Below are 124512 nucleotides of genomic sequence, written 5' to 3' on the forward strand. Positions count from 1 at the left end.
TGAAATGATCCCAAGAACTACTTGCCCTCCTGGAGAAAGAAAGGTGCACCCCATCAATACTTCCTGGAGCCCCCAAAGGGGCAAACAACAGCAGTAACAACTGCAGGATTCTTTTTTTTAAAGCTCACATGTCCCTTCATTTATTCCAGCATGGTTCAAAACCAAGTCTCAAATAGAGTGCAGGATTATTTGCCAGGAGCAAAGCTATTTATATCCCCGTCCAATTCTGCACCAGTGGAAAAACAAGAATTGCTATATTAATTATGCCACTGCATCAAACCTTCCACCAACTGGGCCATGCAATAATGAACTTGTCAGAAAGCAAAATCTGCTTAAATTACAGAAATGGTTCTTTTGTTAATACACCCTGATGAATAATAGTAAGGGCTTTTTAAATGAGTGTTTACAAATGTTTACCAGTTACAAACTTTGAACATGTTAAATGACACTTCATAGGAGTTCTTCACAAAATATATATATCAGGACTTGTAATGAAGATGACTCACTAGTGAATTTAGTCTCTGAAAATCAACTTGCAGAAAGAAATTAGGAAAAGGTTTGTCTTCATTACGCTTAGAGTCTAGGCCTATCTGACCTGCTTAACAAGGAGGAGGAAAAAAATGAGCCATGATCACCATCAATTTTCACTCACATGAAGACTCTGCCATTAGTTTACTGAAAGCCAATTAAATGCAGAAAGCCTGGCTAGACAAGACAACTTAATTATTCTGTAGTAAAGTTCAGCACAGATGCTGTGATGCTTCTCTGTTCCCTTGCTGGAAGATTTTAACACACAATTACTACCCAATAAGCATTCGAAAACACTTCTGTCAGCTACTCAGACCCAAGGACGGGGCTTGTCTCCCTGGCAATTTGTGTCACCGTGCTAGACAACAGGCTCCCATTCTTAACAGTAGCGCCCAGGAAACAACCAAGACATGCTGCTTCTTCAGGGTGGGGTGGGGGTTCTCTTTTGATTGTGTAACCCACCAGGAAATGTTGTTCCTCACCAAATGTTCATTTGTTTTGCTAGGAGGAGACAGTAATAATATCCCCACATTTCTCTGAGTCCAAAGACTGAATCATTCTTATTTGGAGTCACCTCTTCAGGGTAACCTCTTCTGCACAATTTCTGAGGAGCAGAATTTTTAAAGCAATCTGCTTTGAGATCAAAGTATTGAGTGGATCCATACAACTAAGTCAGAAAAGCTTGGTGGTGCTCTTCTGTAATCTTTGGAAGATTGGTCTGTCAAGACAAAGACAGCAATCCTAAACTGGTCTGCTCAGAAGTAAACCCAATTTATTCAATGAGGCTTCCTTCCAGAGAAGTGTTCTTAGAACAGCAGCCTAAGTCGTGAAAGAACTAGTCAGGATCCGTCACCCCCACGTGATTTATTAGTATTACATACTTAGGACTTTACCACCTGAATGCCATGTACAGGGCAATATAAGTTTTAACTCAGAACCAAGAGACTGCCATTCTGGGAGCAAACTGCAGCCTTATTCTTCAACATATGGCTCCGTCCACGCCTAACAAGAAAGCATGGTAAAGCCTGGATCTGGTAAAGCAAACTCACATTCAAATTCTGGCTTCATTGCTTTAATTCTTTCCCTCACTGAGGCCCAGCTGGCATCCTGGCCAATAGCTAGGGCAGCAAGCTATGTTCATATTTTTATATCACATAGTTTAGACCTCCCTTTTTCAATCTTTTGACTATGGAGGAGCCCCTGGAATAATTTTTCAGGCCTCGAGGGGCCCCGGAAGTGATGTCAGGTGGGCTATGTCTCCCTGCCACATGCTCCCTCCCCCAAGTGCCATGTCATCAGAAGGGACATCACTGCCTGTGTTAGCAGGCAGACTCAAAGAGGACTGAGGGGAAGAGAGACAGGAGGTGTTTTAAGCTGGGAGTCCCAGGTACAGAAACCATGAGAGAACTCACTCATGCTTGGGAGGGGGGAGGGGGAGCAATGGAAAAATCAGGTACCCTAACTTGTGGTCAAGTCCATTAAGGTAGGAGGAGAAACACTGTGGACCCCTGGAGGTCCCTGGACCCCTGGTTGGGAATCCCTGGTTTAGACTAACAGCAGTTAATATACCAACTTTGGGGACATTGTTTCCAACCAATTTCACTGACCCTAATCCACCCTAATTACTAGCATGCCCTGCATGCAGACAAGCACATTAGTCATTCAATTAAACCATGGCTTCCCATGACATCAAAATGAAGTCACAGTGTTGTCTCAGTGTGGTGGTGGTGGAAAGTGCACTGAACCCATTGGGTTTTCAAGGCAAGAAACGTTGGCTTTGCCTTTCTCTGCGTCATGGCCCTGATATTCCATGGAGGTCCCCCATAAAACTACTGACAAGGGATGACCCTGGTTAGTTTCCAAGATCTGATGAGATCAGGCTAGCCTGGGCTATCCAAGTCAGGGTAGTCTCAGTGTAGAGCTCAGCAGAATGCAAATATTCTGAATTTGTGGTTATGGTAAACTGAACTTTACTTAGCTTTATACTCAGGCACTAGAATATATGGCACCTTCAAAAATAATCCTAGACATGGCAAGCAAATCTAAGTTTTGTGCTTAGAATAAATAATACCAATTGACATCAACAAAATTTGTACAATTCATCTTGCTTACAAAGATTGTTTCTTTTCTACCTATTTATTCTTATCCCAATCCCACAACCACAAGGATTAGGAATATCCTTTTAAATGAAAATTCAAGTAGTCATCAGGAAAGCCAATTCTGCACCAGACTTCAGGTAAATGTATGTGGGCATGCAGAGAATAGAAAATGCCCTCCATTAAATTTCACATAGTCCTATCTATTAGAAGACAATGAAAGTTCATTGCACAGTATTTTGCAGACATACTTCTCATTAACCCTACCATTCAGTCTTTGCAAACATAAATTGTATTTCAGGTTGAACTAATTTCAACAAGTCTATTCTTCAATCCTGCTCATGAAGAGAAAAGCAGCATTGAAGGGATTTAAATAAATGCATTACCAAGAGCCTTCCATATCTACCAACTTTCTCACCAGGTGGCCCCTCTGCCAATCAAACAGAAAGGCCACATCATACCATACAGACCCACTACACATACCACTAAAACAGTAGGACATTTGAGGAGCCTACACTGCTTTTAAAAGACAAAACCAAAAAAATGTACATTCCAGTGAGAGCACATAAAAAGACTGTCTTTGGTGCTCAAAAACGCTACTTGCTCGTCAATGTGGTATGAAGTTCAACTAAGACTCCTTTCACAGTACAGACAGGTTACCAGCTACAGATAGTAGAGCATCCAGGAGTACAGATCAAATTTGGGAGGCCTGGACCATCTCATAGCAGGCCATAACAAGCGTAACCGCATAATTTCTGGGAACAGGCCACATAAAGAAATGTCACCGGAGAAGATGCCACTGAGACTCACAGCTCTCCTAACTTGCTGCACTGTAGCTGTTTCTTTCCTTGACTTGGGCTAGAGTGCTGGGCACTCCTTCATGTCCCAGCTGACATAAGACTATTCCAGCAAGCCCAGTGAATTTGAGCATGCCAGCATTACAGGAGGAGGAGTACTTATAAATCTTTTGAAATAAGCACACCTCACACTAAGTGCGTGAGCAGGCAAAGTCCAAGTGTAAGCACATTATTCCCCATAGAATTTAGCATAATCCAACATATAGTTTGCCTAGGTGTGTTTATGTCAAACAGAAAGTTTGTATTTATGTAAAAATATTTGAAAGCATTCCCTCCCCCCAGGGGCAGCTGTAATGCTGGTATGTTCCTATGCACTGGGGCTTGAGTGCTTCAGAAAGGAGGAGGAGCACCAGCTTACCTTGCCGTGTAGCTTGAAAGAGTCATAGCGAATCTGGGTAAACTCACGGAGTCCAAAAGAGCCTCCAACGATAAGCAGCTGAAATATTTAAGAGCACAACAACAATAATCAGTATGGCGAAGTGGAGTACATAACATTATATACAATGCTGAGAAGCTTAGAATAATGGCTATGAGTCAAACCAAGTTCAAGCCTTACTTACTAGAAGTCCTTAGGCAAGTTGTGATATTCCCCCACCACATCATCAATATGGGGACAGTAAAATGACCTACCTATCTTACACTGCATTGGAAGTAGTGATGCCAGTTCCCAGGTGGGACCGAGGGATCTCCTGGAATTATAGCTCATCCCTAGACCAAAGAGATCAGTTCCCCAGGAGAAAATGGCTGATTTGGAAGGTGGACTCCATATCATTATACTCCACTGATGTCCCTCCCTGCCCCAAATCCTGCCCACTCCCAGCTCCATCCCCAAAGTCTCCAGGTATTTCCCAACCCAGAGCTGGTAATCCTAACTGGAAGGATTCCTGCTAAGTGCAAAACCTTGAAACAATACGAGCACTGCATATCAGACTGGTAATCAGCTTCGAAGGCAAAGATGCCAATGTCAGAGCTTAGCAAGCTTGATTAATCAATGTGTATGTGTGAATGGATGAGAGTGTTGCACAGAACAATCCTGCACCTGAGAAGAATTTTCCTCTGACTATCTTGAGTATCTGGTATGATCTAGGTGGGTGGAGCTCTTGAAATAGACTCCCAAGATGTAATAGTATTTCACTTGAGAACAATGGGTAAGAAAACCCATATATTCTATACCTCCAGTGCCTTCCAGCATTCCTACCATTGTACACCCCTTGCTCAAATCTCTCTTTCTCCACAGGCCTCTCCTTAAATCAGCATCAAGGGAGCTTTCACATCATAGGCCTGAGACTTGTTCTCACCATTTTAAAATTTTAACAAGTGAAACAACAATACTCAGTAGGCTCATTCTGGTTCCAAGGTGAAAAGGACCCAATTAAGCTGCTGGAACAGCCAGCAGATTGGAACCAGAATTCTACAGGGGGTTATTATATAGTGGGAGAAATCAATCCTTGCTGCACCTATATCTTCATTAGTTCTGCTGCCACTTGCTCCAAGCTACTGAGACTCATGAACAGAAGCCATGAAAAGGGAGGAATGGGAACATCAGCATGAAGAAAATAGCAAAATGACTTTTTATGGTAGAGACATGTCGCAAAACACAAACACACTTTTTTCGTTCAAAAAAGGGGGGAAAACAAAGGGGAACAAACTTGAAACACCAAAAAATACAAAGTATTGTTTGTAAGGGATGCCTCTACCATTGGCTCTACTATTGCTGCTTATCTCTAGATTATAAAGATCAGCTCTGTGGGCAAAAATTACTGCTTTGGAAGATGGACTCTGAATATTGTACCATTTTGAGGCTCTACCTCCAAACCTCAAGGAATATTTCCAGCTCGGGGGTAGCCAACCTCCAGGTAAGGCCTGGAGAGCTCCTGGAATTCCAGCTCATCTCCAGACTATAAAGATCCCCTCGAGGTCAAAACATGTTTGGTCTATTCTGTCATGTGCAGCTAGATATGTGTTGTTTTTACTATATTTTAAATATATTGAATCAGTGCACTTTGTTTAATAAATATATGTAAAGATTTTTTAATATTTCTTACAGCTTAACCTTTGGGTTTCTGACATACTTAGATACCAACAAACATTGCAACACTTAGTATCACAGGTAACAAAATAATATCTAGACCTCAGCTGAGAAAATGACAAAAACTCATCCACAGAATCTATGAACTAATCCAATGTAAAAATCTCCTTATCAGTCTATGGCTTCCACTAGAAAGATTTTTCTTTCCAGTTTTAAGATCTGGATAGATCCATAATGTTCATTTAGAATGTGAAAATGGATCAAAACGCATCATGCCATTATACGCCACTGATTTCTTGTAGAAACTGCATGTAGAATAGTATCCAGCCTATCATAAGCAGACCCTAATAAATTCCACTTAGAGAGGGGCACCGAAAAAGAGGCATCAAAAAGAGCCCAGGATGAACAGCCCCATTGCAAGGAGCCATCTCAATAATTAGTACAAGTTAATAAGTATGCCTGATGATATAAACTAAAATCTGAGAAACCAAATCCTCCTTTATAAAATAGAAGTTGCATCTTCTTTAAAGAAATCCAAGGCAGTAAGGAACCCCACATACATTTCTGAAACAAAGTATTAATTTGATGAACATATATATTTGCAAGGTATATTAGAAAGGAATTGCACATAAAATATAAATAATCCTAATATTCATTTTGACTGTATTTACCTCAAAGAGATAGGTCTAAAGCTGCCCATGCAGATCCAAAGATATATCTGCAATTAGCTTGTTAAAATTTAGCACAGGCATATATGTAAATGCAGGAGTGGAAGACTGAGGTTCCAAAATAAATAATACAAGATCATCGACACAGAGGAAAAATTATATTCAAGAGTTATTCATAGAGCCATGAAGAGAAAATCATTGTCACACATTTTTCTTTCCCTCATCCAGAGAGAACATGCTTTGTATCAGTGTGAGAGCGTAGCTGTAGGCAATCCCCATATTAGGCATTTTTGTGCTGGATCAAACTGTGGGAGGTTTTTTTTTTAATTTGAAAGGTGGGATCTGTTAATGTTTGATAAGATGCATCCTTCACAAGCAACACAGAATTATATGTGCTTAATTCTGGCCACTGTGTAGCAAAGGTCACACAGATAGGAAGAATGCTAGATTCTTTCTATCTGAAGGTCACCTCTAACAAACAAACAACAGTTATACTTAGGCTCAGATAGCACACAAACTATGCTGGATACAGGCCAACAGCACCGCTATCTTATCAAGATATTCAATAGGCAAACTGAGGGTTTAAAAAAAAAACGTGTGTCACTGAGTTTTCACATACACACCAAAAGCAACATTTTAATGAAAATATACATGCACGGAATACAAGGTAGAATGAAACATGGGATGTGACACAGCACACCATCTGTCGCATATGCTCAGCAACCTCAGTAAGTGTTTCACGCAGACACTGACATTGTGAGGAGGTATTTTTAGTTCCTTCACTAAAAAGTATGTTACCACAAACATATACAGATGGAATCTGCAGCTGACTATTAAAGGTGCATTGTAAGTGAAGAATATTAATGCTCATCAACACATACAACTGATTCATTCAATCAGACATCTGTGAGACTAAGAATCTGCTGTTCTAATGCAGCTTCTTTACATCCTGAAATTACTCAGCAAAATCCAAAGCAGCCAACCCCTGGGATAGTAAAATAACAAGCAGCAATTTTTCTGGCATTGCCTAGCAATTTGCTATGTCAGATCACCTCTGTTGTTAGAGAAACTCCTTCCATGCTGTACCACAGGCTCTGAAAGCCAGATTACAACATTGCATTCCCTTTGTCATAAATCCCTAAATTAATCACATCACAATATTCACTGCTGGCAATACAGATCATGCACTAGTGAAAAAAGGAGCAAAAATGTTATGAAGGATTTTAACTTGAAGAGGCAATATGATAATTTTCAGCCTTCTCTCTTTAAATCGGTTATTGCTGAAGCCTCCAGCTATGCATTTGTGCAGCCGCAGAACTAGAACAATCAACTTAAATATTCTCTTTTGATTTTATACTGATGGAAATGGAAGGGATTTGGGGCAGGGGAGTATTCAAAAGAAGGCCATGCAGTGTACGCTGTTCAGAGCTGGGGAAAGGTCTTGTTTCAATACTTCTGGAAACCTATCTAAACAAAGAGCTTGGTAGCCAAGAAGAATGGCATTAAAAGATTCCCATTTACTAATATTTTTCAATCCCCATATGAAGAAGAGGCACAGCAAAGGATTTCCTTAACCCTTAAGGTTAAGAAAATCTTTGTCAGATGGGACAGATTATTTGTTTTGTGCTGTTCTATTTATTATTATTATTATTATTATTATTATTATTATTATTATTATTATTATTATTATTATTCGATTTGTTTCCCACCACTCCCTTACGGCTTGTGGTGGGTTACAGTGTCTTAAAATCCCCATTAAAACCCCATTAAAACGCATAAAAACATTACCAACGTGGTGGAAAATCAGTAAAACCCAACTCCCCACCCCCCACTACTAGCGGATGGAGAAGGAGGTCCCGATGATGTTCACTTCAGATCCCAGATCCCGGGGGGGGGGGCATAGATCTATCTTACCAGCCCCGGCCTCAACCACATACCTGGCGGAAGAGCTCCGTTTTGCAGGCCCTGTGGAACGTTGAAAGATCCCGCAGGGCCCGCAGCTCTCCCGGGAGCTCTCCCAGGAGCTCCTGGGAGCTCATCCCACCAGATCGGGGCCAGGACCGAAAAGGCCCTGGCCCTGGTCGAGGCCAGGCATGCTTCCCTAGGGCCTCTTCTTCCATGAATTTACATGAAGCAACACATTATTTCCCCCCTCCAAGAAGTCTCACTCAACAATCATAGTGGTCTTGAGGAGGCTTCCAAATCTTAGGCACAATAAGATGAAATGTAATCATCCTTTTGGTCAACATGGCCAACTTCAGTATTCACGAATCCAGTATACATTCAATGGCCCACTAGGCTAAGTGCGCATGTTGCCGTACAGCCTATACAGAGAAGATGGTATTTCCATTGGCAATTGTTCGAACATGGCTGTCCTCTTTGCATCATAGAACAGGTGCAAACCACAAACCTCATTTGCCAACACTGACACCAAAAATCCAGTTGTCACAGTGTAACCTGGCTGAGCTCAACTGGACAGTGGAAGAAAAGTGGGGGAGAACGAAAGGCAGGGGGGTTGGTAGTGTCCTGGAATGTTAACTGGTCAGAGGTTGTGTCATTGCATTGTCAGTGACACTCTAGCATTTGGTCAAAACTCTATGGCCTTTTGACTAAATGCTACAGCATTGCAGATGACATTGTTACTTCACTGGTGAGCCTCCTCCTCAACAGTTAGGCTCCTGTCAGCTGGCAGCCTGGCTTGTGTGAGGGTACAGCAGGTTGCAGGCAACCCTAGAGTAGCTTCAGGAGCCACACCAGACAGTCCTGCCTGCCTGCATCTTAGGTGTACAGATATACAGAAAATCTCCCTAAAAATGTGAAAGGCTAGAAATGTGCAGGTGTACACAGGAATGTGCATCTTTTTAGGGTGCAATGCAAGTCAACTTGACCAGGAAATATTGTCAATTGACCACCTATTATTTGGGGTCAAATATTTCATGAAGACAAGAGTGATATATATATAGGGACATTGCTCCCCCCCTAGGAGTTGGAGTGTACGCTACTCCCTTATCCTTTCCTCTTCACCTCTTAATAATTGGGGGAGGGATGGGATTTTTAGCCACCATGTTAGTAGATTGATGTTTTAATGGGAATGTTAATGGGATTGGTTGTTGTGACCCGCCTCAAGCCTATCGGGAGAGGCGGGAAATAAATCTAATAATAATAATAATAATAATAATAATAATAATAATAATAATAATAATAATATATCTGTATCAGCATTATATTTCTTTAAATTACATTCTCAGACTTTCTTACACATAATGATTAGTCCATAGACCAGCCTTTCTCAACTTTTTTACCATTGAGAAACCCCTGAAACATTCTACAGGCTTTGGGGAACCCCAGAAGTAGCAAAATCATGCAGAAAATAGTTTGGAAGTGAAGCTGTGTACACACCCACCTGGGGCAACTCCTCTTCTTACCCTCCCAGGCCCATAATTGGCCATGTGGGGGGGGGGTCAGCATCACCCTATATGATCTTATCACCCAATAAATGTTTAACAAATTATATATACACACACACAAATTAATTAATTCATTGCCATTCATTTGTGAGACCCTTCCATGGTTGTCAAGAAATCCCAGGGTTTCACAAACCCTGGTTGAGAAAGCCTGCCATAGACTTCATACTGAAACTGAAGGTGTCATTTTGAGCTCCTCTCGGTAAGAAGCTATTATTTTGCTTCCCATTCCCCCTCTTTGCCTCTTTATTTAAGCAAGGAATACATTTTTCTAACAGCAATCAAGTCTTTTGTCTTCGTCTTGAATGACTAGCTACAGCATACTAAACTGCATAGCAATCCATACATAGAGAACTTTCCCAAAAACTCTATACAAGACCTACAAACCCTTTATTCCTTTGGCACCAGAAATGTCCTGTTTCCTAAACAAATCCAACTTCTCAGTTTTTGTTTCAAAATTCCCTAGGGTTTTTCAGAGTTCAGTGTCAGTCTATTTATTTATAACATTTTACCCCACCTTTTCACTTACCTTAGGGTCTCCAAAGAAGTACTCAAAAACATGAAAAGATAATTTTTAAATGTATTGTAAAAAACCAAAAAACAACTAAGACATTTGTACTGCCCCTCTCAAATGCATAACTAGGAAGGATGGAGGGGGTCAGTACAGGAGCGGCAGATTAAACTGTTAAGGCTTCACCTACTGGCTGAGTACAATGAGAGGGTGACAGATGGCTCTCCTGAGGAAAGAATTCCTTAAGCCTGGTGTCAAGACCACCCTTTCTCAAGCTGTTTCTCATATAGCCTCAAACTGTGTAAGCACTCCCGAAGAAACCCTGAAGAGAACTGTAGAGAACTGTAGTAACTGGCTAGGTTCATATGGGAGTAGGCAGTACATTCCAAAACTTAGTACTTGTAGAAAACCTTACGCTTGATACACTACAGAGATAACCAGTAAGTTGGAAAGCTGCCTAAGTTAAATGAGAAAAATGTAGACAGATATGTCCATTTTAGTCTTGAAACCCCTACAGCTGGTATGAAGAATACCACGAATTTTAAGAGGAGTTCTCAAAGTAACAAACACTTAGCATTACACATGGCACTTGCTGGACTCCGAGGACTCTAATAAAACCAAAGGTAGTTATGATGGCCTTGATTCGAAGTCACTCTGGCCAAAAGCTACCAATCCCATAGTCGTTTTAATAGAACGTAGGAGAATATAATCTTTGTACCTCAATCCTTCTTGAATGGAGAGGTGCAATGCCACAGTGCTGCTAAAAAGACTACCTTGAATCAAGTGCTCTGGCTATTTGAATTCAGGTGGAGAACAGCACTATGAAACCAGCGTCTGGGGCTACCTTTCTAAACATTTTTACCATTAAGAAATCCCTGAAATATTCTTCAGGCTTCATGAAACCCCAGAAGTTGAACAATCATGCAGAATATGGTTGGGAAGCATAGCTGTGTACATGCCCAACTGGGGCCCCTCCCCTTCCTCCCTCCAGGCCCATCATTGGCCATTTTTTGGAGGGGAGGCAAGTTGACATGACTCTGGTTGAGAAAGCCTGGTCTAGGGCTTGCAGTCACTAGAGGTTACTACCAGGTTCGTTTTATCCCGCCCTTTCTTCAAGGAACTCGCAAGGGTATACATTTCATCAGCATAATTCCTGATTCTGTCCTCACAACTAACCTGGGAGAGCATGACTGGCCAAAGGTCACATTGAAAGCTTAATGGAAGGATAAGTATCTAAACCTAGGTCCTCCAGATCCTAGTCCAATAATCTAACCACCACACCACACTGGCTGAAATACATGATGGGGATACGTAAAGTTCATAATTTAGAATGGGTTTTTTTTTGTCAACTAGAAGATGAGATGGGAAACCCTCCTTTATTTGAATCAAAATTGAGTTGCAAATTGTGAGCAGCATCCACAGATATTTGGGGAAAATGTTTTTTTTTTCTTAATACTCCCAAATTGCATTGCATAACAAATGTTTGTACAGGCATATTCTTGAATTGTTTGTCAAAATTTCCCCCCATTCAAATATTATCCCACAAAATAAGTGCTTTTATGATTGGCTAAAGATCACTAGGGGTGGGAAGATGTACAATTTGTCTCTCTAGTATTGCAGCCTTTCCTACTTTGCTTACCTTGCTCTCAAAACAGAATATGCTTGTGTTTGCAGAAGCTTCTACACTGGATCGCAAATACATGGTATTCCCTTGTACTGTCACCTGGGACCAGTAGTTTGCTCTAGTCAGCAGGTTAACATACATACACCAGTGTGATGAATGCAACCAACAGATTAGTCCCACCTGATTTTAAATTAAATATGGATTGACCTGACTCTGACTACCCGTGGGCTTGCACAATCCAAGCAAGTCAGTTATGAGCCACCAACAAGTACATGGCACACTAGACGGCCAAATACTGCCATAGCATGTATTGGAGCCCAATGACTCCAAACATTGCACATTAGAAATCACAGACTATCAACAGAAGGCACTGAACTCCAGAAATGGGCATTATGAACCAGGCAAGTTTGAGTTTCAAAAGCCTTATTTGCAGACATCAAACCCTTCTTGATTATAAGGGATGGGTAAAAGAAATGCAGAAAAAGGTACTTTGCAAAAAAACATTCTCCAATGAGAAGGCAGACCATATGTTCCACAGTGCAAGCAAGGGCAAAAATGGCTCCGTCAACCAGACTGTTGTCATTTTGCATTACATACAGTGTCTGGCTAAGTCTGATAACAAGGGAATTCTAACAGCTGCAGCGGTTTGAAGAAACAGTGTGTTGTGGTGGGTCAAGAACAGTTCCACTCTCTTTATCTCGGTTCCAAATACAATCAGGTTTTTCTGACCAAGCACTCCTGCCGTCAAAAAACTGGCATTGATCCTACAGCTGCTCCCACAAGGCAGGAGATGGAAAGTGCCACACACTCCCCTGGAAGAGAAGACTCGTTTTTGCCAGCCAATATTCTGTCATTTAAAAAAACAGGATAGAAACAAAAGGATTCATGAACTTAGGAGCTTGCTGAGATGACTTTCCTGGCCAGGTAAACAGAAGAGGAATAAAGGTCAATAGGGTAGCAAAGCTGAAAGAACCTCTACAAGGTCCTGGGACAGAAAACAGCAAAGTTATCTTGGGAGCCTGAACACAAGAGAAAGGCCAGCACTTTTGGGTCCTGGCCCCTACTTGGTGGAATGAGCTCCTGGAGGAGACATGAGCCCTGTCGGAACTCACCCAGTTCCTCGGGGCCTGCAAAATGCAGCTCTTCCTCCAGGCATTTGGTTGAGGCCAGGTCACCAGAACATCAAGAGCCCTCCTCCTCCCCCTCAAAACACTCTCCCTCATAATCTCTGGATCTGGCTTATAACATGGGAGAGCAATGTGGAAGAATGCTGAAGACGCCCAGAAGAGAGGGATGCTGATACTGCTTTAAATGGGTGAATTGATTTTGGTTTTAATTCTGCTGCATACCACCCTGAGACAGCTGGGCTGACAGAGGCAGTTCTAATTGTAACAAATATAAATAAAAATATAAGTTGGAGAAGGCTGCAAATAGCTTAACAATACCCCTGCCTCCTTTTGTATGATTAACTGAAACCACACCCCAACTATATCTGAATTTCCAGCATAACTTAGACCCAGAAATCAAATTATTATTATCATTATTATTGGATTTCTCAACTACTGCTCTTGGGCTAGCTGGTTCACAAAAGTATGCAACATAATCATAAAAACACAGTGACAATTACAAGCCCACCCCTGCCATCTGGCAATTCTTTATTCATCTTAAAGATGCCACAGGACTCAGTTTCTAGGCCACTGCTCTGCAGGCCCTGAAAGATGGAGCTCTTTTCCAAGCATTTGTTTGAGACCAGGTGGAAGGAAGATCTTAGCCTCTCCTCCAATGTGCCCAATGGTAGTACTTCCCTGGATATGTGGTGGTCAGAGAGGTGGGGTGGGGAATGATGACTGGCACTGGAATGTGGGTGGGGGGGTTATGAACTTTTCCTGCTGTTTATTGTTATTTTATGTTGTAAGCTGCTGTGAGCTGGCAGATCCGGAGTGGCAGCCTAGAAATTGAACAAAAAAAATAAAAATAAATAAAATAGATTAACTTTGTTCTCTTGCTTCCGACCAATGTGGCTATCCACCTGAATCTAACAACACCTAAAAGTCACCAACACTGGAACGAACCTTCCTCACAATGTAACCAGTCCAACACATCCAATATAAATGTATTGATGATCTGCTCACAGTTTAGAACTGGAGAATTGTGAGTACTTGGCATCTGCTCAGGGATTGGTGGCTGGTCAAGTAGCCAGTACTGGTGCATGGCATGCTCACAGCATATGGGCATGCTTGAATTAAATTCACCCTGAGATCACTGTGGGCAGGTCACACACTACATAAAATCAACTACCTCAAAGTGTGTATTCTGCTTTTGCACCTGCTCTTAGTGTCTTTCCTCAGTTCTTGGTATTCATCATGCTGGCTAATGCTCAGAACTGACTGGACTACAATTCCCAAGCAGCAGTATAGAAACACATCAATCCAGGCAATACAACATTCAGACACACTCGGGCTTTGGGTGTCATCCAGGGAGACCAAAGGACCAGGGCCAGAACACCAGAGGGAGGAAAACTATGCAGCCTTCTCCTCCTTCACAGCAAGCAGAGCTGAAATAAGTTTTATTTTAAAAATATGTATGAGATACATTTTTTTAAATGCTGAGTTTTATTTAACTTTAAAAAATATATATAAATAATTGAATGCTGGGCGAGAAACATGGATGGGGACAGCAGTGTTACAAAATTATAACATTTTCAGTCCAATGTTGAACTTTTGCAGAGGCAAACTTTTAAACAAGTTTGTCCTGATTGTGATTTGCAAAAAAGAAAGAACAGAGTTGATTTTTGAAAATAAAACTCATTCCTTACTCTTGATAAGCTTGCAAAAAAAAAAAGAAAAAAGAAAAAAGAAAAAAAAGAATTGATCTTCAAGAACGTTTTCTGGAGGTAGAAATCCTGTCATTTGGGATAGCACCTGGCTGCCACTATATATTGCTGAGCCATCAATTTTTGCCATTTAACTTGGCCAAACTGGACACTCTCAACACAAGATGATAAAGGGGAACTAATAGAACATAAAATAGAAATGTTACTTAGGGGAACATTTTAACCTTCTTGAACATTCAATAATGAAATTGAAAGGTGCAATACTTGAATATGAAAAACAGCTTTCAAAGGGAACCTCCAGTGCTCCACTTCTGAGCTGACATCCATATGCACATGTGATGCTAGGACGCTTGGGCTCAAGAGAGGCCAGTAGTTGGCTCATCATAAAGGTAATTGCCATTCTTTTCATCTTTGTTAATTTACCAACAATTGGGGAGTGGCCCAAATCCATGTCTCATTGAATCTTTTGTAATGAAATTCTAAACACATCTATTGTTCTGAGCCCATTGATTTCAATGGATTTTAAAAGATATAACTCTGCTTAGTGCTCATCCTTTCCTCTTTTAACTGGATGTTGTTTTCCTCTGTTTCATCTCTATAATGTAATGTAAAGGAACACGTCTATGTTTTAAATGGTTGGTCCTGCTTTATAATTATTACATAACACTTCATACCACTGCCAAAATGAGCAATGGCTCATGCAAGTTCTACATCTAGCCAAAAATGTTTTAATCCAACCATCCCCTAAGGTGCTCTATTTGTATTTTGTCCTCACAACCACCCTGTGAGGTACATTTGGCTGAGAGGCACTGGCCCATGGTCACCCAGAAAGAGCCACGGAGGGGTGGGTTAGTTCAACCTGAATAGCCTGGGCTTGCAAACTTGCAGAAAATGGCCCCTTTGGAAGGTGGACTCTATGATATTATACCCCACTGAAGTCCATCCCCTTCTCAGTCCTCCCCCTCCGAGGCTCAACCCCCCAAATCTCCAGGTATTTCCCAACCCAGAAATGGCAAACCTACCTAGCATACATTAGCAGCACATCAGGCCATTTTGCTTGTCATCCAGGGTCAGATTTTTGCCCTATCGAGGCACCAACAGCATGTATGGAGACAACGGTGCAGGGGAAAGGAACTGACATGGCTTAGGCCCATCATTTCCTCCCATATCTGCACTGCCACCAGGAGGGTCCAACGCAAATCTTCCAGATGCTGGCAGCAGCACTGGGCTTGTGCCAGCCACAGATGGCTGAATATAAATCTCCCCGGTTTTGTTTGCCATCATAACGACGTCTAACCAGGATGGTGTTGCATTTTCCCTACAATATCTGGACCAAACATGTTGCTTGCACCTATTCTGTCCACTGTACCATGCTGGCTAATACTACAATAAATACATCTTTAAAGTGCCAATGTTTCAGTATAGCACCTGATTACTTTCCCATTTCTCCAATAGTCTCCAGCCTGAACTTAACCTGATTGATCAGTTTTGCTTTCAACCTGTTCTCAGGCTTTAATCTTTCTTCTGTCAACACGAAAAGGCAGTTCATGGAGTGCATTACTATCCACTATAGATCCTCTACCCTCCTACCAGCATGTGAGCAGATCAATAGGACTGCTACCACAAAATCAAACAAACAAAAAACTCACTAGGGAAAGCTTTTGAAAATAGATTATACTCTTCATAGTAGAATCTATGCCATTTACTCAATATAACCAATGTAACCAATGAAGCAAAAAACTTACAGAGTGTGATAAGGGGAGGAGACCCCTAAATACTCTTCGTTTCTTTCCCATTTAGTTGCATCCATTCACTTCTGTGGGAAAGCCTAAAGCAGTGGTCCTTGAGCAGCCCCTAGAGGCCAGGAGGAGTTATGCACCAAAAGATCAGAATGACTGAACAGGAACTGGAATCCAAATATTTAATATTGAGATTGAGATTTCTAATGCTTGCCTTCTACTTATCTGAAAGACATCTAACTAAACAACAAACTAATCAAGCTTAATCTTCACCATTCAAACTGCAGATACAGGTTTCTGCCTTAGACATCATCTCTTCCCTCTTTCATTTGTTTATTTGTACTGAACATCTGGCTTGCAGAGATCTTGAGAATCAAAACAGCACTGTTTATGGTATTTTACTGGGTACTAATAAAAGAAATTAGGTGACTTTTGGTTTTGGATTCTGTTGGTTGAGGCAGCTACGAGGTCTCTAAACATGTTCAGGAATGAGCTAGAGATCACTTTATTAACATTGTTGCCAAAGAAACTTGCTGTTCTCTCCAGAAAGACTGGTATGAAGAATGGCCCCAGAAAACTCAGTTCTATCCGAAAGGTAAAATCAATTCCAGGATTTGATTCTTTACAAATGGCTTTCTACTGGCGCCAGAAGCTGTAAAAAGAGATGAAATAGCTCCTTCTGCCCTTTGAAATGGGAACAGTAAAGAGAAGTTAGAGGAAAAGACATGCATGGAAGTAGCACAGCCTTTTGTGAGAAATGCAAGACACATCCATAAGGTCATAAGAGTCCACCTCAACATCTAGACAGATGTTGACATCCCCATACTGCAGGACTTGACAGCCTGCAACACACAACCTGTTACACAGAGTTCAATGCCAGCTTTCAGCATTCTCCTATGCCCACATAGGCATATGCTAGGCATGGATATGATCTCACACGTTCTCAGGTTGATAGCTTGGGAAACTCAGTCTGACCAATTCCATGGAAAAACTGCTGTCTCTAGTTCATTTCATTGGGTTGATTAGAATACCCGACCACCCCCTTCCCATTAGCCCCATACTGGTTATTCATCTGCAGTTCTTACCTCTCTAGTCTATGATTTTTGAAGTCTATGATTTTTGAAAAAGAAATTCAGTGGGTAGGTCTCATGTTACAGACCAGGCTTAAAAGTGAATCAGAGGCCTGAAAGTGCTGGAAACTCTTGCCCTTGGCCATAAAAAGGACACAAGGGTGAAGCTTTGATGGTCTACTGGCCATTACCCAACCTGATATATCACAGGAAAAGACTGATATAGGGATAGGAATTCTTGCCTTCATTAAAAGACCAAAAATGACAATTGGGGGAGGGGGGATGAAGAGGCAAACCCAGTTAAACTGACAACCACAATCCTAGCATCAAAGCCATCTTTCTACTGGGATGAAGCTCTTCTGGTAATTCTATCTCCTTTTCCTTTAACAAAAAGAAACAATTGGTTTTCATTCAAAGTACTTTAGCATTTCTCTCTGAAAGTCTTCTCAAAGATGAAAAGAAAGTCAACATTCCCATCAATCTTTTTTCAAGAGTTATGTGATGCTGATCAGAGCCTTATTACTCTCACGTGAACAGGAAAGGCCATCCTGTGCGCACACATCCCAAATAAGAGCTGTTCACTGAAGCAGTTTTAATCCCATTTTAAGTGCGAGTTCCTAAAGCAGCTAACAGATTTAAAAACTACCATTTATTTACTTTATTTACACTCTGCCCTCTTCAGTGAGACACAGGGAGTTCTACAGGATATGAACAGTACAATCTGGCAGCATAAAACAACCAATAAACAATTTAGCTGGACTATCTAAAGCACAAAATGTAAATAATATGGGGTGTGGATTACAAGATAAAGAAAATGCAGCCAAAGCAGGTGATACCTGAAATAATCATTGTACTAGACTGTTCCATTATAGAAGTGCTCTCCTGAGCTGTTCTACTATCATTCCAAAATCTTTTTTAAAAAATGGCCTCTTGAAAATCATAGTTTTGCACAAAGAATGACCTTCCTGACTACCACAAGCAGGTCATTCCACAAGGTGGGAGCCACCACACGGAATGCACATTGGATGGGCAGCTACCAATCTTAGTGGCACCTTCAGAAGCCTTTGTTCAAATGAGTGAAGCTATAGTAGCATAAATCAGGCATTTAATTGCAAATTAATTTAAAATGATCTAACAAAGCTGTAGCTGGGAGACTTTTATTGAGCTTTCTACAATTCATGGGATGCATAAAAACACCCAACAGCATATTTGAGAGAAAAGGGGGGGGAATTAAAAAAAAAAACAGCACCCAGCATGACGCCACCACTTCCCTCGATTGCGCTGTATTGTCTGTGCATTATATTACACTGTCCAGTGCTCTTGCTACATTATATCGGTTCTCATCCAGTTCATTTTTGTGTGCTTTTAATGAACCTTTTTATAATACTCCATCAGCAATATATAGAACTGTGGGCTTTTTAAAAACGAAAAGCAACTGTTAATGAAGTGGGCAGGTTTTCTAAGTAGATCTTACAGAGCAAGCCCTTGATAGAAACAAAATCAAGAATTCACATCTAATTCTAAAATCTTTGCCAGGTCAAACTTGCTGTGGTCTGCAAAAACACTGGCACTCTGAAGGTGACCGGAATCCAGAAAAGAAATGTAGAAACCAGAGTTTCCCTTTGTCACCCCCTTCAATGTTGTGCGTGTGAGTAGCACCTTGCTGTGGAATAAGGTTGTGGTTCCATCAGGCTTTCCTTCGCATTACTCCCCCTTTTCTTTCTCCCTGCCTCCCCCTTGGCTTTCATTTATTTGTCTTTGTTCTTGTATCTTTCAGATAGCGCCCCCCCCCTGAGATTTTCTTGATTTCATTTTATTCCCCTTCTGCTGTTCTTGTGAAAGACAAGGCAGGAGATATTGTGTTTGGCTCTGCCCCCTGAGGCAGCCATTTTTGTTTGGCTCCAGCTTCCAGAGAAGTCACTTCAGTACAAACCCTTCTTGCAATTCCAAAAGCACCCACAGGCTCTCAAAGATTGGGGATCCCTGAGACCTTTTATGCATGGCGGCAGCTACCCCGCACTGCCGCCATGCCGTTGTGGCGGGGCACGATGCCTACCTGTTCCCCGTGTACACACGGGGGCGGGGCATGCTGGGCTGCCCCGGCATAGCACGCACGTGTATGCTCACGCTGGGGCCAGGAGGCAAGCGAAGCGGCGGGGGGGAGGTGGGAAGGGGCCGGGGGGAGTGGGGGGCCAGGCCCCCTCCACACGCACGGGTGGGGGCAGGGGGTCGCCCCTGCCAGCTCTGCCAGCTCTGCAGCTCCACGGCGCCTGCAGGGGCTTGCGGTGTCCCTGAAAGGACATCGCAGGTCGAGGCTGGGCGGGCCAAGAGACCCGGCGCTGGTGATTATGCACAGCAGAAGTTCCCGCATTTGCTTAATGCGGGCCTTCCGTAGCCCTGGGCCAGGATGCGCCCATGCTGGCTGTGGCAGTGAGCATTATTGGGGATTTTCCCCAAAGCGCTGCCACCGCCAGCGCAGGCATTATGGCCCATGCATAATGGGCCTGACAGAAGCAACAAAACTGAATACTTATGCAGCCCATCAGCCACGTAATTTGGCCTGTCACATTCCTGACTGCTTTGTCACAGTAACAAAAATGAGAATCTACCAAATCCCCTGGCCAAAGGACCTGAAAACATCCCTGTTAGCCTAGATTCAGTCTGGTGCATCAGCAATTGTACAGAACAAAATATAGATTACTGAAACTAAGCAGTGTGGACATTATTTTTATCTAGAAGAAACTCTTGAGTCTCAGCAAGAAAGGGAGACCATAAATAAAGGCCATTATTGAAACTTAAATTCAAACACAGATTGCCATGCCACACAGTAAGTGTAACTTATCTTCACTTTGAAATAGGGCAATTGTCTCTGTTATCATTGTACCTGGAATAACTTATGTTTCCTGCACCAATCAATCCTTTTTTAACGTTGTTTTAAACATTATGTAACGTGTTTTTAAATCAATAGCCTGTTTCCCCTCCCCATGATTATTCTGGGAAGATGAAGAAGAGTTGGGTTTTTATATCTCGCTTTTCTCTACCTTAAGGTGTCTCAAAGTGGCTTACAACAGGCACCTTGTGAGGCTGAGGTGGGGCTAAGAGCATTCTGAGAGAACTGTGACTAGCCCAAGGTCACCCAGCAGGCTTCACATGGAAGTGAACTGGGGAATCAAGCCTGGATCTCCAGATTAGAATCTGCCACTCTTAACTACTGCATCACATTGGGCTTCAGAATTTCTTTACCAGATTTGTAATTTGAGATTTTGAAAAAAGGAAGGAAACAAGAATGATGATCACTGTATTAAACATCTCTGTCTATAACACTCTGCTGAATCTAAGGGCTGTTTTTTCCATTTGGCAGATCAAAACTTTTCCCATTGTAACTTATCGAACCCCCCCCCCCCCCCCGGTACTGTTGCTGAGGATACACTGGCAGAAAACAGTCACCCAGATATATGGCAATGTAATTTATTATATTTATCTCTCTCCTTCCTTCTGTGGATCACTTGGGGTGGGGAAAAGAGGGAGTTTGCAGAGGATTTGCAAGCAGTGCCCCTTCTATGCAGTACATTTGCTGAGCATCAACAGGGTAGAAGCAATGCACTGATTTACTTATGTGATTTAACCTGCCTTTCTCCACAAAGGACTTTAAAAACATTACAATGTTATTTTGAAATATAAATGTAAAAGGAATTTATACAAGACTTTAAAATCATTTCAGAAACTAGGAGTCCATGTTGAAACCTTAACTTTAAACCCAGAACAGCAAGTCTTCAGTGATTTAAAAAAATGTCCCTCTAAATCATTGGCATCCCTCAGATGTCTTTGGAAGTTAACAGCATGGCGGTCTTCCTAATACCTGCCCTCAGAAAGGCCGTTCCCGTGCGAAGGGCCTCAACTGAAACAGCTCTAGAAGGCAGATTCGGACCCTCCCTGCCTGCAGGATGTCAGTTCTGCAGCATATACAGCCAGTTTCAAGAACCTCAAACTAACTCCAGGAGTGAACTGGTTCGTTTCAGGCTTAGGGTTACCAACCTCCAGGAGGGACCTGGAATTCTCCCAGAATCACAACTGATCTCCAGGCTACAGAGATCAGTTTCCAATGTGGGAAGTGTCTGCCCTCCCATTTATCACCCCCAATTCTGCAAGCCAAAGATGACAATCCTGCAAGCACACAGGAAGAGAATTGGGCGTCATTCCCTGATCAGCTGCGGTGCTCCCAGGGAGATTTTGGTTCGGATTTTCCTCTCTCAAACTCACTTAACTCACAGGGTTGTAGCGAAGATAGGAGGGGGAAGAGGAAACCTGAACTCCCTCGACGGAGGCCAGGACTGCTGCGTGTTTTGTTTTTCAAGTGCTCAGGACTGTTGCCTGCAATCCTGGCAGCCTCTCCAAGGCGCTTTGCACAGGCCGCCCTTCCGCGGCACCAGGCCAAGGCAGCCTCTTGGCCACGCGAGTTCTCTTCCCAGCAGGGCCGGGAGAGGCCTCGAACGAGGCCAAGAGGCAACGAGGCGGCCGCCTGAACGCCCGAGAAGGACCAGACAGGGAGACGAGAGGACGCGCGCTCCCCTCGGCCCAGGGCCCCGCAGTTGGCTGACTTTCTCCGGGGCCACAAGGCAGCGGGGCCGCGGCCCTCCAGCCCCGCATATGGCGCGTGCCACTCAGACACCGGAAGTTCAGTCCCGAGCTCGGCTTCCTACTAACCCTAACCCTACCCACTACAGTGCCGGACCATGATTGGCTAGTCAAGTGTCTTTCCCCTCCCCCCCCGCCCTTCACAGGTCACATGACGCACTAGAGGCCTCCCGCCCCGGAGCGCGAGGGCCGTCGAACGGCCGTGGTGTTGTCATGAGCCACCTGGGCCAGCTTCCTCCGCGCAGGGCCGCCCTCCAAGCCCCCTGGCGGCCAGCCTCCTGCGCTGCAGCCCCACCGCGGGAAACGGAGCGCTTGAGCCGCCCGGGCTACTCACCAGCATGGGGACGCCGAAGCGCACCGTCTTGTTTTTCGCCAGTGCTTGCGGGATGCGCATGATTCAGGCAGAGCGACAGGGCGCTTCCTGTCTAAGCCAAGCAACCCCTGGTCCCCCGGAGTCCGCGGCCCGAGGAAGAAGAGTTCCGCCCGCGGAAGTGCAGCGAGCCTCCGGAGGGACCTGCTGCCGCGGCGCCGCTATCAATCCTGCGAGCGGCCGGGCCGGGAGAGACGCCGCCTGCCCCGTCCCCCTGTCAGGGACGGACGCGCAAACTAGACGGGCCGCAAACAAAGAGACTCCTGGCAGCGAGTTCGGGGGGGGGGGGGGAATCGGGTTAAAATAAGAGAAGAAAGACTACATTCATGGCGCGCGATTGAAGCTGTGTCATTCTTTATCTTTTCCTGGGCCTAGGGGAGCCAGTCCCTGGGTAGGACCGGGGGATCCCCCAGAATTACAGCTCAATTCCAGGCAGCAGAGATCAGTTCCCCTGGAGAAAACGGCTGCTTTGGAGGGGGGACTCAATTCTACTCTCCTGAGGTCCCTCCTTGCTGCAAATCCAGCCCACTCTTGACTCTACCCCCCAAGTCTCCAGGGGTTTCCCAACCCAGAGCTGGCAACTATTGCTTCATCACAAATATTCTACCATTTGTTGTTGTTAGGTGCGGAGTCGTGTCCAACCCATCGCGACCCCATGGACAATGATCCTCCAGGCCTTCCTGTCCTCCTGTCCATCCCCCGGAGTCCATTCAAGTTTGGACCTACTGCTTCAGTGACTCCATCCAGCCACCTCATTCTCTGTTGTCCCCTTCTTCTTTTGCCCTCGATCGCTCCCAGCATTAGGCTCTTCTCCAGGGAGTCCTTCCTTCTCATGAGGCGGCCAAAGTATTTGAGTTTCATCTTCAGGATCTGGCCTTCTAAGGAGCAGTCAGGGCTGATCTCCTCTAGGACTGACCAGTTTGTTCGCCTTGCAGTCCAAGGGACTTGCAAGAGTCTTCTCCAGTACCAGAGTTCAAAAGCCTCAATTCTTTGATGCTCGGCCTTCCTTATAGTCCAACTTTCACAGCCATACATTGCAACTGGGAATACCATAGCCCTGACTAGATGCACTTTTGTTGGCAGGGTGATGTCTCCGCTTTTTAGGATGCTGTCTAGATTTGCCATAGCTTTCCTCCCCAGGAGCAAGCGTCTTTTAATTTCTTTGCTGCAGTCCCCGTCTGCAGTGATCCTGGAGCCCAGGATAATAAAATCTGTCACCACCTCCATTTCTTCCCCATCTATTTGCCAGGAATTGAGAGGGCTGGATGCCATGATTCCTTCTTTGGGATTGGAATGTAAACTGACCTTTTCCAATCCTGTGGCCATTGTTGAGTTTTCCAAATTTGCTGGCATATTGAGTATAGCACTTTTACTGCATCGTCTTTTAAGATTTTTAATAGTTCAACTGGAATGCTGTCACCACCACTAGCTTTATTGTTGCTCAGACTTCCTAAGGGCCATTTGACTTCACATTCCAGGATGTCTGGCTCCAGGTCAGTAACTACCCCATCGTGGTTATCAGGGATGTTAAGCTCGTTCTTGTATAGTTACTCTGTATAATTTTGCCACCTTTTAATCTGCTTCTGTGAGGTCCCTACCATTTTGGTCCCTTATCATACCCATCTTTCCATTAAACATTCTCTTCATAATATTCTACCATAATATTCTACCATGTATCTTTGTAAAGATGCATAGCTTCTGCCAAGCTTTCTCAGCCAGGGTTTTGCAAAGCCCTGGGGTTTTTGATGGCCCTGGAAAGGTTTCCGAAATTGGTGGGAATTAATTTTTTATATATTTAAGAGAATTGTTCAACATTTAAGCCTTTGGTTGGACCAGTGCGCACCTATCACATGTAGCAGTTATTATCAGGCCTTCTCCTACATATAGTATATGGATATATATGTATTGTCCCCCTAAATCTTACCATCTTTGCCTGGAGCCTGTAAATGACCCATGCTGGGACAAATGAGATGGGTTTTTGATGTTTTTAAGGAGGAGTTGTGATGTCAATTTGGTATCTTAATAAGTATTATTTAATTCACAGGTTTTATTGTAAACCTTATTCTTCTTAACCACCCTGAGACAATATGGGTGGATACAAATAAAATGAATGAATGGTTATGTTGACCCCCTCCCCCAAAATGGCCAATGATGGGCGTGGAGGGAGTGGGAAAGGGAGGGGCCCCAGGTGGGTGTGTACAGAGCTATGCTTCCCAACTACTTTCTGCACGATCATGCCACTTCTGGGATTTCTGAAAGCCTAAAGAATGTTTTGGATTTCTCAACAGTAAAAAAGTTGAGAAAGGCTAGCTTATGCTGTCATCCATAATTCTCTATTACCACACAACAGGGCCAGCAATAAATCATAAAATACAAATAGTAGAATATTGCTACATATTCTTGAGATGAAGCAAGGAATACATAGAATTAAGGCCTTCACTGACATATAATACATGCTAATATCATTTTCTAGGTGGAAGACCAATGATTTGGCCAGTCTTTGGCCTTATCCACAGAGCTTGCACCACATAGCCAGGTCAGGGCATAATATGAATCAGGGCTCATCTCTCCAATGTCTGGACTTTTTCTTAAGCAAAGGAAGGATATATTAAAACGCTCATGATCAGATCCAGTTGCACCACAGCTGAGGAAACAGCCTGCTCCTGACTCATACTCAAAAGCACATCAGGGCTGCTGTGCCAATCCCCACTTTGGGGTCGGGAAGAAGTTTTCTTGGAGGCTTTTTGCCTTCCTCTGGGGTCACTTGGGAGAATAAGGGAAGGCCACATGACTTGAGGTCTCTTCCACCTCTGTGTTCTATATTTCCAGACAGGCATGAGTCTTAACTTACCTTGTGATAGCAATGGACTGTGATGATGGTCTTTAACAATTAATAAATGACATGCTAATCCTGGGTGGCAACTTTAGAGCTGAAACTCAGGTCTGGTAGGGATTTTTATTTGTTTGTCTAAAGGAAGCAGTTGGCTAAAGTGCCTGATATATCTCTGGCTCATTTGATAACTTAAAATACACAAGTTAGGCAAAGTAAATTTGAACGTGTTTGTCCATTAGATGGCACACTACTTACATCAAATAATGTGGAAGAGAATGGTATCAAATATTATTGCAATTCCTTTTTTATGCTTTGATAGGCCCAGAGAATCCAGAGAGATGAATCCGATAAATAATACCTTTTATGTGATGATGTCGTAAGATGCAGGCTTTGGATTTGAAAAACTCTTCACCAAGCAGAATAAAAAGAGCATTACACCATCCTGTCTTCCTACCACTTTTAATTTTGAGCCACAATAAAGAATACAAAACAAAGCCAAATATGAGAAAAATATAGCTTGGTGAATTTCAAACAGAGCAATCCCTTTGTGCTTTGCTTGATTTTGAAATTTACCAAGCTATACTTTTAACTGAATATGTCCAGAGACACACCCTTTTGAAATGCAAGTAAAACTGAATTAGGGTATTTGAGTCTGCAGTGATCTTGCCTTCCAAGGAAATTGGCCTGCATCAGCTGTGCCTGCAATTTCCTCCCACTCACCCTGGAGGGTTGAGTCCATTTAACTGAAGAGCTCTAACTTGGCTCAAGTTTTTGATTCAAAACTACTGTAGTAGCTGACATTCCCATTACATCCCCAACATTTTTATATTCTATTTCTTTTTAAAATTTTATTTAGTATTTTCAGTGTGCAATATATTAAAACCTTAGCAGGGGTAATTAAGCACAGATCTGTTGTAGCCACTCCTATATCCCACAATGTTGGCTTCCATGGCTATTTAAAGCACAGTATGGAGAAATGTGGTAGTGGAAAGTGCCGTCAAGTCACAGCTGACTTACAGCAACTCCATCGGGTTTTCAAGGCTGGAGACATTCCAAGTCTGTTTGCTATTGCCTGCCTCCATGTCCCCTGTTTAGCTTCTGATGTTTGAAGCAATTGGGCTACCCTGGACTATCCAGTGAGATCACTGAAGAAAACCATAGTGCAAAAGTATCATATTGCAGAGGTGATCCTTTGCTTCTCTCGTCCTCCCTTTTCATCCACTGCCTGATCCAGTGCCAAGATTGATAAATTACATCAGCATGTACAAAAGTAGGAGAGGGGGAACTTTGCAAGCTGGGAAGAAAGCCTTGCTGCAGAAGGAGAATTAACAATACAGGATATGAACTCAGCACTGGAGTGGGGGAGCTGAGCACTCATAGCCTACTTCCAAAGAATGGAGGGTGGTACTGGTGATATGGAGGTGGTGGTGGTGGTGACTTTCCCCAAATGACAAGGCAGACCTGAGCAGAGCAAACTCAGGAAAAGTTAGGGATGCTTATCGTCCTAAACCTTGGGGCTGACTCCTTGATGATGATAAGCTTTATTTTTGTATCCCGCTCTTCCTAGATAGCTCAGGGCAGGGAAAACAGCATGGCTTAAAACAATCATAACCCATACAATCGTGACTGTGCACCCTGACAACATACAGAAGATTCCAAATCCGTCTATTAGTAAAATCTGCCCCCCCCCCATGGCTAATTGCTGCTCTTGCTCAGGATTCCATCTCACCCCCTTCCTTTCAGGCCTACTGTGAAGGATGCCTCTGACTTGGCCCAGGACTGTTGTGCACAGAGAGACCACTGCTTAAGGTTGCCAGCTTCCAAGTGAAGCACAAAACCCACACGAAACCATGAACTAGCACCATTGTATTATGGCACACAATGAACTTTACTACTAGTCTTTGATTAATGATTAATGACTTCCCTGTATTGTTCCTGTTCCTATGTTCTATGTAAACCGCCCTGTAATAAATAAATATTTTAAAAAATAATACAATTGAATATTAACATTAAAACATTTCTATAACTTTCAGTAGCCCCCACCTAATTTGAGATGGGGAGCGATTCAAGGGCAGTTCTTCCTCTGCTTCAGCAGTGAGGCCAACACTTCTTGATGGTCTCTTTGGGCCTGAACCTTAGGCCTGGTGGAAGAGCTCTGTCTTGCGGGCCCTGTGGAGCTGGTTAAGGCCCTTCAGGGCCCTGATCTATTTGAGCAAAGCATTCCACCAGGTTGGGGGTAGAGTCTTGTTCAAGGCCAGCCTCACTTCCTGGGATCCCTTATGGAGTACACAAGTTGGTCTTGGTTCTCCATCCTGTAGCAGTCAGACTTGAGTGGCAGATTCTTCTCAACTCTAGAGCAACTTCAGTCTCTTCAACTTATACCAGTTTCTCAACTTGAAATGATATGAAGGGAATTATTTGGCAAACTGGGGAAACTGGCATGTACAGCAATGAGTTTCTCCAGTGGGATAAGATACTAGCCATATAACAAGTAGCATAGTTCATACAGATTACGTTTCCATGTATTGAATACAACTAAATACAACAACAGAATGCCAAACAAGCCTCCGGTAATTGGCAAGTTTTGATAGCTTCTTCAATAGCAAGGACCTCTGTGAAACTACAGTGAGCCCTCCCTCCCAGAACTCCATCAATGCACTCTGGACATGTTTGCACTGTTGCAATTATCAGTTATTAGTCTTATTGTTATGGTTATTTATGTGTTATGGACTTTTTCATGGATTGTTTATACGTTTTATGTAAACCTCCCTTAGCTCCTTTAATATAAAAATAATTTATATTATAAATATAATAAATAAATAAATAAACCCACTCTGTGAAGCTCCATTTCTAATTTAGAGATCACAATTCTCAGAGGTATCTTCTGCAGCTTGCTGCTGGACCTTTTGATCATCAGTAAAGTGGAGCTCAACTTGCATTGTATGGCTGTCATCTTCTTGTACACACGGAACACCACACGGTGGCCAACTAGCTCACAACAGGGCCTGGAGGCCAAGGCCTTCCGTGATGTTGCCTCCAGGCTGTGGGATTCAAAGGTTTAGTACCTCTGAATGTGGAATTTCCCCTCAGTTACCTTGGCTAGTAGCCATGATGCACTCATTCACCATGAGTCTATCTAATCCTCTTTTAAAGCTATCTATGCCTGAGACAATCACTATATCCTCTGGTAGTGAATTCCATATTTTGGACACTCATGGTGTAAAGCAGTGTTTCCGTTTGTGTGTCCTGAATCTACTGCCCACCAGCTTCACTTGATGCCTTTGACTTCTAGTATTTAAAGTAGTTGTCTTCCACAGGGTAGATGCTTGGGACATTATCATTTAAAAAATTACTCTTCTGCTCTGCTCAGCTGGTCTATGGATCATTGTGATAAGTTGTCACTGTGCATTGCATGGACACCAATGTGAAATGCATCAATCACCGGGGTATATTATATTGTAGTGTGGAATTGGGACTGAACTGAACCAGCCCCTGGGAATTATTTTGGGGACTTTCAGATTACATGGTGCTCTGTAGTTTTAGAAATGCTAGAAGTAGGCTTGTGCTGTGCCACATGCACATGCGATTGATATTTCAGTTCTTATGCTCGACCAGCAATAGAGACCCATGGGGGAAATAAGAGAGTAAAATCAGGGCAGGATTAAGGCATTTTGAGGCCCTAAATGATATCAAGCTTAAGAGGCCCCATAGTATCTTTAAACTGCTCAGCGGGAGCGGTATAAATAAAGCAGTAAGGGCCCTTGTGGTGGGCCCTGTCCGGGATCGGGAAGGGTGGCCATTGGCCCCTTCCCCCTGAATTGACAACCAGAGGGCCCAATCTGGTTGTCAGTCTGCCGCCAACTGGCCCCTTGGCCCCTGACTGACAAATTGCCAGGCGCAAAGCGCCTGCAGACCCACCCCCCATGTCGGCCGCCTTGCCCCACCGCCGCCATTACCCTGCAGGCAAACAAGATAGGCGGTGGTCAGGGCGCCCCTGAGCTTTGGGCCGGCAAAGGGACAGCCTGGCTGCGGCAGGGCTGTCCCTTTGCCGTGCAGGAAGCTCCAGACCCGGCCTGGAGCCTACCGGGCCCATTGGACTTCCTGCACGGCAAATGAACAGCCCGGCTGCAGCACAGCCACATCACGGCTGTCACTTTGCCACACAGGAAGCTCTGGTCCCGCCACCCAGCCTGACGGGGGGGGGGCCCACATCCCAGGAGGCGGATGGGGCAAGAGCGCCCACCTCCCCAAACGGCCCCTTCACCTACCCACCTCCTACCCCCTTCCTACTCCCCTGCCAAGTCTCCTCACTTCCCCCTTTCTCTCTCTCTCTCCCCCGCGTTCCACCACGCTGCCCCCCAAAACACCCACCCTCCCACCCATCTCTACCTCAATCTCTTCTCCCCTGCCCTCCCTCACCACTTGCCCCCCTCACCTGCCCAGCGGACCCTTCATCCCTCTCCTTCCTCCATGCCCTGATCCCTTTCACTACACCTTCCTTTTCCCTGTACCTGTTTCTCCTTCCTTCCTTCCTTCCTTCCTTCCTTCCTTCCTTCCTTCCTTCCTTCCTTCCTTCCTTCCTTCCTTCCTTCCTTCCTTCCTTCCTTCCTTCCTTCCTTCCTTCCTTCCTACTATCCACCCATCCACCCATCCCTTTATCTACCTGCGCTGTCCTGCCACACCCACCCACTGCCCACTAGCGCCCGCTGTATTGTTTCTACAGCGGGCTTACTTTCTAGTAACCAAAATAATTTAGTAAGGTTTGGGTTTTTAAAAACTTATTTATTTATTTTCACATTTATATGTGACCTTACCCAAGGGCTCAGGGTGCCTTACAACGTTTCACTTAGACAGTTAGAGGACCTTCGTGATCTGAGTCCTTAAACTTTCATTTATCTTGTTTGTATGTCAGCACAGCTCTGCAGTTTCATGGAATGGATGGTCAAATGGATCCCTGTGCAATTTGATAGCTCTCCAAGAACAGAGTTGTTTCAGATATTCCAAGAAGGTCTTAGCTCTGTCCTTCCGACTTTGTGATGTAATCATAAACAAGACCTGGCCAGTGCTTTCACCAAGGTCAGCTGTATATGGGGCTTGCCATGCCTCCAGAGTCTTACCAAACCTTTGTGCTCCAGTGCCTACATGGGGACTGGGAGCAGCATCAGGAATGTTCTCACAACAGCCATCTGCCCAGGTTGACATGCAGAGCCACTGGTGACACACAGGAATGTAGGTGGGATGCTGTTAGGCCAGTTTATGGGACCAGATGATTAAATTCTATAACGACGGTAAACCTTTCTGCTGAGCAGCAGTGTTCTCGCTTGTAGCCCACTTTGAAAGGCTTGATAACCGCTTCTCAAATTACCTTTTCTCTTATTAAGTTGGGGAAAGAACCTTATGAGATTGTAATACGTTCTATATGCAAGGGAGGTCTACCAGAAAAATAAACGTTGGGTTTGGATGAACGAATAACATTCTGTGGTACTGCTTGTTTTTAAAAAGCTTTTGTAGTGAGGTTGAGTGTGGTGAAGTAGATGAGTGCCCTCTTTTTCTGAACAGAGCAGCAGCTGAAAAATGAAAAGTCACTTTAGTTCAGAGTCAGAAACCATCAGCCCATCTCACAAAACCGTTCTGAGTCAAATGGGTCACTGAAGAGACCCAAAATATCAAACCCAATAGCAAAGCCAGAGAATAAATTGTATAGAAGGATGTAAAAGGGCAGAACAAAAATTGTGCTGAAGCGTGTTGCTAAGTAAAAGACATGCACCAACAAATACAGTTGTGACAGGAAGGCTATTGTGTTGTGCCAGGTAAAGGAAATAAGCATCTCTAGGTTTTTGTTCAGTGAATAGCTAAAGAGCTTTCCTTAGAGGGTTAGAATTTTCTCCAGTGGCTTTTGAACACTGACTGGTTATCAAGCTTGGACACTTGAGAAATTTCAGCCAACAACTTGAAATCAAATGACTTAGAGCCACCTTTCTCGACTTATTTACCATTGAAAAACCCCTGAAATATTCTTCAGGCTTTGAGAAACCCCAGAAGTGGCGCAACCATTCAGAACATGGTTGGGAAGCAGGGTTGTGTACAAGCTGACCTGTGGCCCCTCCCCTTTCCACCCCCTCCAAGCCCATCATTAGCCATTTTGGGAGGGGTGGGTGGGGCAGCATGACCATATACAATCATATCACCCTATAAATGTTTAATGAATTTTAATAAATATATTTTTAAAAATGGACTCCCACTCATTCAGGAAACCCTTCCAGGGCCATCAAGAAACCCCAAGGTTTCATGAAACCCTGGTTGAGAAAGCCCGGCTCAGAGCAAAGTGATAACTTCACATGTGAATGGACAAGACAGCAGTGACCCATTCACAGGAAAATGCAGAGATGGTGGGAATATATGAGGATGAGGAACAGAATCCAGAACCACAGGACAGTTCAAAGGTGGGAGATGGTGCAATGGGTGGATGTGGATGAAACTCTGCTTATGCTTGTGTGACTGCATTTTTGTTGCCCAGAGCCTGTGTCAGAATGTTGGCAGCAGGGAAAAGGTCTATGATGTCTGTATGGGACAACACAGAGCTTGTTTTCCCCCAACCATGATTGGGCACATGGTGTGTGCATTTCACCATGAAAATTCTTAACCTCTGCCAAGATCAGGCAATGAGAGTTTCATGCTCTCTTGGGAAAGGGGAATTCCCACCCGCCAGTTGTAAGATCTTTCCAGTGGAACCATACGATAGAAATAAACATTCTAATTTGTAGTATGTGAGCAATACTCCATAAATACTTCCTTTGACGGTCCAGTGTGATGAAAATCAACGTTTTCAATAGGGACGTCCTGTTAAATTAACCACCGAGTAGTTCACTAGTTATGGACATGTTGCGAAAGGAAGGTACAATGATAGAAACATGATTATTTCTGAAGAGTGTAAATAAGTTTGTTAAGTGGGTTTGATGTCAAGAGGGATTACTCACAGTAGTAAAACTGAACATGGAAATCAGTCTTTATTGGGTGAACATTTGGACTTTCTGGATCAGCGCTAAAAATATGCCGGATTAGTTAATGACATATAAACTGAGTAACTCCCCCCCCCCCCAAACACACACTGTTGCATCTGCATGATGAGAAAAGCTGCACCTCTTGGATGTATGTCCATTCCTTAGCTGTTAAAGGCACAGGGCTTCTCCCTGGATCTTTGAAGTTTCATTTTGCAACACAGTGACTTATGTTATATACTGACCATGGTTGCCCAGTATGGTCTACTCTGGCAGTGACTCCAGGGCCCTTCCCAGTTCTGCTCCTGGAGAACCTTTTAATCACAGGTGCTAGGGATGGAATCTTTCATGTGCAAGGCCTTTGAGTGACCATTTTCCTATCCATAAAACCCCAAGATTTCACTAAAGGAGAAATGAATAGCCTAGCCTTCATGCTTGCAAACAGAAGGTTCAGTGGCCTCAGTAGAACTGGGAAGCATGGAATATTGTGATATTCCTCACCACTAAAAGCCTGGAAAGAAAGCAATTATGAGGCCTTAGAGCATGAAAACATCAGTTTAGCAAACAAAATGAGCCAATTCCATGTTAGGAATTATTTGAAAAGGGATTACATATTGCAATAATCACAATTTCTCATCAGCTGTTGGTGCAATCCCATTTTAAGTGCTGCCTAAAATCCATGCTGCTACATCTATCCCAGAGCTAGAGAAGGTAGATAAACTTTTGCTTAAAGGGTTAGGGAATAGGGAGCATTTAAGGCTTTCCTTAAAAGTTGGGTGTTTTTAGTTCAGAAGAAAAATTACCAAGGCTGGAGTGACCTGATTGAGGTTTTTTAGAACTGGTGAGACCAGAGAGAGAGAATTATACTTTCTATACGCAAAAACTCAGGGCCACCCAATGAAACAGATAGGTGCCAGACAGAAGGAAGTCCTTTGTTGCACTATATCAAACTCCAGAAATAATTGCTACAACATATGGTGATTGCCATTAGCTTAGGTGGTTTTTAAAAAGGATTAGGCAAATTCATGGAGGACAGGTTTATCAACAGTTCTTTGTTAGAGTACGTAAATGGAGCCTGTGTGTTCAGAGACCGTATCAGATACTGGTAACAAGCAGGAGTTGGCTATAACGGTCATTTGGTTGGCTACTACTGCCAGATAGTTGACTTCAGTGAAACTTTGATCTGCTCCAGCCGGGCAGTTCTTGAAGCTGGCTCAGGGCACAGGAACTGCTAGGCAAACACTGATAGGGTTGGATATGGAATGGCAAAAATATCCACAATGGTCCATGGGCCAAACAAATTGTTCTCTCTGTTTTAAACATTGTATGCTTTAAGCATTCACCAATAGTTTTGATGCACTCGTGTTCTAGAACTGTTTCCAAAACAAAGATTGCCTGTGGTAGCACCAAGGAAAGTGCCAATTCAGGCCAGTGCCAGCCTCAGGTAAGTTTGCCAATTCCTTTCTAGACTGAGGTGCCCGCCGTTTCTTTTACATGATGTGGAGAAATTCAGCAGGCCCAGTTTTTCTATGGGGGAGCTCCAGTGATGGTAAAAATATAGCACCCTTTTCATTTTTCCATGCCATGTAGACGTTGGAGGCATAGGAACCTCTGCTCACAAAGAAGCTAGTGACCCTAAATCTCTATAGCATTCCCCGAACAAATAAAAGTCAGAACTGTGCATTCATTTCTAGATTATTTGTGCAATTATACTTGAAGGGTGGAAAGGCCTTCAATCTGGGACACAGGATTTTAATTCACACACACAGACACAGACACACACACACACACACACACAAGCCTGTGGTGGTAGAATGGTAGAATAGCAGCACCTTTCATTTATCTCTCAGATGATTTAAAAACTAGTGATTACAAAAGGAAAGCGAAGATAAGAAGGTCAACAGAAGCTGCTGCTGGTCTTCAAAGTGAGAAAATGAAGCTCTCGTTCTAGTTTGTTGTTTTGGTACTCAGAGAAGGTGTACCATGGGTGAGATGCTGTCTTGAAGAAACTGGAGAGAAGGCTTTTGGACTGGAGGACAGGAGGAGGCAGAGGATTAAAAGAGTTCCAGCCAAGGAACATCTCAATATGGCTTCCCTCCAGGTCCACTTTGTCACATCCCAGAGATTTCAGCAGTTTTTTCTGTGGATCAAAGAGTACAGATTGTTCCCAGAAGTTTAAAACTCTACACTCTTAAAGTAGTTCTAGAGTGAGAAGTCACTTTGTTGAATAGTAGCAGAACTCGGAAAAAGTGGCAAGAGTTTCATCTCCCGCTTGAAGTGATGCTCCCCAGTGTTCTTGGGAGAAAGATAAAGAAATGAGCAAGAAATGGGGCGGGAGGAGAGAGAGCTGAGAGCACATTCAATGGGCATCATTCAGACCCGTGTATGTCTGCAGGTTCGCGAAGGGCCTGAGGCCGCTGCAGAAGTGGACGGGGATTCCTCATCAGTTGTGTCTTCCTGCTCTTCCTTGTGGAGCCCAAGACTAATGTGGCTCTGCAGAGCTGCTGGCGTCAGCCATTCCTTGGGGAGGCAGCTTTGGAGGAAGGGAATGCAGGAGCTGAAGTAGGCCAGGCGGTTCACCCAACGTGGGATTTCCTTCCCACACAGGATCTGCGGAATTAAAAAATATATATATCATGGTTACGGAGAGGGCATATGGAGATGGATCTTCAGCCATCAACACCTTCTAATTATGCCTTTGGTTATTGGGGAGGGGAATACCAAGGGGCTTTTTGCACGCCTTCAAAATAGCACAATGGTTGCCAATTGAAAACGCTACTGATTTGCTGTTATGCACAACGTCGTCGACAATCTGCCACACACCTGAAACCAATCTGCAAAAAGCGCTTCCTTGTAGCGCTTTCAGGGAAATCCCCAAAAGTGGATTCACCCTCCGGAAAGCGACTCCGGATTCACCCTACGGAAAGTGGATTCACCCTCCGGATTCACACTCCTGCAACCAATCTGCAACACTAGCGAAAAAGACCTGTGCGTTAACATTGTTGCGGTTTCTACAAAGTCCCTCCCCCTGGCTCTCTTCTCTGATCTTCCGGCGAAGCGATCGCCATTTTTTTTGTCTCCGAGCGAGCGGGGATAAACGCACCAGCGAGCCTCTTTCAGTTTAGAGGCTTCCCCGGCTTCAGTCCCTCCCCTTCAGTCACTAAGCACAAAGAACAGAGAAGCCCGTTTGCTGATGTATTTTCCCTTTATTTTTTACACATTCATTCAGCCGAAAATCGGGCCCGTGAGGGGGGGGGATTTTTTTTTTTCACTCGGAGGGAGCGTGGCAACGATCAAACGACAGCTCAAACACACCAGGCAGCTGGATGGGTCTCTCCGTTGCAACGAATTAACACAGATTCGTTGCAATGGGTCTGGTTTTTTTTAAAAAAAACCTTTCTTAAAGGGAAAGGGGCTGTTTGGGAGCATGCTAACGGCTGCCCATTGGCTGCTTGACGGCCAGGGGCGGGACAAGCTCGGCAATAGTGCTTCCTTTCTAGCGATTTCTGCCAAGACCGGAAGCCTGTGGGAAACGCTACAAAACGCAACTGGATTCCACTACAAAGGCAGGTATGCATAACGACGAATTCCACTATTTTAAATGGCGATTTTTCATTCAGTGACCAATTTGCTACAAAGATCCCGGTGCGTAAAGCCCCCAAGTATTGACATTGAAGTACACAGATACCAAGAGTATAAATAAAATTTAAAAACTAATTGATGGTATTTTAATCTTTTGGGTAGCTGGCTGTTCCTTAGTTGAATATTCCAGGTAAACAAAGTGTATTTGTGTCCTTTAAAATACAAATGTCACATAATTTAGTCACTACAGTTCTGAGATTGGTTTTGTTCTACAGCTAGGGTTGCCAACTGTGGTTTGGGAAAATCCTGGGGCAGTGCCTGGGGTGGGTGGGATTTGGAAAGGGAGCTCTGCAGGGATTTGATTCCCTGAGGCCCATTCTCCAGTGCTGCCACTTCCTCCAGGGGAAGGGGGTCTGTTGTCTGGAAGTCAGTTATAACTCCAGGATAACTCCATCCCCACTGGGAAGATGGCTGTAGGGTTACCAGGTGTCCAACGTTGAACTGGACAACCCAGTATTTTCATAGAATCATAGAATTGGAAGGGACCTCATGGGTCATCTAGTCCAACCCCCTGCACTATGCAGGACACTCACATCCCTATCGCTCATCCACTGTAACTTGCCACCCCCTTGAGCCTTCACAGAATCAGCCTCTCAGTCAGATGGCTATCCAGCCTCTGTTTAAAAATTTCTAAAGATGGAGAACCCACCACCTCCCAAGGAAGCCTGTTCCACTGAGAAACTGCTCTAACTGTAAGGAACTTCTTCCTGATGTTTAGACGGAATTTCTTTTGAATTAATTTCATCCCATTGATTCTGGTCCACCACTCAGCCACTAAGCAGGATGCTCCTCGGGAAATCCCGTCATCTCAACTGAAGAAATCATAGGGAGAGACTTCTGTGGGAAATCAATTGGTTTCCCATGTTGGTTTCTGCTGGCTGCCGTGGGTGGGCAGGATTGAATATTTTGAAGAAAAGTGATCTTGGAAGGGGGTTATCACAGAGGGGAAGGATGGAGAGTTTGGAGGCAGAGGGTCCCTCGGTAGGAGGGATGCTTCTATTAAAGGGACAGGCCATTTTTCTAAGCATGTTCAGTATTTTTGTGGAAATAATATGGTAACCCTAGTTGATAACCCTGTCTGCATCTACCCTATTCAGTGAGATTAAGACTGGAGAGGCAACAGAGAGAAAAGGAACCAACCAAACAAGCTGGACAAATGGCTGGACAAAGGGCAAGAGACCACCAAATGTGCTGCACATGCATGCTTGAAGGACTGTCTGGGCCTTCCCCATGCAGTGATGAGAGAACATTGCTGAGAAGGGCAAACAAGCCTACTGGGATACAGACTTTGTGTTACCTGCTGCTAGCATTGTGAACTCTGGGTTCGGAAATTCTTGGAGATTTTTGGGGGGGAGGTAGAATTTAGCGGAGGGGTGTTTAGAGAGAAGAGGGACCATAGCAAGGTATAATGTCATAAAGCCCACCTTCCAAAGAAGCCATTTTCTCCTGTAGCCTGGAGATCAACTGTAATTCTAGGCCCCACCTGGAGTTTGGCAGCCCTAGTAACCTGCTTCACAGCAACAGCCTGGGGGGAGGATCCAAAAGAGCCTGAAGCCAGTCTGAGAGCAGCTCGAAGGGGCCTCTCTGCTCTCCTGGGGTTTCCTGCTTTGCCACAAAAAGATGACTGCAAGAGGATTGTATCCTTGCTTACTCAATGCCTCTCATATTATAGAACAGATGCATCCCAATAAACAACATCCAACAGCTGCCTTTCCAACAGTCTTTCAAGCAGCTTCCTTCTTTGGTTCAAATAGAAACCAGCCTTGCCACACAATTATGCTTAAATGCATGAAAATCCTTGAGATGAAGGGAGCAGCTGCAAGATATCAGGGAAGGTAACAAGTGGGCCTCTGGGGCAGGAATGGTTGGAATGACTGCGACTGCTGGTGAAGAATGGGCTCCACACTGCAAATCATCCAAGCTCTGAATTGGCACAAAATGAAATTTTTCTGTCATAGATGTTGCCATAAAGCCAGTATCTTCGAGCAAAAGGGCATTATGACTGGGCGGCATGAGATATAAGATTAGCCACATTATAGTCCTGCATTGTCCTGAAGGAAAAACAGTGATGTCGGATATTATTCAAAATGCCTGGAGATTTCTTGAGATTAATTTTAACTCTCGTGGATGAAGCAGGCTTCAAGAGGCCTCTCTGGTTTGATGGGAATTGCAATCTGCATGGATAATTAAGCTTTTAAACCCATGGGAAACTCAGGATTGGCTAACTACCTTGCTGGGTTTCAAGCACCTTCCTCCTCCTGTTTTAGAAAGTATTTTTCCCTCCAGAATTGGTAAAGCTACATGATATAGAAATTCATAGTAGTGAATAATAAACAAGGTGTATTGCAGAAAAGCATGTATATAAAAAGAAAAATGTCAACATATCCACTGGTCTATGACTCCCTGCTGCATTACATGTTTAAAATGATGCATGTTTAAGGAGGTACATGCCTGCTTCATTCTTCACAGTGTTTTTTTTTTCTGAAAACACCCATGTATTTGCACTTGCCCAGAGTGTAAATTGACCCTTCAAAAACTAGGCCATTCTTCAGTCTGGAATCAAGGAAGTGTTGATGGTGTTGAATCATCAAACTGCTAGAGGACGTTTGCAGTTATGATTGCTTATTCCAGCTGAGGAATGAACTGGTAGCTGTAACTGTTCTGCATGTAAAGCATGGATTCTAAAGAGTTCTAAAGTATCAATTGTGTTTATTAATTGTCCAAGTTTAGGTGGGAAGGTCCTGGGAATCTAGGGGTTCATCCAGTAAACTTCCTTGTCTGAATTCCAACTAGTGCTACATTTCTGCATCCTTGGTCTTTGTGGAGTAATCCAGGTTGTATTGGTAGTGAATCCCCTGAGAATCATAGCCGCCCATCCCAGGGGCATCCAAATGTTTTGGTTCAAGGATTACATTGAGATCACCATCTGGTGGGCTGGGAAAGGGCTGGAGTTGGATCTGTTCCTTTTCTATGTTAAGTATGCCCCAGTTGCTCTAGGATCTATAAACATAATCAAGCCTCCCTTTTATAGTTAGCTCTCTGAGACATACATAGGACTGACTCCATAGCATCCCATCCCCTCTGAGCCCTCTCTTTTCCCCAGATTTTACTTTCCTCAGACATTGCCTCCAAATCTCCATTAATTTCCCAAGCTGGAGTTGTCTTAACGAATCTCCATAGGAATAGCTTTCATGCAAGGCTGTGTCTGCAGTTCAAAAAATTAAAATCTCTTGGGTACATGAAGCAACTTCATGATTCTTGGGACAGCAATCCCTGCGGGGAAGTGATAAAATGAATAACTGCACAAGATAAAAAACCTTTTCGCTTTCTTACTAATAATGAGTGGGGCAGGAAATGCGATTTCTGAAAATGTCAGTACAAACTTCATGACTGAAGATAACTGGGCAATGACCAGCAGAAGAAAAAATACAAAGTCACCCACAGAAGCTATTTCTGAAGAAACACAAAAATGGTTCAGCTCACTGTTTCATTATGAATTGTTAAGTTGCTGAATCATCAAACCTATTAGAGGAATTTAGAAAGGGAGTGAGACATTAGGAGTTAGAACTACAGGAATCAGAGATCCAGCCCTATAACTCTAGTGTTTACTTGGAAACTTACTGACAAATAGAATTAACAGGAAACTAAATATGTATAAAATTGCAGTCTTGAAAATTAATCTAGCACAGCAATGTCTGTTCTGATGGTCATCTGCTGAATTGGCTTTTACTGCAAAATCTCCAGAAGGACTGCACCACTGTCTCCTTCCCCACTCCATTATTACTTTCAATTCCGTTACTATTTCAGTTGCCTAAAGAGCCTCCATCTTTTCTCCAATGAGTCCTGGCTGCTGATACCATGGTTCCTATGGCATCCCATCTTTCTTGTCTAGATTATGTCTGCGTTGTTCCTTGATATAACCACGCTTCAGATACTGAGATTTTTCCACTGCCTTACAAAATTCTAGAACATTCTTAAAATGACTATATAATGACGAATCCTGTGGATATATCTCTGCAATTATTATCTGGGATAGCATTCAACCTTAGCATTCAACACAAGCCATTCATCAGAATATTCACCCAGCAGCAATGGTTCATCATCCATTGGGGCAGGGGTAGTCAACCTGTGGTCCTCCAGATGTCCATGGACTACAATTCCTATTAGCTCTTGCCAGCAAATGCTGGCAGGGGCTCATGGGAATTGTAGTCCATGGACATCTGGCGGACCACAGGTTGACTACCCCTGCATTGGGGCACAGTTGGTTTTGTGCTAAGCTTTAGAATGGAGTATAACAACATTCTCATCATTCTGTTGCAACAGAATGATCATGTTTTATGGGAAATGTGTCCTTAAACAAATTTTCATATACCAACTGTGAACAACGTTTAGAAAATAAGGCTGCAAGTGCTTAAATAGCAGCAGTGAGTGAGGAGTTAAAAATCCTCATTGGGCAGACATGGGGCAGAGTAATAGGCTGCTCTAAGCTCCGTGATTGGCCAACCACAGCCGGGTGGGAGTTATTATACTGGTTGTGGGCTGGAGACTGTTTAGTCTAAGACTGGTCAGAGAGAGGTTTGGCTCAAAACTAACCTGAGGAGAAACTCTAGTGAAAAGACAGAATTTTCTATTGACCACTAATCCACACAGTATCTGAACAAATAGGGCAGTTACTTGGCAGTGAGAATTTGGGCAATCAAGTGTTTACTCTCAAATTAGGCCAAAGTGGAAGGTGACTTCTTCTAAGGAACATTAAGAGGACCCTGCCTAGTTAGAAAGGGGAAATCAGGGATGTGAAAAGAGATAGAAAAGAGGATCTTGTCACAAAGAAGCTAATAGTTTTGCAAGTGACTTTGTCAATCAAATCCCCAAAAGACGCACGTAGGAGTAAGGAACCTTCAAAATAATAATTGTGCTTCAATTCTGTACTGAAGTGTAATAAAATGTATCTACTGCGTTCTGAGGGGGGGGGGGGGAGAGAGGTGGCAATTTAGAAAATGCCTTGATATATTTAAGTCTCTATCTCAGAATCTCAGTTCTTTAAGGGGGGGGGGGCTACATGTCCCACCTACACGTCTCAGTCTGACTCACAAAGACTTCAGAGGAGACCCAGCTGAGCAATCTGACTTTTTGAAATACATCATTCACAGTAGTCATACCTATAACAAAGCCTCCAAGGCATCTTCTCCATTGCAAAGTGCCTTCGGGGAATTGCACTTTGTGTTGGACAAGGGAAAAGCATGCTTATAGTTTCTCCTGCCAGACTCTGTCCTCTTTTTCCCTCCCATCATGTACACGACCTCTTCTTGAGCGAGTTTTGCAGCAGAGAAGGGGACACTGGGGAGTCACTAAATGTGGCCCCTCCAATAATCTTTCTATGACTTTTCACTAGTCATTCATTGAAATGCTGCAATGCCATTACACATTTACAAATATTGATTTCTGGAATGAGAGGCAGTTGGCAATGGAATGCTGTTAAACACTCTAGCTTCAGTGAAATAAATCTGTATCTCGGTTGGGATTTTTTTTAAGTATGTAGGAAGCAGGGTTCCCTAAGGGGGCAGGATGTAGTACTTCCAATACACGAAGGCTTGGAAGACATAAACTGAAGGACAATTAGTTCAAGGTGAGAACTGAAAAGAGAGCAAAGGAGATGGTAGGAAAGGGGCAAGAGGCTCAGAGGTAGAACTGCAAGAGAAATGCAGCTGGGAGAAGAGACCATACAGAGAAAGCAAAGGGAAGAAGACGCAACTACCAACAAGCAGAATCTAAAAATGGTCCATAGGGAAGTTTGTGAAAGGATCTGAGAATGTACGACCTGGGCATCCATAAAAATGGAGGCATCCAGGACCAATCCCAAATTCCTGGCCAAGGGTGAGATGTTAAGCTGCAACCTAGCCAAGGTAGGTAGGCATGCTTTATGATCTGTTGCCTTCCTGCTCAGCCTGTCCTCGGAACACCTAGCCACTGTGATCCATGCAACGGTCACTTCCAGACTAGCCTACTGTAACTCGCTCTACGCAGGCCTACCCTTGACTCTGATCCGGAAGTTACAGCTGGTACAAAATGCGGCAGCTAGGGTCCTCACTAGGACACCTTGAAGGGCCCATATTCAGCCGGTACTCCGTCATCTTCATTGGTTACCAGTCTGTTTCCGGGTCAAGTTTAAGGTGTTGGTATTAACCTTTAAGGCCATACTTGGCTTGGGTCCTACTTACCTGCGGGACCATTTGGTTGATAAAGCCCCCTGCAGGGCTCGCTGCTCTGCGGGTATGAATCTACTGACTGTCCCGGGCCCCCGGGACGTTCGCCTGGCCTCGACCAGGGCCAGGGTCTTTTCAGCCCCAACCTGGTGGAATGAGCTCCCGGAGGAGCTAAGGGCCCTGTCAGAACTACCATTTTTCCGCAGGGCCTGTAAGACGGAGCTCTTCCGCCAGGCATATGGTTGAGGCCAGGGCAGAGCCCGGGTTCCATCCAAGATCCCTAATCCATCGGCCAGTCTTTCTCTCCTCTCTCTCTCTTACAGAATTAATGTCCGACCTCTCTCTGAACAAGCGGGGGAAGTGGGAAAAGTTAGAATAGAATGCCATCTTTTTATTATAATAATGGGATATTTATGTGATTTTATGTGATTTTACTTTGATTTTATATTTTATTGTTAACCGGCGTGAGACCTTTTGGTGAATGGCAGTATATAAATCTAATTTTAAATAAATAAATAAAATCTCCATCCTGGAGGGGTTGAGTTTCAGGCACTTCTGCTCTAACCACCCAGCTATGGCTTCCATACATCTGTGAAGGAGTCTGGGCTGCCACCCATCAGGAGATAAAGTTGGATGCCCTCCGCATATGGGTGACAGCCCATAACTCTGGACCAGCTGGGCCAGAGGGTGCATAAAGGTTTTGAACAAAGAGGGGGAAAGAATCATGCCCTAAGGAACCACAAGGGAGTTGATAGGGATGCGACAACTCTTCTCCCTCTGCCATCCTCTGCATCCAGTTCTGGAGAAAGGAGCACAGCCACTGAAGGGCTGTCCCCTGAATCCTAGCCCCAACGAGATGTAGGCCAATAGCTCATGGTCAGCCACATCAAACATGGTTGACAGATCTAACATCACGAAGATGGCCAAATCGCCCCTGTGCAGCTAGCGCTGGAGATCACTCATCAAGATGACCAGCACCATCTCTACCTCATGGCCAGGATGGAAGCCCCAACGGTATGCATCGAGTATCGAAGTTTCCTCCAAGAATGCCATGAGCTGGTCCATGGTGGCCATTTCAATCATCTTACCCAGAAACTCAAGATTTGAGACTGGGTGGTAGCTGGCAGGGTCCCATGGATCCAGCAATGGTTTCTTCCACAGAGGGCAAACCAGTGCCCCCTTCAGTGCCTCTGGGAACTCCCTGGTAGACAGAGAGAGGTTGAAATCTAAATAAATAAATAAATTTCTCCTAGGGGGCCTCCTATCTGCTGGTCCATTAGAGACCTCTGGTGGGAGGCCTTCCTTGGGCTACACTTATCATGAGCCATTGCCAGCATGGACACCTGGAAACCCAAAGTTTGGCAACCCCAGTTCTAGACCAACAACCATCTCAGTAACATGTTCTTAAAAGAAGATTTCTGTCAGGCAGTTATGAATGGTAGTGGCAGCTGCTGGAATGGGATGCAAAGAATATCCCAGCCTGCACCACTGAGCTTAAAGTCGGGGGAAGGAGTGCCAGACACCAGGAGGGGATGGCGGAGCTGCTGTGGGCATAACTATAACACTGTGCAGCTGTGCTGTGACTGAGTGGGTAGTATGTGCTGCCTGATGCCACTGATGGTGGTGCCCAGGTCTGTGCTCAGATGTGCAGCCATATCCAGAGCCACTGAAACTCTTTCCCTACCTCCTGAGGACAGCCAGCCTTTCCCTCCTGCTTCAGCAGCACTCAGTGGTGTGGGTTGGAATGCTTCCTGCACCCCACCCCACAATCTGCAGCTGGCCCATGATGCTCTGATGACAGGCTAGCTCATGGCAGGATCTGTGGCAGCCCAGTGCTGTGTCCTAGCCATTGTGAAGGCCCCAAAGCATTACACCTAAAGAAAGCCAACCTCTGCCAAGGCAGCTGAGAAGTGGTTGCAGTTCTTGTGCATGAGGTGGTAGGCATTGCCCTTGTATTCCTTGCCCAGCTCTTCCATAATTTTATCCACATCTTCTTCTGTGAAGTCTGTTGTGCCCAGGGCAATGGATTCTCTGGTTTAAAAAAAGAAAAGAAATCAAGGACAGGCACATGCAGTAGGAGATCACGAAAGAGGCTGAGGCATAACCCACTAAAGAGAGAGCGTCTTCATTTAACTGAATGGCTTTACTGGAAGACAGGGAGGGCAGAAATCTGAACTGATATCTACTACAACTATAATCAATTTAAAAGTCATTCCATGCTCCCCAAAGGATTTGGGGAACTCTATGTGATGAAATAGGAAGTTTTTACAGTCTTTCCAATTTACAGTTCTCAGGATTAAGCTACAGCAAAGTGGGATAAAGCCGATGTAAATTTGTAGCTTAAAGGTGGGCTGCCAGTTCCACCCTGGCAACTGGTAGGAGACCTACCTTGCTGGGAGGGGCCTCACTGGCAACATAATGACATCATTGGCAGCATTCTGACATCACACTCTGGGATTTATAACCTATCCAAGGGATGGCCAAACTATGGCTCTCCAGATGTCCATGGACTACAATTACCATGAGCCTCTGCCACCAAGGCCAGTGGGCAGGGGGCCATGATAACTATAGTCCATTGACATCTGGAGATCCCATGAGTCCCTGTTCTTGGCCTCAATAGTGTGACTAGCATTTATAGTTCCCAGTTGGGGCTTGGAGTTCCCCCAATTTTGGAGGATCTCAGAAACCAGAGGAACGTCTCTCAGAAACCAATGTACCATGAACAGGGAGGGAAGAAACATCACCTGGAAATGAGGCAGGCATGTCGTTGGAGGTGATAATCTGGTTTGGGGGCAAAACTATGGTAAGCTAATTTGACTATAAAATTTTCCCCCAAAGCATCTCCTCTGATGTTTCAATGTGCTGATGTCACTTTTGGTTGCTTGAAACGGGTGGAACTACAAGCCCGGATGTCTACTAGTCCTCCTGGCCCTGGTTGCTGCTACTTCATCCATGGAAAACCTTTTGATTAAGGAGGGCCTGCAGTAATGGGTTTAAGCTACCTATAGAATGGTATTGTCTACATACCAGGACAACATTTTTCACAGTCAGAGTAGTTCAGCTGTGGAATGGGCTACCTAAAGAGGTGGTGATCTCCCCCTCATTTGTGGTCTTTAAGCAGTGTCTGGATAGATTCTTATCCTGGATGCACTGGCTTGGATCCTGCATTGGGCTGGACTAGATAACCTTTCACAAACCAGAGATGGGGTGGCTGTATGGCCCCTTCCAAGTCTATGATTCCATGTTCACTAACAAGCCCTTTGGGAGGACCTCCTGCCACAAGGTTTCCTCTCTTCCTTTCTGCTGATGTGCCCTCGACATTGGAACTCCTTAGGCCTTGGGAAGGTAGGATACCATCTGAGCACCACAGGTTCCTCTTTTCTGGGTTAGAAAATACCTGAAGAATTTGGGAGTAGAGCCAGGAGTGGATGGGATCTGAGGTGGGGAAGTTCCTCAATGGAGTATAATGCTATGGAGTCCATCTTCCAAAGCAGCCATCCAGGGGAACTGATCTTGTTTGCCTGGAGATGAACTATAATTCCAGAGGATCCCCAGGTCCCACCTGGGCACTGGCATCCCTACTATTTTCTTCCCTCTGAAACAGCACTCTGCCTCCATCTCTGGCATTATGTTGCTTCCTTCACCACCTGTGAAGCCCACCTTTTATTTCCCTCTCTGGTATTATTCCCACATCTTCTGCCAATAGGCCCTGTACTGGGGCCTGGCCTGGCTTGTTTCCCTGGCCCAGTGGTCCTTTTCTGTCATCTGCTGGCTTGCTGGCTCCTGTACTGTAGCTTCTCTTGTCTGCCTAAGGCCAGTAGCCTGTTCCCTGGCACCCTTCCCTCTCTCCAAGGGCCACAGACCAGGTAAGTAGGTATGCCAGTCTCCAGGTGAGACCTAGGGATCCCCCGGAATTATAGCTCACCTCCAGACTACAGATATAAGTTCTCCTGATGAAAAAGGCTGCTTTGGAGGGAAGGCTCTGTGTAATTGTACCCTACTGAGGTTTCTGTCCTCCCCCAGCTCCATCCCCAAATCTCCAGGAATTTCCCAGCTAGATCTGGCAACCCCTCCTTTGACCAGGGGGGACCCGGCAGCTCTAATCCTGGCTCTGGAGCCCTGGTGGGGGTAGGTTGAGTCTGAATGGCTCTCATCTGGAAACCCCGCCTTACAAATGCTCTGCCTACATATAAAGCAGTTTGGTGGGCCCAGGGAAAGTACTGGTGGGAACCATGATGGCCACTGGGACCTCACTGGGGAACTGTCATGTAGCTGCACACAAACTGGCTGTCATCCAGAGGCCAATTAAAAGTGCTTCCTGTGGAAACTAAATACAGAAGAAACTTGATTCACAGTTATGTGATTTTCTCCACCATCATTGTTTCAAAAAGGTTTGCAGTGACATGGAAAAATCACCACATGACATTGTGTGTCACCATAACTGGCTTTGCTTCAAAAGTCTCTAGACCTCTCATCAAAGCATCTGTATAGCTATTCAGTGGTGGAGAGAGGCACTAATTCATTCCTTAAGTGAGGTATGATGGTCTGTCTGCACTTTCCACTGGCTTTCCCCTTCACCCAGAAGCCATTTCTGGCCCCTGCAGGGTTCATTTCTAGGCTTGCAGAATGTGTGGAGTTGTAACATAGCCTGTGGTTGAGTCCTTGCTTCAAGTCCCAACTCTTTATTCACAATAAAATAAAACAGACTCTGGAGTAGTAGAAAAGTGCAAGAGTCCAGTTGCAACTTAAGGACGAACAAAATGTCGCTTCTTCAGATACAGTTTGAATGGAAGAGGTGAGCAGTGACTCACAAAAGCTTCCACAATTTTTGTTTAGTCTTTAAGACACTACGAAGCTCCTGCTGTTTTCTACTACTACCGATAGACTAACTCAGCTATCCATCTGAATTTAAGTTCTAGAGTGTATTTTAAATCCTGTATTGTCCAATTTCTTTTAAACACAGGAAATGGACAGCAGAGTTGTTCTATGCACAACATCCAAACTAGGGTTGCTGAACCACCACCAGTGTGGCTATTGGCATTGGCAGAAGAAAACTAATCTAAAAATGGCAGCTGGACCACAGTGTGAAGTCACATCTACGGAATGCCCAGAAATGACTTCAGTTCTTTCTAGGAATCACCAGAAACTCTATGGTAAAACCTCCACATTTCTGGTGATTCGTAGTGAGGCATTATGTCACTTCTGAGGTTTTTCTCCAGCCTCCTGCTGGCTGCCTGGCAGCCCTAGCCACCGCCATCTCTTAAGTGTAGGTTCATACTACCACATATTTCACCGAAACAGCCAGAAAGACATAGGAACATACTTGAGAAAGGAGAATGAACAGACAAGAAGACTTAAAATGGATTGTCCTCTTGAGAGCATCTGGGCTGCAGGTTGCCTGGGAGGTAATGATGAATAGGGGAGGAAAAAGAAAGGCCCTTACTTGAACTTAAAGGTCTCGCCAAGCTCTACAGCACTGCCTGGTGTGATCTCAAAAATCCCACTGAAAGGATAGGGATGCCCACCATAGGCAAATTCTGCCAAGGAAAGAAAAAGACAGTAAGAAAAAGCACAAAGACAGCCCCTGGGAAAAGGCCCCAACGGCAGTCTGCATGGCTAACCATTAGCATTAAAGCCAGCTTCCTCTCCAGAACTGGTTTCATTTGAGCCTCAACTCTGGCCTTACTAGGTGAAGGATAGCCTCACAACCCAAGGTCTTCAGGCTGCTAGGGATGTCAGCCTCCCAGTGGGCCCTGGGGATTCCCTCGAATTACAGCTCATCTCCAGACTACCGAGATTAGTCCCTCTGGGGAAAATGGCTGCTTTGGAAGGTAAACTCTGTGGCACTGCACCTCACTGAGGTCCTGTTCCCCCCCTCCCCGGAGCTCCACCCTTAAATCTCCAACCTGGAATGGGCAACCCAAACCCACCCCCATCCCTCGCTGTTGCCCAGAGGGGACCTGGCAACCCTATCATCAGCAGATGTGATGACTGCCTGTTCTAGTCAATCGGGGCCTGGCTCTGTTTGACAATCAGCAGGATACAATAGCATTGTATCCATGACAGTAAATAGCATCAAATAGCTTGGTTAGAGTCCTCCGTTCCCTCAACAAAGCATTTAGTAACCCAGCTCTTTACATCCAAGGTACAGAAAATCTGTGGTTTACATTTCATTTGTATTTTGTGAGGTCTTTGGAAGTCAAGGTCAGGTTAGAATCTAAGGTGCTCAGAAGGCCTATAATTTGTACTGCCACTAGGACAGCCTCTGCAAAGACCTTCCTATTCCCCGGAAATGGCCAAATACATCCCAGAAAATCATGGGTGAAAAGGATAATTATATTCCTGTCACTGCTCCTTTTTAAACTGCAGTGCTTGTGCCCCATATAACACTTGGCTGGTCTTTGTTCCTTTGCTGGCCTAGTGGGAATAATACAAACGAACAGCTGGCTACCGGATGCAAGGCTTCCTGGGCAGGCTGCCTCTGAGTCCGTCTACAAAACATCATATTGTGTGTTGGGTGACTGCACGATTCAATGATTGCTAATATTTTGAAATATATCCCAGCACACTGAACACAAGGTGCTCTGTATTCTTGGTGCTTTGGGGGGGGGGGCAATAGTGGGAGGGTTTCTAGAGTTCTGGTGGACCTCATGATGGCACCTGGGTTTTGGCTACCATGTAACACAGAGTGTTGGACTGGATGGGCCACTGGCCTGATCCAACATGCTTCTCTTATGTTCTTATGTTTATCCCTAACAATCCGCCTAGCGCAGATCCGTCTTCCATCCAAATAGTTATTGTGGGGGGAGGAGTTTTCTTTCACAATACAGCTGGCTCCAGGCCTGAGGACAGCATCACTTGTCTATTTGTGACTCAAGAAGAAAGAAGAGGTGAGACCACTGAGAGTAGGAAAGGAGAAGCTAGAGAGGGGAGAAGAGAAAATTGGCCAATGACCCCTGCATTTGCAGCATGAACATCAGTGCCTTCCAAAACCTGTCTGGAGTAAGTATTTGGAAAGTTTGCTAAGTCCCTAGCAGTGGAGCACGGCTGAACCATGACACTGAATGGCTCTTTCCTGGCCAACTCCCACTCTGAAACTGAGCAGTTAATATCAGCTAAGGCCATCCCTGCTGTGCCATTGATGAATGCTGCACTGCTTTGTGGTCTGGCGTGCTGGGGGCAGGATGCTCTGAATCCCGCCTGACCTTTATTTGTTTAATTTCTTTTTAGAAGAAAAGTTGGTTCTTACATGCCACTTTTCTCTACCTGAAGGAGCCTCAAAGCGGCTTACATTTTCCTTCCTTTTCCTCTCTCCACAATAGATACCCTGTGAGGGAGGTGAGGCTGAGAGAGCCCTGATGTTACTGCTCATTCAGAACAGTTTTATCAGTGCCATGGCGAACCCAAGGTCACCCAGCTGGCTGCATGTGGGGGAGCAGGGAATCAAACCCAGCTTGCCAGATTAGAAGTATGCACTTAGAAGTAACCACTATACCAGGCTGACTCTTATTATTTATTTAATATCCATAATGCCCTCTCAGTGGACTGGCTGAGATTATATTCCTAGTGTGAGTGTGAATGCTTTGTGAGGCAGCAATGCTGTGTGTGCTCCACTATCTTGGCATCCTGAGGAATCTTCATCATCTTCGTGTTATTTATTTAATATCCATAATGCCCTCTCAGTGGACTGGCTGAGATTATATTCCTAGTGTGAGTGTGAATGCTTTGTGAGGCAGCAATGCTGTGTGTGCTCCACTAGCTTGGCATCCTGAGGAATCTTCATCATCTTCGTGTTGCCGCTTAATAAGTACTCCATGTGCAATGTGTTAGTAACTCAAGGCTTGTCGGATGATATGTGGTTTATCTAGTCAGAAAAGTAGGGCCCTGGCCTATTCCAGTCTACAGCTGATTTTTACTCCTTAAATAAGTAGGCAGCTGTTGTGTTGGGCTTGGACCTGACCAAAGCCACTGGGCCACTACTATCCAGTGATGCCCCTTGGCCCAGTGTTGGCTTGGCTTTTTAGAAGCTCTCTCTGCTGGCCCCAGAATGTTATCTTTCAACTGCTGGCAACTGGAAGACATTTGTGTCAATACCTGATACCTGGGCATCCTTTACAATAACAGTAGCTCTGGGTTGTCCCTGGTGAATTCCTTTCCCTGTTTTCCTTTTTAGGCATACCTTTACAAACCTTTATAGGAAGTGCACACATGCCCTGGAGGGGGCTTCTCCTCCATCTAAAGCCTGTGTGGGATGCAACCAACACTAATGCAGGAAGCAGAAAAGGCCGAGGAATCATGCAGTGTCCTGCCCTCCAGGAACAAGCTGTGTTTGGGCTCTAATGCCCCTTCTGCTTTTCAGTCATGTCCCATAACTCAGTTAATTCTCTTTGGTTTTCTAAGGGCAGGAAAAATAGGTCACATTGCTCCCTGCTCCCTACTATAGCCACCTAGCAAGACACCAAAGTGGGACTGATGCCTTGCCATTCTTTTACAGGAAATGCTGCCACATCCACTGAGAGGTGCTAAAATGGAAAAGTGCAAAGTTCATTTAGGGACACAGTGGCATCAGAAGACCTGAACAGGACAGGCTACCACAGAATAAATAAGATCACATTTAGAAGGCACCAAAGAGCCTTTAGTAATATATGTGTGTGTGTGGGGGGGGAGATCACTGGTGTGAGAATGCTGAAATATGACATCTATGTGTCCTCACTTTCATTTGAAATATGGGGGCATATGCAACTGCAATTTGTGAGGCAGAACAGAATCACAGAAACAACAGCAAGTCTGAAAATCCTGGTCCTTTAAAGCAGTGATCCTCAACCTTTTTATCACCGGGGACCAGTCAATGCTTGACAATTTTACTGAGGCCCGGGGGGGGGGGTAGTCTTTTGCCGAGGGACGTCGCCACCACCTGAACCCCTGCTCCACTTGCTTTCCCGCCAGTGCCCCTGACTTCCAGCCACCCACTGGGGGGCGCTGCCAGCAGTAGCTGCGCAGTGCCAAGTTGAGGTTGAGCCCCAGCCATGGCGGCCGCTGGAGATCACCAAAGGTGAGCTGGCAGCAGAGTGGCAGGGCAGCCTCCAAAGCAGCAGCTGGGGAGGAGGACGAGGAGGAGCCGCGGCCCGATACCGACTGATCCAAGGACCAGGACCGGTCTCCAGGCAGGAGATTGGGGACCACTGCTTTAAAGAACTAGCTACTGCTCTGGATAAAAAATAACACAGAGATCGCACTCTACTCCCCCACCCATTAGAAGAACTGACTGAAGATCCTATTGAAGACATAATTAACCGGAAGCACCATACCTCTGCCGTAGATTTCAATGCCAGAATGGAAGACTCCGATACCCAGTGTGGAGGTGTATTCATTTATCCAGTACTAGAGAAGGGAGGGGGAACAGATTTGATAACATTAATGGGGAAAAAATCTGCATTATTAGATGATAATCTATTCTTGCGTGACTTTGCATTGATATTGGCCCTCACCTTATCCTGAAGACTGTGGATGGGTTTCAAGAGCATATAGCAAGCTTCCAAAATATAACCTATAAAATAGCAGAATAAAATTGCAAAGCCTAAACAAAATGACGATACTTCCTTGGCAGCCACCCTTTAGGAAGTTGTTCCAGTGCATCTAGAAATCACCCCCCCACCCTGACATTTGAATGCCCAGCCATAACCTTTGAAGCACACTTTGTGGTCCTTAGTGAGGACCACGAGAAGATGTACAGCACATGAGCGCAAAAATGGTCTCCCACTTGATGGCTTTCTCTGAAAAAAAATTGTCTGACTGGAGCCAGGAGTTGAGTTTGCAACAGGTCTTAAACAGGCCTGCAGACTAGCCACCGTGGCCAGTGGAAGGGAAGGAGGCATGGAAACTCACCCTTGCACTCACAGGCCAGGGCCAGCCTGTACCATGAGCACAATTTCTAAGCCAGATTTGTTTCACTGAAGCAAATTATAAAAAAGGGAAAAGCCAAAAAACAAAAACCCCACCTGAAAAACAGGTGAGAATCAAGAAGGTTGAGGGACCAAACTAATCATGTATTAAAATATATATGAACAGAAATAGTATAATATAAAAATTTATAAACACACAAAAAGGGAATATTTCATTTCCACATGGATCACACTAACTTTTGAATTTACACAGAGAGAGGAGATGGGGAAGGAGTTTTATTTATTGTCTTCCAGGGGAGACAGCTGATAGATGCCTGGAAAAATGTACTCAGTATATACCAGCTAAGAATAGCAAAATACAGACCCCCGGATAAAATAAAGACATTCTGCTTAAATATAGGGGGGTTTCCCCTCTGAAAAAGAATGTGCACAATCGTATCATATTTTTAAGTGTGTAGTAGTGAATTGACCTCTGATGAAGATCCTTTCAATTGAAACATGTCAGATCATAGTCATTCCTATTATAGGTGCACTAGTGTGTGATCCATATGGAAATATATTCCCATTTTGTGTCACTAAATACATACTGTTATTTAAACAGTGTGTATGCTGCCTGTCCAGAGACTTGCTTGAAACCTAACTGTTACTTGAAACAGACATGTCTCCTCAATTTATGATGGTGGAATTAGCAAAGCCTTGTGTGAGGAGCAACAAATAAGATTCTCCACCAATGTATATGGAGAGAATATCTGGCCAAAAATCTAAGGAAGAGGCAGTTCTTAAAAATTAATAAAAGGGATTTTATTGAACAACAAAATAAAAAGGTCCCTAACAAAACACGATTTAAGCTAACACATACACACAGATGACACAAAGGAGGTGATCAGGTGCATTAGAAGATTAAGATTTTGGGTCAAAGAAAGCTATAGCTACGATCCAACGCAAAAGAGGTCCAGAAGAACTGGCAGCCCGACTGCAAGCTGAGCTTTGTGCATGGAAAGCTAAACATGAGAATGTTCTCTTTTTATAGACAAAAATGTATACCTTGGGTGCTTGAGTAGGCCATGGCAGCCCTATGATAATACCTTGATGAGATTAATTGGGCAATACTAAAGAAATGGAGACTTTGCTTATGGGTGAATTGGGCTTTGATAAAGAAACCTCAATGGATTTATTGGGGGACCTCCAGAGATGACCCTCTGGGGTGGGTCCTAGGTATGGTAGATCTTGATATGAGTTTGTTATTCCAGCAATTGAGGAATAAGCTACCAAGAGGGATGACTTCATTGAGAAGAGACATTAAGGGAGACAGTACTTTCAGATGTGGAGAATTGTACAGGAAATTAGCCGCTAGCCAGGTGATGTTAATTCCTTTGTCCTTGTTGTGCCAGGGTGTGGGAAAGAACAGATGGCATAACCATTTTTTGTGCAGCTTAGTTACATCACTCTTGTGACGGTCAGAACGTCTCTTGGGTGAGACTGACCTCACAGAGAGCCAGTGTTTGGCCTATTTCTGGCATGCAAAGCTTTCTGGGTAGGTGAACCAGAATTAAAGATGGAGGTTTGCAGCTGCATTTCTCCCTGCACCTCTTGGGGCCTATCATAACAGCTACAGCCTTTGCCTCAGCTGCACATGAGCGGAATCTGCTACTTCATTGTCTCTGCATCTTGGGTCAAAGTACAAATAATCCAATAATTATTTTCTTCATCTGTTTTTATTTACTTCGTTTATAATCCACCTTTCTCTCCAGTGGGGACACAAGGGCTTTATATCATTCTCTCCGACAATAATCCAGGGCTGTGTGTACAGTACTCTAAAATCAAGATTCTGCATGAAGAAATAATGGGGTCTGTGCTGCATATACCAGTAAGTGACTGGATGCACTTTTAATGTGGAATGGCAAGAAGTCAGTGTGGGCCTCTGACTCACCCTTCCACCCCATCTCTGGTTTGTGATAATTCCTCAGGCATTGACTGAAGCCTAAACACTTACGTAAAAAAAAAAAGATTCTTGGGGAACTGAATTTCGCTCCCATAACCCATTTCTGTATTTGTTTAGGGGTGATAAGGAACTCATACCTCCCTAACCATAATGAATGGCTCAGCAGTGCATAAATTTCCTTTCTCCCCCTTATTCTGCTAGGTCTCCTGTGCTTCATTGTCTGCAGTGGGGATTTTCACCATCTGGAGTGTCCCCCCACCTGGCCTCTGAGTGGTCCTGATATGTAGTTGTGCCACCAGTAGATATTCCTAGTGGATATTCTTAATCCACTTCCCTTGCCTTTTCACTTGCATTATTGATGATTCTGCCAGCCCTATGAGCTCTGGAGATGCATTTTGAATGAACTCTTCAGTTCCATGTGAAAAAACAGAGTTGCCTTATTATTCAATAAAGTAATCCCAAAGGTGTTGAAAGAATGATGCAGACTCAACCCAAAGAGCATAAGACCCTAATTCCAAAAGGCCTTGCCAGGCATTTACAAACCTGCTCTCTGGCCAGAAAGCCCCTTAATGCTTCTTGGGCCTCTGCCTGGAAAATGAATGCTCCCATTTGAGGGAAACGGTGCCTCTGTGGCTCCTAAGGCCATCTGTCACTTCTTTCATGATGGCAACAATCCCATACTGTGACTCTCCCTCTGTCTCTGGGGCATTGACACAAAATATTAACACAAAGTGGTTCTGTGGTAACAAACATAGCACTAGAGGAGGGTGGGGGCAATGCTCATCTCAAAACATTGCTGCTTCCAAATTCCCTCAATTCTTCCTCGACATGGCCTATTTTCAGGGCAATCCACACCCGCAATGGGACCACTGCCACCCTTAATGCACCTCGTGGGTGTATGTGTGCCCATTTTAAGATATCCATCGCCTTGGAATTGTCTTTGCCCTCCAAATATTATTCTTCAGAATGGGGCATGAGGGCCTTGCATTCTCTCACACACCCTGGGAGAGAGAGCTGTTATTCCCATGTATTTGTTTCTGCGGGTGCCATGTGGTTCCTCTGTTCTGTAGGCAGAGCAGGACCATTGTGCCCTGGGTCTCTGTAAAGGCTGCTCAATAACAGCAGCAGCAGCAGCAGCAGCAGTCCCTGGAAAGCAATGTGGAGGGATCCTGAGGCCAAGCACACGCTTACTGTGCTAGAACAGAGTTTGAGTCCGGTGGGCCCTTTGAGACCAACAAAGTTTGATTTGGGGTGTAAGCTTCCGTGTGTAGGCATGCTTCGTCAGATATCAGACGGTGGTGGCCAGCACACAGCCGGTGGTAGTCCTGAGCCATTACATTCCCAGTGCTTCCCTGCAGCCTTCAGTACAGGTCAGTGGATGCATTTGATTTCATCAAAAGAACTTGTGAGTCACCATTCTGCACGGAAAACTGAGCAATTAAGGTGACAGAGAACAGAGTGTCTTTTAAAGCAACAACAACACCACGTAAGTACTCCAGTCGCAGAGAGAAGGGCTGATGCAATGGTGGGGTGAAGGATGCTCCAAGGACAAGTTGAGGGGAGGGATGCGTGCTGGCCGTCTAAGTGGAGGGCAGCATCACCCCTCTGACCCTGTCTCACAGTGTCGCAGCCACAAGGAAGAAGGGTGCAAACAGGGAGAGGTGAATGAGACCCATTCCCACCTCAATGGCAAGAAGTTCCCTTGGAAGCTCCACAGTGAAGCAAAAAAAGCAAAGCAGACAAGTCAAGGCATCCATTTTGTCCTCCCTACATTTTGCCGCCAGGAAAATTTCAGGGGCGACCATGAGTGGACCATGAAAGCCCCCTTATTGCTTTGTGGAATAATCTGCATCTTTCTAGCTGTTCTTCAGTCACAGCACAACATACAGGCTATAGGGGAGCAGGGCTCCTGCATAGCATCTGGACTCCTGCTGGGTATTTAAAGTTTTTAAATTATGTCTCTGCCCAGTATGGTCCAGATTTTCCACACGGCTCCAAGCTATGGCCATCTGTTCTAACTTCTTGTGACACTTTCCTACTTTACTGGGACACTTGAGTTGTCATGCCTTTCCCCATCCACGTCTCTTGTCAAATAGGTCTGAGGTTTGTGAAAACCCAAATAACCCGTTTTGCCTTTAACAGCTGACACAACCTAATGGTTTGCTTCTATTAATGGAAAGCAGCCTTGGAGATGTGAGAGTGGGAAGATCCTCCCAGAATTACGAGTGATCTCCAGGCTGCAGAGATTGGTTTCTGGGGAAAACAGTGGTTCTGGAAGGTGGTCTTTGTGGCATCAGATCCTTGCTGAGCTTCTTTCTTTCCTTCCCCACACTTGGCCCTTCCTAAGCTCTTCCCACAAATCTCAAGGAATTTCCCAGCTTGGGAGTTGACAACCGTGTCCATCTACAGCCAGCTGCTTAAACCCTCACCCTCCAGCTATTTCCCACCTCAGACTCATCCTGCCCTTGCCAGCAGGGCAAAGGGAATCACTGCCACATTTCTCATCCCCTAAGTCCCATCGTCACAGAGATGTCTCGGCACGACCGATTAGGCTGCGAACACTGCTTCTTTGTGTGGAGGTCCTAATCCCGCTTTTACATGGAATTGGGTCCGGTCTGGGACGGTCCCCGGCCTGGCCCAACTCAGGTCCTCACTTGACCCTCAGCAAAGGAACGGAGAGAAATCTGTGTTCTCTTTTTTGCCCTGGGATCCAACAGTGTGTATGTCAAGGCTGGGCCTTGCATAAGGGGGAAAACTCGAGCCCTCTCCAGTCAGGCATTGCTCCCCACCTCCCTGGCCAGTATCACTTTTGTCATATATCCTCGCAATGCAATTCCAAAGTAACAAAATAACCCACCCATCCACCACCACATTGAGTCGGCACCTTTCCTACTTGCTCTTTTTTCTTGGTTTTAGCATAGTGCCTGGATGAGTCCTCCATGCAGTAAATGTCAGACTGAAACAAGGTGCTGTAGTGCCTATGCTGCTCCTCAGCAGTCTGGGCCCGGCCAGGGGGAACATGGAGGCTACTGGCATAGGGCAAAGAAGGATATCACTGTTCCCATGCTCCTCTTCACTAGCCTAGGCCAACAGGATAGTCATAGTGGCTTTTGGTCCTAAACCAGGGGTATCTGTATTCCCCTTCTCATAGGGTTTCCAGCTCTGGGCTGGGAAATATCAGGAGACTTTGGGGGTGGAGCTGGGAGTAGGTGGGATTTGGGGTGAGGAGAGACCTCTCCAAAGCAGACATTTCCTTTAGGGGAACTGATCTCTGTTGCCTGGAGAAGAGCTGTAAAACTGGGGGATCTCCAGGTCCCACCTGGAGGCTGGCATCCTGTTGGGGCTTTTAGACTTGGCTTAGTACTGAGTCCCTCCAGAGAAATAGAGCTGCAGAGTAACGGAGCATTTTGAAAGTATGCAGTTGTGGATGAGGCACAGATCCAGACTTACAGTGCTTTGTTTACTAGGACAGATTATTTACAAATGCAGATAATATTAATCTGTTTCAGTCTCCTTACTGAAACAAAATACAAAAGCTTAAAGAGTGGTTACAAAAGCAACACATTGCAAGTCTTTATGGCTAGGCTGCAGGCAGGACTACATTCCAGAAATCAGCAGATGGAGAGAGCTGAGCCTAATGGTGGCTTATCCTTGCTTCAGCAAAAGCACATAGAGCTTCTCTTCCTGAAGAAAGAGGAAGTGGGCAGGAGACCACCTTAAACAAAGGACTCCCAAGAGCATGTGCTTGGGGTTTTTCCATTGCAATCTCACCAGTAACCACTTGATGCCACTAATGAGCACAAAGTTACAGTTTAGCTGCTTTAAAAGCTTAACAACTGCCCTTCAAGGCTGACTTCACCAAATTACTTGCTGATTGCAATTCCAACACATCTCTACCTTCTGTAGTACCACTGCGGAGATAAGCAGGGCATAGGGTACCAGCCCATCAGGATCCCCCTTTAAATTAAAGGCTGGATCATATCCACCTCTGAGAATAACCATTTTGAGCATTCATCCTGTCTCTTCTGTATGACAGCATGAAAATGAATAACCCTGAGCACGTGCATGTTCATTCTTTTAAAAGCCTTTCAGAATTGCAGTTTGGAATGAGTTTGAAACTGGAACATTCTGGGGACATTCAGGCTTTAGGTTCTACCCACCAATGAAATAAGCATGTGCAATTGATTTAGTTATCTCTAGTTCTGGCCCGAGGGTCTGTTCTGTTATATGAGGCTCAAGATTCAGGATGATTGCTATTATTTTCCAAAAAATGCTTCGTATCACCATGTTGCATTCCACTTCAACTGGCTCAGAGCCAAGGCTAACTCAAGTGTTCCTGGCAGCTGCCACACAGTTTGCCTTCCAAAGCAGCATTATTGAACCGCATGAATCAGCCTGTGAATAGCCATATTGCTTCTGGATGTACTCCCTGTGCTGGTAATGAGAGCCTCGTTCATGGCAAGAGCACACAACATGTTTTGCAGGCTCTTGTACAATTGGGAGGGGGGGAGAAACTCCCCCTTTCCCTGGGTAAATGTATAAGCTGCATCTGCATTGGGAGCATTTCCATCTAATTCCATGCAAGAAATGCAATTAAAAATTGGTGTTATTACTCAAAACATCACTTCAGCCCTTTTATCTTTCACTAGCACTAAGTTGTTTGGAGAAAATACATTTAGTAGAGGAAAATAAACCCAGGTCCTTTAATCCATCTTGTTTCCTATATTTAACACTACAACACATGTTCCTAGTCCAACTAGTCATAGGTGCATGGAAGACCATACATTAATGTTCTTGGTAGATCAGGAATGAAAGCATGGGTTGGGGATGAAGAAAGAGGGAAGGCAAAAGGTATGAAAAGTTCCCATCTCTTTGTCCTCTTTTTCTGGAGTGGGAGGTAAGGAGTGATTGGGAGTTAGAAGCAAAATACATAAACCATAAAAAAATTCCACAGGTCTGCACTTGTATAGTGTATAAATAAGACTCTCCAAGGCCTCCCTCTGTGATATGCAATTACTTTGCTGCATATTCTTTTATACGTACAGCTTAAATATACCTTTCCAGAGTCTTCAAAGCCATTACCACTTGGGGGGAAATGTATATAGAATTTTTTAAAAGTTGAGACCAATTGAGACCCTCCAATCAATCAAGCACTTAAAAAAAATCTCCCATCTCCACCCCTTCGTTGCCTTTTGCTCACTGGAATCCATCAGGCACTGCTATCTGCCTCTAATATTCCTCTCGAGGTCTTAGACTCCTCCTATTAATTTCTAAAGCCTGGTGTAAGTCAAGTGGCACATCTGAAATGAACAGCCCATTCCTCATCCTCGCAACAGTCCTAAGCAATCTGCCCTGTGCCAGCTGACCTGGGGGGCTCCCGGGTGACTGTATGTAGAAGCCCATAATGTCCTTGTATCGCATGGTGGAAACCTGACGGACTCTGTAGGTGTCCAGACTTGCTGCTGGGCTCTGCCATCATCTTATTCATAGTAAGCTATGATAGATAATAATTGCATTGATAATAGTAGCAGTGATGTGGTAGAGTGGGAAAGCCATTCCTACTCAAGTGTTGTAATCAGAGATCAGCCTCTTTTGCCATCTAGGGCCACTGACAAGCTGGGGTGGGGGAGTTATTCTCCTCTCAGCCTTTCAAGTTTAAACTGTGAGCACTCGGGATGCATAGTAAATAGACCATCTGCTCTTAATCGATTGTATTACAACATCTTGGAATGCTTGCAGATAGTCTAAATGTACAATGAACAGAGCCCTTCTCTGTGTCACATCTAGAATATAAGACTAGAAAAAGAAATTTGACGTTGAAAAATCCGGGGCCCAGTTTCTTTCTCTTCCTTTGTCAAACAAACCCTTGAAACCAGAGGATCCCAGGCAAGGAACTTTGGTGTGACCTTTGATGCCTCCCTAACTATTGAGGCTCAGGTCAAGAAGATAGCCAGCCAGGCATCTTACCATCTTTGCTAAGCTTGGCTACTAGCGCCCTACCTGTCCCCTGAACACCTGGCTGCAGTGATCCATGCAACGGTCAGAATAGATTTCTGTAACTCGCTCTACACGAGCCTGCCCTTGTCCTTGATCTGGAGATTCCAGCTGGTACAAAATGCAGCTGCTGGGGTCCTCACAGGAACACCTTGGAGAGCCCACATCCAGCCTGTGCTGAGGCAGCTGCATTGGTTGCCAGTTGCTGTCCAGATCTGGTTCAAGGCTTTGGTTTTAACCTTTAAGGCCTGACGTGGGTTGGGACCCACATACCTGAGGGACCGCCTATCACCCTATCCCCCCCCCCCACAGGGCCTTATGCTCTGCGGGTGAGAACAAGCATGCCTGGCCTCAACCAGGGCCAGGACCTCTCAGTCCTGGCCCCGACCTGGTGGAATGAGCTCCTGAGTGAGCTGCAGGCCCTGAGGGACCTTTTAGTGTTGCGCAGGGCCTGCAAAATGGAGCTGTTCCTCCAGGTCTATGGTTGAGGCTGGGGCAGTGGGGAAAGATTGACGGGCCCCCCGTGGTATTAAGCTGCAACTTGATTACTTCATCTCTCCTACTTCCTCCTTCTAGAGGTAGGGCCAGGGGTTGGGGTTGAGGGGGGTTTTCTGCCATGTTGTTGTGTTGTTGGTGTACTGTATTTGTATTTTTGTCCATTTTAATAGGGTTTTAATGGGGGTTTTAATTGGACATCTGTAACCCGCCATGAACCTACTTGGGAGTGGCAGGTAATAAATTAAATAATAATAATAATAAATAATAATAATAAAGTTCACAGGGCCAGTTACTTTCTCCCCCCTCCTCACTTCTCCATGCCTAATCTACCTCACAGAGGTGATATGAAGATGCAGTGTAAGAGGAGGAAACCTTGACTGCTTCCATGAATTCCTTGGAGACGGGATTAAAAAGAGAAAAGGAGGCAGTATCAAAGTACCAGAGAAACTGACAACAAATGACTCTCAGATGTCCTCCCTGGAAACCTTTGTCCAGCTTCAAACACTTGCTGACCACATTCAGCTCCTGTGTGCCATGACGGTGCTCCCCCCTTCTGCTTGTGCAGGTCGCTGGGTTTGCTTGAAGCAAGGAACGGGAAGCAAGCCAGAGGCCTCTTTAGAAGCTGGCATTTGGATGAAGTGCGGCTAGGGGGGGAGGATAACACTTTCCCCGCAATCATCTTGCACTTGTCACAAAGCCAGCAGTTCTGCCCCAGGGAGTCACTTTGCTAATGAAAGAGGGGGGAAGAGTTGCAGCTAAATACTTTGTGTTCTGTGTGTGGCAAAGGCCGGCAGAAACAAAGGCCAAGAACAGGTGCGTGGGCCGGTTCCTGGAGTGGCCCATTTCCTATGAAAAGAAGGGAACCTAACCCCTTTCAAGAGAGCTCTATCCAAGGGCAACAGGAAACATGAAGCCTCTGCTGCACCGGGCTTCAGAGAGGCAAAACCACAAGGAAGTGGCCAGGGGAGGGTTGCCAGGTCCCTCTTCGTATTCCAGGAGCGGGGAGGAGTGCCAAAAATTAATGTGATGTGCTGATGTCTCCCGGAAGTGACATTGGCATGTTGGCGATGTTGGACATGATGATCTGGCTTGAGGGCAAAAACTTTATGGAAGAAGTAGTTTCTTACCATGACTTAAATGTAGCAGAAGTCTTACCTTTGGTAAACGCTACTAATTCAACGTTTCGCATGGCGTCTCACACAATCTGCAACACTCCTGCAACACTCCCGCAAAAAGCGCTTCGTTGTAGTGCTTTTCAGGTAATCAGGAAAAGTGGATTCTCCCTGAAAAAAACACTACACTTCTGAGCACAAGCTGCAACACATCAGCGAAAGATATGTGCATTCTCAATGTATCAGTAGAAAGAATGTCCCTCCCCCGCTCTCGCCCCCAAACTTCCAGAAAAGTGATCGCCATTTTTTTCCCCTTAGACCGGGGAAAGAGGTTCAGCCATACTGGACTTAATACTGACCAACAGGCAAGAGTTGGTGGATGAGGTGAAGGAGGTGCGGATGGACAAACTCTAACGGAAGATGCAGAGAAAGCAGAAAGGCTTAGTGCCTATTTTACATCTGTTTTTTCCCACAGGTCAAAGTGTTTAGGCACATCTAGAGATGGCCATCGCCAAAGGACAGTGTCTGGGTGGCAGGTTAACATGGATAGAGAGGTTGTCGATAGGCATTTAGCTACACTGGATGAGTTCAAATCCCCTGGTCCGGATGAAATGCACCCGAGAGTGCTCAAAGAACTTTCCAGAGAACTTGCACAGCCCTTGTCCATCATCTTTGGAAACTCTTTAAGGACTGGAGATGTCCCGGTGGACTGGAAGAGAGCAAATGTTATTCCGATCTTCAAAAAAGGGAGGAAGGATGACCCGGGAAACTACAGACCAGTGAGTCTGACCTCTGTTGTGGGGAAGATAATGGAGCAGATATTAAAGGGAGCGATCTGCAAACACCTGGAGGACAATTTGGTGATCCAAGTAAGTCAGCATGGATTTGTCTCCAACAGGTCCTGCCAGACCAACCTGGTTTCCTTTTTTGACCAAGTTTGCTGGATCGGGAAAATTCGGTTGATGTCATTTACTTGGATTTTAGTAAAGCTTTTGACAAGGTTCCCCATGATGTTCTGATGGATAAATTGAAGGACTGCAATCTGGATTTTCAGTTAGTCAGGTGTATAGGGAATTGGTTAGAGAACCGCACTCAAAGAGTTGTTGTCAATGGTGTTTCATCAGACTGGAGAGAGGTGAGTAGCGGGGTACCTCAGGGCTCGGTGCTCGGCCCGGTACTTTTTAACATATTTATTAATGATCTAGATGAGGGGGTGGGGGGACTACTCATCAAGTTTGCAGATGACACCAAATTGGGAGGACTGGCAAATACTCCGGAAGATAGAGACAGAGTTCAACGAGATCTGAACACAATGGAAAAATGGGCAAATGAGAACAAGACGCAATTTAATAAAGATAAGTGTAAAGTTCTGCATCTGGGTCAGAAAAATGAAAAGCATGCCTACTGGATGGGGGATACGCTTCTAGGTAGCACTGTGTGTGAACGAGACCTTGGGGTACTTGTGGACTGTAAACTAAACATGAGCTGGCAGTGTGATGCAGCGGTAAAAAAGGCAAATGCCATTTTGGGCTGTATCAACAGGGGCATCACATCAAAATCACAAGATGTCATAGTCCCATTGTATACGGCACTGGTCAGACCACACTTGGAGTACTGTGTGCAGTTCTGGAGGCCTCACTTCAAGAAGGATGTAGATAAAATTGAAAGGGTACAGAGGAGAGCGACGAGGATGATGCCTCGCTGACAATGGAGGCTCAAGTCTCCAATGGAGGCTCAAGTCTCCTCAAATCTACGGATTGCTACCCATTTGTGATGGTCCATGTGGGAACGAATGACATGTCCCTGAATACCATCGCTCCTATTAAAAAAGACTATCAAGATCTGGGGAGGAAGCTCAAGCAAATGGTGGCACAAGTGGTATTCTCTTCAATCTTGCCTGTCAACGGAAGAGGAATGCGTCGGGAGAGGAAGATAATGGAGGTGAATCACTGGCTGCGTAGTTGGTGCCGGCAGGAGAGATTTGGTTTCTGGGACCATGGGATAGGCTTTCTTGAGGAAGGCCTACTAGCACCTGATGGACTGCACTTATCGAAACTGGGGAAGAATGTGTTTGGCAGGAACCTGGGGAGACTCATCAGGAGAGCTTTAAACTAAAGCCACAAGGGGAAGGAGACGATCAACATAGGGAGTGTATGTAAGGAAAACGATCGGAGGCAGCCCAACCAGCAAGGCCAGCTCATAGAGAACCAAAAGTAAAAGGATTCAGATGTCTTTATACTAATGCCCGAAGCATGGGCAATAAAAAGGAAGAGCTGGAACTTCTCATGCTGATGGAAAGGTATGATCTAGTAGGCATCACAGAAACTTGGTGGAATGATTCTCATGACTGGAATGTAATGGTGGATGGATATGAACTGTTCAGAAAAAACAGAATAGATCGAAGAGGTGGAGGAGTGGCACTGTATGTGAGGAAAGGGCTTACCTGTCAGGAAATTCTAGTGAAGGAGAGCATATCTACAGTGGAAAGCATCTGGGTGAAAATAAGCGAGGGGAAAACAAACAGTGTGGTGGTTGGTGTCTGCTACCGACCACCTGACCAACGAGAGGATGTGGATGCTGCACTTTGTGAGCAGCTTGAGAAAATATCCAAGCGGCAGGACCTTGTCATCATTGGTGACTTCAATTTCCCAGATGTGTGCTGGGAAACAAACTCTGCGAAGCGTCCTCAGTCATGCAAGTTTCTGACCTGCCTGGCTGACAATTTCATTTATCAAATGGTAGATGAACCCACAAGAGGTTCAGCCATACTGGACTTAATACTGACCAACAGGCAAGAGTTGGTGGATGAGGTAAAGGAGGTGGGGACCCTAGGGGGAGTGGCCATGTCCTCATAGAATTCCTTTTGAGATGGGGAGTCAAGGAAGCTTGTAGCCAGACGTGGATGTTGGATTTTTGTAGGGCAAACTTTAATAAACTCAGAGACATGATGAGTGTCATACCATGGACGAGAATGCTGGAAGGGAAGGGAGCATGTGAAGGGTGGGCATTACTCAAACAAGAGCTATTGCATGCTCAATCAATGACTATCCCAGAAAGACGAAAACACTGCAGGAGCTCTAAGAAGCCTATTTGAATGAACAGAGAACTTCAAGAGGAACTAAGAAAGAAAAGGGAAATGTTCAGGAAATGGAGGGAAGGACAGAGCTCTAAAGAAGAGTACCTACAGGTTACTAGGCACTGTAGATCAATCATCAGAAAGGCCAAAGCTGAGAGTGAGCTAAGATTGGCCTGGGAAGCCCATTGTAACAAGAAAAGATTTTTCAGTTATGTGAGGAACAAACGTAAAGTAAAGGAGGCAATAGGCCCACTGTTGGGTGCGGATGGACAAACTCTAACGGAAGATGCAGAGAAAGCAGAAAGGCTTAGTGCCTATTTTACATCTGTTTTTTCCCACAGGTCAAAGGGTTTAGGCACATCTAGAGATGGCCGTAGCCAAAGTCTGGGTGGCAGGTTAACATGGATAGAGAGGTTGTCGAGAGGCATTTAGCTACACTGGATGAGTTCAAATCCCCTGGTCCGGATGAAATGCACCCAAGAGTACTCAAAGAACTTTCCAGAGAACTTGCATAGCCCTTGTCCATCATCTTCGGAACCTCTTAAAGGACTGGAGATGTCCTGGAGGACTGGAAGAGAGCAAACGTTATTCCGATCTTCAAAAAAGGGAGGAAGGATGACCCAGGAAACTACAGACCAGTGAGTCTGACCTCTGTTGTGGGGAAGATAATGGAGCAGATATTAAAGGGAGCGATCTGCAAACACCTGGAGGACAATTTGGTGATCCAAGGAAGTCAGCATGGATTTGTCTCCAACAGGTCCTGCCAGACCAACCTAGTTTCCTTTTTTGACCAAGTAACAGGTTTGCTGGATCGGGCAAATTCGGTTGATGTCATTTACTTGGATTTTAGGAAAGCTTTTGACAAGGTTCCCCATGATGTTCTGATGGATAAATTGAAGGACTGCAATCTGGATTTTCAGATAGTTAGGTGTATAGGGAATTGGTTAGAGAACCGCACTCAAAGAGTTGTTGTCAATGGTGTTTCATCAGACTGGAGAGAGGTGAGTAGCGGGGTACCTCAGGGCTTGGTGCTCGGCCCGGTACTTTTTAACATAATTATTAATGATCTAGATGAGGGGGTGGAGGGACTACTCATCAAGTTTGCAGATGACACCAAATTGGGAGGACTGGCAAATATGCCGGAAGATAGAGACAGAGTTCAACGAGATCTGAACACAATGGAAAAATGGGCAAATGAGAACAAGACGCAATTTAATAAAGATAAGTGTAAAGTTCTGCATCTGGGTCAGAAAAATGAAAAGCATGCCTACTGGATGGGGGATACACTTCTAGGTAACACTGTGTGTGAACGAGACCTTGGGGTACTTGTGGATTGTAAACTAAACATGAGCAGGCAGTGTGATGCAGCGGTAAAAAAGGCAAATGCCATTTTGGGCTGTATCAACAGAGGCATCACATCAAAATCACAAGATGTCATAGTCCCATTGTATACGGCACTGGTCAGACCACACCTGGAGTACTGTGTGCAGTTCTGGAGGCCTCACTTCAAGAAGGACGTAGATAAAATTCAAAGGGTTCAGAGGAGAGCGACGAAGATGATCTGGGGCCAAGGGACCAAGCCCTATGAAGATATAGCGTTTCTGCATTATGAAAACATTTGGCAACATTGGTCTTTGTGTAGAAAGCCCCAGAGTTTTGCCCACCTCCTGATGTCATTAATGTCCCTGCATCGTTTCTGGATGACATCAGCACACCTCATTTACTTCTTGCTTCTTCCCTCCCCATGCCTAGTTAGTTCCCCCAGTTCCTGAGAGCCTGTAAATGGAGGGAGAGGTTCCAAACTAGGGACTATCAACCCTAGGCCAAAGATGCCTCTTGAATTGTCCTCTTGCCCCACCCTCAAGGTGGCTGCAGAGGTTTACAGTCGTAGCATCTAATTTTCCCCAGGAGCAGATTTCATGGGCCAGAATTTTCAATAACAGCAAGGTATTCGTGGCTGGCTCACCATGTTAGCAGCAGGGGGGGAGGGATTCTTTTCTTGGTGACTCAGAGATTATCAGTGATCTTGCTGATCTGCAGCAAGATTCCTAAAACAACAGGCATAATACCTTTCAAGGGAGAGGAAATCCTTTTTGTATTTCATATCTTTTCAGATGAAATATGCTATTACAAAGCTTAGGTTAAACAAAGTATTCAATAGCAGAACCCTGTTGCATATTAAGACAGAAAGACATATACAACTTGAATGCAAAACATTTATATGAACTTTTGAATTGTTTGCTTGGTTTTGCCAACTATGCCATGGTATTTTCTCTTATATTGATGTTGTAACCATTTCCTATGGCTGCCTGTATTTATTTGCTTAGACTAAAAACAATTTATTTGCTTAGACTAAAAACAGGCATGGCACTTTTCTTAAAACCAAAATGTCTAATTGTAGATGCTATGTTAATAATAAAATTAAAATATATTCCATTTATATGCTAGTTTTCTACCAGTAGGCTGTTACAAACATATCATATGTAAAGGTCATATTGTATATCTACTAGATAATTGTTGAGATAGCAGATATTCATATTAATTTTGTTTTATATTGGAATGGAAATTTAGCAAAGAATTAGAACCATCTACAGGAGCTATATTAGAGTCCAAGGTCAAGAATGGACATCACTATGGTATGTTGGCCCCAACAAGCATGCTGAGAAAGGTCATTTGGATTGAGTTTCCACCAATATGCAGATGATACTCAGTTCTATCTTATGCTTCCAGCAGACCCCATGGAAAGTATAAAAACCAGAAAAAGGTGCCTGGAGGAAGCTTTGTCATGGAACAAGGTGAAAAAGTTGAAACTCAGTCCTGACACAACAACAAAAGTACAAGTGGGGGAAAGGTTTGACCCAGGAATTGAGATGTCTCCAGTTCTGGATGGGGTTTCACTCCCTGAAAAGGAGCAGGTTCATATCTTGGGGGGGGGGGGTGCAACTGGATCTGGATAAACAGGTGGCAGTGGTGGCCAGGGGCACCTTTCATCAGCTTTGGCTGCTGTGCCAGCTGTGGCCATTCCTTGCCAGGAAAGATCTTGTCCCTGTGGTGCATGCTGGGGAAGCACCCAGATTAGATCATTGCAATGCACTCTAAATGATGCTGTCTGAGAAATCTGTCTGGGAGGTTCAGGTGGCACAGAATGCTGCAACCAGAACACTGATTGGAGTGGATTGTCTGAGCTGTAGCTCTTCAGGCTTGTGCCGTCTGGTTCCCAGGTTGTTCCCTGGCCTAATGAATGGTGCTGGCACTGACCTTTAAAGCCCTACAATGCTTGGGGACAATACAGCTCAAGGACCATCTTCTCTTGTATGAACCTACCTGACTGCTCTAGTCCTCTTGAGCGGCCCTGCTTCAGGTGCCCCCACCAACTGAGGCTAGATGGGTGGCAACCTGAGAAAGGACTTTCTTGCTCATGGTGCCAAACATGGGAACTCTCTCCGTAGGGAGATGTATCTGTTCTCCTCTATCATTGTCTTCCATCACCAGTTGAAGACTTTAAAGGTAAAGGTATCCCCTGTGCAAGCACCGAGTCATGTCTGACCCTTGGGGTTACACCCTCTAGCGTTTTCATGGCAGACTCAATACGGGGTGGTTTGCCAGTGCCTTCCCCAGTCATTACCGTTTTACCCCCCTGCAGCAAGCTGGGTACTCATTTTACCAACCTCGGAAGGATGGAAGGCTGAGTCAACCTTGAGCCGGCTGCTGGGATCGAACTCCCAGCCTCATGGACAGACAGCAGATCAAAGGTACTTCTTCACACAAAGAGTAATTAATATGTGCAATTCACGGAGGGCGGAGCCATGGCACTTGGATAGCTCGAATACTTCGAGCTCCTGTTCCACTGAGGGTCAATCACTGCTGTGATTGACAGAATCAGGTTTTGGGTACGCAAACCCACCTACCATCTTCTCAGGAATTCCTTGTGAATCTCTGGGGCCTTTCTGTTCCGCAGGGAATTTAATACTCCCTGGAACATAAGCTCAGTGTGCACAGGGTCCAGCAAGTGCCGTTCGCCATTTTAAAACTTTCGTCTTTTCTTACAACTCTGCAATCTACACAGCTTTTACTTTAATCTTCAAAGCTAATTGGATTCTTCCTTGCAAGACTTCTGACTCATCACAACTCCGGAGTGAAAACAACTGGCAGATATCGGATCGAGCCTACAAACAGTGAGTGGGGGTTTCCCCCGGCACCTTCTCCCTTTGGAACAAACTCTCGGCGTGAAGAGCTGCTCTCCTTAATTTAAGCAGCTAGAGTGACAAGGAGATAAGTGGGAGAAGGTAGAGAAAGGGGCTAAGACAGCCAGAACACCCCCTCACCATTGTTTATAAACCGGAGATTGAAAAAGCAGATATAAGGACTTCGCGAGAGTTCTGCGAGAGTTCTGTGCCAGAACGAGATTTCAGGCTTGGAAAAGCTTCAACAGGTCATCAAAGCGACGGACGACAGCTGGTGAAGAAAATAGTTTCGGTTTCCCATTGGCAACTACAGGGACTAGTGTGTGCAAAGAGACAAAATTTTATCTGGAGTGCTATTTTTGGTCTTGTCTTTCTGCTTTGCTCTACAATCGCTCCTTGTTTTTTAACTGTCTTTTGGCTGATTTCCCAGGACTCTGAGTTTTATAAGGAGGGACCTCTACTGATTATTTGCAAAACTGCAAATATACTTTGGAAACAACATATGCATAATTGATTAAGTCTAACAAAACTCCAAACCTGGAACATGTTTTCGTTTAAAAAATTTGCATATCTTCTAGAGAAACAAACACAAGACCTGAAAGAATCTATAAATGGCTCACTTAAAAATATGCTCATGGAGTTTAAAGGTATTAAGGAAGAAGTCTCCAACAGGAATGATGAACCAATAGTGGTGGCTGATGATAGCTCTAAACAAGGTGGAAAATTATCAGCAGAAGAGGAATCTGAAATTATGGAGATGGAAAAGGGGATGTCAGAGTCTTGCAGCTCAGATAAGGACACCCTACCTGAGAAGATATATAGCCACTCCAAAGCAACAATACACAAGAATCAATTAAAAGACATATGGATCTGCGGTGAAAGCAATCGATTGAAAGGAGCTTCATGGAAAAACATCGGTACTGATATTGGAGTCCAGGAGGTACAACTGCTTCAAGATTTATCAATGTGTACTCCGAGGGAAAGACTACAACTGTACTTTCCCAGCGAAAGACCAATAGGACAGAACATTAGTCAACGGGAGCCACAAGACGTAATAAGCCTCGATATGAGACCCCCTTAAGAAACTTGGGGAATGGAAATGTAACACAGTGGTTGAAATTCTTTTCCTCTTTTCCCTCCTTTATGTAGCCATATAGGCAATATAACTAGTTAAGAAGTTAATCTGGGGTCTAAGATCTTTTAAGTAAGCTGAATTTGTATTATTAAACCTAATTTCGCAGTGTCTATCAGCCCAAAATCAAAGCATAACTAAAAGAAGACACCTAATGGAATGGGCTTATATTACAGTGTGGGGTTTTAGATTTCCTATGATAGCTGAATTTGAATTATCTAACATATCTCTGTAGTGACTTTCAGCCTAAATTTAAAGCATAACTAAAAGGAGGTTTCTAACTGAGGAGGTGTAAATATAACTAACGAAAAATCTATTCTACTAATTAATGAAGACTCCATTTTATTATTTCTGGTATTAACAATGTACACTTATATATATTTGTTTCTCTTCTTTCCGTACAACTAAGCAGGCTTATTTTTTTTTCCTTTTTCCCTTTCTCTAGTGGAACTGTGGAGGGCTCTAGGAATACGTTAAGTATAAACTGTTTATGATTGTTAAAACTATCAGAAACTATGCAAACAAATGTTGAAATGATGGTAACAAGGTAGACTTCTTTTTTTAAATGTGGTGCAAACGTGAAAAAGTCTATAAAAAGTCTATAAGCTTTGGGTAAAAGTCCATAATATTGTAGCCAGTCTTATAATCTTAAATGGAGAGAAGAGGGTTTTTAAGATTGAAACGGAGAACCAAAATGTTTTTCCACAGTGCTTCCTAACCCACATACAGAGCTTCTTTTTCTATGCGACGACAGCAGCAAAACTAGAATTGGCCAAGAAATGGAAAACACAAGAACTACCCTCGACAGAAGACTGGCTGAATAAACTAGCTGATCTTGCCAAGATAGCCAAACTGACACTAATAGTTAACGGAAGAATAGAAGAGGCCTTTCAAGAACAATGGGGCCCTTACCTGAACTATTTACAAAAGGGATTAAAATGGGGAACCATGTGTATCAAATGAAGAGCATAGCTCTCCTTTTCTGTATTAACAATGTAGATTGCATGTATCTCACTGTCTTCAACTTTGGAAAAATAAAATAAAAACTTTCTATAAAAAAAAAAATATGTGCAATTCACTGTTACAGGAAGTGGTGGCAGCTACAAGAGGGAATTAGAAAACATTCTGATGGAGCAGAAGTCCATCAATGGCTATTAGTCACAAAGTACAGATAGACCATTATATTTTGGGTGGTTATGCCCTGCATTCTTGTTATTGAGGAGCAACATAGGGAGGGCTTCTAAAGTTCTGGCATTGCTGGTGAACCTTCTCAGTTTTGACCACTAGATGAAGCATTGGTCTGATCCCAGATAGCTCCTCATATGTTCTTATTGTATTATGGTTTTGTTTGGCATTCACTAACTCTCAGTTGGACTCCACCCTGTTTGTATTTTTATTTATTTACTAGTAGTAAAGCCCGTTGCATGCTGTAATGCAATGGATGCAGGATCATGGTTTGGTGTGGGTTTCGTGCCTCACTTGGAAGCTGGCAACCCTAACAGGAGGTCTCTCTGTGTACAACAATCCTGACCCAAGTCAGGTTCAAGCACACCTAGGAAGTTTGGAATTCCTGAACATGCACCTACACCAATTTGGCAACTTTACCTCCTCTCTGCAATGTTTTCTTGACCTGAAATAAGCCAAGGGCTTTCCAGGCAGAAATGGCTGCTTTGGAGGGTAAACAGGACTGTGATGCAAAAATATTTTGTGCCTTCCAGAAAGGTTGTTGTGGAGATGAAACACTTGAGGCCTACTGCACAGGATTGTTGTGCAGATCAAACAGGTGACAAAATAACCCCCACAACAGTATCCAGTTCCATCTGCACAACAAACTTGCACAGTAGTCCTGAAATGTTCAGAGAGTGGTGGAGAAGAGTCATGCATGGCTTGGCTGTGTCTTCCCTCAAGCTGGAAGGCTGGCCACAGCAGTATTTTAAGTGAGAAGGGGCCTTTTCTGTGGCCTCCCTGTCAACCAATGGTTAGGCAGAAGGGGAAAGCTTTTGCCCATGCCCAGAGACTCCCCTGTGTTACTCTTGGCAATGTGTCCCTCCCCTCAGTCAGGGGTTGTTAGAAGCTTCCTTCACAGCAGGCCTGAAGGGACGTGGTGTGTGTGAAATCCTGAGCAAGAGCAACAACTGCCCTTGAGTGGGGGAGATTCCACCAATAGGAGGCTTCAGAACCTTCAGTATATTGTCATGGTGTGCCGTCACAATTTTATGTATATAGATATTTCAACTTTTATTCTGCCCTTTCTAAAAAAAAATCAGGATGGATTACAATGTCAATAAAATAAAAAAATTCTAAAAATATATAAAAATAAAATTGAAAATTAGAATCATAATGTTGTAAAGGGCTATACAGACCATCTAGTCCAACTCCCTGCTCAATACACGATCAACCTAAAACATCTGTGGTAAGTATCTGTCCAGCCACTGATTAAAGACTGTCAGTGAGGGAGAACTCACCACCTCCTTAGGTAGCCTATTCCATTGCTGAACTACTCTGACTGAATCCCACCCGCCCCATATCTAGCCGGTCCATTCTATCCAAAGCTAATCTCATTACTATGTGTCCTATCCTTTGCTGCCAACAGGAACCTTTCCCTTCCCTCCTCTAAGTGACAACCTTTCAAATAAAGACAGCAATCATGTCCCCTCTCAACCTCCTCTTCCCCAGGCTGAACATTCCCAAGTCCCTCAGCCTTTCCTCATAGGGCTTGGTCCCCAGATCATCCTTGTCACTCTCCTCTGCTGACCCGAGCATCTTCACCATGGTCTTTGGCTGAGGTTTTCTAACTAGCTCCCTGTCCACCGAACCATCCAAAAATCCATTCTGCAGTCATCCAGTTTATCCATCAGAACACCATGGGAAACCTTGTCAAAAGCTTTACTGAAATCCAGGTAAATAACATCAGCTAATTTCCTTGATCTAGTAACACCATCTCTTGGTAAAAGAAGAAAACCAGATTTGTCTGGAAAGACCTGTTAGAGACAAATCCATGCTGGCTTCCCAGGACCACCAAGTTGTCCTTCAGAGGTTTGCAGATCACCCCCTTTAATATCTGCTCCACTATCTTCCCTGAGATAGAGGTCAGACTCACTGGCCTATAGTTACCTGGGTCACCTCTCCTCCATTTTTGGAAGAGTGGGATAATGTTTACACTTCTCCAGTATTCTGGTACATACCCAGTCTTCAAGGAGATCCTGAAGATTATGGACAAAGCCTTTACAAGCTCTCCAGAATGTTCTTTGAGCTCTCAGGTGCACAACATCCAACCAATGGGATTTAAACTCATCCAGTGCAGCCAGGTAACTCTTGACAACCTCTCTGTCCATGTCAACCCACCACCTAGATACTATACCTTACCTACTACCATCCCTTGATGTGTCCATATTCTTCTTGGGGAAAACAGAGGCAGAACAAATATTGAGCCTTTCTGCTTTCTCCCTGTCCTGTCAGACCCTCTCCATCTTCACCCAACAATGGGACTATTGCCTAGTTTACCTTACATTTGCTCATCACATATCTAAAGAAGCTTTTCTTGTTATAGTGGGAGTGTCTGGGTGATGTCACCTCTGGTGACATGTGAGTTACAGGGATGTGGCAGGAAAGTGTAGCCTGCTGACATCACTTCTGGAGTTTCCCAAAGTCTGAAGAATGAGTCAGGGATTTCTCAATAGTAAAAAGGTTGAGAGAGCTGGGCTAGAAGTTGGTGGTTCAGAGAATCAGAAGAGAGAGTGTGCTTAGTAGAATCATAGAATCATAGAATAATAGAGATGGAAGGCACCCCATGGGTCATCTAGTCCAACCCCCTGCATTATGCAGGACACTCACATCCCAATCGCTCATCTACTGTAACCTGCCACCCCTTTGCCTTCACAGAATCAGCCTCTCCATCAGATGGCTATCTAGTCTCTGTTTAAAAAATTCCAAAAATGGAGAACCTACCACCTCCCATGCAAGCCTGTTCCACTGAGAAACCGCTCTAACTGTCAGGAACTTCTTCTGGATGTTTAGACAGAATTGCTTTTGAATTAATTTCATCCCATTGGTTTTGGTCCAGCCCTCTGGGGCAAGAGAGAACAAATCTGTTCCATCCTCGATATGGCACCCTTTCAAATACTTGAAGATGGTTATCAAATCCCCTCTCAGTCGTCTCCTCTTCAGGCTAAACAGACCAAGCTCCCACAACCTTTCTTCATACGTCTTGGTCTCCAAACCCCTCACCATCTTTGTTGCCCTCCTCTGGACATGCTCCAGTTTGTCTACATCCCTCTTCAACTGGGGTGCCCAAAACCAAACACAGTATTCCAAGTGAGGCCGAACCAGAGCAGAATACAGCGGTACCATCACCTCCCGTGATCTGGACACAATACTCTGTTTCATACAGCTCAAAATCCCATTTGCCTTCTTAGCCACCAAGTTACACTGCTGACTCATGTTCAATGTATGGTCTACTAAGACTCCTAGATCCTTTTTGCACATGCTACTGCCAAGACAAGTCTGCCCCATCTTATATTGATGTATTTGGTTTTTCGTACCTAAATGCAGAACTTTACATTTGTCCCGGTTGAACTTCATTTAAACTTCAATAAATCAGGGCTTATGATATGTGCCAATGAGAAAAATTCCATGAAATACTAATAAAAATAATTCAAAAATTTGTACATTCAAACACCCTTATGTGTATCACTATCACTACATACTAGAATCTATACTGAACAATATACAAATGGTTACTATTTTCTTTCCATTAATTATGAGTCAGATAGTATGTATTATCGAATGTGCATTATAATTGGTCATCTTCCTGCATGAATTTTATTGATGGCATCATGCCTAAAATGTTCTACACCACTGTACCAGATTGGCTTGGTAATATACACCAAGAGCAGCAACACTACCAACAACAGTAACAACAACAGCAGAAACAACTAGGGGAATTACAGTTACTCTACCCAGTGGTACATTGCCTTGGCGTGGTATAGGGGGTCCACTGTCAGTGCTGCCACCATAGCCTTTATCTAGACAATACGGGGGGGCCCAACCATAATCACAATGACAATGTTTGTGGCTGTTGCATAATCCCCGATTTTGGCACATGGTCATATTACAATCATATTGCAATTGGGACACATCAGTGCATTCCTTATTAATACACACCATATTTCTAGAACAGAGTGTGCCATCAGTCACAGCTCCAATATCAGGTATTCTTGATCCAGGGTGGAAATCTGTGCCCCAGCACAAATGGTTCATAATGCGTGTTTGAATGATAGTGTTGTGTCCTTCCATCGAAGGCAATGTATTGAAGTTTTCACACTGGAGTCGGCCACACCGGACATCCTTCTGATGACATTTTCTATAAGTAGCACCATTAACCCCACAGTTGCCAAAACGGTCGCCTCGAGTGTTCAGCTCTCTGAAGCAGTCTTCTGAACCAGCCGTTGCTCTGGAGCCAAAGATCATTTTGCACTGTTTACTGTGAGTTGAGCAGTTCCCATGGTAACAGTATGAACCACCTTCACATGGGGCACCATCTTGCACATGCACATCTTCTGGACACCATTCTGAGGTCCCATTGCAGTACTCCGGAAGGTCACAGACACCAACGCTTTTCCTGCAAACGGTCCCAGCAGGAAGATACTGGCATTGGGAGCAGCACTCCCCAAAAGCACAAGAGACACCGGAACGCAGCTTGCAGCCAGACTGGCAACAGGGATCCCGTTCACAGTTCTGCTTTGAACCGCAGTCACATTGCTCACCACCTTCCACTACTCTGTTCCCACAGTGTGTGAACTGATACTGTTTATTTGGGTCTTCAGGAAAAAACATGCATCTTGCTTCCCCAGATTTCATTAATTTGTAATAATCTCTATAACTGCAGTTGCTGAATTTATCACTGTTTGAGTGATAGGCAGCCATAATGCAGCTATTTTGCTCACATCTACAGCCTTTTGCATCATGGCCCATACCAAGAATATGCCCTTGTTCATGGGCAAATACTGTGCTAAAATAGATCAAACTGGGACTTAAATATGAGACAACAGCGCTTGACCACTCTCTCGAGCATATTGATTCAATAAATGCTAATCCCAGCATATGTCTAAAATTCTTATATACAATAAGGTGGGCTGCATCGTGAGGCAGACGTGAACTCAGACTTTTCATCCTCCAACTATTAAAATCATCAAGAAGAGTATCAATGTCATGGGAAATACTTATGAGATTGCTTTGAGACCATATTTCCAGTCCAACAAGGGATACCTCAACACCAATTGGAACATACCATAAATTGGTAAGATGGATGACATTCTGCATGTTCAAAGCAATAACAGTTTCATTTCTGCCAAACTGAACATACCGCTCATGTTCCACCACAATGACAAGCTTTGCATACATTAAATGTGTCCACCAGGGTTTGTCCTGAAACCTGGCAGTTGTTACATTCGAGGTGCGTTTGATCATGGCTGCCTGTCGAAGTTGCTCTTCTTCTGTCAGGCCACACCTCATGCGGATGGCCCCTTCCTCTTCTTCGAGTCGATACACCACATGTTGAAAGGTAGCAGATGCTGGGACAGGTCCAATTTCATAGGACTTATTCTCGACTTGCAAAACACCTCTGAGGCCTCCTGAACAAGTGCTAATGGCAAGCGAAGAGACGGGCATGCCACGTACAAAACCATCATAGAAACAGTCATCCCTGATGAACGGATAGTCCACCTGCAGAGCCCCCTCCGTGCTGTAAGTGAAAACGGGGAAGTGTTTGGGGACAAAGGCTCTCTTCTGCCTGAGGTAGACCAGGTGGCTCTTCCCTTCTATCTTCATCTGGTAGTTCATCTGCTGGGGTTCTTTGTGCCCATATCTGGGGGCCTGTCTTTGTGGGATGATCACCTCATAAGAGGCATACCTAAACCCTGGAGGGGGCTTTTGGCCAGCAGTCTCTTTCAGGGCACTCCTCAAGAGCAGCACTAACAACCAGGTGAGAACATGAGTCATTTTCAAGTTAAGTAGGATACCCAACCTCTGCTTATCATCCAAAACAAGAAAGCAGGAGAGAAACTAGATTGGAGGGCAAATCTCCCTCCAATACACAGAGTGACCATGGCAACCGTTCATAGGGCTACCTGTGGAATGAAGGCGGAGCTTTACGTGTCAAGGATCAACAAGCTATATTAGGAACTAGCAGAAGCGCCTGTTGTACCAAAAATACAATGGGTTCTAGCCTCCCCCCCAATCTGGGTAGCCTTGCCAAGGCCTGGCAATTCCACGGTGGGCACAAGTTCGGGTGGGGGCTGCCTCCTTCCCTCCATCCCCATCCAGGCAGCTCTGCCAAGGCCTTGCAAGCCCAGAATGGGACTGCTAAGGGCAGGCTCAGGCAGGGGCTCCATGCCTCCCCCCCCCAGCCAGGCAGCTCCGCCAAGCCCTGGCATGGCTGCTCGGGGTGGGAACAAGCTCTTATGGGGGCTGCCTGCCTCCCTCCCCCTAGCTGGGCACCTCCCCTGAGGCCTGGTAAGGCTGCAGCTAGGCTGCTTTTTCTGGGGGCCAACTTACCAGACTTCCACTTCTTCATGCAGCTGGAAGATGGAGGGGCCGAATCAGGTAGGCAATGTCCCCACTCCTCCCACTATCCCTGTCCATCTTTATTTATGGTACAGATTGTGGAGGGAAGAAATGAGTGCTTGAGGGAAGGTTTTCTTATAATGTGCACAATCAAAAATATCCTAATGATCATTCAGCACAATTAATGTCCATGGAATCATAGAGTTGGAAGGTACCTCCAGGATCATCTAGTCCAACCCCCTGAAGAATGCAGGAAACCTGCCCACCCACAGTGACCCCAATGTCATGTCCAGGTGATGCCTTCTTCCAAAACCAGAATCTCTGGCCTGGAAGAAATTTGCTTTCTGATCCCAAAGTGGCAATTGGCATTTCCCTGGGCATGCAAGAACGGGCCACAAGAGCCAATCATGGACACAATCCCTTCTGCTCACCCACTTACAATATGCCTAACTTCACAGAATCAGCATTTCTGTCAGGTGGCCATCTAGCCTCTGCTTAAAAACTTCAAAGGGAGGAGAACCCACCACCTTCTGAAGAAGCCAGTTACACTGAGGAACTGGTCTAATTGTCAGGAACTTCTGGATGCTTAGGCAAAAATTCCTTTGAATTAATTTCAGCCCATTGGTTCTGGTCTGACTCTCTGGCACAACAGAAAATCACTCCATCCTCTATGTACTATGCCTTTCAAGTACTTGAAGATGGCTATTATATCATCTCTTAGTTGTTTTCTCTCCAGGCTAAATGCACCAAGCTCCCCCAAGCTCCCTCATACATCTTAGTCTTCAAACCCCTCACCATTTTCATTGCCCTCCTCTCAATGTGCCCCAGTTTGTCTACATTCCTCTTCAACTGTGATGCCCAAAGCTGAGCACAGTAATCTAAGTGAGGTCTAACCAGAGCAGTGTAAAGTGGTCCCATCACCTTGCATGAACTGGACATGATATTTCTTTTGATACAGCCCAAATCCTATTTGCCTTTTTAGCCACTGAGTCATACTGCTGACCCATGTTCAGTCTCTAGTCTACTAAGACCCCCTAGATAATAGAATCATAGAATCATAGAATCATAGAGTTGGAAGGGGCCATACAGGCCATCTAGTCCAACCCTCTGCTCAACGCAGGATCAGCCCTAAGCATCCTAAAGCATCCAAGAAAAGTGTGTATCCAACCTTTGCTTGAAGACTGCCAGTGAGGGGGAGCTCACCACCTCCTTAGGCAGCCTATTCCACTGCTGAACTACTCTGATTGTGAATTTTTTTTCCTGATATCTAGCCTATAGATATCCAGATATAGATATAGAGAGCCAGTTTGGTGCAGTGGTTAGGAGTGCAGACTTCTAATCTGGCATGCCAGGTTCGATTCTGCACTACCCCACATGCAGTCAGCTGGGTGACCTTGGGCTCGCCATGGCACTAATAAAACTGTTCTGACTGAGCAGTGATATCAGGGCTCTCTCAGCCTCACCCACCTCACAGGGTGTCTGTTGTGGGGAGAGGAAAGGGAAGGCGACTGTAAGCCGCTTTGAGCCTCCTTTGGGTAGGGAAAAGCGGCATATAAGAACAAACTCTTCTTCTTCTTCTTCTTCTTCTTCTTCTTCTTCTTCTTCTTCTTCTTCTTCTTCTTCTATACTGTTGTACTTGTAGTTTACTGTGCGTCCTTTTCTCTGCAGCTAACGGAAACAGCATCCTGCCCTCCTCCAAGTGACAACCTTTCAAATACTTAAAGAGGGCTATCATGTCCCCTCTCAACCTCCTTTTCTCCAGGCTGAATATTCCCAAGTCCCTCAACCTTCTTCATAGGGCTTGGTCCCTTGGCCCTAGATCATCCTCGTCGCTTACAATCCACAAGTACCCCAAGGTCTCGTTCACACACAGTGTTACCTAGAAGTGTACCCCCCATCCAGTAGGCATGCTTCTCATTTTTCTGACCCAGATGCAGAACTATACATTTTATTATTATTATTATTATTATTATTATTATTATTATTATTATTATTATTATTATTATTATTGAATTTATTACCCGCCACTCCCTTGCATCCTGTTCTCATTTACCCATTTTTCCATTGTGTTCAGATGTTGAACTCTGTCTCTATCTTCCGGAGTATTTGCCAGTCCTCCCAATTTGGTGTCATCTGCAAACTTGATGAGTAGTCCCTCCACCCCTTCATTTAGATCATTAATAAATATGTTAAAAAGTACCGGACCGAGCCCCGAGCCCTGAGGTACCCCGCTACTCACCTCCCTCCAGTCTGATGAAACACCATTGACAACAACTCTTTGAGTGTGGTTCTCTAACCAATTCCCTATCCACCTAACTATCTGAAAATCCAGATTGCAGTCCTTCAGTTTATCCATCAGAACATCATGGGAAACCTTATCAAAAACTTTATTAAAATAGAAATAAATGACATCAACTGAATTTCCACGATCCAGCAAACCTGTTACTTGGTCAAAAAAGGAAACCAGGTTGGTCTGACAGGATCTGTTGGAGACTGACTTCCTTGGATGCAATTGTCCTCCAGATGTTTGCAGATCGCTCCCTTTAATGTCTGCTCCATTATCTTCCCCACAACAGAGGTCAGACTCACTGGTCTGTAGTCTCCCGGGTCATCCTTCCTCCCTTTTTTGAAGATCGGAATAACGTTTGCTCTCTTCCAGTACTCCGGGACACCTCCAGTCCTTAAAGAGGTCCTGAAGATGATGGACAAGGGTTCTGCAAGTTCTCTGGAAAGTTCTTTGAGCACTCTCGGGTGCATTTCATCCAGCCCAGGGGATTTGAACTCATCCAGTGCAGCTAAATGCCTCTTGACAACCTCTCTGTCCATGTCAACCTGCCGCCCAGACACTATCCCTTGGCTACTGCCATCTCTAGATGTGCCTAAACCCTTTGACCTGTGGGGAAAAACAGATGTAAAATAGGCGCTGAGCCTTTCTGCTTTCTCTGCATCCTTTGTTAAAGTTTGTCCATCTGCACCCAACAGTGGGCCTATTGCCTCCTTTAGTTTATGTTTTCTCCTCACATAACTGAAAAAGCTTTTCTTGTTACAATGGGCTTCCCTGGCCAATCTTAGCTCACTCTCAGCTTTGGCCTTTCTGATGATCGACCTACAGTGCCTAGTAATCTGTAAGTACTCATCTTTAGAGCTTCCCTCCATTTCCTGAACATTTCCCTTTTCTTTCTTAGTTCCTCTTGAAGTTCTCTGTTCATCCAAATAGGCTTCATAGAGCTCCTGCAGTGTTTTCGTCTTTCTGGGATAGTCATGGATTGAGCATGCAATAGCTCTTGTTTGAGTAACGCCCACCCTTCACATGCTCCTTTCCCTTCCAGCATTCTCTTCCATGGTATGACACTCATCATGTCTCTGAGTTTATTAAAGTTTGCCCTACGAAAATCCAACATCCGCGTCTGGCTACAAGCTTCCTTGCCCCCCCCATCTCAAAAGGAATTCTATGAGGACATGGTCACTTCCCCCCAGGGTCCCCACCTCCTTCACCCCATCCACCAACTCTTGCCTGTTGGTCAGTATTAAGTCCAGTATGGCTGAACCTCTTGTGGGTTCATCTACTATTTGATAAATGAAATTGTCAGCCAGGCAGGTCAGAAAGTTGCATGACTGAGGATGCTTCGCAGAGTTTGTTTCCCAGCACACATCTGGGAAATTGAAGTTGCCCATGATTACAAGCTCCTGCTGCTTGGATATTTTCCCAAGCTGCTCACAAAGTGCAGCATCCACATCCTCTCGTTGGTCAGGCAGTCGGTAGCAGACACCAACCACCATACTGTTTGTTTTCCCCTCGCTTATTTTCACCCAGATGCTTTCCAATGTAGATATACAGGATTTACAGGAACTTCCAGCTTGACCCTAAGGCAAAGAGCTCCAGCAGCTCATCATCTGGCTCCTTCTCCTAGCCCAGCTGCCTGTGCTTCAGCCCTGGTGAATCTAGTTGTGAATTTTGGAAATGTGGCAAATCGAAATTATTTGCTACATCCTAAAGGTACAGAACCCTAATCGTACTATTTATTTGGGCAGCCCTGAGACACAGGCAACAGTTGGTGAGTGTGATTCAGGTTCAGCAGAATTTTGAGTGAAAACCCCATGTATTATAGTTCTTTCAAAATGACTGGGAGGAAGAATGCCTGTGGTAGTTTCACTAATGATATCCCCACATTCGCCGTTTAGAGAAAACCCAAATGAACAAGATCTGGAATCTCAAGATAACATCACTGAATCCATTATTTAGTTTAGCCCAGAACTCATGTACAAGCAGGCTGCCAGGACAAACCCCTAAAGCTTCCTTGCACCGAACAGATCTGCATTGGTGTCCTTATAATAGGAATCAGTGTTTGCAATGGGGTTGGATGGGACCACCTGGATAAAGAACCAGATGCTAATAGGAAACTGGATGCATAATAACAAGGCTATAGGAGGCAATAGAGCTGACTAGTGAGTCATCAAGAAGCAAAGCTGCAGGAGGAACCAGGAAATGGAGATATGGTGCTGAAGCAAGAAGAGTTGGGGTTTTTTAACCCCCACTATTGTCTACTCTAAAGCCTTTGATTCTGTGGAGCACAATAAATTGTAGCTAGTTCTTAAAGAGATGGGAATACCAGAGCATCTGATCTGTCTCTTGAGAAACCTATATGCAGGTCAAGAAGCAACAGTGAGAACCGGGAATGGAATCACTGATTGGTTCAAAATTGAGAAAGCAGTTCGCCAAGGCTGTATACTGTCGCCTTGCTTATTTAACTTGTATGCGGAGCACATCATGAGAAAGGCGGGGTTAGATGAGTCACAAATTGGGATCAAGATTGCAGGGAGAAATATCAACAACCTCAGATATGCAGATGATACCACTCTAATGACAGAAAGTGAAGAGGAACTAAAGAGCCTGTTGATGCGGGTGAAGGAGGAGAGTGCAAAAGTTGGCTTGAAACTCAATATCAAGAAAACGAAGATCATGGCATCCAGCCCTCTCAATTCCTGGCAAATAGATGGGGAAGAAATGGAGGTAGTGACAGATTTTATTTTCCTGGGCTCCAATAACACTGCAGATAGGGATTGCAGCAAAGAAATTAAAAGACGCTTGCTCATGGGGAGGAAAGCTATGGCATTCTAGACAGCATCCTAAAAAGCAGAGACATCACCCTGCCAACGAAAGCTCATCTAGTCAAGGCTATGGTCTTCCCAGTTGCAATGTATAGCTGTGAAAGTTGGACCATAAGGAAGGCTGAGCGTCAAAGAATTGAGGCTTTTGAACTCTGGTGCTGGAGAAGACTCTTGTGAGTCCCTTGGACTGCAAGGCGAACAAACCGGTCAGTCCTAGAGGAGATCATCCCTGACTGCTCCTTAGAAGGCCAGATCCTGAAGATGAAACTCAAATACTTTGGCCACCTCATGAGAAGGAAGGACTCCCTGGAGAAGAGCCTGATGCTGGGAGCGATCGAGGGCAAAAGAAGAAGGGGACGACAGAGAATGAGGTGGCTGGATGGAGTCACTGAAGCAGTGGGTGGGAATTTAAATGGACTCCGGGGAATGGTAGAGGACAGGAGGGCCTGGAGGATCATTGTCCATGTGGGTCGGACACGACTTCGCACCTAACAACAACAAATTCTCTAAGGAGTCTCAGAGCTGCTTGCCTTCCTTGTGAGGTTGAGAGAGTGCTGAGAGAACAGAGGTCACCCAGCAGGCTTCCTGTGCAGAATCAGATCCAGTTCTCCAGATTACAATCAGGTGCTCCTAACCCCTACACCACGCTGGCTCTCTAAGATCCCATGGTGACAATGCACCTATTGAATTTTACACTATACATAAACATTGTTATATATACCTTATTTTTTTTTTTTGAGTAGAGAAAAGATTCACAGGTCGTGGTTACCTTACCTTGGTTGGTTTCCTTTCAGAGAGCACTGCAGACCTCTCTGCAATATTTTCCTTATTTATAAATACCTAGAATAAGGGCAAGTAGAAACAATGCAGCACTCCTATGGATAGCAAGATCCTCATAGTGAGAGAAGAAATGCCATATTCTGGTGTGCTGCCCTCATCCCCAGGGGATTTTTATAGATGCACATGGCAGCATGGATGCAAACAGACTCCGTTGCTTAGAAGAGGGCATCCTTGCAGGGAGCTGCACACATCCTCCTGATGGACAATGCTTTATGGTCTTACATATAAACTGATCCAGTTGCCACCCAAGCATGCCCAGGTAATTCATGCGCATAGAGTCTGTGACAGCTGGCCTGGGGCCATGTGTGCAACAGAGCGACTACAGACAACATCCCCACAAATGACTAGAGTAACTAATTTGTTTCAGCAGCCCTGATATTTCTACAACACAAGATGCTGGTGGTTGGTTGCCAGGCAATGTTGCTAAGCCTGGCCTTGCCTCAGTGATGGAGGAGCTTCTGAATGGGATTACGCAGCCACCTACGCCATCCAGCCATTAAAGCCAGAGAGGATCCCTGAATTTATATGCTGCATCTTGGCATGCATAAGTGCCCTCCCACCCACAGAAACTCAGTTTAGGCACCAGTATCATCCTCAGTGAGAACTTTTTTCTGCATTTCTTAATTTCTTGGAAATGGTACTGATGGTATGCTTGGTCAAAGTCCAAACAGTGATTTATCAACTCGCTAGACTGCAGGGAGGGGTGACATGAGTGGATTCCCCTCCATGCAAAACATACAATTAATCTGTCCCTGTTCCCTTACGGCTAGTTTTCTACATCTAGAGGTTCTTCTCATCTAGAACCATTCAGACTTTTTACACCCATCTTTCAACCTGGAGAGATACAGAGTTCAAACACCCTATCTGTTGCTCACTTGGCCTACATCAAGCCTTCTGCAGTGACTTGCCATTGCTGCTTCCTCATGGTAATTACTCTGAGGTCTAATGGCAACTCTAGAAAAACTCATTGAGAGACAGAAGAAGAACAGCAGGTTTTTGCACCCAGCTTTTTACTATGCAAAGGAGTGAAAGAGGCTTACAACCTCCCCACAACCTCCCCTGTGAGGTAGGTGGAGCTGAGAGAGCTCTGAGAGAACTGTGACTGGCCCATGCTCACCCAGCTAGCAGCATGTGGAGGAGGAGTGGGGAATAATCTAACCCAGTTCTCTAGATTAGAGGCGACCACTCTTAATCTCTGCACCAAGATGGCTCTCCAAAAAGGAGGAAAGGAATGATGAAGACCGTTATTAGGGATTTTGCAACTCAGTATTAGAAAAGGAGAGTATTGATTTTCAGGTCCACGGTGTGTCACATTCTGAGTGTCAGGCTGGAATCCCCTCTCTGTCACGGAAGCTCCCTGGGGGACTCCCACTGGCCAGACAGGGCTGATGTCGAGATGATCAAACGTAAGCAAAGAGAATTATGTGGTCAGCCCCTTGGGGCTGCCATCGGGAAGAAAAGTGTGCTACAAGTATCTAAATGAATAAGATAGTTCACTAGACGTGTTTATATAACTTGCCATGATAAATGCTCCTGAGCCCAGCCGAAGATGCTGCTGATTATCTTGAGGATTCAAACATTGCCCGTTACAAGGCAAAGGCAGCAGCCACGTGGGAGAGAGAGATAATGGATTTAAGGACAGCTGGGAATCTTAGGGAAGCCAACCACGACTGCCCAAATGAAAGCCATGCTTCTGCTGCCAGGGGAGACCGTGTCGTTCAAAAGTTTTGGTCTTGGGAACTTGGGATCATGGGGTCTGATGTTCTAGTGTGTTGCTACCTGTGCCCTTATAAAGGCCAAATGAAACATAATAGCAGCTCACAGTGCTCTGAGTTTGTGTCCCTGTAAAGGACTGGGCAGGTTTGTAAGACAATAAGGAACTGAGTGAATATGCAAACATCTTGAATCTTTCCATAGGAAGCAATGCTAGCAACTTATATGCAGAAATATAGATGCATTGGGGAACCAATATGGCAATAAAATATCCAAAATGGACTTATATAGAGTCTTCTTTCTTCAGTAATTCTTTATTCTTTATAATTTCACACAAGTCCTGACGCATTTCGCCTTATAGCTTTTTCAAGGGACAATGGTTTTCATATTTTAGGATCAACTTCAACTTTATAAAAGAATCTCTTGACAGAGTATAAGGTCATACTAACAATAGCTAAACGTAGCTTATGGCACTCCGGACACCATCAATTGCCCAGCAGTAAGTTCAGATTGCCCAGCAGCAAATAATATTTAAAGAATATTAAAGCTCTACAAGGGGCAGGATGGGCCCTGACTCTGACTAGGACTTCCATGTGGCAAGAGAAAGGCAAGTGAGCCCCTGCAACTGCATGACTGGCTGATGGTCAAGTAGCAGGCCCAAATCCAGCATGTGGTAGCCTCAGTACTAGGGGTTTTCTAATGGTGCCCCAACCCATGATCCCCACTGGGTCAGTGCAGGTGGAATGGTTTACATGACACCCTGTGTCTCAGAAATGGTGCAAGGCAGTGGCCCTTCATGAAGTCATGGCCATACTACAACTGGGTGTCATCAGGTGTTCCCAGTGCACCTGAACACCCCATTGGGCACATCTCCTAGCCCAGTGGGCTCATAAGGTTCTGTGTTAATTATGTCAGTATATGGCAGTCAAGTATTGATCATACAGCCACTGCTATAAATGTATGTCAATGCAATGGATTCCAGGGGCATGTCCAGGCATGTAAGGGGCACGTCCAGGCATGTCTCTAGTTGTCAGCCTGAGTCTCCATAGGAATGCATTGGGATGATGCAATAAGGTGTTGCACCTGTGGCTAATTACCTGAGTGAGTCAGCACTGTTGTGATTGGCTGTTAAACTGTATATATGAAATATGCACTGTGTTATTCTGTCTGCCTTCTTCATTGAGAGCTAAGCAGGACATTCTGAAACTCTGATGAATGTATTGCTGGATGCTGGATGTAAATAAATCACTGTAAATGATTTGCAACAACTTGGCTGTGTTGGTGAGTGATCTCTTCTCTGCTGGTGGTTGGACCTCTGTCCAAGTAAACGGCGCAAACTCGCAACAAATTACTGGGTGGTGAGAAAGGTGAGAAAGCTAATCTCTTCATCAGCCATCTAGGAGCAGCCCAGTACCTTTCAGGCATGCTTGTAACCAAAAGATACTATTTCATCAGAAGGTAAGCAGAAGAAAGCCCATGCTAATGCCCTTCAGGTTCCATGGGACAACCACTGCCTTTCAGTGGCTACATCCTACATAAGGTAACTGCCACATTTTTGTCCTTGCTTATATTGACATAAGTATCTTCAGCTTGGTCTGGGATTTGAATATGCACATCTCAGAGCAGTGCATGCCTGAGGTTATCAGGTTACAACTAAATCCTCTTGAGAGGAGAAACAAACCTCCCCAGCCCAAGAAGCAGATGAGGCACATCTTTGGCCCAGTGGAACATCACAGTCACGTCACAGTACACACCAGTCCCCTCTCCTACTGCTCCAGGAAGAGGCAACCTAATATGCTCGGTCAGACCCATGTCTAAGCAAAGGACTTTAGTTTTTGAAAGTGCCCTTAACTCAGGGGCACGTCCTATGAAGTCCAAGATTTGAGCAACTATTTGTGATGTCCCCCAGTGCCTCTAACACTGGGTTTGAGGAGATGTTTTCACAAGTTCGACAATGGGAGGTAACACTTTGTACTTTCCATCCGGTGGTAATAGCTGCCCCCAGAGATCCCTTACTCAGTGGTGGAAAGGGGAGTCCTGGTAGTCAACAGAGTGATGGGAGTACTCCACTAGTACAAGTCATCTGTTTAGCCCAACGACTGTCCCAGCCCCCTTCCCCCACCCTCTGTAGCTAGTTGGCTCCCAGCTCCAGCTTTACACCTCCAGCTCTGGCTGGCTGTGCTGCCTCTCACTAGAGCCCAGAGAGAGACTCCATTGGCCTTCCCCAGATGGCCCTTCATCACCTGGCTTCCAGCTCTGGCCAGCCGCGTTGCCTGCCTCTTGAGGCCCACCACCCCGGCAGCTGGAACTCCATACTTGGCCCTGGTGAGGCTAGGAAGTTGGGGGTTGTGGGTCGCAGCTGCCAGAGGTAGCAGTAGGCAGGCCGAATGACTGATCTAGGCATGAGGGGCCTTGTTGGGGCCAGGCACTGAGCAGCTGGTGAGGCAATGTGTCAGTTTGCTATATTATTATTATTATTATTATTATTATTATTATTATTATTATTATTATTATTAGATTTATAGCCCGCCACTCCCTTGCGGCTCGTGGCGGGTAACATGAAAAGAAGTGCCAACAAAATGTTGTTCTATATATTTGGGCTTGCCTAATCCTCTACTCCTTAGAATTCTTTCTTGTTTTAAATCATAAATTATTCCCACCTGCAGACAAATTATTTTCTGAGTCTACTGAGGGCGATTATGGTGCAGTCACTTTGTATGTGGTGCTCTTTGGAATTTCTTTTGATGTTCTTGACCCAACAACCACCTGCTAACTATTTTTTTTAATCCCCTGGGAATTTTAGGTCCAGGTTGTTTTGTAGGAGGCAGAAGACACTGCTTGTGTGGTTAACCCCTTCACTGCCCTTTCCGTTGGGTGTTCAAGAGACCCACTGTGGCCACAGGTTTCGAATCTGAACCAAAACCTGCTCTCCTGTACTGTGCGCAGGGCAATGAGGCTCCTTCAATTTAGAGTAAATTAAGCTGTTGGAAGCTTATTTTATGCTGCGGAAAAAAGATCTTGTACATGTAGTCCTCCACAGTACCCATTACCATTTCATTAAATGCAAGGCATTTCTCCCCCCCCCCCCACCACCATACGTGTCCATAAGGGTGAAGATAAATGACTGCAATCACTGAATACACAGGGCAGCAAGGCTTCATGAAGTGGTTATTTCAGATATATGCAGAACCCTTAATTGAAGTTTTGTCCTCAGGCTACGCTTTCCTGTGGCTAAAGTGCTCCCAAGTGCCACAAAAGGGTCATGTTCTTTGTCAGACATGACGGAACTTAAAATTCATGTTAATTGATATCCCCAGATGTCACCCTCTCTTAACTGCTACCATTCTACTAAAAAAAATTTTTTTTGTATCAATTATTTCTTGACTTATTTCCCCTCCTGTTGCAACTGATGAACTGCCAAAATGAAGTAACTATATTCAAAGATCCATTACAGTTCAACATCATATTAATTGGGAGAAGCTACATCTGTTAAAATTCATAAATCTTGAGGGGGGGTGGCGGTGTTTCTTGATGATACTAGCCGTCAAGTTTGTCAAGAAATAGACAATGTGTTCAGAGAATACTGTGACCCTGTAACTAAATAGGAAACAAGATACTCCATTTTCATTTTCAATCTTTTCAACTTCATCATATGTTAAAGGTAAAGGTATCCCCTGTGCAAGCACTGGGTCATGTCTGACCCTTGGGGTGATGCCCTCTAGCGTTTTCATGGCAGACTCAATATGGGGTGGTTTGCCAGTGCCTTCCCCAGTCATTACCATTTACCCCCCAGCAGCAAGCTGGGTACTCATTTCACCGACCTCGGAAGGATGGAAGGCTGAGTCAACCTTGAGCCAGCTGATGGGATCGAACTCCTAGCCTCACGGGCAGAACTTTCAGACTGCATGTCTGCTGCCTTACCACTCTGCACCACAAGAGGCTTTCAACTTCATCATAACCTGATACTAATGGGCCCAGTCACAGTATGAATTTGTTTCCGGAAGGATTCATCCTCTGATGGAATTATTACTGCTAAGAATATATGAACTCTGCGACTGGGTCAAACCAAGTTGCAGCCTTCAGTTTCCTTTAGCTGCCATCAGCCAGAAGCACAGCAAGGAGTGAACACACACAGGAACATTTTCTTTTACAGTGAATTGCCTTGTAGTCTAAAAACCCAATCCTAAATTCCCTACATCAGGGGTAGTCAACCTGTGGTCCTCCAGATGTCCATGGACTACAATTCCCATTAGCCCCTGCCAGCATTAGTATAATTAGTATAATTTAGAGATAATTAACCATGCAAAAGTCTGGAGCTACATTCAAGTTCTCTCCAGAAAAAAAACATTTTAGGCTTGATTATCAGATTCCAGTTGGGGTAGAACAATTTCTTGATCGGGCATTTGTTGATTTCTGGTATGTTTTGGGCCTGGTCTAAAATTATGAGGCCTGATAGGGCTGTGCAAGACCTTGGGATAGTCTCAGAAAATGTATTTCTCCTCCTCTGAGGACACCTAATGGAGCCAGGGAAGGCAGCAAGACTGTCTTTGTGAACTGCCCCTTACTATTTCTGAATCTTGTACACAACTCCTTGTTTCTTTGCTCAGGTTCAGGCATTGAGTAAGTTCTTGTTGACAAACCAACAATGAGGTAATAACAGAGGATGAAACTCTCAGGTGGATGGGAACTGATAGTGGGTAAATAATACGCAAATACTTCGTATTTTGATACCCCCAAAATAATGACGATGACACAGAGAGAAGAAACATTAACATGGTTACAGGTAGAATGTAGAATTAACAGATTAAGTCATACTAAAAATGACTACAGGGAAAGGGATTTGGGAAACCTCACACTCGCTAAATAGCAATACTCTTCCATATACTAGCAAAAATAATCAGTCAGTCACACTATCTTAAACATGAATCCATCAAATTGTATCTAAGCAATCTGCAAAGCAACAGAACCTACAAATGTACAATTAAATTAGAACAGAACTAACATGGACAGAGTTACTGAAAAGAGCTGTTGCTTATAGAATGTACAACCCATTTTTCAAGTTACTACTGACTGGTGGAGACAATATGGGAAAAAAGATCTATGGGGGGGAAGGCTTTTGTTGTGAAATCAGTTTTGCTCTGCTGATTGGAAAGATTCCCTGTTAGTTTCAGTCTCTTCCTTCCACTGAGTCTGGACTCAGCTTGAATTCTCTGAATCAGACATCCTAGGAAAATCATAATGCTTCAGGACAAGTATTGGTTTCCCTATTCTTTTTTGTCATAATAACAGTAGCAACTGGATTCCCCCTCCATGTCGATTGCTTTTAATATAGGTTTTAATAATTATGAGTTTTTCTATTGCTGCTTCCTTGTTTTTGTTTCTTACCATAGTTTGTATAGTTAATAATTATCCTTTGGCACTGGGGTATTGTGGAGCATACAAGATTTTTTTAAAAACTGTGTTGAACTCAGTGGGCCTTGAGTACAGGTAAGATTAATCCGTTTCTCTGCCATTCTGTGCACCTGCATTTCAGACTTGCTCTTTACCATGATTAGCAAAGAAGTGTCAACCAAAAGGCTTTTAAAATTTGTTAATTGAGTGTGGCTTCAGACCTTGCAAAAATACTGAATTCACACAGCATGTTCCAGCCAAAATTAAAACAATGTTGAAAGCCCATTGCTTTCAGTGGGAAAGATTTAAATGACTTGGGCTGGATCAGATCGACTGGTTTATAATTGATGACTAGCAGAAGAAATTCTGATTCTTTATACATCACAGGAAACATTCTGAATTAGAGGGGCCATTGATCTGGGCAGAGCAGAGACTATTCCAGCCAGGAGGAACCATTAATATTTGGCAAAGCTGTATCAAAGAGAGATCCTTTCAAAAGGAAGAGGTATAATGGACCACAGAAGGGTGTTTCCCACACAGGGACAGGCTTGTGTGGTTTCCCCATTGCTGCTGAGGCTGCTGATTCAGCACAGAGGCCACAGGGCTTCTAGTTTCCCTGCCCCACAGCTGTGACCCCAGGGCCAGTGGGGGACTTTGGAATTGTTTGACATTTGCAATTAATATATTATAATAGCACCACAATTTGCATATCAGGTTCTCTGAATTCCTGGATCCCCCCCCCCCTTTAAGTGTCCAGCTCTGTTCATTGTGGAGATTTAAGGAAAGTAACCGGGGGGGGGGTAGTAGTGTAGGCTGGGAGCTCAGAGGACTTGATGGACAGACTTCTCTTCTGCCACACCTTTTTGATTTACGCTCCCAGCCCAAAAGAACATTTGAGAGAATTCAAAAGCTTGCCCATTTTTTGTATTATTTTGGTTGGTTTTAATCAAGGGACTTGAATGGGGGATTCAAAAAGCAGCAACTCTAACCTAGGTAAATCAGAATGCAGTTTATACATTGTCCATAGCATAGTTGACAAACCATATTAATGTGGTTTAGTATTAGAAACAGGATTCTTTTAGCAGGCACTGCCCAGGAAGTCTCTGGTAATCTGATTCCACTCCACAATTGTAGTTGCTTTAGTGGGGGAAAGGGGGCAGTTCTACATTTAAAGCCATTCAGCTAGGAAAGAAATGGATAAACAGTGGGATCTATACAAGGCCTTTTACAAGTTGTGTGTGCCAGAATTGGTGGATCTAGAAATGACATGGCTCAGTTCCGCTCCGAGGGCATGGCTCAGTTCCGCTCCACCAGAAACTCCAGATCTGCAGAGACGGAACATTCTCACATGTCCACTCTGCTGCCAGTTTTATAGATGAAAAGTCAAGTGCCAAACAGGTCAGCGTAAATCTATTATTCTCATCTGCAGAAGAAATTCTTTCAGTTCAATTTCAAGACATGTGGATTATGGGGGAGTTGAGCCTGCTACCTCATCCGCCACAGTCTGGAGGGAAAAAATAACCAGGTTTCAACATGTAGTGCTGCCAATCTAACATTCTTTTCCCTGATGGAACAAATAGATTTAAAAAAAAAGAAGAAACAATTGGTAGTGCTGAAATTAATAGCTGTGAAGCATGATTCTATAGCAACTGGCTTTTCTGTTAGATTGTATTCAGAGTGGGAAGAGCTCAGTAAGGGGATATAGACAGGGATTGATTTGTTTGAATGATTGGCTCTTCTGGGTTCTTAAGAAATACACCACACTTGGAAGCTATACTTTAGCATTGGTTGAACATGGGAATATGTGAGAGAATGTTTGAGAAGGGAAAATTTTAAAACCACAGGAGCAGAGAGGCAGCAAGAAGTCAATGCAGAGCATCATCTGGTAGGAGGCCCAAAGTACACTTCTAAAACAAATTAAGCCCCGAATTAAATGTTTATCAGATGTACATCTCTACACCCCCCAAAAAGATAGGAATTAAATAAGAAATGCTTTTTTTCAAAACATTTACTCATATCTGCAACATATTTGCAAAATGTGTTGTACAGTTCCATAGGTAAACAGGTTTTTGGCAGTTTAAAACCCACTGATTGGACTTTAATGCACTGCTATTTTGCTGCGATTTGACCATACTTTCCCGGTGGGAGAGGGGTCCATTCTGCTTTTCATCCTACTTTCCTTGTGCACATTACTTTATCCATGCTGAACCTCTAAAGAGCTTGTTAGAAATATATTCAATAAACAAAGTTTTATCGCTCCCTTTCCAGACATTGTTAAATCTATAGATGTTTTAGAAGCCAGATAGCTTTGAACAGTTTCTTAAAAAAAAATTACCAAAGTTTATACTTGGCAACTGAAATGGGTCAAAAAGTATTCCCTTTTGGAAGTAATTTAGAAGCAGGAGCTGTTTCAATGCAATCATACTACATTTTTTAAATGAAGAGGATATATTGGATATCTTTCTCTGAAGCAAAATTAGAGAAGAGGGACTTTTTCATAGTACAGGCTACCTGCTTCAGAATCCCATATTATTAGTTAACCTTACCGAGAGACAGCTACATTGCCTGGTCTAGCAGCTAGAGCCTCTATTTACTGGGAGATTGTAAAATTAGATATTGCTTTGCAGATTAGGATTATCTACCTCCCCTTAGTAGTTGGATTTGGTGACTTCTTTGATTAAGGCAAACTCCATTAATAAACAATAGTTTCATTTTATTTAAGCACCACAACTTTTTAGACAAACTAAGGCTCTACAAGACCATTTATGCACTGGAGGTTTCATGCCAGGCTCTAGACTGGAGTTTTAGTTGTGGCAAGTTGGCCGCCCTCTTCCTGCACCCACACAGGGGAGCATTTGGCCCGGTGCACCTCATCTGCCCCGGATTTGTGATCCTGCACAGAAGATGTGGCAGTGAATTTTCCAGTGCATAAATGGTCCAACAGATGTTCTTTTAAAAGATATTATTTCAGTATTTGTAATATCAACATATTTTTCAGAGGTAGAATTGATGGGATTTATGAAAAAGTCTGCTGGGCCTAATTTGACAATAAAATTAGTCAAAAGCTTGGGGCTTGGTTCATCTTTTGATTCTTGGATTTTAAATATATGTAGGGGTTTTTTGTCTGAGGATTAGGGCCCAATTATACCCCCCCAGCCAATTCTTATAACGGGGGGGGGGGGGGGGTGATACCAGATGTTTGTAGAAAATAGAAACATAAAGTTGGAAGGTACCTCTAGGTTCATCTAGTCCAACCCCACTGCACAATGCAGGAAATTCATAGCTCCTCACCCCCCCCACTTCCCCCAGTGACTCTGCTCTATGCCCAGAGGATGGCAAAAAACATTAAAGGGATGTTTTCCTGCAGCATTACTTGTAGAAAAAAGAGCCTTGCCTCGTATGACACAATGATAATATTAATCACCTACTATTTAGCATTTCCTCCAGTTTCCCCCGTATACCTGAGCCCTGCATATGGTTGCAATCCTCGATCCTTAGCCTTGGGAACAAGCACCATTTAACTTTGGTGGGCTGTAAATGGGCAGCATCAGGCTGTCTAGGGTATAGCTGAATACATTGGTTGCAGTCATAAGAATACTGTTGTGGTAACAAGCCTCACTGAATAAAAATGGGATTTACTGCTGAGTAGAGCTGCTTAGGAGTACTTCCATATCAACCCCCATGCCTTGAAAGTCAAGGGCACCCAGCTCTGAGAAGAAGCCAAACTTATTCTCTGCAGTCTCCCCTTGCCCCTTCAATAAGCTTTTGAGAAGGAAAGGAGAAACATTCTGTAATCTCCTGAAAATCCTACTGTATTTTACCTTTTGCCTGCACTGGAAGGGCTGCAAGAAGAAGAAGAAGAAGAAGAAGAAGAAGAAGAAGAAGAAGAAGAAGAAGAAGAAGAAGAAGAAGAAGAAGAGCTAGTGTCGGCAGCATCTCTTTCACAAATGGCTGTGGAAATTCAGCCTGACCAGTGCGGCGTGTGCAGCTAGGCTTATCATAACAAAATTGCTTGTCCAATCACATCCTGGAATTGTCTCCCTCACCTCCCGCCCTAAGCAGAGGCATCAGATTGTTTCTTACTCACCATGTCATAAACATTCAGAATCACCGGTTCATTTGCCATGGTGGATTTCAGTGAAGGCTGGAATTAAGCCCTTAAATCCCTGCCAGATGTGGCAATGCTTGGGCTGGCTGCCTGGCTGGCTGGCTGTCTTGCTTTCAGCCACACAGGAAAAGAAATTTCTTGTGTTACAATCACCTAAGAAGAGTCAAACGAAATGGGGACTTCTGGGGAGGGCTTCTCCCTCTCTTTGGTGCCAAAGTTTCTCAGGATGCGGCTCACCCCTTCACAACAAAACAGTCAGTCTTTCAAATATTACAGCTCCCAGATGTGGCAATGTTTGTACAGCATGTTTAAGCCAGTCCCTATCCTATTTCCTCCGAATAGCAAATCCCAACTGATCCAAAAGCCCAGATCCTTTGCTTAGAGATCAATCTTTGTTCTAAATCTCTCAATCAGGGAGAAACATAGAAGGGACATTAGAGGATCATTTTTAGGGGGGGAGGGGGTTAAGTGAGATCCAAAGAAGACTTTCAGCCAAATTATAAACATTTAAACTGAACTTCAAAATACATAGGGGTGGGGTGGGGTGGGGTGTTGCTGAGGAGCTCTAAACAAGGCAGCTGAAAGTGTAAATCAACACCACATCTCTAGACTACAGCAGAAACAGATCCTAAAAACACACTGCACACAAGTGTGTTTTTGTATACAGAGACTCTGAACTCCCTTCTAAGGAGAAGGCTTTCTAATGCTTCTTTGGTTCCCTTCTTTGGCTGTTCCCCAAATCTCGCTGCTGGAGGGAGCTATCGGGGTTCTGAAGTTTTTCTCTCAAAAACCTGGGGCAAAGAAGCCTGCCTTGAAGGATCGCGTGAAAGGGCAAGGAAGCGCTCGGCTTCTAGTCAGGCTCCCGAATCAAGCGCCTGGCAGGCAAGGGAGCGGCCTCAAGGGGAAAGGCGAAGCGCGCCAAACCCTCTCGGTCAAGGCTTGGCGCGGTGCGGCGGGAGGAGGGGAGCTGTCCAGGGTGCTGAAGCCACCGGCGCCTCCATCCCGCCCAACTACTCTCTGCGGCCCCGTCGGGAAGAACCGCTCGCCAAGAGCTCTGCGGGTGCAGAAGCCGGGACAGCAGCAGCGACCCCGGCAGTTCTGAGCGCCCGGTGCGAAGCGCTTTGGAGGAGAAGGCAAAAGCCCTTAATTTTTTGCCAGTCCGTCCCAACAGAAGCATTCCCCTCGGGCTGCAAAGAACGGAAGAGTACCACTCCATCTTTTCCTGAGACGACACATCTCCGAAGAGAAACGTTTTAAACCAACAGGAGCGAGCAAAGGAGAGCAGCAGTTATGATTACTTCTTGCAGGGGTGGTGCTCTGGACTTTCTCCGGTCCCCGCGGTGAGTTAGGAGGACCGTGAGGTCAAGCAGCGCAGCACGTTCCCGCCGGAGACTCGCAAATCCCATTCAGAGCGGACCTGGAGGCCAGAGTACAGGGTGAAATCCATTGCAGTATATTTCTTCCTGTGTTTGCTCCTCCCTCCCCCCTCCCAAAAAAACCATACTGGATATGCATTCAAGAGATAGCAGTTTAGAGAGGGGAAGGAGGACGGGGGTCTTTCTGTGACCTGTGCATTTCAGGGAGGGGAGAAAGCTGACCTTAAAGATGGAAAAGCGCAGATCCCGCTGGAGTAGCCAAAAAAGAGAGCTGGGATTACCTCATCGGAGTTGGAGGCGTAGCTGAGGCTCTCTGCCAGCTCGCAGCCAACCACATCTGAATGCAAATTGCAGAGAGCCTGTTACATCAGCATAGCCCAGCATTCCCCGGTTTCTCTCTCTCTCTCTCTCTCTCTCTCTCTCTCTCTCTCTCTCTCTCTGGCAACAGCTGAATGCTTCCCCAGCTGCATGCAGACCATTCAACAGAAGAGAAAACGTTGCTTCCTTCCATTTGGGGAATGACAGAATCCAGCAGGTCTATCGATCTGGCAAAGTACAAACTGCATGTATGTTTCTCTGAAGGACTGGTGCAATGGAGGGTCATTTCTTCCGGGGAGCAAAGGCTTGTTTGTTTATATGGAATTAATAATATGGATGATTTTGGAAATCAGGATTTTTAAAGAAGAGGATAATGTTGAATTTAGAATAGGCAACTGATGGGAGTCTATCGTTCAATATGCCCTCATTGACAGAACAGGTATTAAGAGAGAGAAAGCAGAGGCACATGCTGGGATACTTGCATGTGTGGATGTTCTGCATAATACCCATCTGTTGGATAACTCTGTCAGACTAATGATGCTAGCATCCCTGCTGAATTCCATGGCAAAACCCTTACAAATTGCAGTGATGGCTAAATGCAGCAACATCCAATTACTTCCTTTTGGACAGAATCATTTGCACTTGGGTAGCCTTTGGTTCCGGCTTCCCTCTCTTTTCATGACTACAGCAACGGTGGTTTTGTTAAAGATCAGCCTCCTGGTGACAGTATGGGAAACTGTGGGATCTGAGGACTGTGGCTTCTTCACCCAGCCATCCTGCCCCTTGAGACTGCAGAGGAAGCACTCAGCTGACCCACTGCAGTCCTCTCCGTACGCACAAAGACTTCCTTTGCAGCTCTTTGGGACAAAGCAGGTAGCAACAAACAACATGGGTGCAGTCTGTGGGAAATGTAGGCGCTAGAACAACCTCTGCACAGTGGGATTTTGCTCAAAAGAGATCTTCATCTCCGCTCTTCAAGCGGAGAGGCTAGACAGGTTTCCCATCATTCATTGCACCCTTCAGAGCAAAGTCCTGAGCCCTAGCATGGAGGAGTACTGGTAGAGGCATACCTTGAAGAACCTGGAACAGGAAGCCTCATCCTCAGACTGGAGAGCCACCGTGGGGTAGTGGTTAAGAGAGGTGGCTTCTAATCTGGCAAGCCAAGTTTGATTCCCCTCTCCTCCTCATGCAGCCAGCTGGGTGGCCTTGGGCTAGTCCCAGTCCTGTTAGAGTTGTTCTCACAGAGCAGTCTCTCTCAGAGCTCTCTCGGCTTCGCCTACCTCACAGGAAATTAAAAGCTGCTTTGAGACTCCTCCCGATAATGAAAACTGTGGTATAAAAATCAACTCTAGCTCTTCATCTTTGTCATTTAGTCACTGAGTGGCCCTGAATCATGACCTCCCAAATTCTGTTCTCTACCACAAAGTGAGGGAAATTGGGCCCTCCTGCTTAGCAGTCTTGTTCCAAGAAAGACTTCTTCATTTAAATTAAACGGAAAAGGCAGGATATAACTATTAATAATAGGGACATAGTAAAATGTGTTGTAAATTTATTGGTACTATATTAACAAGAAGTGCTATGCTGATACCTCGCAAGTGTTTCTCACAGGGAAAGTTTAGTGTCATTTGGGCTTCATATGTCCTGCCAAATATGATTGGCAAAGCACAACATCATTCGAATCCCTGGCTAGCTGAAGCCATGCAGGCCCCAAGAAAAAGCTTGTTTCGGAAAATGGCACAAAAGCGGTTCTTGTCAGGGGCAGAAAAACATTGGCCCTGTCTCCCCAGGGCCATTTGTCTCCCTCCTTCTACCAGTGCCTTTTGCCAGCAGGGGGACACTTTCTTTCATCTGGCATGTCCTTCAAGGCACTTGCTGGCCTTCCTTCCTTCTGGAGCTGTTTGTTTATGATGTTTTAATTATTTTATGATTTTTAACAGTATATTTTATTGTCTAAACATTTTAATTTTAATTTTAGCTGCCTTGTAGAGCCTGATTAGGTGGAAAGGCGGCATCATAATGTTTTAAATAAAGAAATATGGGCGTGAGCAAAAACAAAAATATTTTTAAAGTGTCTGGTGAACATTTTGGAGCTTTCCATTCCCGTTTTGTACAGTAACTGTTTTGTACAGTCTATCTGGTCTTAGAAAAGATACAGTGTCTGAGAGCAAGAAGATCAAAGATTATCTTGATATTTTTCATAGGCAATTTCAGCCTTTTTTGTTTTTAGTTATAGTTACATTCTTTGATAATTTCTGGTATTAAAATACTCCAGCTTGCTTTCCCAACAAGCTTTGATAAATGTGCCTTTTAGATACTTTTTCATGATAGTATCCATGGCACTATTTTATTGAAATAAAACACTCCTTCCCCCACAACTTCTAAAGATGATGCTAATACTTGGGCAGATTTATATGGGGGAAAGTGATTTTGAGCGACTGTGTTCCCAGATGACCTAGGCCTTTAAGAGGTAACAACCAGCACTTTGAGTCCCAGAACTAACTGGCAACCTGTGCTGATTATACAAAACAGGCATAATGTTCTTCCACTGGCCTGCTTCTAATAGCAATATTTAAATCAAGCACAAGAAGTTGTCTTATATTGAATCATACCACTGATCAAGATCAGCATTGCTTCTTCAGATGGGCACTAGCTCTCCAGGATCTCAAGCAGAGGTCTTTCACATCCACCACCACCTGAGCCTAGTAACTGGAGATGCCGGGGACTGAACCTCGAACCTTCTGCATGCCAAGGCAACAGTCTACAACTCAGCCACAGCCTCGCCTCTAAATCATGGCCACATTCCTCTGAATGAAGAAGGAAGGTGCAGCAGACAAAACAATCAAAACTTAATTCTACCAACCAAGTACACAGGTGGGGAGAATGGCATTGTAAGCTACTTTGGGGGCCACTGGAAAGAAAAACAGAGTATAATTATCAAGTGAAATAGATCTTATGAAAAGCAGTACAACCTAAAGTTAATCCAAGCAACTGATTCAAAAGTTGTTGTTGTTAGATGCAAAGTCATGTCCAACCCATCGCGACCCCATGGACAATGATCCTCCAGGCCTTCCAGTCCTCTACCATTCCCCAGAGTCCATTTAAGTTTGCACCGACTGCTTCAGTAACTCCATCCAGCCACCTCATTCTCTGTCGTCCCCTTCTTTTGCCCTCGATCGCTCCCAGCATTAGGCTCTTCTCCAGGGAGTCCTTCCTTCTCATGAGGTGGCCAAAGTATTTGAGTTTCATCTTCAGGATCTGGCCTTCTAAGGAGCAGTCAGGGCTGATCTCTTCTAGGACTGACCGGTTTGTTCACCTTGCAGTCCAAGGGACTCACAAGAGTCTTCTCCAGCACCAGAGTTCAAAAGCCTCAATTCTTTGACGCTCAGCCTTCCTTATGGTCCAACTTTCGCAGCCATACATTGCAACTGGGAATACCGTAGCCTTGACTAAACGCACTTTTGTTGGTAGGGTGATGGTTTTTAGGATGCTGTCTAGATTTGCCATAGCTTTCCTCCCCAGGAGCAAGTGTCTTTTAATTTCTTTGCTGCAGTCCCCATCTGCAGTGATCTTGGAGCCCAGGAAAATAAAATCTGTCACTATCTCCATTTCTTCCCCATCTATTTGCCAGGAATTGAGAGGGCCGGATGCCATGATCTTTGTTTTCTTGATGTTGAGTTTCAAGCCAACTTTTGCACTCTCCTCCTTCACCCGCATCAACAGGCTCTTTAATTCCTCTTCACTTTCTGCCATTAGATTCAAAAGTATGCCATGATTAATGAACACTACTGAAAGATCCAGTAGAACCAGCAGGGATATCCTTCTATATAGCTCCCAGGTTATCTCTGCAACCTGGTGGCAGGTGTTCTGTTATGGGGTAGGATTGTTTTTCCACAATGTTGGGTTTTTTAATTGGTTGTTGTTTTAATGGGTTTTATTGGGGTTTTATTGTTGTGGGGTTTATCTTTACTTTGTAACCCACCTTGAGCCAGCATGTCGGGAGTGGTGGGTAAGAAATGTAATAAACAAACAACTTAGCAAGATGACCATATCAGTTTCTGTTCCAAATTCTAGGTGGAAATCAGATAAGCGTGGGCCTAAATAATAATTCAGGAATCTATGGCTCAGGTGAGTGCCATGAAGCAACAGAACAAAGCTTCAGTGGCACCTTTAAGACCAACATCTTGCATAAGAATGGCATTTTTTAAAAGTGCTTTATCACAACTACTTTTGAAATTTCCCTCAGACTGCTACATGAATATAGAACAGAAATCTGTAGCAAGTGTGGTGGGTCCCATGCCTCCAGGGGCCCCACACTGTGCCTTCCTTCTATGGATCAAAGACATGGGCTCTCTCCTCACATCTTTTCCTCTTTAAGGACACTCAAAGTGATACCCCATTCCACTGTGGGGTCCCCTCCCCCCCCCCAGTCTGGCTAGTCCCACTACAATTGTACTCTGCTAGGGCCCCATGATGAGCCTCTTGTGGCGCAGAGTGGTAAGGCAGCCGTCTGAAAGCTTTGCCCATGAGGCTGGGAGTTCAATCCCAGCAGCCGGCTCAAGGTTGACTCAGCCTTCCATCCTTCCGAGGTCGGTAAAATGAGTACCCAGCTTGCTGGGGGGTAAACGGTCATGACTGGGGAAGGCACTGGCAAACCACCCCGTATTGAGTCTGCCATGAAAACGCTAGAGGGCGTCACCCCAAGGGTCAGACATGACTCGGTGCTTGCACAGGGGATACCTTTACCTTTACCTTAGGGCCCCATGAATCCTTAAACTGGCTCTGGTGCTATGGGATCGATTCCTTTAACCAGTCCTATATGTAGTTCCCTGGCTCTTTAGAACTAGCCATTTAAACACTCTTTGGATCTGGGCTATTTCCACCCAGCCTTCAGAGAAAGTGTGGCAAAAGTCTTTCTTCCTCAGGTTTGCAACCAAGAAGAAGAGTAGGGTTTTGTACCCAGCATTTTACTGCCAGAAGGGGGTCTCAAAATGGCTTACAATTGCCTTCCATTCCTCTCCCCACAACAGACACCCTGTGAAGTAGGAGGTGAGGACTGAAAGAGTTCTGAGATGACTGTGAGTGGCCCAAGGTCACCAGCTGGCTGCATGTGGAGGTGTGGGGAATCAAACCTGACTCTCCAGGTTAGAAGCTGCCACTCTTAACCCTCCCTGTCCAATTTCCCATGCTCTAACTCTGGTTGGAAGTTTTCAAGATGATGTCAATTTTAATTTTATGGATTGATCTGCCTTTCAAAATGATGACAGGATGCATTGTCAAGTTGAATATACCACTATTTATTGTGCTTCTTGGGACAACTTTTTCTTCCAAACCGGTCTCTTAGCAAGTTACTCCACTTTTTCTTGTCCTTTAGCTTTGTGGAATTAAACATGGAGTAGTAAAAGTGATTTAAGTACTGAATCACAGACACAAATTAAATTACATGACCAGGAAAGAACATCTGGCTATTACCTTCTAAGACAACTTCATACATATCACTGTAATGTAACTATTTATTATGTTATCTTGGAGCTTGCAGAGAAACATTTTATGACCTTATTCACAGAAAGAGAATACATGTTGTTACAAAATAAAATTTCACCAAGTTACACTCACAGTTCTAATCTATCATGGCTCTAATTCGGGGGATCAGATGCTGTGTTCCAATACATGTTGGGTTCCCACTGGGAGAAAGGCAGGTATAAACAAGCTCAGGATATCCTATACTTCCTGTCCTCATGCGGAGGATATTTAACAACTTCAGATCTCCTGCTGTGGCCAGAAGGATGGCAGTGGTGGCAGAAAGTGCATGATCTACACTGAGTATGCAGAAGGCACCAGGAAGACAGGATAGAGAAGTCTTTTGCTAAGAGAGTCCCTGTGCTCTTGTACCGAACAAGAGCACAGAAATCTGACATCTGGCTTTGTCCTAGTGTTTTCTTGTTTGTTTTGCAGAATTCTTATGCCACCTTTCGAAGCAACGTACACCGTAGAATTAAAATAACCCAAAAATGCCATTAAATATTAAATATTTGCCACAGCAAAAAAAAAAAAAGCCTTAACTTGCCTCAATAAGGGTGACAAAAAAAATCACAAAGGATTCCAGAGTCCCTTCCTCGCCAAGAGCCTTAGTCCTGGTCCTATGAAATGCTCCATCTGTAAAGTACAAGCACCATTTGGGGGCCATCAAATGCTTTCTGTGGCAATATATGCATTATCATAGTTAAATTGTATTTTTACCCTTGGTCATCAAATCTCATCAAATCAGATAAAATTAATGTCCCTTGTATAAAGAATCTGTATACTCAAAAGCAACTTTTCTGCCGTAAATATGGAGGCATTCATTTTAATGCCTGCAGGTCAAACCATGATATAGGCCTACTCTCCAGCCCCACCTGCTGGTAAACCTGTGTTATCCATGGGTCGTTGCTGTTCCCCCTGGATGAGGTGCAAGATGCTCACTGGAAGTCTTGATTTTAGAGCATGTATTATTCTCCACTAGTTGTTTTTTTTTTTTTACCCGCTTGTCAGCCTGTGTTTGCCTACTAATAGACATGTCAGTTACATTTTTGGATACTTAAATCTGGGAACTGGGACTGTGAACAGGCAAGACAGTGCTTTCTATAAACCTAAAAAGAGCTCCATGTGAAATCTAAAAAAAAATACACTGGTGTGTGTATGTAAAAGACCAAAACTGATACAAGTGGTGCCTTTAAGCTTTAAAAAGAGCTTTAAACTTTAAAAAATAGATTGCCTCAGTAACCGTTGCTAGGTACTCAGAGTATTCCAGGCTTCTCTTTCTGTGAGTAAAAGGCAGGGGGAGGAGACAGACCTCTTTCCAGGCCTATTTTGACCTTTGAGGGAGGACTCACTGAAGCAAGACCTGATTAGGATTATGGAGGATATGTGGTTGCCAGAAAGAAGGAAAGCAATGACCAAGTTCAGTTTCCCTGGGGCAAATGCCTGCTTTGGATAGTGGACTCTATAGTATCGTACTATACTGAGGTTGCTCCCCTCCCTAAATTTCACCCTCCCGAGCCTCTGCCCCCAAATTTCCAAAATGCTGAAGTAATTCCACTCAGACACAGGTATCTCCTCCACAGCCAAGACCATAATGGAATCCTTTGTTGATGACATCTTCAAGAGGATCGTCACTGAGGCTTCACACCTGGCCCACTACAACAAGTACTCCACCATCACCTCTCAGAAGAATCCCAAGCCTCTCCCACCAAATCTCCAGGAATTTCCCAACCTGGAATTGGCAACCCACAAGTGGAACTAATCTCTGTGGTGGAGAGATCCGTTGTGATTCCAGGAGCTCTCCAGGCCCCACCTAGATGAGGAAAGGGAAAGATGAAAAGAGGAGAGGCTTTGGGGGCTTTCAGGAAAGGAAAAGAGGAAATGCTGAGGGGAAAATAAGATGTCTCTCACACTTGTTTAAAAATATTTGCAAAAAATATGTAAAAAGGGATCTCTATAGTTTTATTTCTAACAGTGAGTTACTAAACCAAGAAAATGTTTTCTATGAGAAGTTTTATCCTAACCATTGTGACCCTATAATAATTTGGAAAAGAGCTGGTGGGTGGACCATGTCCGGGGCACTGAGAGTTTCTGTCCTCGGTTTCTGCCCGGATGGACACACTCCGCGGGCCAGCTGTTATCCTCACCTGCAAGGCACCTTGAGCCCCACTCCATTTAAACACTCTCTCTCTTTGCCTCCCCAGGGATCTGATGCGGCCCCTGCTACCTTCACAGGTTTGGGGGGATTATTGAAAGGGAACACAGAATGCATAGAGCCTGTAGAGTAAATAAGCAGTTTATAGGAACCAAGGAGACCTAATTGTGTGCAGTGGCAAATGTAATCTTGTTAAAAAGGGATCAGGATATTAATTGCAGAATATGCCATATGAATGATGTTCAGACCATGCTCATGCTCTGTGTTGATCTAGAACTTTAGGTTCTTTCAGGACCACAGCAAATTGGCCTGAGCAACTGTAGGCATTCTGTTATGATTGCTGTCCTTCCACTCATCTTCATGCTCTAATAGTCCTTCCAGGGCCTTCTTCCCAATTTGCTTCTTGCTTTTTAAATCAAAGTCAATATTGATGACTCCAACCAGCAGAGCCCCCCCCCCTTCCCCCAGGATCTCAGGTAGGGGTTACTTGCATCACCTACAGCCTGATCATTTTAGCAGAAGGTGACAGGAACTGAAGCTGGGAACCTCTGAATGCAAAATGATGCTGTAACACTGAGACACCCCACTCACTCCATTAGCTGAAAGGTTGTTCCTTCCATTCAGTGAACATTATCAGCTCTTGGTATTCTGTAGATTCATGGAAGAATTAATTGGCCAATTTTAAAACAATGGTAAAACATCTGTTTCATGCAGAAGCTGCCAGATTGAATTCAAAACATCTCTAGTTTAAAAGGATCAATTAGCAGATGACGAAAAAGTCCTCTACCTGGGACCCTGGACAGCTGCAGCTCATGTGAAATAAGAAGAATGTGAACAATATCATCAAGCATAGTTCCTTATACAGCCCAACAAACAAACAAACAATAAAGCTAGCATTTTTGCATAAAACTAACCTCCAGTGAAAGGTGTGAACACATTTAACTGACATTTCAGAAATGAGGTAAGTTAAAGATCCAAATGATTTTTTTTTAAATTGGACTCACACCTACCCCACCACTTAGGCTTGAGACAGGCAGTAAAGTATTAATTGTTCTGCTCTCTATTCCTTATCTCTGATTCCCTAAATAAAAATGTCCCAGCTGTAGGAGACCTCCAGAGGAAAAGAACTCCAAAGTACGCTTTGACTTGGCTCACAGATGGCTGAAGATAGTATTCTTAGTTGGCTTGAGGTAGTTATTTCTATATTCCACCCTTCCCAAAAAGCTCAGGGTGGATCACATCGAATTATTCATCAGATAATTTATATTGCGTCTCCCCAACAACCGTTGAAGTAGCTCACATAGAATCATATGACAGAATAATAGAGTTGGAAGGGACATCATGGGTCCTTTAGTCCAACCCCCTCATAGCAACAATACTATAAAATCATAAAAAACAGGGGTATAAAACCAGCATAAAATATCTATTGAGAACACTCAAGTGATCCTCATAGAACAGTTCTCTGGCTAGAAGTGAACCATAAAATAGCAATTAAAAGATAACAACTAGCTAGTAAAAATATGAGAAATTAGAAACATTTTGGACTAGCACCAAAAACATAGTAAAGGAGATGCCATGGAGCCTCAAGAGAGAGGGCAAAGGTAAGGTGCCTCCGCTGAAAAAGTCCTGTATCTAGTTATCATCTGCCTCACCTGCATAGGCAGGTGGTCTCTGAAGGCAGATCTCTACTGGCAGGCTGATTGGAACATAGAACTGGACATATAATCTCTTTGTTAGGGAAATGAAATATCCAGAGACTTTGCAATAATTGAAGCCAGCTGGTCCATTCAAACCAAAAGTAAGTAAGGAAGAGGGTGCTGTAGTATTGTTGAGAATTCTTGGTCTACATCGATTGATGACATACTATTAGGGGTTGTTGTGACAGAGCCTTTTAAGTGAACAGCTACAAAGTATGCAATTAATTCCTGTGTGTATACACCAAGAGGAAAACATCTGGCACCAATGATAACGGAGAGTTTACACTGGAGTGTCTGTGTTGGATCAGCTGAGCTTTACCTAATGTGGTTTAAAAAGCTGAGATTTCTGAGGATGGGATGAAGGGGAAAAAGAGTTTCCCACGGTCAAGTGGTAAAATCTCAAGCAGCTATGGAGAGACTGCATCTACATACTCTGACAGAACGTGGAAAGCACCATGGAGCCCCAAAATTTAAATATGTCACAGAGGCTTCGAGCTGCAATTCTTTTTTTTTTTTTTTAAAGGATCCAGCACACTAATAGTATTCAAATTCCTTATCCGGGAGTGTTTCCCTGAAAGTTAAAAGGGCTGTTCTTATTTAAGGTCTCCAGTATGGTCTCATGGGGGCCATGGTGTCTGCTGACACTTCTCCTGAAGCTTGCCAAGAGTTCTTAGAAAATAGAACGGGATGTTGCCCATGAGGGCTTTTGTCTGGTCACTGAAGAGCTGACAGGCTGAGTGGATTTTTAACAATGTTAATTTGGGTGAAGCAACCCCAGTGCAAGGAGCTTTACTGAGAGACTGTGTGTATACACAAGACAATATTTTTAAAATAATAGGTTCATTCTAAAAGGGAGCCTGTGGAAGTTACTATTAGTTATGAATAATCTCACTCTCTGACATTTTTTGATTGGCTCCACCTCCCACAGTGGCAATTTTGTGGTTGTGCCTGCTGCACTGGGACAGAACCCCAAAGATTATGAGATTCTTCTCCTTTGCTACAGTTGTGGCCATCCACCTGAAGAGTAACCTGGAACTAATAGAAATACAGTTGGTGTTTTCAGGGAGGGAAAGCTGGCCTAGCCCTGAATAGCTGATGTTTTGCATGGCTGGGCTGCTTTGTGCTCTTTTACGCTCTTCTGAAGTGAGACAAGAAAAGTATTTGCTGCAACATCTGCTTTTAAAAGGCCTTTTCGATCCCACAAGACATAAAAGGAAGCCCAGATAAGAGCTCTACACAGACAATCTGTGTACCAATAGACACAATGCTGCATAAAGACACACACCAGCACACCCCTAGATCTCACTGTCACTCTGGACAGTTGTAAGACTCAGTTCTGCAAGGGGAAAGTTATGAATTCAGTACATGTCCTTCTCCCGTCTGTTCTCTGTGTCAGTATCTTCAACCTGTGTAGGCTGTTCTACACAGCAGCCCAACAAGGACGATCAGGGCAGGACATATAATCCATCTATTAATTTCAGTGGCTCCCTAAACTGCCTATTAAGGGCAGTTTCTCAGGCAATTCCAGTTTCCCAGGCAACTATAACACTTTCCTGGAGGATTATGATCAGACAACAAAGATGACCATAGAATAACTGCACTTGTGTTCTGGAAGACAAGGCAAAACAGCAGTGTAAATAATAACAAGAATAATCCACAATAAGCCTTTTGCCACAGCTTTAAACAGCTCATAAAATGAGAATTCTTTGGGAATGAAACATGTGCTGCTGGGCAAAAGTTACATTAGTCTAAGACGACTGACTTCAGTGGCGTTGGAAGGGCATAACACCGCTTAGGACTGCTCTACTAGACTCCTGCAACTCCTAAACAGAATGCTGTGTCCATCAACAAGAGCAGGGGACACTTAAGCAGAGTTGCTGCTTTGGATCTTCCAAGGAATGAGGAATGGATGGCCAGATGGGACAAGGGACATTGACTTGCAACGTATTACAGGAAACCAAAGCTTGGCCCTTGATTCCATCCAAAGTCAATGTTCCAGAGCAGTGGTCCCCAACCTTTTTATCACTGGGGACCACTCAACGCTTGACAATTTTACTGAGGCCCACTGCCCTAACGCTCTCTGACTCTGGTCGCTATGGTAATGTTTAAACATCCCTTCAAAATAAGATACAGACACGCCGCAACAATGAACATAAGGAACATTTTATTTTCATGGAAATTTTAACTCATGACAATGACAAATCAATGGGAACCCTGAACTTGTTTCTCTGCAACGAGAGAGTCCCATCTGGGAGTGATGGCAGACAATGACACCCGAAGTGTGTTGTAAAGGGCCGGGGGGGGGGGTGAAGTAAAGGGCCAGGGGGGGGGAGAAGGCGTCCTTCGCGGCCCACCTCCAATTAGTGGCTGGACCACATGTGGTCCGCGGCCCACAGGTTGGGGATCACTGTTCTAGAGCAGTGGTTCTCAACCTGGGGGTTGGGACCCCTTTGAGAGTCAAACAACCCTTTCACAGGTGTCGTGGCAGGGCACGCAGCTTGGCCGGGGGGATGGACACCATCCACACAAGAGCCTTGTGGGGTAGATTGAGATAGAGCATTTGTCTGTCTGGAGCAGTGGAAAAGAACGAGATCAGCATGGTGGTACAAATGGCAGAACTGAACTGAGAAACCCCGGGGGAAAAAATAATTTATATACAATCATGAACAATGTATCTTCACACCATTGGTCAGTTTCAGTGTAATTTCTTTGAAAGAACAGTTGCATAATTTTATGGTTGGGGGTCACCACAACATGAGGAACTTAATATTCATAAGAAGCTGACCCCATAAGGAATTTGTCAATTACCATTCAGTAAACGGAGAATAAATGTCTGATTAAAGAAAAGCTGTAGTCTGCTGTAGACTCTCCTTTAGCAACAGCTACTTTGGGTGCTGACTGGACACATGAGCAGCATTCTCAAGCCTCCTATTCCAGTCACAAAGGTGTTCTTAGGGCCACTTATGAAAAGAGCAATGACGTTAGCAAAGTTTCAAAATAGTTTCTAATGCTGAATGATGTTGGAACAACTTACTGCGAGTTACTCCTATACATGGAATGATATGCAAAACTATGACCTGAATTATATAAGTCCAGTAGCACCTTTAAGACCAACAAAGATTTATTCAAGGTGTGAGATTTCGAGTGCAAGCACTCTTCCTCAGACTAAGTGCTTGCACTCGAAAGCTCATGTCCTGAATAAATCTTTGTTGGTCTTAAAGGTGCTACTGGACTCTGATTTTATTGTGCTACTTCAGACCAACACGGCTACTCATTTGAATATGACCTGAATGAATAAACCATACAAGGATTTCCCAACAGGTCTTGGTGAACCACATCCAGAGACAACTGTGTTTAATGTGTCTGTCGGGGAGCGACTCAGTGCCAGATCCCTTCCGGCCAAGACCAGAGGAATGACCAGCTCTTAAATTGTAACTTGAGAAGCAGCTCTCAGTTCTTCTAATAGTGTCATGCGTAGGATGACTGTAAGGAGCTATAGATAGGATCCATGTGGTCATTGGCGGGAGAAGGCAGTAGCCTAAACTGCTGACCAGTGGGAGTTCAGCCTCAGAGTAAGTTTCCATTGATAGCAGGTAAATATTAGAGACGTCGAGGGGGGAGATTTAGAGCAGGTTGTAATGTGATTTTAAAATTTCCACTTGGTAGTTTAGTATTGATAATAAAGAGGGCTGCATTAGGGAAGCAGTCCAGCAGTTGCTTCTGTGGCTTCTGGTGAGAAACACATTTCTGGGTATAACTCCCCCCCCCCCCCTCCCTCCCAAGAGCCAGCTTGTGGTTAAGAGCTTGGGCCAATCACAATTTTCTCAGAGCTCTCTCAGCCTCACCTCCCTCATAGGGCATCTGTTGTGGGGAGAGGAAGGGTAGGCAATTGTAAGCTGCTTTGAGACTCCTTCAGGTAGTAAAAAGAGAGGTACAAAAAAACAAATTTCTCTTCTTCACTGGGAAGAAGTGCTCCGGAGCCAGGCAACAGAGATCATTTCCCTGTAGAAACGGGCTGCTTAGAAGGTGGACTCTATAGCATTATGCCACATTGATATCCCTCCCCAAACCCCACAGCCAAGAGCTAGCAACCCTCGTTGTTGCCTAGATATGAAATATGACATAAATCCCTCTCCCCCCATCATTATCTGGATGGTAAAGAAGGTGCCAATGGAAATCATGGCTAGCTGTCTCTAGCCACCCCATCTCCTTTATTTAGTCCTTCCTCTCAGTACCCCCTGTAGCCCTTGGCCAATACTTGGTGGAAGAGAGCTTGGCTTAATCCTGTGGCTCAATTTTGCAGGAGGCCAGAAGAGCTAAAGGCTCAGCTTGCAGGGGAAAGAAGCAATATGAACAAAGATTTCGATTTAACCTTGTCTAAACCCTTAGACAATTACGCAGCCCATCATTCTTTTAGGAGCCTGCAGGGAGAGATGAGCTGTGAAATTGACTAAGGACTTGGCTTGCTGGGCAGAGAGGGGGTAGTGACTAATCCCAGCCCTTGGCAGTTACCTAGCAACAACCACCTGTGTTCCCCATTTGTTTCTGGGATGGGGAAACATGCCACTTGTGCCTTCGCTTTTTCTTAAACTCTCCAGCAGGGATATCAGAATGAAATAGCAAAAGTTAACCTTGCCTTGCATCAATATGAATTGCACGTGCATGATGTATGTGCACATTTTCCTGTTTTCAATTTAATCAGTCACATTAGATATTTAAGCAGCACTAGCCCTGTCTGAATGAGTCTAGTGGTTACAGTAGCTAAGTGATAGTTTCAATAAAACTGGAGGCTTAACAGAAGAAGAAAAATCAAAAAAATAAACAATAGAATACATGACAGGCAATTATGATGTGACTGGAACCTGCAGGTGTTCGGGTACTCCTAAAAGAAATGTTACTTACCTGCTTTGTAGGCAGTGTACTGAATACCTGTTTACATTCACTTTCCCCCTAATCTGCTGGTTTGGCCGTTGGTTTTTCACCAGCCAATCAGAGATTGCATCAGCAAGTGGTAACATCATAAATCCAAGAAGCAAATAATCAGACTGGGCTAAGTTAATAAGATCAAAGAATGTGGGAAATATTTTCTGTCCTTTGTCGATACACAGGAAAACGTTTTCACTCCACTTTTCAGGCGCGATCACGGTTTGGAACCAATGTATCTGAAGGACCACCTTCTACCTTATGAACATGGCTGACCACTACACACATATACACAGCCCCTGCTTCAGATGCCCCCATCTTTTGAGGTTATGCAGGTGCCAACCCCTTCTCCATCATGGCACCAAAGCTCTGGTACTCTCTCCCCTGGAATCAGTCCCCTTATGTTATCATCTTCCAGCACTGGGTGACTTGTTTTATTCAGCATGTCCTCAATGATTCCTCCTTCCTAACCAATGTTCTAATTGCTGATTTTATGTCTTGGTACTTATTTTAACTGTTTTTTTTTTTGTTAAGTGTGCTTGGAGAGACAGATTGATTTTAATAGTTTTAAAATGTACTTTTATCATGTATATTTTAAATAGTTAGCTCCCTTGATAGCCTTTGTGGGGACAGAAAGGTAGGATATAATTTTTTTAATAAATAAAGGAGACATGAACCCACAGTGCCCAAGCACTGCTAAGGGCAACTTTAATCTAAAGTGGAAGAACAAACAAGTTCACAAGGAGCCAGCAATTAAAAACACCATCACAGCTGCTCTCCTTGTGGATTTGTACTCTCCAGTTTGATTTACATCCACCCTAGCCCAGCAGGAAAAATCTAATTTTTTAAAAAATAAAGAATCAGCATCTAGTTGCAAATATTGTAGAAACACCACAAGCTGCCACTTAAGAAGCCACACAGTGGTCCATAAAACTGATTCCAAGCAAAAAGCCAATTGGAAAATGCAGAGCTTAAGATGGAAAGTATTTTGGCTATAAAAATAAATATTGTATAAGACTTCACAGGTAAATTTCTGAGGATGCTGAATGAAATAAGAGAATTTTGACCTTTATTGTGATAGAATGCCCCTGAGTAAGAAACCAAGTAAATTGGCCTCAAAAGAGACTTAATGTTTTGGTATTAGGGAAAGATGTCATATGAAATCCCCTTGCATCAAATTAAAATATTGGTCCTTCAAGCTGACTGGTTCCTGTGACTAGCAATGGCTCTTCAGTCTATGGGGGGGAAGCAGGGGGGAGGGGCTTCTCCATCACCTGCTTACCGAATCTCATTTTAAACTGAAAATAGATTTGGATCTTCTGCATGCCAAAGATACATGCAAGCAAGGCTAGGTTTGTGAGCTGTGGGAAGAAAGACATTTCCTTGAAGAGAACGGTTGCTGTTAATAGAGCAGGTGTCTGGTGTGGCACAGATATTGTTCTCACTACAATCAGGCACCCCATAAAAAAACCTCCAGGCAAATGGAAAACGAGGTTCAGCCTTCTTCCTATCAAGTTTTTTCTTTGTGCAAGAGGATTTTTTTTAAGTGTATTCAAATGAAGAATCATCTGAAGCCTCTTCCCAATCTCTGGACCAGGATCAGACTTTACCTCCCCACAACTGCAGTGCAGGCTGTCCTGAAGAAACCATTGGACTGAGTCAACCTCTCTCCACACAGCCAGCTCTGGCCATCCTGGGCTCCATTCTCTGGAGCAACTCTAAACTCATCCGTTGAAAGGAAAGCATCCATCATTCTGGCCAACAAGAGATAAGTGGTTGGGGAGGCCCATCAGAGTCTCTATGAGAAGCAAAGGATGTCTGCAGATAAATAAAACATTCCATTGCTGGAAACAAGAGTCCAGGAATTAGTGCACCTGTTCAAAGAGGAGAAAGCAGTGTTGGGAAGGCTGAGGTGGAGGTGAGCCTGTCCCAGTGTCTGGGATGTGGAAAGAGACCATGTTTCCTTCACACCAAAGGTGAAAACAAGCTGTGGCAAGCAGTCATGAAAATATTCCAGGAATATGTTGTTGTTTTTTTCAAAAACCCTTAAAAGAAGATTAGGAAACCAAAGAGATGCGAGACCATAATGTAACGACTCAGGACATATATTGCAGGTCATTTTTTTTGGCATTATACAGACCACACACATTCTGTAATATACAAAACATATTGGCTCTGAGAAAAGTGAAACTGATATGACCTCAGCAATTTAGAGTCACCAAACAATATGAGCAGCAAAGGAAAGTTGCCATCCTAAAACTGAAGTTGTTGCAGCTTTTCCTTTAAGTTCTGTCTCTACCCCAACTTACAGATTGTTTTTTTCCTGTAGAGTATTGTTTCCTGCCAGTAAGGCTCAAAGACTGTAACTACGTTTTTATAAATTCAGGTTGTCTAGTCAAGAAATGTATTACATAAACACAGAATATCCATTGCTTACAGCAGATACTGTGTCCTTCAATCAATAGTTTAAATAAAAGCCAACTTGATAAATCTTAAACAAGTTTACTTGAGAGTAACCCCCACTGAGTTCCACTGGACTTCTTTACTAGGTTAAAGTGTTTCAGATTGCAACCATCAGATCTGTGGCAATGACACAAACCACTCTTAACAAATCTTCTATCATCTTCTATAGAACATAAAATACAATGTCAAGCTAAATTCCAAGGCCCCTGAAAGGAGCTCCACTCACAGAACGCATCATTCCTGTTTCCCCTCTCTTCCCCTGCCTGAAATGCTACTCACTGAGTTTAGGGGACCCTCAGGATACCATGGGGTGGGAAAAACCAGCGGGTTGAACCCAGGACAAATTGTCAATTGCCACTGATTCTGTATTCCCATGGCAGGCTTCCTCTCTCATCTCCCAGAATATGTAATCTGGATCCAATCCAGCTCGTGGAAGATAACCTGGCTTCTATCCACTGCTTTAGGGCAACCTGGTGGGGTACAAAATGTTTTCCTACTCCCCAGAAGATATTGAAGGACTTGCCTGTACTGCTGCTGATGTACCACCGGTCTAATAGTGTGGATGCACACCCAACAGTCTGCCAAACTGCACTGCAAGACCCAACAGCAAGATCAGCCTGTTCTGCCCAACCAGTTCCACAATGCCAGTACAGGAGCTTGTTGCTGAATTCTTTCCACCACATACAGTTTTAGTCCAGCCCTAATGTATCCAAAGGGTGGCACAGGCACTTCTTCTGCAAATGCACAGTGGGTGTGCAGACAAGCAAGATATTTCCTCGCCCCTACAGTTAGCTTATTACTGTGTTCCTCCTGAAGAGTAGATACTAGCTACAGGAGCACTCCTAGCAGCCACATCATCCAACTCTTCAACATGGAAGTGGCAGGCATGGATAGATCAACAACGTATTAACAACCACCTTATCCCAGAGGCTCTGAGATCAGCAAATCACTTGCTATCACTGCACTGGGAAAAGCCATGTTTTATCCTATTTTAGCTTTCCACTGCCTAAAAGCTACATACTAGTAGTCCAATGGGTTGTTTTGCCTTTAGATTCCACTTTTCTGCAATTCACTTAGAAGTATGAATATTTACAAATCCATTGGGACCAGCTTATCAGCACTTAGTTAAAATCTTATTACATCACTTAGGAATCTTTCTTGTACCCAATATTTTATATTTTACTCAGACGCCAACTCCGATGATTTCCATGCAACTTACTTCCATATAACGATATGGGTTTATGGTGTTGGTCGTCCATCAGTTGGATCTCCTCATCCCCTCCACCCCCCCCATGCCAAGCTACATCCTCCCCCCAATACCTCAACATTCACTGCTTATGTCAGTAGCCCACCAGTAGTGGGAACATTATCTAGAAAACGACAGAATTAAGCCCAATGAGTTTCTCTAAGGCATATCATTAAAATGACCCCCTTCCCAAAAAGGAAAAGAATCAGACGTCCCCATCATAAATCCACTTATAACTCTCAATCAGAGAATCGATGGGTTATAAGACCACTTGAGAGAAAGGGCATATTGTCAAATAAGGTTTAATTCACAAAATGTCCATAGCCTTTACCTACTTCTCATTTAGATGTTAGGCCAGGGCTTTGAAGAACCTCTTTTGGCAAGCAAAAGCTATTTCCCTGCTTACTCCAGGATGTCTCACCCCCACACTAAACTTAGCTCAAGCTGCACCAGCAATTGCTCCACAAATTCCTCCAGGATACAGAAGCAGCTTGTTTTGACCACAAATGGAAGGGCTAGTTTTGCATAGAAAGAGCCTTCGTATCATAGTCCATATTTTAAAATACCAAGTATGTGAAAATACATGGGGAAGGGAATTAAATGGTAAGATGGAAGATCAGTGAAATGGGGCATCCCTGTACATAAACAATCATACTTCTTATCTCCATCGCCCAATACATGACTTTACAAACAGCAGCAACAACTTTACAGCAAACCAAGATGTTTTCCTTTCCCCACCACCCAATGTCAGTCCAGAAATAAAAGTGTTGATTGGCTTTCTTTAAATTACTCCACGGATCTGTAGGTTTTTCAAGGTCTCCCTAAAGGTGAAGGCATCGGTCACACTCGCTGTCGGTATCTCAGGAAGGCCCACACTGCAGTCACTGCGAGGACCAGGCCAGGTACCAAAATCACAGCCAAAGGTATGCCTCCTGGCTCTCCATCTGCTCGGTGGCTTGAGGGACCGTTCTGAGGCAACAGCTGTAATAGGGAGAAGAGTTACTGCCTTAGAGACAATTGGTGTAAGGCACGCATGTTTCTTAAAGCAAGCATGACCAACCACTTCATTGTACCTCTGGAAAACTGGAGGGTCCTGCTCCAGCACATGCTAAAAATTAACCACAGGCAGCGTTCATTAACTCATAAAGAAAGGAACACAGAGTAAATCCCACAAAAGTCAACTGAGTTAATTATTACTACCTCTTCTTTTCCATTTGCACAATGTATTTACTTCATTTGCTTATTATGCTCTAGTTGTCATATTTCCTTTGACAGAAGTGGTAGATTTCAATTTTCCTCCTCCAGTGAATTATCTGACACTTCAGGGAATGATTGTTTTGTCCTTAAATACAAGCAAGGTTAAAGATTCCTCCCTCGGTGCCCACTTTTCTCATTAAGATCTCACCATCTTCATTCTTAGCCCCACCAGATTTTAATACAAGTACTGCATTTGCTCAAATTTCATCCTCATTCTTCATCCTTGCATTCCATCCTTGAATTGTGTTTGGGAAGCTGCCTGATGCAGAGATCTGTCTCCCCTCCCCTCTTCATGCTTAAGAGCACTCAGCTCAACCACAGCATGATCGAAAGTATATAAAAATACAATCCAACAGCTGCCTCCTGGCCCAACAAACAAAAGGTAAGATGAATCCAGAGAGGGATCTGATGGCCTCCATTCTCTGGGTCTTAAGCATCACAAGAACTCATCAGGAGATGATGGTGGCACCAATCAGCCTAAACAACAGGTCAAGTCCTAAAGAGCAACCTGGAGGAACAGAGACTACTCACCCTGTGTTGGACCTTTAGTGAGACACTATCTCCTGCATTCCGGAACAGATCCACAGCATCCTTGTGCAACATGTTTATCAGGTCCTTGCCATTAACCTAGGGAAAAAATATTTACATTTTACACATAAGGGGATAGACCAGGCTGAACAGAAGGAGCTCACAGAAGTAAAAGCAGTATAGATAGTAAGAGGAATTTTGCTTATTTTTCATATACATATTTTAATTTTTCAAAGTGATTTATATAATTCTCATAATATGCATTAAATTTTTTCTGACCTTCCTTTATTTAACAAAAAAACATCCTTCAACCCTGTAACAACTTCTGTAGAGAAACTTAAGGCACTTACTGCTAAAATTTTGTCTCCTTCTTGTAAGCGTCCATCAATGGCAGCAGCTCCCTTTGCTTTAATCCGGCTAACATAGATGCAGTTATCATTGGATATGTGCCGCTGGTCTGTCCCTCCAACTATGTTAAACCCCAAGCCTAAGAATGAGAACAAAACAGACAGTAAGGAGAGTCTGCAAGTAAAACTTTTGATAAGGTTCCACATGATATTCTTGTTCACAAGTTGGTAAAATGCGGTATGGATCCTAATTCTGTCAGGTGGATCAACAAATTGTACCCAGAGGGTACTTGTTAATAGTGCAGCATCCTCTTGGAAAAGAGTGACAAGTGGAGTACCTCAGGGATCTGTCCTGGGGCCTGTGTTGTTCAACATATTTATAAATTATTTGGATGAGGGATTAGAGGGGATACTTATTAAATTTGCAGATGATACTAAAATGGGAGGGGTAGCAAACACAACTGAAGACCGCAACAGAATACAGGATGATCTTGATATGCTCGAGAAGTGGGCTAAACTGAATAAAATGAAGTTCAATCGGGACAAATGTAAAGTTCTGCATTTAGGTAGGAAAAACCAAACACACCAATATAAGATGGGGGACACTTGTCTTGGCAGTAGCATGTGCAAAAAGGATCTAGGAGTCTTAGTAGACCATACATTGAACATGAGTCAGCAGTGTGACTCAGTGTCTAAAAAGGCAAATGGGATTTTGGGCTGTATCAAAACGAGTACTGTGTCCAGATCACGGGAGGTGATGGTACTGCTGTACTCTGCTCTGGTTCGGCCTCACTTGGAGTACTGTGTTCAGTTTTGGCACCCCAGTTGAAGATGGTTGTTGACAAACTAGAACGTGTCCAGAGGAGGGCAACAAAGATGGTGAGGGGTTTGGAGACCAAGACATATGAAGAAAGGTTGTGGGAGCTTGGTCTGTTTAGCCTACAGAGGAGACAACTGAGAGGGGATCTGATAACCATCTTCAAGTATTTAAAAGGGTGCTATATGGAGGATGGAGCAGAATTGTTCTCTCTTGCCCCAGAGAGACAGACCAGAACGAACGGGATGAAATTAATTCAAAAGAAATTCCATCTAAACATCCGGAAGAAGTTCCTTACTGTTAGAGCGGCTTCTCAGTGGAACAGGCTTCCTTGGGAGGTGGCCGGTGCGGCCCTGTGGAGGCAGGGAGCCGTAGTCCGGTGCCAGGGCCTTCGCGGCCCGGTGCCAGGCCACGGCCTGGTGGTTGGGGACCACCGGCCTAAAGCATCCATGGTAAGCATCTGTTCAGCCGCTGCTTAAAGACCACCAGAGAGGGGGATCTCGCCATATCCTTGGGCAGCCGATTCCACTGCTGAACTACTCTGATTAATGGTGGAAAGTGCCATCAAGTTCTATGATTCTAAGTTGCAGCCAACTTATGATGACCACACTTCAAGGCCAGAGACATTTACAGATGGTTTGCCAATTGCCTGCTTGGGTCATAACCTTGGTGTTTCTTAGTGGTCTCTCTTCCAATTACCAACCACAGTCAGACCAGCCTATTTATTTGTTTATTTTCTTATATTTATATACTGCCCTCCCTTGTGATTCAGGGCGATGTACATAGAACATGGTGGAAACAAAGGAATAGGTACAGTATAAAAGTTTTAATGTCGAAAAAAATAACAGTAATAACAGTAGTTTCAATAAGATTTCAGTAACTTGTTGTAACATTAACATGATAACTATAATCCAATGGTTGGTCAGTTAGTCATGAAACAATGGTTTTGCTTGCCTATGTCCCATTTCTAGTAATTGTTCAGAAGCTAATCCTATTTTGAGGAGTTTGTTAATTATCTCTGTGCACCAGGTGGGTTGTGGCTAACTGACAGGAAGAAGCTAATCAAGTCTACAGGTAAACTCTCCACTGGAATACCACATTTTGGGACATTAAAGAGGGCTCTGAGAAAGCCTGCCTAAATTTTCTGTAAAGAAGCAAAATTGGAATAAGGACCTAATTGAGCACCATATGTATGCTAAGCTAATGATTTAGACAGAAGCAGTTAAACTGTGGCAGGAATGAAGCAACCACCATATACTATGGTATTGCAACCACATACTAATTGTTTATTATACTTTAAACTAATAAAACGTGAAACAAGTTTAAGTCGCAATAAATCTGTTATGTCTTCATAATGCCAACAAGACACTGGTTTCACAACAACAGATCCACTCCTTTGGCATTTGATCACAGATTCTTTTTTCTCTCAATACTAAGAAAGTCATCAAGAGGTCAAGTGGAAGGTGAACAGGACAAGGAAAAAAGGGCAGAAAGATGGGTGTGCTCTATAACAACTGTTAGCTACTCTTAGCAATGGAAAGAAATTGTTTTCTTTAGAATGTCCATGGAACATACAGCGGTCTTCATGACGTTATTCAAATTTGTAGAATAAGCCTCAACAAAACCAGTCTGGGCCTTGCGCACCAATTGATTTCCACCATCAACCATCACCACAGGCAAGGTCTACAATGTGAACTAGTGATAACCAGGTTTCCCTTCTTAATCAAGATGTGAAAGTCAAACACTGCTTACAAGGGACCATAGTTGGTTGGTCTCTCTCTTACACGCAGACTCTCTCACACATATGCAATGCTGTCTACTCTGACTGGCAGCAACTTTCAGACAAAGATCTTTCATGCCATGTACCACCTAACCATCTTAATTGGGGTTGCCAGGTAATGTGAACCTGCCCCCCCCCCCAGTTCTCCCCTGAGGAACAATGCAGATCAGTTTAATGCCAGTGGAAATGCACTGTCTTTTTATCACTAGCAACATCAGAAATGCATTTTGTAGTTTAATAGTTGTTGTTTTGGGCAGGGATGACCTATGTGGCATTGGATTTTGACATCCAACTGGAGAAAGCTGTTAAGAGGGATGCTTCTATCAGTGTTGAAATAAAACCAAATAGCAAGACAGGAAACTAGAATTCTACTTTAAAGCAATTGTTTTTATACAAAGCATTTAGTGATGGCCTATACTCCATGGTTTTGGGGGATCAAATTGTGTTTGTTTCACTAAATTATATAAGAGGCACGGCCCCTGAATTGAACTCAGGACCTTGAACATAAAAAGCAGTTGATCTACCCTTTTAGCCACATGCCCTCCCCGAGGCACTGTGCAGATTAGGTCCGTGTCAATGCAGATAGTAATCGGTATCTCTCCTCCCAAAACGGGCCCGGGGGGGGGGGGGGTTGCATAAAGTTCCAATGCCGCTCAAAATTCACACACAGTTATCCTCAATTAAGCCCCCTCTTTTAGGAGCAAAACAATCCTTCCCTTAGTGAACAGCGTGTGTGAGAGAGAGAGACACAATCGTTCTCCTTAGAGCGAAAAGCTCCACTGCACGACTCCCCTGTGCTGAAAGCCCCCCAGCGGCTGGCCTCTCTCCCGCCATCCCGCGCCCTCCGAGCGGCACCGACCGGGAGCGCTTCCCACGGGGCTGTTATTGGCATGCGAGAGCGGCGACTCTCCTCTCCTCTCCTCTCCTCTCCCGCGCCCCCAAGGGCTGCAGGAACGATTCGCCACTCCGCGCAAGGCCTCAGCCCGCTGGCAGAGGAAGGCGGCGGCAGAGCTGCGGGTCTAACGCCGCGCACCCCCCCCCCCTTCCTCCCTCCCTCGTACCTGAAGGTCCTCTGGTGAGATTGATGACCTCCTCGGAGAGGAGAGAGCCCGCCCCTCCATTCATCCTTCGCTCTCGTGCACGGCTCGGCCTCCCACCTGCCCACCCCCTTCGCTACGCCGCTGAAGGTGAAACACGGCCGCCGCGGCCGCAATACTTTCAGTTTCATCAGCCTCACGGCAGGAAGAGCCTCTGAGGATTCTGGGATTGGTAGTTCTTCGCGGGAGCCACTGTTGGCCGCTGTTCCTTTGAAGTCACCACTCTCCTTTCTGGGAAAAGGTTTAGCTTTATATACACAAACGGAAACTCTAAAAATCAAAAGATCTCTCTCGCGCGCTCTCTCGCACTCAAACCGTCGTCAAATCATACTGGTCTGTTTGGTTTGCATTAGATTTTATGCTGGAAACTGAATTTTTGGGAAGATCTTCAAATGTCTAAAATCAGAGAATTACAACTGATTTTCAGGCTACAGGGATCAATTACCATGAAGATAACACTAGCTTTGTAGGGTAGACTCCATAAGAGAACACATAGAAAGAATTAACCTCCCAATGTTACTGTTAATTGTTATTTATATTATGTGGTTTTGTAATTTTGATACTTTATTGAAAGTTGTTTTGATGTTACAGTGGGTATAATATTCCATGTAAGTTATATAATGGGCGGTATAGCATTCTAAACAAACAAACAAGTAAATAAATAAAATCACAGTGGGAAGGAATCTCCAAGATAATCTAGTCCAACCCCTGCACAATGCAGGGACTCACAACTACCTGACCACCCACAGTGACCCCAGTTTCATGCCCAAGTGATCCCCACACATACACCAAAAATCTCCAGAATCAAGCCTGGACTGGAGAAATTCACCTACCACCCCACAGTGGCAATTAGCAATTCTCTGTGTATGCAAGGAAGGGTCACAAGAGACAAACCATGGCACATCCCTTCCTGCCCACCCTCTCGCATTCTGCCTAACTTCATAAAATCAGCATTTCTCTCTGATGACTATCTCGCCTCTGCTTAAAAACTTCCAAAGAAGAAGAATCCACCATCTCCTGAGGAAGCTTGTGCCACTGAGAAATCACTTTGTCAGGAACTTCTGGATGTTTAGCTGAAAATTCTTTTGAATTAGTTTCAACCCACTGGTTCTGGTCCAACCCTCTGGGGCAACAGAAAACAACTTTGCTCCATCTTCTATATGGCAGCCCTTCAAGTAGTTGAAAATGGTTATCATATCACTTCTTAGTCGTCTTCTCTCCAGGCTAAACAGACCTAGCTCCCTCAACCTTTCCTCATATGACGGTCTCCAAACCCTTCCCATCTTCGTAGCCCTGCTCCTTCCCCTCCTCAAATTCTGCTATCCCCAGACTCCACATCCAAATCTCCAGTTGTTTTCCAGCCAGGAGTTGGCAACAGTAATCTAAACATTTGGAAATATGCAAAAGGCTTATTTACTCCTCCCTTCTATCCTCATAACCACATTTCAAAGCACATTAGAAACAGTGTCTGATTAGAAACAGTGTCTTTTTTGCTGAATCAGGGCCACCATGGTAGCTAATGATTAAGCATAATTAAAAAGCACAAAGCCATTAAAAAAACAGAGCTAAAAATGCATATATAAAACACGACCCTGCAGACCAAAACAAAAGATTAAAACTGCTACTCTCCCCCCTTCCCACCACCACTGCCTCTGCTCTGCTGGGAAAGACTTCTATTGAAGAAAATAGGGAAATGTTTTTCAAATGTGGTATTTCATATATCCAAGAAAACTGGGAAAAGGTGGCAGCAATGAAAACACAAGTGACGTTAAGTAACTGGGGCTGCACTTTGTACTGTAACAAAACAACTGAGATAGAAAGTTACAAGGCACAATGGGCAGGACTGAAGGGTTCGGAAGACGAGAGGTCTAGAGACACAAACAGATACTGGATATGGGCAGGTCCAAGATGTTAGACCGGGCATGTAAGCCCACACACTGTTCTTCCATCTGAGCAAAAAGTTTCTTCTGAGTACATCCAATTGCTTTTGACCCCTAAGTACCACATCCCAATGGCACTCTGTGTAGGGCAAACAGATCAACCTCTATGCAAAAAATAAGTGGACCGAATTCTATTATTAAAAATGGCAACATTCAGAAATCAAAAGGAGAGCATTTCATTCTCTGAGAAGAATGTTGACATTGAAAGTCACCATTCCTCAGCAAACGGATGTGTTTTTCAAAGGAACACTATCATGTGAAGTAGTTGACTTAGATTTTATCAGCAGTTTGGGTTGTATTCATGTACAAATCAGTCAGAATCAGAGTTTTCTTCCCTGTATTTTATTCATGTGTTTATGAGATTTATGTCTCCCTCCTCAACAACAGGTTTCCAATGTTCCTTTCAAAGCATAATAAAAGAACAATAAAATACAAAAATACAGAGTCAATAACACAATTTACTTAAGCAGGAAATAAAAGTATACACAGCGAACCATAATAAATCTGCCCCCTTAAAAGTAGTAAGATCCTGCATCCCACAAATTCTAAGAGGTATTGCTTCCATAACTGGTGTATGTGGGGGGTGGAGCAAAGAATAAGAAGTTTTCTTCAGAAGTGGTCACCAGTCTGATGTCAGATTGAACCACTGCCAAATTCTCTTCTGTGGCAGAAGATACTCCCTTAGATATCTTAGGCCAATGCCACAGAAGGCTTTCCCTCCCCAGTATCTTGAATTTAGCCTGGAATATTTTGCTCGGAAAGTAGGGTTTTCTGATTCAAAATGTTCACTGCTGTAGCATGGAAGGAATTTCAAAAGGTCAGAGGATAGGTACAACATCCAAAATAAAAAAAAAATGTTTTTTTTTCTCTTGTGAATGAACCCCATATGCCAACTAGGTAAATTTCATCAAAAAGAAGTTAAAATTAATCTAAAGGGTGTATTTCAAATGTATTTTATTGCAGAATAGCACATATGCGACAGTACATGAGAACCCACTATTTCCTAATAATTTTTAAATGTTTTATTCATTCTACACTTGAGTGTTCAGTAGCGGACATGGTACCTCTTTGTTGACAGGAACCCTGAGATCAGAGCTCTAGACCACTGGAAAAGTTCTGTCCTGTGAGTTACAGCAAGGACAGCAGCAATGACAGCAGCACCAAGGAGCATTAGGAGACCTAGAATATATATTGCACGGACTTTGGTTGGAGGAGGGGGTCCACTGTCAATGCTGCCACCATAGCCTTTATAGAAACAGTATGGGGGAGCCCAACCATAACTACAGTGACAATTTTTATGACTGTTACATTCCCCCCTATTTTGGCACTTTGTCGAATTGCAGTCATATTTTAAGAGGGAAACACTGGTGCATTTCTTATTAATACACATCATATCTTTGCCACAAGGAGTGCCATCTTTCACGGCTCCAATGTCAGGAATCTGTTTTCCATAATGGTGATCTGTGCCCCAACACAGATGGTTGCTAATATGTGTTTGGATTATGGTGCTGTTTTCTGGCCAAGAAGACAATTTATGAATGTTTTCACACTGGATTCGTCCACAGAGAATATTCCTAGTACTGCATTTATTGTAAATGATATCATCAGTACCACAGTTGCCAAAACGGTCACCTTGAGCATTCAGCTCTCTGAAGCAGACCTCTGACCCAACCGTTGCTCTGGAGCCAAAGATCATTTTGCACTGTTTGCTGTGAGTTGAGCAGTTCCCATGGTAACAGTATGAACCACCTTCACATGGGGCACCATCTTGCACATGCACATCTTCTGGACACCATTCTGAGGTCCCATTGCAGTACTCCGGAAGGTCACAGACACCAACGCTTTTCCTGCAAACGGTCCCAGCCGGAAGATGCTGGCATTGGGAGCAGCACTCCCCAAAAGCACAAGAGACACCGGAACGCAGCTTGCAGCCAGACTGGCAACAGGGATCCCGTTCACAGTTCTCTTTTGAACCACAGTCACATTGCTCTCCACTATCTACTACTTTGTTCCCACAGTATGTGGGTTTATACTGTCTATTAGAGTCTGAGGCAATTAACAAGCATTTTGCCCTATGAGATTTCATTAGGGTGAAATACTGCCTGTAACTGCAATTACTGAACTGATGACTCTCTATAGGAGAGGCAGCCATAATGCAGGTTTTCTTTACACAAGTACAGTACTCGCCATCATGTTCCATACCAAGAATGTGCCCCTGTTCATGAGCAACTGTGCTAGAAATAAAGAATAAACTGGTACTAGTATATGATTCAGCACCAGTTGCCCAAAGGGGGCTACACATTGTTCCTAGATATGCAAATCCAACCATATGTCCAAAATTCTTATATACAAGTAAGTGACCTGCATCATGTTCTAAACGTTTAACA

At 44.3% G+C, this 124512-nt stretch overlaps 5 protein-coding genes and 1 long non-coding RNA gene across 7 annotated transcripts in view; 1 reads left to right on the plus strand and 5 right to left on the minus strand.

Moving 5' to 3' along the window:
- The window catches only part of COX16 (cytochrome c oxidase assembly factor COX16), a 25118-nt gene extending 2490 nt beyond the window's left edge, over positions 1-22628 (minus strand). Inside the window, exons 1-2 of the mRNA XM_077322628.1 lie at positions 22389-22628; positions 3840-3917 (exon numbers count right to left, since the gene is read on the minus strand). Coding sequence (XP_077178743.1) covers positions 3840-3917; positions 22389-22448 — 138 coding nt within the window. The 5' untranslated portion in view covers positions 22449-22628. The remainder of the gene's footprint in view (positions 1-3839; positions 3918-22388) is intronic.
- Positions 22629-32257: 9629 nt separating this feature from the next.
- Positions 32258-96411, minus strand: LOC143830299 (deubiquitinase DESI2-like). 2 transcript variants are annotated; one of them, XM_077322626.1, is made up of 7 exons: positions 96263-96411; positions 94644-96081; positions 51589-51647; positions 51409-51481; positions 47544-47637; positions 43990-44131; positions 32258-34865 (listed from the first exon to the last, which is right to left on the minus strand). In XM_077322626.1, the coding sequence occupies exons 3-7, from the start codon at positions 51622-51624 to the stop codon at positions 34629-34631; spliced, it is 582 nt and encodes a 193-aa protein (XP_077178741.1). In that variant the 5' UTR covers positions 51625-51647; positions 94644-96081; positions 96263-96411; the 3' UTR covers positions 32258-34628. The 2 variants fall into 2 exon arrangements, with proteins under 2 accessions (XP_077178741.1, XP_077178740.1); XM_077322625.1 differs by lacking the exon at positions 51589-51647.
- LOC143830302 (uncharacterized) lies at positions 44418-50931 on the plus strand. The gene is made up of 3 exons (XR_013228416.1): positions 44418-44903; positions 48874-49102; positions 50595-50931. It is a non-coding gene; the product is annotated as an uncharacterized LOC143830302 (long non-coding RNA).
- LOC143830298 (disintegrin and metalloproteinase domain-containing protein 20-like) lies at positions 74752-77026 on the minus strand. Its single transcript, XM_077322624.1, has one exon. The coding sequence runs from the start codon at positions 76937-76939 to the stop codon at positions 74780-74782; it is 2160 nt and encodes a 719-aa protein (XP_077178739.1). The 5' UTR covers positions 76940-77026; the 3' UTR covers positions 74752-74779.
- Positions 96412-112739: 16328 nt separating the features above from the next.
- Positions 112740-120335, minus strand: SYNJ2BP (synaptojanin 2 binding protein). Its single transcript, XM_077322627.1, has 4 exons — positions 120150-120335; positions 116495-116631; positions 116148-116243; positions 112740-115340 (listed from the first exon to the last, which is right to left on the minus strand). The coding sequence occupies exons 1-4, from the start codon at positions 120211-120213 to the stop codon at positions 115200-115202; spliced, it is 438 nt and encodes a 145-aa protein (XP_077178742.1). The 5' UTR covers positions 120214-120335; the 3' UTR covers positions 112740-115199.
- Positions 120336-122484: 2149 nt separating this feature from the next.
- Positions 122485-124512, minus strand: part of LOC143828791 (disintegrin and metalloproteinase domain-containing protein 20-like) — a 2997-nt gene continuing 969 nt past the window's right edge. Inside the window, exon 1 of the mRNA XM_077319002.1 lies at positions 122485-124512. This exon is cut by the window's right edge and continues 969 nt beyond it. Within this exon, the coding sequence (XP_077175117.1) occupies positions 123171-124512 (1342 nt within the window). The 3' untranslated portion in view covers positions 122485-123170.

This window comes from Paroedura picta, chromosome 2 (assembly GCF_049243985.1).
Source record: "Paroedura picta isolate Pp20150507F chromosome 2, Ppicta_v3.0, whole genome shotgun sequence".
Lineage (NCBI taxonomy): Eukaryota > Metazoa > Chordata > Lepidosauria > Squamata > Gekkonidae > Paroedura > Paroedura picta.

What these genes read in the sequence shown, in the direction of transcription:
- SYNJ2BP (XM_077322627.1), bottom strand. Translation starts at nt 120,213, where the DNA reads ATGAATGGAGGGGCGGGCTCTCTCCTCTCCGAGGAGGTCATCAATCTC. An exon ending in AAGGAGACAAAATTTTAGCA is followed by an intron (nt 116,244 to 116,494) that starts GTAAGTGCCTTA and finishes TTTTTTCCCTAG; the next exon opens with GTTAATGGCAAGGACCTGAT. An exon ending in CACTAAAGGTCCAACACAGG is followed by an intron (nt 115,341 to 116,147) that starts GTGAGTAGTCTC and finishes TCCCTATTACAG; the next exon opens with CTGTTGCCTCAGAACGGTCC.
- LOC143830298 (XM_077322624.1), bottom strand. Translation starts at nt 76,939, where the DNA reads ATGACTCATGTTCTCACCTGGTTGTTAGTGCTGCTCTTGAGGAGTGCC.
- LOC143830299 (XM_077322625.1), bottom strand. Translation starts at nt 94,682, where the DNA reads ATGGCAAATGAACCGGTGATTCTGAATGTTTATGACATG. An exon ending in TTCTGAATGTTTATGACATG is followed by an intron (nt 51,482 to 94,643) that starts GTGAGTAAGAAA and finishes TCCCTTCTCTAG; the next exon opens with TACTGGATAAATGAATACAC. An exon ending in GGCGAGACCTTTAAGTTCAA is followed by an intron (nt 44,132 to 47,543) that starts GTAAGGGCCTTT and finishes TTTTTAAACCAG; the next exon opens with AGAATCCATTGCCCTGGGCA.